This window comes from Hordeum vulgare, chromosome 4H, assembly GCF_904849725.1.
Source record: "Hordeum vulgare subsp. vulgare chromosome 4H, MorexV3_pseudomolecules_assembly, whole genome shotgun sequence".
NCBI lineage: Eukaryota > Viridiplantae > Streptophyta > Magnoliopsida > Poales > Poaceae > Hordeum > Hordeum vulgare.
In genome coordinates, this window is record NC_058521.1 from 325,681,103 (window position 1) to 325,825,281 (window position 144,179).

The window sequence follows — 144,179 nt, forward strand, 5'->3', positions numbered from 1 at the left end:
TTTGGAAGAACTACTTCATGGTCGTAAGGCTGTTAGGTACAAATGGATATTTACAAGGAATACGGACGATGATGGTAAATGTCACCATTTATAAAGCTTGACTTGTTGCAAAGAGGTTTCCGACATGTTCAAGGAGTTGACTACGATGAGACTTTCTCACTCGTAGCAATGCTAAAGTCTGTTGGAATTATGTTCGGAGTTGCTGCATTTTTCAATTATGAACTCTTGCAGAGGAATGTCAAAACATTGTTTCCTCGACGGTTTCCTTGAGGAAAGGTTGTATGTGATACAACCAGAAGGTTTTGACGATCCTAAGAATGTTGACAAGTATGCAGGCTCCAACAATCCTTCTATGGACTGGAGAAAGCATCTCGGAGTTGGAATATACGCTTTGATATGATGATCAAAGTTTTTGGGTATATACAAGATTTATGAGAAACTTGTATTTCCAAGAAAGTGAGTGGGAGCACTATAGAATTTATGATGAGTATATGTGGTTGAGATATTGTTGATCAGAAATAATGTAGAATTTTTGGAAAGCATAAAGGGTTGTTTGAAAGGAGTTTTTCAAAGGAAAACCTGGATTGAGCTACTTGAACATTAAGCATCAAGATCTGTGGAGATAGATCAAAATGCTTGATAGAACTTTCAATGAATACATACCTTGACAAGATTTTGAAGGAGTTTAAAATGCATCAGTCAAAAAAGGAGTTCTTGACTGTATTGTAAGGTGTGAATTTGAGTAAGACTCAAAGCCCGACCACGACAGAAGAAAGAGGAAGGATTAAGGTCATCCCCTATGCCTTAGCCTTAGGGTCTATAGTATGCCATGCTGTGTACCGCACCTAATGTGTGCCTTGCCATGATTCTGTCAAGGGGTACAAAGAGTGATCCAGGAATGAATCAGTAAACAGCGGTCAAAGTTATCCTTAGTAACTAGTTGACTAAGGAATTTTTCTTGATTGTGGAGGTGAACAAATAGTTCGTCGTAAATGGTTACGTCAATGCAAACTTTGACACTAATCCGGATAATTCTGAGTAGTAAACCAGATTTGTATATTGGAACAATTGTTTGGAATTGTTCCAAGTGAAGTGTAGTAGAAGCATCAACAGTATGACATAGAGATTTTGCAAGCACACACAAATCTGAATGATTTAGAACCGTTGACTAAAACCTCTCTCACAAGCAAGACATGATCAAACCCCAGGACTGTATGGGTGTTAGATTCATTACAATAACACAGTGTTGTGAACTAGATTATTGACTTTAGTGCAAGTGGGAGAGTGTTGGAAATATGGCCTAGAGGAAATAATAAATTGGTTATTATTATATTTCCTTGTTCGTGATAATCGTTTATTATCCATACGAGAATTTTTGATTGGAAACTCAAATACATGTGTGGATGCATAGACAACACACTGTCCCTAGTGAGCCTCAAATGGACAAGCTCGTTGATCAAAGATGGTCAAGGTTTCTTGACCATAGACAAGAGTTGTTATTTGATAACGGGATCAAATAATTAGGAGAATGATGTGATGGACAAGACCTAAACTATGAATGTAGCATGTGATAGCCATAGTTTATTGCTACTGTTTTCTGCATGTCAAGTATCTATTCCAATGACCATGAGATCATGCAACTCCCGGACACTGGAGGAATGCATGGTGTGTATAAAACATCACAACGTAACTGGGTGACTATAAAGGTGCTCTACAGGTGTCTCCGAGGGTGTTTGTTGGGTTGGTGTGAATCGAAACTAGGATTTGTCACTCTGTATGACGGATAGGTATCTCTAGGGCCCACTTAGTAATACAACATCACAAGAAGCTTGCAAGCAATGTGACTAAGGAGTTAGTCATGAGATCTTGTATTACGGAATGAGTAAAGAGACTTTCTTGTAACGAGATTGAACTTGGAATGGAGATACCGACGATCGAATCTCGGGCAGGTAACATACCGATAGACAAAGGGAATAGTATACAGGATTGATTGAATCCATGACATCGTGGTTTGATTTATAAATATCTTCGTAGAATATGTAGGAGCCAATATGGACATCCAGGTCCCGCTATTGGTTATTGGCAAGAGAGTGTCTCGGTCATGTATGCACAGTTCTCGAACCCGCAGGGTCTGCGCACTTAAGTTTGGTGATGATTTGGTATTAATGAGTTGTGTGTGGTACTAACCGAGAGTAGTTCGGATTCCCGGATGAGATCCCGGATGTCACGAGGAGGTCTGAAGGTAAATAAATATATATGGGAAGTCATATGTTGGCTATGGGAAAAGTTTTGGATTTTTTCTCCTATTGTACCGGGAAGCTTCTAGAAGGTTCTGAAAACTTCCGGAGGAGTCTGGAAGTCCACCAAGGGTTCCATCACGTCCCAAGGGTTTGCATGGGCTGAGGGGAGACATTGTGGCCTTACTCGGCCAAGCGCACAAGTCCCTCAATGCCCATGCAGCTGGGAAAGGTGGAAAGTCCACCTTTGTATGGAAGGGAAGGAAGGTGTCGGTGCACTAGATACTGGGGTCCCTTCTGCCCCAGACTTGTGGACAGGCACCGGCAACGCCCCGTGTAGCAGCGCACGAGGAAGACTGGCAAGAACACAAACCAAGACCCACCGAGGCCACGCCCCCTCTCCGAGGGCATAGAGTACAAGAGCTCCAGATACATTGCCCCGGCAAGCCTTCCTTGAGGGGAGGATTCGCAAGGCCCCGACAAACCCTCCTTGCCGGGAAGACCCCCACAAGACTCGCAAGACCCCGACAAGCCCTCCTTGCCGGGAAGACTCACAAAGGCTGGCAAGGACCAGACAATTCCTCCTTGCTATGAAGACGTTCAAGCACCCGGCAAGTCCTCCTTGCCGGGAAGATAATCGAGCCCTCCGATAGGGACACCAGGCCAACAAGCTCCTTTCGCTCGCCATGTGTCCTCCCGTGTTTCTATGATAGTCCAACCGCTCCAGCGCATCCTTCATGCGCCAGTGCAATACCCAGGTGTCGATGCACCTTGGTACGTATTGAGACCACCTCAATGCAGGTCAGGGGTCAGACAAGGCATTTACTGCCCCTAACACCACCGTAGAAGAAGAGCGGTGAACCATGTTCACTATGCAACCCGTGAGCACACTATTGGTGACCCCATGCCTATAAAAGGGTGCCCAAGGCTCATTCTCTAGAGTTAGACTTTTTGGGATTTGAGACTTGCTAATCACCAGCTAAGTTACTCTAGCAAATTACCCTACAGTAAACCTCTAATAAAAACTTAGCAGGAGTATGGTTTTACGCGGCATGCCGCCCGAACCTGGGTAAACGATCTTGTCGGTGTTGATAGCTAGCTCCGCTCTCGGCGCCACCTCTCTCCCTTCACTGAACGATCAAGGGACCCTTCGATCTTCCCATAGTTGTCGATTTCCCCGTCATCTTTGGCGCTCCAGGTAGGGGGTGGAGTTCGCATTGATCTGACCTAGCCATCAGCACACTAGTTCCTCTTCACCGCCATGGCACCCCAGAGGAGGGATGCTCCGGCGACCGACACACCCACACCCAATGCTCCGACCCCGGTGCGGGCGGGCGAGGGTGCGGGTGCAGGACAAGGAGGCGGAGGTCCCGAACCTCCGCAACTCTCTGGAGAGCAGACCCGGACGAGTGCTATCGTCCGCGACCGCAACGACCATCCGCACGTCGGGATGTCGAAGGATGCATCTGCACAGCCCACGGGTGGTGCCGCTACATCGAAGGATTTGAGGAAATCCTCCAAGACGACGACGTGGACGGACCCTCCCCGACCTTCCCAGGGTATGCACGACGGACCTCGTTCCCAGGATTCGCAGGGCCTACACGCACGCTCTGCGACTGACTAGGGGGCGCTGCTTTTAACATAGTTAGAAGTAAGAGCCCCTCGCAAAATTCGCACATATCGCCACCACCCGCGACGGCAGAAGTGTCGGGGGGATAACCCCGGGGTAGGCTCATCAAGCCTGCTCCTTCATTTCCGGCCAAAAGGACATGAACAAATACAGTTTCCTAAGGCCCAAGTCTTTTGGCCGGCTAGGCTGCGCCTACCGGCTGGAGGACGAGGCGGCCATCTCTCTGGCCGGCCAAGCAACCCCTGCCGGCTAGAGTCGAGGCAGTTACCTCTTCCGGGCCGGCCTGGTCCAGCCAGCCGGCTAGGAACAAGGCGGCCGTGCCCAGGCCGGCTGGCCAAGTAGGCTAGCCGGCCGGGGATCACAAGTCACATCATATCGTAGGTCAGGATGAGACCTTACGATTAAAGGTAGCTACGCATTAGCAAAGGTACTGGATCGGGCCGTCTAGTAGGTACGAGCGTCGGCGGCCACGCCGCTGACCTACCCCGGCTCTGATCCGTCACCTAGCATAGTGTCGGACCGTCGCACTCCCACTCCATTACTGCACTCGGCGTGGGGAACAGTGGAGGCGGTCGTACTACCTGCGCATGATGAATCTCCCTGGACAACGCTCGATGTACAACGCGTGCTCGACGTCCACCTTACGCGAGAGCTTCATTGGCTAGCCAGCGGGTCCCACTGCCAATCGAGACCATGCAGCCGGCGGGCCCCTCAAGCGACAAGACAAGACTCTCATGGGGTCCTAGTCGGCCAGCGAGGCTGCCACCCGGGTCACACTCTTGTACGCTTTATCTATATTGTAGGCCGGTGGGTTTGTCTATAAAACCCCCTGGTCACCCTCCATGCAGAGGGCCGGTCGAACAACACTTCACACCCGCCAACCACATAGAGAGAGGCAGAGACGAGCCGGCTGCTCCCCTCTTCCTCCTCCCAACACAGCTCCAAGAGCAACCCTGTAATCCATTCATACACATCAAACACTCCGACAGGACTAGGGGTCTTATCTCAACGGAGAGCCCTGAACCTGGGTACATCGTGCGTTCCATGCTTGTACCAACCTCGTTCCCATTGCCCTCCTTTGTCCCTATGGTTCTCACCGACTTTAGCCTACCCATGGCATATGTTATGAGTATTTACCGACATTTGGCGCCCACCGTGGGGCCGATCGCGACATCGGCTGGCTTTACGCGCTGGGCGGGGCCTCGCACCTACACCACCGGATCAGTTTGCATGCCCGCGCAGCCCGCCTTCGACGAGGCAACACCGATGATGATCGACGTCCCCGTCCGCCATGCGAATTCGGACGAAGATTCTAATGACGAGGCGCTTCCTAGTGTCGTCATCGCTGCTATGGAGAACCTCAGTGTTCTCTTCAGCGACCTACGTCTCAATGACGGTCCGCGCTACTTCGGCGAGGACTTCGACATTGAGGCGCTCTGCGCCAGCTTCAGCAGGCTCTCTATCGCTGAGACGCCTGCCCATGACGTGTATCCCAGCAACGTCCTCGTCTTCGACGGCCCTCTGCCGTCGGTGGGGTTCTTCACCCCATATCACGTCGCCGCCATCTCCAACATGGTGGAGGTGATGGTTATTGGCGCTGGCACCAGCGCGACTCATGGCAAGGCATCAGCAGACGCTGGTGAGCCCCCTGCTGCCATAACTGATACTATTCGGGACGCCATCACCGGCCTGAAGACACCCGTCGCTGCTTTCGTGAACCCTAGTGACGCCCGGGCCTCAATGGAGGAGGCTCGCAAGCGTATCTTGGAGGAGGACATTGCCATCGCCTCAGCAAAACGTCTGATGGAGGCCACGCAGCGCGAGTACAACTCCGCATACGGCCTCATTCCGATTTCCGAGGCCCCTAGCCGGCTTGGATAGGTCCGCGGCCGTGGCCGGTTCATTGCCAAGGTCCTAGGCGGCGATCTGCCCACCTACGAGACCCCTGCGGACAATATGCGAGCGGCGCAGGCAGCCATGGAGGAGATGGGGAGCCTGGAAGGCGAGGATCGCGCTTTCCAGGAGAAGCGGGTCAAGGATCTCCTTGACGCCGCCAACCAGCAACACACTCGGCTTGACCCCGGTCAAGCCCAGTCAGAGTCTCTGGGACCCAACCCCGGAGCACGCCGCAACCCTAGCGGTCAGCATCACACAGAAGGATCTTCCTCGCATCGCCCCTCCGCCTGGAGGGGCGAGGGAAGCCAAGACCGGCGCTCCCAGCGGCAGTGCGAGCACACTTCGGGCAGGCGTCGCGGAGGCGACGAAGGCGATTCGAAGTGTGAGATTCTTCACCCGGGAAGAACTCATGTCTCTGGTTCGCGAGGCGCCTCCCCTCTCGCCACTCGGATTGGCGCTCGCACTTCCCAGGATGATTGGGACGCCCACAGGAGTCTCATCGTCCTAGCCCAGTCAGCCCTCCTGGAGGAAGAAGGTCCCATTGGTCTGGCCTGCTTCGGCCCCTTGATTCGAGGGGAGCCGCTCCCCCGAGGTTTCACCTTAACTCGGGACACACCAAAATACAACGGCACGGCCAAGCCAGAGGACTGGCTGATCGACTACACCACGGCCGTCGGCATTGCCACAAGCAACAAGCGCGTAGCGGTCCGCTACGTACCACTCATCTTGGCTGGCTCGGCCCGGACTTGGCTTAACCGCCTTCTGGCCAGCAGCGTCAACTCCTGGGTGGACTTCGACGAGGCGTTCGTCCGCAACTTCAGTCGCACCTACAAGCGCCCTGGCCGGCCTCGCGAGCTGGCCATGTGCGTCCAGAAGCCCGACGAACCCCTTCGCGACTATGTCAGTCGATGGACCGAGCTCCGCAATTCCTGCGAGGGGGTGCATGAGGTACAAGCCATCCAGTACTTCATCGACGGTTGTCGAGATGGCACCCTCCTCAAGCACAAGCTTATGTGCTCCTAGCCCACCTCTCTGGCGGTGCTCATGGCAAGGCGGACAAGTACACCACGACCGACTCAGCGATGTGCGTCAAGGTGACCGCCTCGGACAAGGCTGTCCCTACGCGAGCTACTCCCAAACCGGCTGGGGACAACCGAGGCGGCCAAAACCACAACAAGCGCAAGGCGGATCAGATGGATTCGTTCTCCAACAACAAGTTAGTAGACAGTGTGGAGGGCGAGACGTCGGCTCCTCAAGCCGGCCCTTGATGTCTGTTATGCTACTGCACAAAAGACCTTCCTGTGGCGCCATAAATGGGCATGTTGACGGCACCAGGAATCCTTCTGCGTTGGTGTTCCCTCGAAGCGGAGAGGATGATGTAGCACAACAGAGGTAAGTATTTTCCTCAGTTTGAGAACCAAGGTATCAGTCCGGCGGAGGAGTATCTCAAGATCCTGCACAAACACAAAAACCTGCACCCAACGCTATGAAGGGGTTGTCAATCCCTTATAGATTGTTTGCCAAGAGAGAACTGAAAGCAACAAAGTAACCAAGCAAAGTAAAAGCGGAGTTGTAAATGATGGATGTGAATAGACCCGGGGGCCGTAGTGTTTACTAGTGGCTTCTATCATGAAAGCAAGTAGACGGTGGGTGAACAAATTACTGTCGAGCAATTGATAGAACTTTGCAGAGTCGTGACTATATCTATGCAATGATTATTTCTATAAGCATCACGTCCGAAACAAGTAGACCGATAGTTTCTGCATCTACTACTATTACTCCACACGTCGACCGCTATCCAACATGCATCTAGTGTATTAAGTCCATAAGAACAGAGTAACGTTTTAAGCAAGATGACATGATGTAGAGGGATAATCTCAAACCAATGATAAAAACCCCATCTTTTTACCCTTGATGGGAACTGCTTGATGTGTGCCTTAGTGCCCCTACTGTCACTGGGAAAGGTCACCACATGGAAGAACCCAAAACCAAGCACTTCTCCCATTGCAAGAATCATAGATCTAGTTGGCCAAACAAAACCCAAGACTCAGAGAGACTTACAAGGATATCAAATCATGCATATAAGAAATCAGCAAAGACTCAAATATATATCATAGATAATCTGATCACAAGTCCACAATTCATCAAATCTCGACGAACACACCGCCAAAGAAGATTACATCGGATAGATCTCCATGAAGATCATGGAGAACTTTGTATAGAAGATCCAAGAGAGAGAAGAAGCCATTTACCTACTAACTACGGACCCGTAGGTCTGAAGTGACCTACTCACGAGTCATTGGAGGGGCGATGATGATGATGAAGAAGCCCTCCAACTCCAAAGTCCCCTCTGGCACGGTGCCGGGGAGGGTCTCCAGATCAGATCTCGTGGAAACGGAAGCTTGCGGCGGCGAAAAAGTATTTTTGAGGCTCCCCTGATTTTTTGTGGAATATTTGGGAATTTATAGGCCAAAGACCTAGGTCAGGGGGCGGCCAGGGAGGCCACAAGCTTGCCCACCGCCGCCTCCCCCCTAGTGGCGTGGTGGGAGCTTGTGGGCTCCTTGGAGCCCACCTGGCTTGGCCCAAAAGCTCCCTGGTCTTCTTTCGTTCGAGAAAAAATCATTTCAGGGTTTTTCTTCCATTTGGACTCCGTTCCAAAATCAGATATGAAAAGAGTCAAAAACACGGAAAAAATAGGAACTGGCACTTGGCACTGAATCAATAAGTTAGTCCCAAAAAAGATATAAAAGGTGCATAAAACAACCGAAGAAAACAAGATAACAGCGTGAAACCATCAAAAATTAGAGATACGTTTGAGACGTATCAAGCATCCCCAAGCTTAACTCCTGCTTGTCCTCGAGTTGGGAAGTGATAAGAATGAATTTTTATGCTTTCATGCTACCTAGCATAGGTGCCCTTTGTAATTCCTCTTATGTGACGTAAATGTTAAGATCCATTAGATTCAAAACAATAGTTTGCTATTGACGTGGAAACAATAATAATTCAAGCAAACTAGCAAAGTAATCATGAACTTTCAAAATAACAAGGCCAAAAGAAAGTTATCCCAACAAAAGCATATAGTCTGGCTATGCTCTATCATCATTGCACACCGAATTTAAATCATGCACAACCCCGGTATTGGCCAAGTAATTGTTTCGCACCTTTACTTTCTCAAACATTCTCAACTCTCACGCAATACATGAGCGTGAGCCATGGTTATAGCACTATAGATGGTGTGGAATATGGTGGAGGCTGCAAGACAAAAAGGAGAAGATAGTCACATTAACTAGGCATATCAATGAGACGTGGAGATGCTCATCAATAGATATCAATGTGAATGAGTAGGGATTGCCATAAAAATGATGCACTAGAACTACAAGTATGTGAAAACTCTTAAAGAAAACTAGTGGGTGTGCATCCAACTTGCTTGCTCACGAAGACCTAAGGCAATTTCGAGGAAGCCTATCATTGGAATATACAAGCCAAGTTATATAATGATAATTTCCCACTAGCTATATGGTGGTGACAAAACGAGAGACTCTCAATCATGAAGATCATGGTGCTCAATATGCACAAGTGTGGAAAAAGTGGTAGCATTGTCCCTTCTCTCTTTTTCTCTCAGTTTTTTTATTTTGGTTGGATCTTTGGCCTCTTTTTTTATGGGCTTCTTTGGTCTCTTTTATTTCCTCACATGGGACAATGCTCCAATAATGATTATCGTCACACTTTCAACACAAAACTTAGAGCGATTATGACTCTATATGGAATGCCTTCGGTAGTGTGTCGTGGCAATGATCTAGCATGGGATAGACATCAATGGAAACATCATGCTAGCTATCTTACGATCGTGCAAAGGAAATGTAGACGTGGTGGCACATGTCATGGTGGTAGTTGCATGTCAATATATCTCAGAATGACTTTGCAAAAGCCATAGTAGGTAGGTATGGTGGCTGTTTTGAGGTAGGCTAATGGTGGGTTTTGTGCACCGGCGAAAGTTGCACGGCACTAAGAAAATAGTGATGGTGGAAGGTGAAAGTGCATCTAAACCATGGACTCAACATTAGTCATGAAGAACTCATATACTTGTTGCAGAAGTTTTATTAGTAATCGAAACAAGGTATTCAACGCATACTCCTAGGGGAAGGGTTGGTAGGTATAAACCATCGCGCGATCCCGACCGCCATGCAAAGGATGACAATCAATATACTAATCATGCTCAGATTTCATCACATAGAGGTTCACCATACGTGCATGCTACGGGAATCACTAACTTCAACACAAGTATTTCTAGATCCACAACACCATACTAGCATGACTTCAATATTACCATAACCACAACTCAAAACTAATTGAGATGAATCAAACTTCTCTAACTATTCAATGCACATGAAGGTGGAAGTTTTCGTATCCCTTTGGATAACTACCCCTTTTGAGACTACTTTCAAAGCATAGATCAACTACCAAGCTATGCACCGCTGCGCTCTAAAAGATATAAGTGAAGCACATAGAGCAAAAGTGTCTAGCTCAAAAGATATAAGTGAAGCACATCTGAGCTGAATTGTCTACCAAAAGATATAAGTGAAGCTCGACAAAATCACGGTGTGTGCATGTATCTCTCTCTAGGTGTGCAGCAAGGATGATTGTGAGACAAAAAAAAATAAAAGAGTCCTACGATACAAGACGCTCCAAGCAAAAACACATAACATGTGGTGAATAAAAATATAGCCCCAAGTAACATTACCGATGGATTGAAGATGAGAGAGGGGATGCCTTCCCGGGGCATCCCCAAGCTTAGGCTTTTACGGCATCCTTGAATCTCTTGGGGTGCCTTGGGCATCCCCAAGCTTGAGATCTTGCCACTCTTTATATTTTTGTCCATAAGAACTTCACCCAAAACTTGAAAACTTCACAACACGAAACTTTAACGGAAACTCGTGATAACATTAGTACAAGAAAGCAAACCACCACTTCCTTAGGTACTGTAGAAAACTTAAATTCTACTTGTGCTCATGTTGGGTTACTGTACTTTCAATCTTCCATGGCTAATACCCCCCAATACTATCCATAGTTTCATCAAAATAAGCAACCAACACAACAAAAAACAGAATCTGTTAACAGCAGACTAGTCTGTAGCAATCTGTAAGTTTCGTATACCTCTGGTACTTCAAACATTATGAAAACTTTGGACAGTCTGAAGAATTTGCGTAGAAATCAGCATAAAAAATAATCAACTCAAAATCTCTTACATAATAAAAATCAAAATTCTTTGCGTGAGCAGAAAGTTTCTGTCTTTTCCAGCGTGACCAAACGATCATCCTCAAGACTAATCATAACGGTTTTGCTTGGCACAAACGCAAAAACAAACAGAAAAAACACAATCATAACAGAATTATGAAAGTGTGGAAGACAAAAAATAGAAATAAAAAGGATAGTTTCGTTGGGTTGCTTCCCAACAAGCGCTTTTGTTTAACGCCCTTAGCTAGGCAAAAGTGATGGAATCACGTATAGTCATCTTTGGTGCTCAAACCATAGGTAGCCCTCATCATAGATTCATAAGGCAATCTTATTTTGTTTCTAGGAAAGTGCTCCATGCCCTTCTTTAAAGGAAATTGAAATCTAATATTCCCTTCCTTCATATCGATGATAGCACCAATAGTCCTTACAAAAGGTATACCAAGAATAATGGGACATGAAGGATTGCAATCTATGTCAAGTACAATGAAATCCACGGGTACATAGTTCTTATTTGCAAGAATAAGAAAATCATCGATCCTCCCCATGGGCTTCTTGACGGTAGAATCCGCAAGATGCAAATTAAGAGAACACTCTTCATTCTCATGAAAACCAAGAATATCACATAAAGAGTTTGGGATCGCGGAAACACTAGCACCCAAATCGCACAAAGCATTGCACTCATAGTTTTTTTATCTTGATTTTATTAGTAGGTTCCCACTCATCATGAAGATTTCTAGGTATAGAGACTTCTAGTTGGAGCTTCTCTTCAAGAGATTTCATCATAGCATCTACGATATGCGCGGTAAAGGCTTTACTTTGGCTATAAGCATGTGGAGAGTTTGCAATGGATTGCATCAAAGAAATGCATTCAAACAAGGAGCAATTATCATAATTGAATTCCTTGAAATCCAAAGTGGGAGTTTCATTACTACCCAAAATTTTTACTTTTTCTACTCCACTCTCCACACCTTTATCATCAAGATAGGTGGACTCCGAATCATAGGGGCGTCTTTCAACCAAAGTGTATTCATATCCAGCCCCTCCATAAGTAGGTTTGACACGCGAAAACAAAGATTCAAGAGGAGACACAACAAGCACTTTAAGATGTTCATGATTTGCATCGGTAGAACGCACACTTTTAAACCATTCATGTCTAGTGCGAATTTGGGCGGTTCTTTCTTTGCTCTCATTCATGGAGATACACATAGCTTTCAAAGTTTCATCCAAGTTGATCTTGGGAGGAGCGCATCTAACTTTCAAAGCATCAGTATCACAATACATCCTATCAACGCTCTTAGCCAAATCGTCTATTTTGAGTAGTTTTTCCTCTATGGACGCATTGAAAATCTTTTGAGAGTTGATGAACACTTTGATATTACTCTCTAGATCAGAGGGTAATTTGTTGTGATTTCCATAAGTTTTGCCATAGGAATTGCCATAATTGTTAGAGGAGTTACTAGGAAAAGGCCTAGGAACATAGTTTCCTCTAAAAGCATTGTTGTTGCCGAAATTGTTCCTACCAACAAAATTCACGTCCAAACTAGCGTTGCTACTTTTAATCAAAGAAGATAGTGGCGTGTCATTAGGATCTACGGTAGCGTTTCTACTAGCAACCAAATTCATCAACTCGTCCATCTTAGCACTAAGCGAGTTAATCTCTTCTATAGCGTGCACCTTTATGCTAGCAGGCGACCTTTCAGTGTGCCACTGAGAGTAATTGGTCATGATATTGTCTAGGAGTTTTGTAGCGTCTCCTAACATGATTTCCATGAACGTTCCACCTGAGGCAGAGTCCAAGATATTGCGAGAAGCGAAATTCAAGCCAGCATAGAAGATTTGTATAATCATCCACAAACTCAAGCCATGAGCAGGACAATTTCTAATCATAAGCTTCATCCTCTCCCAAGATTGTGCAACGTGTTCATGATCAAGTTGCTTGAAATTCATGATATCATTACGTAAGGAGATGATCTTAGCCGGCGGAAAATACTTGCATATGTAAGCATCTTTGCACCTATCCCAAGAATCGATACTATTTTTAGGCAAAGAAGAAAACCAAGTTTTTGCGCGATCTCGGAACGAGAAAGGAAAAAGTTTCAACTTAATCACGTCATTATCCACATCTCTTTTTCTTTTGCATATCACAAAGCTCAGTGAAGGTATTGAGATGGGATGCGGCATCTTCACTAGGAAGGCTAGAGAATTGCTCTTTCATAACAAGATTCAGCAGAGCAGCGTTGATTTCATACGATTCCGCACTAGTGGCGGGAGAAATCGGAGTACTAATAAAATCATTATTATTAGTGCTCGAGAAGTTGCAAAGTTTGGTGTTTTCAGACATGATGTCTTCAACAAACAAACAAGCACACAAGAAAGAAAGAAACCGGCAAAGGAAAACGGCAATGGCAAAAGAAAACGGCGAAGGAGAAAGGCGAATGAAAACGGCAAATGTGAAGTGGGGGAGAGGAAAACGAGAGGCAACTGGCAACAAAAGTAAATGCAAGAGAAGAGTTTGTGAGACGTACTTGGATAGATCTTGATTTCTCCTCCCCGCCAACGGCACCAGAAACGCTTCTGATGTTCGTTATGCTACTGCACAAAAGACCTTCCTGTGGCGCCAGAAATGGGCACGTTGACAACACTAGGACTCCTTCTGCGTTGGTGTTCCCTCGAAGCGGAGAGGATGATGTAGCACAGCGGAGGTAAGTATTTCCCTCAGTTTGAGAACCAAGGTATCAATCCGGCAGCGGAGTATCTCAAGATCCTGCACAAACACAAAAACTTGCACCCGACGCTATGAAGGGGTTGTCAATCCCTTATAGATTGTTTGCCAAGTGAGAACTGAAAGCAACAAAGTAACCAAGCAAAGTAAAAGCGGAGTTGTAAATGATGGATGTGAATAGACCCGGGGGCCATAGTGTTTACTAGTGGCTTCTCTCATGAAAGCAAGTAGATGGTGGGTGAAAAAATTACTGTCGAGCAATTGATAGAACTGTGCAGAGTCGTGACGATATCTATGCAATGATTATTTCTATAGGCATCACGTCCGAAACAAGAAGAGCGATACTTTCTGCATCTACTACTATTACTCCACACGCCGACCGCTATCCAGCATGAATCTAGTGTATTAAGTCCATAAGAACAGAGTAACGCCTTAAGCAAGATGACATGATGTAGAGGGATAATCTCAAACCAATGATAAAAACCCGATCTTTTTACCCTTGATGGCAACTGCTTGATGTGTGCCTTGCTCCCCCTACTGTCACTGGGAAAGGTCACCACATGGCAGAACCCAAAACCAAGCACTTCTCCCATTGCAAGAATCATAGATCTAGTTGGCCAAACAAAACCCAAGACTCGGAGAGACTTACAAGGATATCAAATCATGCATATAAGAAATCAGCAAAGACTCAAGTATATATCATAGATAGTCTGATCACAAGTCCACAATTCATCGGATCTCGACAAACACACCGCCAAAGAAGATTACATCGGATAGATCTCCATGAAGATCATGGAGAACTTTGTATTGAAGATCCAAGAGAGAGAAGAAGCCATCTAGCTACTAACTACGGACCCGTAGGCCTGAAGTGAACTACTCATGAGTCATTGGAGGGGCGATGATGATGATGAAGAAGCCCTCCAACTCCAAAGTCCGCTCCGGCAGGGTGCCGGGGAGGGTCTCCAAATGAGATCTCGCGGAAACGGAAGCTTGCGGCGGCGGAAAAGTATTTTCGACGCTCCCCTAATTTTTGTGGAATATTTGGGAATTTATAGGCCAAAGACCTAGGTCAAGGGGCGGCCAGGGAGGCCACAAGCTTGCCCACCGCCGTCTTCCCCCCTAGTGGCGTGGTGGGAGCTTGTGGGCTCCCTGGAGTCCACCTGGCTTGGCCCAAAAGCTCCCTGGTCTTCTTTCGTTCGGGAAAAAATCATTTCGGGGTTTTTCTTCCGTTTGGACTCCGTTCCAAAATCGGATCTGAAAAGAGTCAAAAACACGAAAAAAAACAGGAACTGGCACTTGGCATTGAATCAATAAGTCAGTCCCAAAAAGGATATAAGAGGTACATAAAACAACCAAAGAAAACAAGATAACAACGTGAAACCATCAAAAATTATAGATACGTTTGAGACGTATCAGCCCTCCGCGGAAGCGTTCCAACATGAACAACACCAACTGGCTGCCTAGGCAGTCCTTCGAGCAACTACTCGACGCCCCCTGCAAGATACATTCTGGGGCGCAGCCGTCCAGCCACACCCTTCGTCAGTGCAGCTTCGTGCGCCGGCTGTCGCAAGGGCACGGCCTACCGGCTCCCCCACGGGCGCAGGCGGTGCCTCGTGCACCGGCTCCTGGTCCTGCTGTGTTTCCTCCACTGTCGCCTCGCGACAATGGCCACCTCCATGATGACTACCCTCATCAAGACGGAGCATTCGTCGTCTTCACTAGTGAAGGCGACGACAAGCACAGCCTGCGCCAGAGACGGCGCGAGGTGAACGCCATGGTTCCCCCGGTTCCCCAGTACATGCATTGGTCGGACAGACCAATCACATGGAGCCGGGTGGACCATCCTGCGGTGATGCCCAACGCGAGCTCATACGCGCTCGTCCTCGACCCCACCTTCGCCTCCAAGAAGCTCACCTGTCGGTTCTCCCGGGTGCTGGTCGATGGCGGGAGCAGCATCAACATCCTCTACCTCGACACTCTCCTCAAGCTCGGGCTCAAGGAGACGGACGTCCTGCCGACCAGTACTCTCTTCCACGGCATCGTGCCTGGACAGTCCTGCTCGCCCATAGACAAAATCCAGCTGGACGTCCTCTTCGGCGACAAAGCTCACTTCCGCCGAGAGTCCATATGGTTCGAGGTAGTGGACCTCAGTAGCCCGTATCACGCGCTGCTAGGCAGACCGGCTCTGGCTAAATTCATGGATATTCCGCACTACGCCTACCTGAAGATGAAGATGTCGGGTTCCAAGGGCATCATCATTGTTGCTAGTGACTATGAGAGGTCGCTCGAGTGTGCCCAAGATAGCAGCCGCCTCGCCGACGCCCTGTTGATCGCTGAGGATAAGCGGCAGATCGATCGGCTCGTGACCCAGGACACCGAGCAGCGGGCGATTCCTTCTCCTCCGTCCCAGTCGGGCGGCGAGAGCTCTTTCAAGCTGGCCAAAGAGAACAAGCAGGTCCCACTCGACCCTGCCAATCCCAAGCGGTGTGTCACCACCGAGGCTGGCCTCAGCCCGAAATAGGAAGGCGAGCTCGTCGACTTCCTCCGTGAGAATCGGGATATCTTTGCATGGTCCCCCAAGGACATGTCGGGTGTTCCGAGGATATACGCCGAGCACAAGCTTCACGTAAGACTGGATGCAAAGCCAGTGAAACAACCTTTGCGCCGCTTCGCCGAGGGGAAGCGGCACACAATCGGAGAAGAGATTACCCGGCTCCTTGCAGCCGGCTTCATCATGGAGGTTTTCCGCCCGGACTGGCTGGCTAATCCAGTCCTGGTGCGGAAGAAGAACAACACCTGGCGAATGTGTATCGACTATACTAGCCTGAATAAGGCTTGTCCGAAAGACCCTTTCGCGTTGCATAGGATAGATCAAGTGATCGACTCCACAGCAGGGTGCAAATTGCTGTAGTTTCTGGATGCTTATTCACACTACCGTCAAATCAAGCTGGATCCAGCTGATCACCTGAAGACCTCCTTCATCACGCCCTTCGGGGCCTACTGCTACACCACCATGACGTTTGGTCTGAAGAACGCTGGTGCGACATTCCAACGATGCATGCAGTAGTGCCTACTGCCACAGATCGGCTGAAACATCCACGTCTATGTGGATGACATATCGTCAAGACGAAGCAACACTTCAGCCTCCTCGACGACCTGTGATGTCAGTTGTGCTTCCCTGGCAATGGCTCCAGAAAAGGGCTGATCCTGCAATATCTGGCGTTAGCTAGACGAATGCTTATGACAACGAACCTTCTCCTCCAACGGCACCAGAAGAATGCTGCTAGCACTCCCCGGCAATGAAACTGGAAGAATGTTGTTGATGGCCCACCAGCGCGTGGGTTCGCAGCAGTTTTTGAGGGTAGAGTATTTGACCCCATTTGTTGGTTTGCACGTCAGGAGGTAAGAGTATACTCTCAAGTATTAGCAGCTGAATTTGTCGGATCCAACCACACCTGAAAGATTAGTATCTGCAAGCACAATAGTAACAACAAAGTAGTATGATAACAACAGTGTTAGAAACGATTTGTTGACGGCAGACTATTCCTAACGATTGTATCAATGACGCTTCCGTTGCCGCGTTGACGGAAGTTGTCAATTCCCGTCAACGGTCAGGCGGATCAACAATGTAACAGGTAGTAGCTGTGTAACGAGCAATAGCAGTGGCAAGGAACAGCAGTTCTGAAAGCAGTAGCAAGTAGCAACAGTAGCAAGCGACAGTAGTAGCAACAGTAGCAGCACAGCAAAACAAGTAACAGCAGTAGCAACAGTAGTAGCAGCAGCAGAGCAAGACAAGTAATAGCAGTAGCAACAATAGTAGCAGCAGCAGAGCAAGACAAGTAACAGCAGTAGTAGGACAAACTCGTAGGCAATGGGTCGGTGATTTGTTTGGATGATATTCATCATGCAACAGCTATAACACGGAGAGATAAGTGGCTAGCTCCCGTTCGTCAATGTGATGTAGGCATGCATTCCGTGTGTCGTCATACGTGCTTAGGGAAAAGAACTTGCATGACATCTATTATTCATCCCTCCCGTGGCAGCGGGGTCCAAAAGGAGACTACGGGATAATAAGGTTCTCCTTTTAATAAAGAACCGGACCAACACATTAGCACTTGGTGAACACATGAACTCCTCAAACTATGGTCATCACCGGGAGTGGTTCCGGTTATTGTCACTCCGGGATTGCCGGATCATAACACATAGTAGGTAACTACAACTTGCAAGATCGGATCTAAAACACACATATATTGGTGGCAACATAATAATTTCAAATCTGAAATCATGGCACTCGGGCCCTAGTGACAAGCATTAACCATGGAAAAGTAGTAGCAACATCAAATCTCAGAACATAGTGGATACTAGGGATCAATCCGCATCAAAACTAACTCGATTACATGATAGATCTCATCCTACTCATCACCGCCCAGCGAGCCTACGAATAGATTACTCATGAATGACGAAGGGCTTCATGGAATTGGAGAGGGAAGAAGGTTGATGATGACGATGGCGACGATTTCCCCTCTCCGGAGCCCGAGACGGACTCCAGATCTGCCCTCCAAATGAAGAAAAGGAGGTGGCGGCGCCTCCGTATCGAAAACGCGACAAAAACTTCTCTTTTTATTTTTTCTGGGACGAAAGACAACTTATAGAGCTAAAGTTGGGGGCGGCAGGTGCCTGTGGGGCCCACAAGCCTACTCACCGCCACTAGGGGGTGGTGGCGGAGCAGGGGCTTGTGGCCCACTGGCCCACCCCCTGAGGTGGAACTTGGCGCAGATAATTTTGATATTTTCCAAAACTGCTCCCCGTAAATTTTCAAGACGTTTGGAGAACTTTGATTTGTGCACAAAAATAACACCAAGGCAATTCTGCTGAAAACAGCGTCAGTCCAGGTTAGTTCCATTCAAATCATGCAAATTATAGTCCAAAACAAGGGCAAAAGAGTTTGGAAAAGTAGATACGTTGGAGACGTATCAACTCCCGCAAGCTTAAAAGCTTGCTTGTCCTCAAGCAACTCAGTTGACAAACTGAGAAAGAAAGAAAAACTTTGACAAACTCTGTTTGATCTTGTTGTTGCAACTATGTCTAACTCATAACCAGAATTTCAGCAAGATCACAAGTTAACGACATAAGCAAATGACACAAAGGTCTCACGGTAAACTAATATCAATGGCATAATAAGCTAACGAGCAAATAATAATGAGTTTCGAATACCAACACTTCAATCAAAGCAAGCATGAAGCAACATGAATAGGTGGTATCTCGCTAGCTCTTTCTGAGACCGCAAAACATAAATGCAGAGCACTTTCAAAGATCAAGGGTTGACTAAACATTGTAATTCATAGCAACGAAGATCCAGTCATAGTCATACTCAATATCAATCAAAAGCAAAGCATAAAAATGACAGAGGTGCTCTCTAATTGGTGCTTATATAAGAGGAGGATGACTCGACGGGAAAATAAATAGACAGGCCCTTCGCAAAGGGAAGCATTGATTTGCAGAGGTGCCAGAGCTCAAGCTTTGAAAATAGAGATAATAATTTTGGGTGGCATGCTTTCATTGTCAATGCAATGACCAAGAGTTCTCAATATGTTCCATGCTACTCATGCTATAGGCGGTTCCCAAACAGAAAAGTAAAGTTTTAACTCCCCCACCACCAATCAATCACATTCCATGGCTAGCCGAATCCTCGGGTACCGTCCATACTAACATCAATCCGGGGGGAGTCTTGTTTTACAATTGTGTTTTCGATTTAAGGATGGAACTGGGCATCCCAAATACCGGCACCTTTCTCGTGAATGACTGTGAATAAACGCATGTCGAGGATAACACTCCTAGCATGGAAGATACCAATAGCCCTCTGTCACCACATGAGCGGTTCGGGCATGCAAAACAGATTATTTCTTGAAGGTTTAGAGAGTGGCACATGCAAATTTACTTGGAACGGCAGGTAGATACCGCAAATAGAGAGGTATGGTGGACTCTCATGGAAAAACTTTTGGGTTCATGGAAGTGGATGCACAAGCAGTAATCCCGCTTAGTACAAGTGAAGGCTAGCAGAAGACTGGGAAGCGACCAACTAGAGAGTGACAATAGTCATCAAGATGCAATGAATTTGACTAACATTGAATGCAAGCATGAACATGATATAAATCACCATGAACACGAACATCATAGAGGCTATGTTGATTTTGTTTCAACTACATGCATGAACATGCACCAAGTCAAGCCACTTGAAACATTCAAAGGAGAATACCATCCTATCATACTACATCATAGTCATGTCAAAATCTATGTTGGCAGTCAAGACAAACTATTATAAGCTCTCAGCTAAATAAGCATGGCATCAGAAACTATGATCTCTAAGTTGTCATTGCAAACATGGTTCTCTCACAACAAAGCTAAATCTGGGTCGACAAGCTAGTCATATTTACAAAAACAAAATAGATAGAGTTCATACCAGCTTTTCAGTCTCAGTCACTTCATCATATATCATCATTGTTGCCTTTCATTTGCACGATCGAACGATGAAAACGATAATAAGCGCATTGGACTAACATGAATCTGCAGGCGAACACAAAGGAGAAGACAAAATAATATGGCTCTTTGAAAGCTAAACAGGTAAGCATGCAAGAACCAATAAGCATTGTAACCAATATCTTCTACCTTGACACAAAGAAAAAGAAAGCTATTTATACGGGAAAGCTCCCAACAAGCAAAAGAAGAAAGAAAAAATCTTTTTGGGTTTTCTCAAAAGGACACAAAACAAGAAACCAAGAAAATGAAAAGAAACTAGCATGGGTAATACAGTGGCAAAGTGTAAACACCGACTAACAAAGCGAAAGCATAAGCATGAATGTAAAGTCGTGAGAACACGTACTCCCCGAAGCTTGGGATTTTGGCCTAGGTTGGTCTACTCCCAAGGTGGGAAATAACCAGCTCGAGGATACTCCGGAGCAGACTGTGGATGCCACTGCTGTGTGAGCTCCTCTGGCTCCCACTGATAAAATAGCGTCTGGTACTCGACTGGCGGCTCGGGCACGGGCGCCTGTGGTTGGGCCAAGCCCCAATATACGTAGATGTCTACGGGCATTATAGTGTACCTGCTTGCATGAAGATCAAACAAAGAAGGAGCAGGCAAAGTAATAGTCTCTCGAGTACCCTAACTAAACACCAGGTTATAAATCATCCGTCTACTAGCATCTCTATCCAGAAAATCATGGCCAACCATGCTGTCATAATCCAGATATCTCTCAGGGAGAAGCATCTCTCCTTCCTCTCCCAGTCTAATTGGTATCTCAAAGTGTCTGGCAAGTCGGGTAGCATAGATACCTCCATAGACGACACCCTTAGAATGGTTCAGGTTCAACCGTTGAGCTACTATAGCACCCAAGCTATAAGTCTTATCGTTATAAAGGCCTTCGTGCAAAACCACAAGGTCTGGAGAACTAAGTGATCTAGCCTCCCCACGGCCAATCAAACATTTTCCAACAAATAGTGAGAAGTACCGAAGCACGGGAATATGTATGCTAGCAATTCTAGCCCGAGACACTCCTCTCTCCTCTCCAACAGCAATACAACCAATGAAATCCTCCAAGTCCCGTGGACGAGGGTCATGGATATCCCCAACATAAGGTAATTTGCGAACATTGCAAAAGTCCTGCAGCGTCATGCACTGGTGGATATCGCAAATCATGAACTCAACCATGGGAGGATTCTTCCTCGGATAAAAGTTGAAGCTTTGAACGAAAATATTGGTGAGGAGGAGATATTGTCGGCACTTATCTTCAACGAACACAGTAAGACCTGCGTTCTCCACCAAGTAATAAAAGTCTTCATAAAGTTCGGCGCAGCGCAAAAATTCATCACTCGGCCACTCGCACACTCGAACTTCTATGACTCGAGGGACTACGTACTTGGGGTTGTTCTTCTCATCCTGCTTGTGGTTACGGCTTGAAGAGCCTCTCAAGAACCTCCTCATTTTTTCCTTTTTCTAGCTCTGAAAAATTCTGAAATTTTTAGAGACTTCCAAAGAAAAGTGAATAAGGATTAACCCAACTTGTAGCAACTACTCCTACTAGTGCCTAGAGACCGTATCACGTGCTAAAACTACTTGGGACCAGCTAAAATCAACCTTTCAAGCTCAAGAACAGGCTCACCAAGGTAGCAAGAATTCGCGAAGGATAAAGCACTAGAGAAAAAACTAATTGGACCAATGGAGGAGTCACTTACCAAGGAGTAATTTCCCCAAAACGGTTCGGAGAATGGTGCTTTGAGCAAGGAGATCGAAAATCACAGCCAAATGAGCAAGAACACGGGTTTGAGCTACGAAACAATTTTTTCTGGAGGTGGAAGAAGAGGCTGAGAGCTGGAGTGAGTGGAGGGGGTGCCTGTGGGCTCCACAAGCTTGCACCACGCCACCAGGGGGTGGTGGCGGAGCAAGGGCTTGTGTCCCACTGGTCAGGCCACCTGGCCAGCTCTCACGCCCAGAAATTTTCAAAAATTCCAGAAACAATCATACTAAATTTTCAGGACCATCGTAGAACTTTTATTTTCGAGGTATTTTTCTCCGGGACGCTAAAACAGAAAACAGGAAAAACTAAACTAATTCTATCATTTTTCTTCTAAGCAAAAGAAAATGAAGACTCAAAACAGAGGTATGTGACTCTCTGATTCATCTGTTTCATGGTCATCGGAAGAAATTCGGCAACGAGGTTGATCAAGTCCTTATGACAAAACCTCCTCGAATCGCAAGAGAGAACGAAGAATTTTCGAATAGCCACTAACTCACCTCAATGGGGATATGGATCTCCCCGACAAGAAAATCATACTTCATCTTGACACGAGGAATAGGGCATTCAAATCTCCCAATGAGAATCGATGAAGTCTTATCGGTAGCATTGATGCAATGTACTGGATATCGTTTCTTTGGAAAGTGCACTGTGTGCTCATTATAGTTGACATGGAAAGTGACATTGCCTTTGTTGCAATCTATAACAGCCCCTGCAGTGTTTAAAAAGGGTCTTCCGAGGATGATAGCCATGGCATCATCCTCGGGAATATCCAAGGTAACAAAGTCTGTTAAGATAGTGGTATTAGCAACCACAACAGGCACATCCTCGCAAATGCCGATAGGGAAAGCAGTTGATTTGTCGGCCATTTGTAGAGAAATTTCAGTGGGTGTCAACTTATCCAACTCGAGTCTATGATAAAGAGAGAGCGACATAACACTAACACCGGCTCCAAGGTCACATAAGGAAGTTCCTACGTAGTTTCCTTTAATGGAGCAAGGTATAGTGGGCACTCCAGGATCACCAAGTTTCTTAGTAGTTCCACCTTTGAAAGTGTAATTGGCAAGCATGGTGGAGATCTCAAGTTCTGGTATCTTCCATTTATTAGTTACGATATCTTTCATGTACTTGGCATATGGAGACATCTTGAGCATATCAGTTAACCACATCTGCAGAAAGACGGGTCTTATCATCTCAACGAAGCGCTCAAAATCCTCATCATCCTTTTTCTTGGATGGCTTAGGAGGAAAGGGCATAGGTCTCTGAACCCATGGCTCTCTTTCTTTACCATGCTTCCTAGCAGTGAAGTCATTCTTGTCGTACTTCTTAGGTTGTGGATTATCAGGATTAACCGTAGGTTCATTCTCGACATCCTCGTCATGGCTAGGTTGAGCATTATTATAAACATCGTTGTCCACATTGTCCACAGGTTCATGTTCATCACCTGACTGTGTTTCTGCATTAGACGCAGAAATATCATTAGGTTCTTCGGGTGTGATAGTATTTGGTGAACTGGCATGCAGGTTTCTATCATCCTTCTTCTTCTCCTTAGGATGACTAGGTGTATCAGCATTGATTCCTTGAGAATCTTGATCAATTCTCTTAGGATGACCTTCAGGATACAAAGGTTCCTGAGTCATTTTGCCTCCTCTAGTAATGACTCTGACAGAGTTGTCATTTAATTCATTGAGCAGGTCATTCTGAGCTTTAAGTACTTGTTCTACCTAAGTAGTAATCATAGAGGCATGTTTACTAGGAAGCTTCAGAGCATTGACATTTCTGTCTACACAAGCACTTAAATGGCTAAGCATACGAGCACTTTGTTCCAAATGTCTGCTAACATAATCATTGAAACTCTGTTGTTTGGCAACAAAGTTGTCAAATTCATCAAAGCATAGGCTAGCAGGTTTATCAAAAGGAATATCACTCTCATCAAACCTACGCAGAGAATTCACTTGTACTACCTGTATCGGGTTATCGAGACCGTGGATCTCTTCGATAGGTGGTAGATTTTTGACATCTTCAGATCTAATGCCTTTCTCTTGCATAGATTTCTTGGTTTCTTGCATATCTTCGGGACTGAGGAATAGAATACCTCTTTTCTTAGGAGTTGGCTTAGGATATGGTTCGGGAACAGTCCAAGCATTATCGTTGATCAAGAGGTTATTCAGTAGAGCCTCAGCTTGTTCTACAGTTCGTTTCCTAAAAACACAACTGGCACAACTATCTAGGTAGACTCTAGAGGCATCGGTAAGTCCGTTATTGAGGATATCAAGTATCTCATTCTTCTTGAGAGGGTGATCAGGCAAAGCATTCTGTAGCTGGACGAGCCTCCCCCGATCTTGTGGAAGACTCTCTTCTTGGAGTTGAGCAAAGTTGTATATTTCCTGCAAGGCAGCTTGCTTCTTATGGGCAGGGAAATATTTCTCACGGAAGTAATAGACCATCTCCTGGGGACGACGCACACATCCGGGAGCAAGAGAGATGAACCAGGGTTTAGCATCATCCTTTATAGAGAAAGGAAACAACTTAAGGATATAGTAGTGGCGGATCTTCTCCTCATTAGTGAAAAAGTTGTCCATTTCGGATAGTTTGGCAAGATGGTCTATGACCGTCTCAGACTCATAACCATGAAAAGGATCAGATTCAACCAGAGAGATTATCTCAGGGTCGACAGAGAATTCATAATCCTTATCGGTGACAAAGATAGGCGAAGTGGCAAACTTCGGATCATTTTTCATCCTAACTTCCCGAGATTTTTCCTTCCACTTGAGAATTAATTTCTCAATGTCATAGGCATCCTTACACGCAAGAAAATCCTCAGCTATCTCTCCCTCCATAACGTAACCCTCTGGTATATCAGGGAATTCATATCTAGGAGAGCTAGATCTAACAGGAGCAAAAGCAGGTTCTATCTCAATAGTATCAGCAGTGTCACAAGCATCACGAGCATTGGCAGTAACTCTAGCAATATGAGCATCAAGGAACACTCCTAGTGGAACATCAGGCAAAGGAGCATCTCTAGCAGTATCAAGCATAACATCATCAGGCAAAGTAGCATCTCTAGCATCATTAGGCAAAGCAGTATCAGGCATAGCATCTCTAGCAGTATCAGGCATAGTATCAAGCATAGCATCTCTAGCAGTAGTATCACAAGCATCATCAAGAACATGCGACATATCAAGATTTCTAGTTGGAGGTGAAGTCTCAAACTTACTCATAATTGAAGGTGAATCAAGTGCAGATCTAGATGGCAATTCCTTACCTCCCCTCGTAGTTGAGGGCAAGAATTTTGTCTTTGGATCCTTCAGATTCTTCATAGTGATCAGCAGATATAAATCCAAAGTGACTCAGAGAATATAGCAATACCTCCCCGGCAACGGCACCAGAAAAATGCTGACGTCAGCTGTGCTTCCCTGGCAATGGCTCCAGAAAAGGGAAGATCCTGCAATCTCTGGCGTTAGCTAGACGAATGCTTATGACAACGAACCTTCTCCTGCAACGGCACTAGAAGAATGCTGCTAGCACTCCCCGGCAATGAAACTGGAAGAATGTTGTTGATGGCCCACCAGCACGTGGGTTTGCAGCAGTTTTCGAGGGTAGAGTATTCGACCCAATTTGTTGGTTTGCACGTCACGAGGTGAGAGTATACTCTCAAGTATTAGCAGCTGAATTTGTCGGATCCAACCACACCTGAAAGATTAGTATCTGCAAGCACAATAGTAACAACAAAGTAGTATGATAGCAACGGTGTTAGAAACGATCTGTTGACGGCAGACTATTCCTAACAATTGTATCAATGGCGCTTCCGTTGCCGCGTTGATGGAAGTTGTCAATTCCCGTCAACGTTCAGGCGAATCAACAGCGTAACAAGTAGTAGCAGTGTAATGAGCAATAGCAGTGGCAAGGAACAACAGTAGTGACATAGTAGCAAGTAGCAACAGTAGCAAGCGACAGTAGTAGCAACAGTAGCAGTAGAGCAAAACAAGTAACAACAGTAGCAAGAGTAGTAGCAGCAGCAGAGTAAGACAAGTAACAGCAGTAGCAACAGTAGTAGCAGCAGTAGAGCAAGACAAGTAACAACAGTAGTAGGACAAACTCGTAGGCAATGGATCGGTGATTTGTTTGGATGATATTCATCATGCAACAGCTATAACACGGAGTGATAAGTGGCTAGCTCCCGTTCATCAATGTGATGTAGGCATGCATTTCGTGTGTCGTCATACGTGCTTAGGGAAAAGAACTTGCATGACATCTATTGTCCATCCCTCCCGTGGCAGCGGGGTCCAAGGAAATTACGGGATATTAAGGTTCTCTTTTTAATAAAGAATCGGACCAACGCATTAGCACTTGGTGAACACATGAACTCCTCAAACTATGGTCATCGCCAGGAGTGATTCCGGTTATTGTCACTCCGGGGTTGCCGGATCATAACACATAGTAGGTAACTACAACTTGTAAGATCGAATCTAAAACACACATATATTGGTGGCAACATAATAATTTCAGATCTGAAATCATGGCACTCGGGCCCTAGTGACAAGCATTAAGCATGGAAAATTAGTAGCAACATCAAATCTCAGAACATAGTGGATATTAGGGATCAATCCCCATCAAAACTAACTCGATTACATGATAGATCTCATCCTACTCATAACCGCCCAGCGAGCCTACGAATAGATTACTCACGAACGACGAAGAGCTTCATGGAATTGGAGAGGGGAGAAGGTTGATGATGACCATGGCGACGGTTTCCCCTCTCCGGAGCCCAAGATGGACTCCAGATCTGCCCTCCAAATGAAGAACAGGAGGTGGCGGTGCCTCCGTATCGAAAACACGATGAAAACTTCTCTTTTTATTTTTTCTAGGACGAAAGACAACTTATAGAGCTGGAGTTGGGGGCGGCAGGTGCCTGTGGGCCCCACAAGCCTGCCCACCACCACCAGGGGGGTGGTGGCGGAGCAGGGGCTTGTGGCCCAATGGCCCACCCCCTGAGGTGGAACTTGGCACAGATAATTTTGATATTTTCCAAAACTGCTCCCCTTCAATTTTCAGGACCTTTGGAGAACTTTGATTTCTACACAAAAATAACACCAAGGCAATTTTGCGGAAAACAGCGTCAGTCCAAGTTAGTTCCATTCAAATCATGCGAATTATAGTCCAAAACAAGGGCAAAAGAGTTTGGAAAAGTAGATATGTTGGAGACATATCAACCTGCGGGAGACGTTCGCCAACCTGCGCGAATACAAGATTCGGCTCAACCCGGAGTAGTGCGTCTTCGGGGTTCCAGGCAGCTAACTCTTGGGGTTCTTCGTGTCCTCTCGTGGCATCGAGGCGAACCCCGAGAAGATTGGCACCATCGATCGGATGGTGCAGCCGGCTCGGATCCTGGACGTCTAGAAGTTCGCCGGCTGCCTGGCGTCCCCTAGCCGGTTCGTCACCCGTCTTGGCGAGAAGGTCCTTCCACTCTACCAGCTCATGAAGAAGACGACGAAGTTCGAGTGGAACGACCAGACAGACGAAGCCTTCCGTGACCTCAAGCGGGTCATCTCGAGCCTGCCAATCTTGGCAGCACCGGCTGAAAGGGAACCCATACTCATATACATTGCTGCGACCACTCGCATGGTTAGTGTAGTGTTGGTAGTTCAGCGCAAGGAGTAGGGCAAGACACTGCTAGTGCAGCGCCCTGTCTATTACCTCAGCGAGGTCTTGTCCGCCTCCAAGCAGAACTACCCACATTACGAAAAAATGTGTTATGGTGTTTACCTTGCTGCAAAGAAGTTGAAGCAATACTTCCAAGAGCATGACATTACTGTGGTGAGCACTGCTCCACTTTCAGAGATCATAGGCAACCGTGATGCCACGGGCAGAATTGCCAAATGGTCCATCGCCATGGCGGACCATGATATTCGGTACCAGCCTCGCACCGCCATCAAATATCAGGTGGTGGCCGAGTTCCTAGTTGACTGGGCCGAGACCCAGTTCGAGCCGCCGCCTCCAGACTCTACACATTGGCGGATGCACTTCGATGGCTCGAAGATGTTGACGGGTCTGGGAGCCCGCATCGGCTTGACGTCTCCGAAAGGAGACCAACTCAAGTATGCTCTCCAGATCCACTTTGCCGCCTCCAACAACGTCGCCGAGTACGAAGCACTGGCCCATGTCCTCCGGCACGCCAAGAATATTGGCATCCGGCGGCTCATATGTTTCGGCGATTCAGACTTGGTGGTACAACAAGTTTCTGGCGAATGGGACGCCAAGGACGCCAACATGGCAAGCTGCCGCTTCCTCATCGAGCAGCTCAGCGGCCCCTTTGAGGGCTGTGAGTTCCACCATGTTCCCAGAGCAGACAATGAGGTGGTTGATACACTGGCAAAGATTGGCTCCATGAGACAGGCTATCCCAGCTGGCATCTCCCTCGAACAACTCCATAAGCTGTCTATCAGGCCATCTCCCGAGTCGGCATCGATCTTCGTGCCGGCTGACTCTACGGCGCAAGCGCCGTCGGCTCCGCCAGCTACGGCGGCTACAGCTCATGTTCCGACTACGTAGGCCATGCCGACTCCAATAGCGGCACCGGCTGAGCCCACGGTGCAAGCGCCGTCAGATCCACCAGCTATGCCGGCTGCAGCTCCTGTGTCGGCTACAACAACAACTCCGGCTCCGTCGTGCCTCGAATCATGTCGTCTCGACACCAAGTGGGTGGACGTCATGGAGGTAGACGGCGAGCCAGCTAGCGCAGCAACACCAGAGACACCTCGTCTCGAGTCCACGACCGCTGCTCCATCAAGCTCGGGGGCTACAGAAGCCCCTAACAGTCAGGTTAAGGCGGAGCCAGCCCTTGTGTCGGCTTTGTCATGGGCTCAAACTATCCTGGCCTTCCTCCTTCGCAGCGAGCTTCCTCAAGACGAGGCGGAGGCGAGGTAGATCCAGCGCAGATCTGCAGCTTACGCCATCATCAATCGCGAGCTCGTACGACTCAGCGTGACCGGCGTGTTCCAACGCTGCGTCGAATCAAAAAAGGGACAGGAGATCCTCAGAGACATTCACCAAGGGGAGTGCGGGCATCATGCCGCATCTAGAACCCTGGTGGCGAAGGCGTTCTGCCACGGATTCTACTGGCCCACGGCCCTCGAGGAGGCCGTGGATTTGGTCGACAAATGTGAAGGCTGCCAGTTGTTCAACGCAAAGAGCCACATGCCGCCTTCAGCCCTCAAAACCATTCCCCTATCATGGCCGTTCACTGTGTGGGGGCTGGACATGGTAGTACTCTTCAAGACGGCTCGTGGTGGAATGACCCATCTCTTGGTAGTCGTTGACAAATTCACCAAGTGGATTGAAGCCAGACTTATGAAGAAGCTTGATGGCCCCACGACCGTCAAGTTCATCATGGACATCTCTGTTCGATATGGCATCCCCCAGAGCATCGTCACCGACAACGGCACCAACATCACCAAAGGCGCTCTGGCGCTCTACTGTTCCAAGGTAGGCATCCGACTTGATTTGGCATCAGTGACACATCCCCAGTCGAATGGCCAAGCCGAGAGGGACAACGACCTGATTTTTGTCGGCATCAAGCCAAGACTGGTGGCACCACTTTTCAGATCAGCCGGCTGTTGGATCGAAGAACTACCGGCTGTGTTAGGGAGCCTCCGCACCACGCCCAACCGGTCGACCGGCTTCACTCCGTTCTTCCTCGTATACAGGTCCGAGGCTATTATTCCCACGGATATCGAGTTCGACTCGCCTCGGGTTACCCTATACACGGAAACGGAGGCGAAGGAAGCAAGAGAAGACGGCGTGGACCTCCTCGAAGAAGCAAGGGACTTGGCCTTGAGCCAGATGACCATCTATCAACAGAAGCTGAGATACTACCACAGCAAAAGCCTCTCTCTTTCAGGGAGGGAGACTTGGTCCTCGGAAGAATCCGGCGCACTACCGGCCAGCACAAGATCTCATCCCCATGGGAGGGACCCTTCATCATCAATAGGGCGTTGCACAACAACGCTTACTACTTGATCGATGCCCAAAAGCCACGGAAGCGCAAGAGGGACGACTCCGGCTAGGAAACGGAACGTCCATGGAACGTGGCATTGCTTCACCCGTTCCATTGCTAGAAAGCAAGTATCAAACAATGGAAAGAGCATGCATATGTATATTTCTCCCTCTTTAGGCATCCCCAATGAAGGCAATAAAAAGAGCATGCCTCATGCTTCTTTTTATAGAGAGTGCTCACTCTTTGTACGCCCCTTGCCGGCTTCAATAAGCCCGGGGCTACACTGTGTATGCCCCTTTCTGGCTTCAATAAGCTCGGGGGCTACGCTGCGTACGCCCCTTGCTGGCTTTAACAAGCTCGGGGGCTCGCTAGCCGCTCGGACGCCTTCCCTATATTGCAGAAGAACACATAGTGTAAGCCGGCCGATCCCTGGTCACCTCGTACGAGCTTGCGGACTGGCTCCGGCCGTCGGGCTTGCGAGGCGACGCCAGGTAAGGCCGGATGCATGCAAAGTTCGACTACAAAAGGGTCGCCGGCTCGGGCTGGCTCGATCAAATTTACGATGTCATTCAGGCCGGCCTCTGCTGGTTTATGTCTTAATCTTTAAGTCTTGATGGCTTCGAAAAATCTAAGTCTTGTGTTCTAAACTCTGAAACCTCGACCCAGTCACAAACCGGCTCCCGGCTATCGGGCTGGCGGGGTGGAAACTTAGGAATACAAGGATTGGAGAAAAAGGAGTCAACCAGGAATCAAAAGATAAAGATATAAAACAGCACACATGGTAATACGAACATAATGCAGAATACATACATTCGAAATGCATTGGCCCACAACCCACATTCATTACATCCCCCAGTGGGTGGAACAACAAAAAAGTACACTGGCTACGGGGTTGTGGCCTCATCGGTCGCCCCGGCCGCTGCTCCTGAAGTGGTGGCTTCACCATCCCCGACTGCTCCCGAGGCGGTTGCGCCGTCTCCTTCGCGAAGGCTCCCGGCTCCATCCTCACCGGAGTCGGCGTACGCCGCACCGCTGGAGGCGGCAGCAGAATCCATAGAGTGGGTCGCCTCTCCGGAGCTGCCATTGGGGTCATAGGGCTGAAGGCCGTGCAGATCTTCAAGGATCACACCGCCATCTTCACCCCGCTCGAAAACAAAATCGTCCCAAGCGGCGTAATCGACGATGCCGCTGGCTCTCACGCGCACTGCCTCCTCCATGCCATGCAGCTCAGCCTCTGAGTCGTCGCGCTGAGCGACGAGCTTGCCCAAGTCCAGGTTTCGATACCAGGACTTGGCCAAGCGCAGGGCCATGTAGGCTCCAGCGCGCGCGGCAGAGGCGTGCCAGGCAGCCAGGCGTTCCTCGCCAGCTGCAAGCCAGCGGGTGAGTCGGCTCATAGATGCCGGCTCCATGCCATTCGGCCACAGAGCCGCCACCATCGACGAGCCAGCAACCTGGAGCTGAGCCACAGACTCGCCCAGGGCGTGCAGGCGGGCCCGAAGGCCAACCCCGATCTCCTCCACACTCAAGCCGGAGGTAGTATCTACCTCCTTCCCAGCCGCGCGGCGCTCCTCACGACTCACCTCGACGGCAGTGTCGGCTGCGACCTGGCTCGCAGGGAAGAGGCCTGAGACAAGAAAACAAGGGCGCAGTAAGAAGAGGAGACGGGCAAAAAACTCAAGACAAAACAAAAAAGAGAGACTCCAGGTGGAAGGCGCCATTGGTCTCATGGGCGCTCTCCAGGACCTCGAGCTCCCACACCTTGCTCACATGAGTAAGGCGGGCAACCTCTTCCTGGAGAGTCGCCGCAGACTCCAGGACCTTGGCCAGCTGCGACTGCATCTGGACAAGAGCCCCCTCCTTCTCCCTCAAGGCGGCGTCCTTGAGGGCCATCTCCTTGAGATGAACCGACGCAAGGCGGTCCACGTCAGCAGAGTAGGAGGCCTCCTTCACCTGAAGCATGTCGTGCAGCTGCTCCAGCTCGACCCGGCTAGCCGCCTCGAGCTCTTTCTTCTCAGTCTAGAGAAGAGCCAGCTGCTCCTGGAGCCGGTCGCCAGCGCCTCGCAGAGCGTGCCGCTCCATGAAGACCTCGCCCAGCCGAACTTCGAGCTCGGCGATCTGGCCATCAGCTGCCAGATGCTGAGTCCGCAACTCATTACAGGCCTGCGCCTGAGCATCATAAAGCTCGTGCCAAAAAAAGCAAAAGAAGAAGCAGGATTAAGATTTGGCCTGGTTAAAACCTAACCAGCCCGATTCTCGGGGGCTACACCTAGTGGGTGTGCTAGCGCGCCCCCACTAAAGAAGCACAACAAGATAAGAAGTTCAAAGAGATTCGGTCCGGCCGATGATCGGCCGACCCGATTCTCGGCGGCTACACCCAGTGGGTGCGCTGTCGCGCCCCCACTGAGGCAAGAAGAGGAAAAAGGAGAAATTTAAACTTGAGATGAGGCAGTTACCCTCGTACGGGCCTCCAGGCGCTCCATGTCGCTGCACACCACGCGGGCCGGCTGCTCCACCTTGGAGCGGCGCTGGTAAACAGCGACACCAGCTCCGGGACACCGATGAGCACAGTGCCACCGGGCAGTCGCGCGCACGCCAAGTTGGCCGCCCGCCATGTCTCCATGGGCCGGCTCCCAACCCAGCCTCCAGCTCCCAGCGTAGCTGGAGCGTGGTGGGGAGCGACGATGGCGCCGGCTCCGGGTGCCAGCTCGACAACCGACTCTGCCAATATCACGGCCAGTGCCGCCTCCTCAATAGGAGGTGGACGGGCTGCATCCGGCGCATCCATGGCCAACCCTGATGCATCAGGGGCCGCGCCCGGCGCGTCTAGGATCAGCTCCTGCGTGTCGGGCGCCACTTCGGCCCTGGGGGAGTCGGGGATCGTCTCCAAGTCCACCGGCGCCGAGGCATCCGGCTCAGAGGGCTGGTCCCCCTCAGCCCTCGGGGCGTGCCTTGAAGCCCCTTCACTAGCTGGCTCCTTCGCGCGAGCATGCGCGGAGGGGTCATGTCTAGACTTCGCACGCTTCTCCGCCGGCGTCTCGGCCCGACTGGGGCGAGACTGGTCCACGGCCGTCTTCCCCGCGGCCACGTCCCACCAGCGCTTGGACTACGTCTCAAGCTCCCTCTGGGCAGCATCGGCGGCTTCCCAGCCAGCCCGCTCGGCTGCAGATGCAGTGTCTTCCTCCATGCCCTCTGCCTCCCTGTCAAGAAAAGTTCATAAGGAACAAAGCTTCCGATAAGATAAACGAAAGAAAAGGGGGAGGGAATCTTACCTCGCGGTCATAGGCACCAGCCTCCGGCCGGCACCACGGCGCTTCTTGGCGCCGCCTCCTCGTGCTCCGCTTGGAGGACCCGACGCCAGCCGCTTAGGAGCCGGCATGGATGCTGTGCCACCCTTGCCCTTCCTCCCGGCCGCCTCGTTGGCGGTAGCTGCTCTGGCCCTTTGATGCCGGCCACGCGTCAGCGGCGGGCTGGTGACCTCCTCCTCCCCGTCAGAGTCCTCCTCGAAGGCTGCACCAGAGAAAAATGAGGGAGTCTCGTCATTGTCCGTCCAGTCTGCGACGGAGGACCGCGGGTACTCACCAGACGGCTTTGTCCCTTCCGACTCCAGGGCGTTCTCCGAGCCTGCGGAGGAGTCTGAGCGAGACTCAATCACACCCTCGTCCTCAATCTTCGAGGCATCGGACACATCCACATCGGGAGCGGGCGGACGGAGGGATCCCTACAGCTTCTCGAACAGCTGCAAAAAAGGATTCAACCGCCGGCTCAGCGAGACGGTCGGTTGAAAAACAAACAGTGAAGAATGAAGAGACCACTTACCATTGGAGGCGGACGGGACCTATTGAAGGGGGTCATCCCCCACGACCATTCCCCGCCGTCGTCCATGCGGGCGGTGGAGATCAGGTTCACCCGTCGCACTATTGCGCCACGGGTGAACCTCTTGGTGGACAGCCTGTAGGGATCATGCCGGCCACTCATGTGGCAGACCAGATGTGGCCGCCTCTGCAACGGTAGGATCCGGCGGGTCACCATAGTGGTGAGCAGGTCGCGGCCAAGGAGGCCGCTCTTCTCCAAGATCTCGAGGTGGGCACAGATCAGCGCCACCTCGGGAATCAGCTTGGGGGTCTTCGCCGCCCAGTTCAACCTCGTCGGCGGGTCGATATTGAAGGGGGGCATGTTGAGGGCGTCCTGGGCGGGGTCGGCGTTCTTCACGTAGAATAAGCCCTTCTGCCACTGCTTGATGAATTCCTGCAGTGGCATCTGGGGGAAGCCCGACTTCGAGCGGTGATGCACGAGCGCGGCTCCGCACGGCATCATCGTGCACGGTCCGGTGAGCTTCTCCACCTCGGACTTCTACATGGAGATGGATTGCTGCTTGAAGAAGAACAAGTTGCGCCACAAATCGACGCGGGGCTCGATCCCCACAAAGCCCTCGCACAGGATCATGAAGGCCGACAATTGCAGTATGGCGTTCGGCACCAGGTGATGCGGCTGCAGGCCAAAGAAGCGAAGCCACTCGGAGAAGAAGGCGCTGGCCGGAAACCCGAAGCCCCGATAAAAATGCTCGGTGAAGACCACGACTTCTCCCACGGCGGGTGTGGGAGCGGTCTCGACGCCGGCGAGTCACACTAGCACCTGGGAGGCTGGGGGCAGCAGCCGGTGATGACGGAGCACCTCGATGTGCTCTTCGCCGACCTCGCTACCTAGCCAAGCTCCCTGCGATGAAGCCTACTGCGACGAGGACCTTTTCGAGGAAGAGCCGCCGGCCATGGCTGCGGGCGGCTGAAACTTGAAGGGGCTGGTGGCTTTGCAGCGACGAAGGCGAGGAAGACGAAGAAGGCGAGCTCTTTCTCTCGGGGCTCGGGGAGGAAGAGAGCCTGGATGCGGGGCGAGAAGGGGGGCGAATGGCCTCCTGGGAACCCCCGCATCCCATTTAAACCCCCACGAAGCGTCGTGGGGAGGGGATCCGGTGCGTGCGGGACCCCCACAAACCCCGTGTATTACGGGCGGTAAGGCTTCCCTAAGCCCGACCGTTCACGGAGTAAATCAGCACAGGATCTCCCGTGCGGAGGCCAAGGGGGTGTCATGGCGGGACCCAGGTCCTAGGCCCGGTCCCGTCACCAGTAACCACCATCATTACGTCAGGCAGGGCCTGGCACGTGGCGCTCCCTGGGCGACCTACAACGAAGCCGAGGCGTCCCTTCGAGGCCAACCGGTTTCGGAGCCGGCGCTCCTCGTCACGAATGGTGGCAAAAATACTAAGACAAGTCATCAAGCCGGTGAGGCCGCCCGCCCGCACGCGGCATGCCTCTCCAGTTTTGGGGACTACTTCCGGGGGATAACCCCGGGGTAGGCTCATCAAGCCTGCTCCTTCGTTTCCGGCCCAAAGGACATGAACAAATATAGTTTCCTAAGGCCCAAGTCTTCTCGCCGGCTAGGCTGCGCCTACCGGCTAGAGGACGAGGCGGCCATCTCTCTGGCCCACCAGGCAACCCCTGCCAGCTAGAGTCGAGGCGGTTACCTCTTCCGGGCCGGCCTGGTCCAGCCAGCCGGTTAGGAACGAGGCGGCCGTGCCCAGGCCGGCTGGCCAAGCAGGCTAGCCGGCCGGGGATGATAACTCACATCAGATCGTAGGTCAGGATGAGACCTTACGATTAAAGGTAGCTATGTGTCAGCAAAGGTACTGGATCGGGGCGTCCGACAGGTACGAGCGTCGACGGCCATGCCACTAACCTACCCCGGCTCTGATCCATCACCTAGCATAATGTCGGACCGTCACACTCCCACTGCATTAGTGCACTCGGCATGGGGAACAGTGGAGGCGGTCGTACTACCTGCCCATGACGAATCTTGTGGGACGACGCTCGACGTACAGCGCGTGCTCGGCGTCAACCTTACGCGAGAGCTTCATTGGCCAGCCGGCGGGTCCCACTGCCAATCGATACGATGCAGTCGGCGGGCCCCTCAAGCGACAAGACAAGACTCTCGTGGGGCCCTGGTCAGCCGGCGAGGCTGCCAACCGGGTCCCACTCTTGTACCCTTTATCCATATTGTAGGCTGGTGGGTTCGTCTATAAAACCCCCCGGTCACCCTCCATGCAGAGGGTTGGTCAGAAAACACTTCACAACCACCAACCACATAGAGAGAGGCAGAGACGAGCCGGCTGCTCCCCTCTTCCTCCTCCCAACACAGCTCCAGGAGCAACCCTGTAATCCATTCATACACATCAAACACTCTGGCAGGACTAGGGGTCTTATCTCTACGAAGAGCCCTGGACCAAGGTACATCGTGCGTTCCATGCTTGTACCAACCTTGTTCCCAGCGCCATCCTTTGTCCCTTCGGTTCTCACCGACTTTAGCCTACCTATGGCATATGTTGTGAGTATTCACCGACAAGAAACCCTGAAGAGAGCTCAACTACTCCTGGACTTCTCTCAGACAACGGACAGGCTCGAAGAGTGGAGGGTTACCATCCAGAGTCTCGTCGCCCTCGCAAATGGGGACGTGCCCCAGCAGACGGGGACGTCGAAAAGACCATCCAGCAAATGCGCCCACTACCGCACCAAGAAGACTGGAGCTGCCACCGCCACGCTGCACTCTCCCCCATGGCGGCGGAGAAGGGTTATCGTCTCTTACGATACAATCGGGTCTTCCGACCCACGGACCCGCCGCGATCAACGTGATGTCCTTCACAAACGGCGCAAGGAGGACGCGCGTACTCTCATCGAGCGACGGCGAGTGACGCGCTGTCAGTCAGACAAATGTGTTGGAGCCGCTGCAGACACTCCTGCATCGGGGTATCCTAGCAACATACCTTACGAGGTGGGTTGTCCGGCACTTACCCGCGAGTTGCGGCAGGTCCAGTGGCCCAGCTCCCGTACCTTCAAGCCAGAAATCCCGGAGAAGTACGACGGCAAGACCCACCCGTCCGATTTCCTAAGCATCTACACCATCGCGGTGCATGGTGCTGGGGGGCGAGATGACAAGATACTGGCCAACTACTTCCCGTTGTTGCTCAAGCCTAACGTCAGGTCGTGGTTGATGCACCAGCCCAAGAACTCCATTTCCTCCTTGAAGGAGTTGTGGGAGGACTGCGTTGGCGCCTTCATGGGCGGCCACCGGGCCCGTGGCGAGGAGAGGGACTTGCACATCATCCCCCAGAAGGAGGGTGAGACTCTGCGCAAGTACATCCAGAGGTACAGCCGCATACAGCACAACATCCCAGATGTTCACCCGGCCGCAGTCATCAGCGCATTCCATGAGAACGTGTGAAATTGGAAGATGCGCGAGGAGCTTGCGATGAACAAGGTTCGGGATGTCGCCGAGCTTTACACCCTGGCAGACAAGTGTGCACGAGCAGAAGAGGGGAGGAGGCTTCCCGGCGAAGACACCGGTGCGGAGGCCGACTCCGAAGATGAAGACATCGACGTCCCCACGGAAAAGGGGAAGCGACGCAACAAGAAGCGGAAGGGCAAGGCCGTGTTTGCCGTCGAGACATCCGGTAGCGGCGACGCCTCCAAAAAGGCGAAGGCTGAGGCTTCCGGCAAGGACGCTGTCGGGTGCGGCTCTTGTCAAGCCTTAGCGGCCGTCGTCAAACCAGAGGGCTCCGACGCCTAGTACTACAAGATCCATCGCACTAAGGGTCATGACCTCCAGCACTGCCGACAAGTTGAGCAACTTGCCGAGAAGCTGAGGGCGGAGTACGAGAGACATGACAAGGAAAAGGCCCGAGACGGTTGGGAAGGATCGGGCAGGAAGAAGGGCGGCCAAGGGGGTCCCCCAGACAAGTTCAAGAACAAGAAGGTGAAGCCCGCTCCAGCGCGGGAAAGAAAGGAGGAGGATGAGGATGAAGACTACCCAAACGACGACTCCAGCGACCACAAGTTCTGAATGGCAACATATATGATGTGCCTTGATGGAGGGGCATCGCTTCACTCTTCCCACCGCCAACTGAAGAAGTGAGCGCATGAGGTGAGCGCGACGGAGCCCTGCATCGACACTCATAGGCCCTTGAAGTGGTCACACACACCGATAATCTTCTATTCCGAGGATCATCCATACCGCGTTACGATGGTCTAATGTTTGCCGTTATTGGTCTCCCCAAAGATCTGCAATCTCAAGGTGACGAAGATGTTGGTGGATGGAGGGTTGGGTCTAAACCTCATCTCCCCCTACGTGATCTGGAGGTTGCAAATTCCCGATGAAGATCTCGAGGAGACACGAGCGTTCCAAGGGATCAACCCAGGGAAGATTCAACCAAAGGGGAAGATCACGCTGCCGGGGACCTTCGGCAGCGACCAGAACTACCGGACGGAGAAGGTCGTCTTCTACATTGCTGTCAATCCGTTCGTGTACAACCGGAGCCTCAAGTGCCCTGCACTGGCCAAGTTCATGGCGGCTTCCCACTACGCCTACAACACCCTGAAGATGACCGAGCCAGTCGGTGTCATCGCCATCAATTCCGAGAATCAGGAAACACTCGTGTGCACCAACCACCTCTACTGGGAAGCAGTGTTGGCGGATACCGCCAAGACACCATCCCCTGGAGAGAAGAATCCCGGCAAGAGGGGTTCCCATGCTGATCCCGGCAAGCATGCTTCTCCGAAGTACTTTGCTGTCGCCGAGGACGCCCTTAAAAGCTCCACTGCCCGGAACTAGAAATCTAGGGCTGCCTCGCGAGACACCAAGAAGGTACCCGCCCGAGAGGACAGCACGGGTGGAACTTTCACCATAAGTTCCGCCCTTGACAGCAAATAGGAAAGCACGCTCGGCGCCTTCCTGTGGGCGAATCTCGATGTTTTTGCATGGCAACCATCGGATATCCCCGATGTTCCCTGGAAGCTGATAAAGCACCACCTTGTTGTCTGCCCACACGAGCAGCCAGTCAAACAGAAGATGAGGAAGCAAGCCCTGGAGCCATAGGAGTTCATTGCCGAGGAAATCAAGAAGTTAGAAGCAGCATGACTCGTCAGAGGAGTCATCCATCCCATGTGGTTGGCCAATCCGGTTGTAGTGCGCAAGGCGAATGGGAAGTGGCGGCTCTGTATCGACTTTACCGATGTCAATAAAGCTTGCTCGAAAGACCCTTTTCCCTTGCCGCGTATCGAGCAGATTGCCAACTCCACCACTGGTTGTTACCTGGTGTCCTTCCTCGGTGCCTATTCAGGGTGTCACTAGATTTACATGGCCGAGGAAGATGAAGACAAAAACGCCTTCATCACCCCTGTGGCACATAGTTCTTTGTACGAATGCCCTTCGGGTTGAAGAATCACGGCTCCACCTTTTCAAGAGTGATCTAGATTAGTTTGGAGCCCCAACTCCACAAGAACATGGAAGCCTACATGGATGATATAGTGGTCAAAAACAAAGGACAAGTTAACACTCGTGGAAGATCTGGAAGATACATTTGCCTACCTGCGCAAGATTAACCTCAAGCTCAACGCCGAAAAGTGCGTCTTCGGTGTTCCATCCGGCAAGCTCCTCGGGTTCTTCGTGTCCCAATGTGGGATCAAAGCTAACCCCGACAAGATCAAGGCCATTGAACAAATCGAGGAACCGAAGCGTGTCAAGGATGTTCGACGCCTTGTTGGCTATGTAGCCACCTTGAGCAGGTTCATCTCCAAGTCTGCCAAATGCGCCCTACCATGAGGGACCTATGGAGTGGACCACTGAGGCGGAAACGGCGCTACAAGACCTGAAACGATACCTTTCCTCTCTGCCAATCCTGGTAGCGCCTAAACCACGAGAACCGCTGCTCCTGTACCTAGCGGCAACCAACCAAGTGGTTAGCGCCGCCCTGGTGACACAGAGGGAAGATGATGATGATACACTGGCAAAGACAACACCACCAGATGAGGAAGCGCACACCGGCAACCAGGGACTCCCGACAAAGTCCGGGGGCGATCAAGAAGAACCCTCGCCAGTAGTTGGGCTAGTGCAGAATAAGAACATGGTGCTGCACCCAGTCTATTTCGTCAGTTCCCTCTTGCAGGGGGGCAGATCGAGATACACCGGGGTGCAAAAACTGTGCCACTACTTCCAAGCACATGAGATCACCGTCGTCACCCAATTTCCGCTGCAAAGGGTTTTGCGGAACCCCGGTGCAACTGGTAGGATCATGGAGTGGGCGTTGGAGTTGTCTAGTTTCGGCCTCAAGTTCGAAAGCACATCAACCATCCAAAGTAGAGCTTTGGCGGAGTTTATTGCCGAATGGACCCCGACGCCAGACGAGGAAATACCAGAATCAACCCTCCCGGGCAAGGAGTCCAACCAAGAGTGGATCATGTACTTTGATGGATCACTGTAAGGCGCTGGAGCCGGCGTGCCGCTAGTCGCGCCTACTGGAGAACACCTCAAGTACGTAATCCATATGTACTTTCCTCGGGATAAGTCCACCAACAACACCACCGAGTACGAAGGGTTGCTTGCCCGCCTCAGGATCGCGGCAGATCTGGGGATCAGCAAGCTCATCGTCAGAGGAGATTCGTAACTGGTAGTCTGACAGGTCAACAAGGACTACCAGAGCCCATTGATGGAAGCTTACATGGAGGAATTGAGGAAGTTGGAAGAGCGCTTCGATGGTCTACAGATGGAGCACATCCCCCGTGCTAAACACACCATCGCTAATGATCTGTCGAAGCGCACAACCCTTAAGTTACCTGTGGATACGGGAACTTTTGTGCTACGACTGACTCAACATTCCGTAACACCATCCACCAAGCCGGAAAAGAGGAGGAAGCCAAGCTCCGGCAAGTACTTTCCAGCGGACCTGCCAAGGAGCCCCCGCAAGGATCTTGCCGGAAAGGAAGCTGCCGGGGTAGATAAAGAGCTTGTCGGTGAAGACACCATCCCGACAAAGGATATGCCTTTAGTCCTTGCCGTCGAACATCAGGCTCCGGCATGGGCGTAGCACATACTTCGGTACCCCCAAACTCGGGACCTGCCCGAAGGACAGGAAGAAGCGGAAAGAGTAGCCCGTCAGTCCAGCATGTACCTATTCTTGGATGATCCCTATACAGAAGGTGACTGAACGTCATGAAACTGAAGTGCATCCCCCAAGAGGAAGGACTGGAGTTGTTGGCCGAGATACATGGGGGGATATGTGGCTCCCACATAGGGTCGAGAGACCTTGTCGGCAAGGCATTCCGGCAAGGCTTCTTCTGGCCCACGGCCCTCCAGGATGCGTCTGCACTAGTAACCAAGTGTGAAGCGTGCCAGTTCCATTCAAGGAAGCTTCATCAGCCAGCTCAAGCTCTCCAGACGATCCCACTCTCCAGGCCATTCTCGGTCAGGGGGCTCGATATTCTTGGCCCTTTCCCCCGTGCTGCTGGGGATTTGAGTACTTGTACGTCGCAATCCACAAGTTCACAAAGTGGCCAGAGGTGGAGCCAGTGAGGAAGGTGACCTCCTAATCAACCATCAAGTTCTTCAAAGGAAATGTGTGTCGTTTCGGGGTCCCGAACAGGGTTATCACGAACAATGGCACCCAAGACCTCGGCAGCAAAATACGCTTCGCTTCTGTTGCCCATCCAAGGGGCAATGGTCAAGCTGAAAGAGAAAATGCCGAGGTACTTCGGGGGCTCAAGACGATAACTTTTGACAAGATGCGAAGGCATGGAAAGCACTGGATTGATGAACTGCCGACGGTTCTTTGGTCGATCAGAACGACGCCAAACCAAGCCACCAGCTAGACATCCTTCTCCCTGATCTACGGGGTGGAGGCAGTTCTTCGTAGAGAACTCATTTATGGGTCACCCCGGGTGCTCGCTTATGATGAGCTTCAGCAAGAGAAATTGCGTCAGGACGATGCAGTGCTCCTCGAGGAGACCTGAATTTAGGCGCCCGTGCGAGCCACTCGCTATCATCAAACCTTGCTTGGTTATCGTAGCCACAAGGTCCAAGCCAAAAGTCTTGAGGAAGGCGAACTTCTTCTTCGGCACGTTCAGTCGAGCAAGAATTCAAACAAGTTGACGCCAAAGTGGGAAGGCCCATATCTTGTAGTACGAGTCACCAGGCCTGGAGGTCTCTGCCTGGAGACCAAAGATGGCACACCGGTGAGCAATTCCTGGAACATTGAACATCTTCGAAAGTTCTACCCGTAGGGAGAAATTGTCGGGCCTCCCGGCAACCACCTTTTCTACAAGTCTTGCTGAAGTTGCATGTAATCCTTTGTACAAAGCCAAGCGAAGACCCTGTGCGTAGTTGAATAAAGCATAGCGTTCCACATCATCATTTAGATTTCCATGTTAGATCATATGCATGCATAATATAACATTTTGTGAAACGCCTGAGCTAATGGACTGCCAAGGTCCCGACACATATTTTCTCTTCTTTCTTTTTCTTAATAACAGATGGAACCCCGCGCACAAGTTTGCCGGGGGGAGAAGATAGTGGGGACGCCCGCGACAGTGGAAAGGACAAGGACGATCTACCCTAGACAGAAAGAAGAACCGCGACCTAAAGATAAGTTGAGAAAACTTCAAATAAGTCTTCGGGCAAATACAACCCTCCGCTTTACGTGTCGTCGACACATTTTGTATGGAAAACTTGTGCGTGAGGGAACTCCGCCGCAAGCCTGCTAAACATTGTCTTGGAGCGCGCCTGATAACTTAAGCGGCCCACCTCGCGTGCCCCTTCTGCTTCAAGAGAGTGCTCGACAACCTATGGGAAAATCCATAGGGAGGCAAGGCACCTTGCCGGCGGTGACGACTCCGGCAAGAGCCACCGCTCGGAAGCGCTTGCGGCAAAGCCGATTGAGCTGGTAAAGTCTCAGCGAAACACAAGGGCAAACCATGCAAAAAGAGCAAGGGAGGAAAAGTAATACCCATTAAGAGCATCTAGTATATTACAATACTAACAGTTATGAACAAGACAACAACTCTCAGTTGAGAATCGCATCAGCAGGAGAACAAGAAGAATTAATCCCGTCGTGGACCTTGCACCCTTTTGATTTGGTCCACCTTGTCGACAACAGCCATGACCAGGTTCTCGAGTTCCTTGAGGTTCACCTCTTTTGGCAGAAGCCCCAGGGTGAGGTCAATGCCAGGATTCTTATATGCCAACTTGGTGAGGACCATGAGAAGGTCGCCCCGGCACAATCTTCGAGACTCGTTTGTGAGGCGCGTCGCCTCGCTGGCTCAAATATGCTTCAAAGCGTTGATCACACTTTTGAAGAACAGGGTCAGCTTGGCGCTAGGAGACACCTCTGGGTCCGGAGAATAACCAAAGCCTTGGAGATCCATAGAAGACAGTTGCGCGGTGATCCCTACCACGGCGTTGATAAGACGTTCAGTCCACAACTCCATGCCGTGCGTATAGGCCTCGCGGGCGGCGGAGGCGGCCTCGAGCTGTTTCGTCATGGCAAGGAGTTTTTGAGCCAAGACCTCCCCACGGGCCTTGCTTTCTTCAAGAGCCCGCTCCAGAGGAGCCAGTTTATCCTACACGGCGGCAAGGGAGGCGTTGGCGGAGCAGAGTTGAGGACTCTTGTCGGAAACGACAGCTTGGGTCTCCATCAAGTTGGAGAGAGCCTCCTCTCTCTCAACTGTGAGGGTGGAGATCTCCTTGCCGAGGCCTTCAAGATTCTCTTCTAGCTTTTTCAACTTGCTAGCAAGCTCCTCCCTAATAGCCTTGATGCTCGCAGCCTTGTCGGCAACCTCCTGCAACTCGTCGGCATGCTCCAAAGCCTGGGCGGCAAGGGAGTCCTTATGCTGGTCCTTGAGCTCTTGGGTACGCTGCGCCACAAGCCTCACAACTTCTTCGTCCTTGGAGGGGATCCTGCCATTGAGCGTCCTCACGCAATCGGCAAGTTCCTCCTCCTGGGATTTGAGGCTGATCCAAAGCACATTGAGGCGGGCGTCTTCATCAGAAATACGGCGTCGAGCCTCTTCCTCCTCCTTCCGGAGGTTGGACGACTTCAGAAGGAGCTCATCCTGCTCGTCCCTTGCTACTTCTCAAACAACAGCGCCAAAAATTGACACGTTGATGGAGACTTGCTTGCGTTGGTTTTTCCCTTGAAGAGGAATGGGTGATGCAGCACAGAAGCAGTAAGCATTTCTCTCAGTTTGAGAACCAAGGTGTCAATCCAGTAGGAGAATCTCGTCAAGTCCAGAGTTCCTGTGCAAACACAAAATAGCTTGCACCCAACACTATAAAGGGCTTGTCAATCCCTTCAAGATTGATTGCAAATTGAGATCTGAAGGCGGAAAGTGCAACGAAGTAAAAGTGTAAGGCTGAAAATATGATGTGAATTAGACCCGAGGGCCATAGTGTTCACTAGAGGCTTCTCTCAAAATAGCAAATATTACGGTGGGTGAAAAAATTACTGTCGAGCAATTGATAGAACCGCGCAAAGTTATGACGATATCTAAGGCAATGATCATACATATAGGAATCACGTCCGGGACAAGTAGACCGATACTTTCTGCATCTACTACTATTACTCCACACGTCGACTGATATCCAGCATGCATCTAGTGTATTGAGTTCATGACGAACAGAGTATCGCCTTAAGCAAGATGACATGATGTAGAGGGATAAACTCAAACCAATGATGAAAACCCCATATTTTTACCCTTGATGGCAACAACATGATGCGTGCCTCGCTACCCCTTCTGTCACTGGGTGAGGTCACCGCACGGTATGAACCCAGAACCAAGCACTTCTCCCATTGCAAGAATCATAGATCAAGTTGGCCAAACAAAACCCACAACTCGAAGAGAATTCCAAGGATATGAAATCATGCGTATAAGAGATCAGAAGAAACTCAAATAAGATTCATAGATAATCTGATCATAAATCCACAATTCATCGGATCTCGACAAACACACCGCAAAACAAGATTACATCGGATAGATCTCCATGAAGATCATGGAGAACTTTGTATTGAAGATCCAAGAGAGAGAAGAAGCCATCTAGCTACTAGCTATGGACCTGTAGGTCTATGGTGAACTACTCACGCATCATCGGAGAGGTCATGGTGTTGATGAAGAAGCCCTCTGTAGCCGAATCCCCCCTCCCGCAGGGCACCAGAACGTGCCCCAGATGGGATCTTGCGGAGACAGAAGCTTGAAGTGGTGGAAAAGTATTTTCGAGGCTCCCTTGATTTTTTCTGGGATTTTAGGGAATATATAGGAGAAAGACCTAGGGTAGAGGAGGTCCAGGGAGCCCACAAACCTGGGAGGCGCGGCCCCCCCTGGCCGCGACAAGGGGGCTTGTGGGGTCCCTGGTGAGCCTCTGCCTGAGTTCTGAAGTCCCCCGATCGTCTTCTATTTTGGAAAAAGTCTTTTTGGAAGTTTCATTCTGTTTGGACTCCGTTTAAAAACCTCCTATGAAAAGGGTCAAAAACACGGAAAAACAGGAACTGGCACTTGGCACTGAGTTAATAAGTTAGTCCCAAAAAAGATATAAAAGGCATACAAAACATCCAAAGTTTGACAAGATAATAGCATGAAACCATCAAAAATTATAGATACGTTGGAGACGTATCAAGCATCCCCAAGCTTAACTCCTGCTCGTCCTCGAGTAGGGAAGTGATAAAGACTGAATTTTTGATGTGGAATGCTACCTAGCATAATTGTCCTTTGTAACTTCTTTCATGTGACATGAATGTTCAGATCGGTAAGATTCAAAAAAATAGTTTGCTATTGACATGAAAACAATAATACTTCAAGCAAACTAGCAAGGTAATCATGAACTTTCGAAATAACAAGGCCAAAGAAAGTTATCCTTACAAAATCATATAGTCTGGCTATGCTCCATCATCATCACACAACTAATTTAAATCATGCACAACCCCGGTATTGGCCAAGTAATTGCTTTCGCACTCTTACTTTCTCAAACCTTTTCCAACTATCACGCAATACATGAGCGTGAGCAATGGATATAGCACTATAGGTGGAACAGTGTGTGGTGGTCGTTGTGAGAAAAAAAAGGAGGAGATGGTCACATTGACTCGGCACATCAAAGGGTTATGGAGATGCCCATTAATAGATATCAATGTGAATGAGTAGAGATTCCCATACAAAGGATGCACTAGAGCTATAAGTATGTGATATCTCAAAAGGAGAACTAGTGCGTGTGCATCCAACTTGCTTGCTCACGAAGACCTAGGGAAATTTGAGGAAGCCCATCATTGGAATATACAAGCAAAGTTATATAATAAAGATTCCCACTAGAATATGGTGGTGACGAAACGAGAGGCTCTCAATCATGAAGAACATGGTGCTATTATGAAGCACAAGTGTGGAAAAAGATAGTAGCATTGTCCCTTCTCTCTTTTTCTCTTTTTTTTATTTGGGCTCTTTGGCCTCTTTTGTTTGTGTGGGCAACTTGGGCATCTCTTTTTTTATTTCCTCACATGGGACAATGCTCTAATAATGATGATCATCACACTTTTATTTACTCACAACACAAAAGCTCAGAACGATGATGACTCTATAGGAAATGCCTCCGGCAGTGTACCGGGATGTGCAACGATCTAGCTTGGCGAATGACGTTGAAACATCTCGCTGGCTATCTTACGATCATGCGATGGCAATATGATAGTGACGACACAAGTCATGATACGGAACGGTGGGAGTTGCATGGCAATATATCTCGGAATGGCTATGAAAATGCCATAGTAGGTAGGTATGGCGGCTGTTTTGAGGAAGGCATATGGTGGGTTTGTGCACCGGCGAAAATTGTGCGGCACTAGAGAGGCTAGCGATGGTGGAAGGTGAAAGTGAATCTATACCATGGACTCACATTAGTTATGAAGAACTCACATACTTGTTGCGAAATTTTTTATTAGTAATCGAAACAAAGTGCTAAACGCATACTCCTAGGGGAAGGGTTGGTAGGTGTAAACCATCGCGGGATCCCAACCTCAACGCAAAGGATGAAAATCAGTAGATCAATTATGCTCCGACTTCCTAACATAGCGGTTCACCATACGTGCATGTTACGGGAATCACTAACTTCAACACAAGTATTTCTAGATTCACAACACCCTACTAACATAACTCTTAATATTACCAAATCTACGTCTCAAAACTAATTGAGAGGAATCAAAACTTCTCTTTCTACTCAATGCACATGAAGATGGAGGTTTTTGTATCCTCTTTGGGTACCTATCACCTTTGGGACTAGTTTCATAGCACAAGCCAACTACCAAGTCACGCACCGCATTGCTCTAAAAGATCTAAGTGAAGCACATAGAGCAAAATTATCTAGCTCAAAAGATATAAGTGAAGCACAATGAGCATTTTAGCAAAATCACGATGAGTGCATGTCTCTCTCAAAAGGTGTGCCGCAAGCATGATTGTGACACAACGAAAATAAAATACTCCTACGATACAAGACGCTCCAAGCAAAACACATATCATGTGGTGAATAAAAATATAGCTCCAAGTAATGTTACCGATGGATTGAAGACGAAAGAGGGGATGCCTTCCCGGAGCATCCCCAAGCTTAGGCTTTTTGGTGTACTTGAATGGCTTGGGGTGCCTTGGGAATCCCCAAGCTTGAGCTATTTCCACTCTTTATCCCTTTGTCCACGAGAACATGACCCAAAAATTGAAAACTTCACAACGCAAAACTTAAACAGAAACTCGTGATATCATTAGCACAAGAAAACAAACTACCACTTCTTTAGGTACTGTAGCAATCTTGATTTCTATTTATATTGGTGTTAGATTACTGTATTATCACTTTTCCATGGCTAGTACCCCCTGATACTATCCATAATTTCATTAAAATAAGCAACCAACTCAACAAAAACAGAATCTGTCAAAAACAGACCTGTCTGTAGCAATCTGTATACTTCGTATACTTCTGGCACCTAACAAATTCTAAAAAATTATGACTGCCTGGGAAAAAGGCATGTCAACCAGCATAAAAAATAATCAACTCAAAATCTCTTTCTCAATAAAAATGAAAAATAATCTCGTGAGCGAAAAGTTTCTGTCTTTTTCCAGCAGGATCAAACAACCATCACCAAGACTAGTCATAAAGGTTTTGCTTGGCTCAAACACAAAAAGAAACACAAAAAACACAATCGTAATAGAATTATGATGGTGTGGACGCAACAAAACAGAAAGAGAAAAGATAAATTCATCGGGTTGCCTCCCAACAAGCGCTATTTTTAACGCCCTTAGCTAGGCATAAAGCGATAGAATCACGTATCGTCGTCTTTGGTGCTCAAACCATAAGTAGCCCTCATCATGGATTCATAAGGCAATCTTATTTTATTTCTAGGAAAGTGTTCCATGCCCTTCTTTAAAGTGAATTGAAATCTAATGTTCCCTTCCTTCATATCGATGATAGCACCGATAATCCTTAGGAAAGGTCTACCAAGAATGATAGGGAATGTAGGATTGCAATCAATGTCAAGCACAATGAAATCCACGGTTACATAGTTCCTATTTTCAATAATAAGGACATCATTGATCCTTCCCATGGGTTTCTTGATAGTAGAATCCTCAAGATGCAAATTAAGAGAACACTCCTCAATCTCATTAAAATCCAGAACATCACATAAAGACTTTGGAATCGCGGAAACACTAGCACCCAAATCACACAAAGCATTGAATTCATAGTTTTTGATTTTGATTTTGATAGTAGGTTCCCAATCATCATGAAGCTTTCTAGGGATAGAAACTTCGAATTCAAGTTTCTCTTCAAGAGATTTTATCATAGCTTCGACGATATAATCGGTAATGGCCTTGTTTTGGCTATAAGCGTGTGGAGAGTTTAGCATGGATTGCATCAAGGAAATGCATTCAATCAAGGAGAAACTATCATAATTGAATTCCCTGAAATCCAAAGTAGTAACTTCATTACTACTCAAGGTTTTAATATCTTCTACTCCACTTTCAATGTTTTTAGCATCAAGATAGATGGACTTCGAATCATTGGGGCGTTTTTCAACCAAGGTGGATTCATATCCAGCCCCATCATCATTAGGTTTGACACAAGAAAACAAAGATTCAATGGGAGTCACACCAAGCACTTTAAGATCTTCGTAATCCTTATCACGAGAACACGCCCTTTTAAGTCATTCATGTCTAGCACGAATATGGGCGGTTCTTTCTTTGCTCTCACTCATGGAAACACGCATAGCTTTCAAAGTTTCATCCATATTGATCTTGGGAGGAGCACATCTAACTTTCAAAGCATCGATATCACTAGACATTCTATCAACGCTCTTAGCGAAATCGTCAATTTTGAGTACTTTTTCCTCTATGGACGCATTGAAAATATTTTGTGAGTTAATAAACTCTTTGATATTACTCTCTAGATCATAGGGTAATATATTGTAATTTCCATGAGTATTGCTGTAGGAGTTGCCAAAGTTATTAGAGGAGTTACTAGGAAAAGGTCTAGGAACATAGTTTCCTCTAAAAGCATTGTTGTTGCCAAAATTATTCCTACCAACAAAATTAACGTCCAAGCTAGCATTGCTACTCTCAATCAAGGAAGAGAAGGGCATATCATTAGGATCTAAAGGAGCACTTCTAATAGCAACCAAATTCATTAACTCATCCATCTTATCACTCAACGAGTTAATTTCTTCTATAGCGTGTACCTTTTTACTAGTAGGTGACCTTTCAGTGTGCCACTGAGAGTAGTTCGTCATGATATTGTCTAGGAGTTTTGTAGCTTCTCCTAACGTGATATCCATGAATGTTCCACCTGAGGCGGAGTCCAAGATATTTCTAGAAGCAAAATTCAAGCCAGCGTAAAAGATTTGTATAATCATCCAAAGACTCAAGCCATGAGCGGGACAATTTCTAATCATCAATTTCATCCTCTCCAAAGATTGTGAAACATGTTCATGATCAAGTTGCTTGAAATTCACGATATCATTACGGAGAGAGATAATCTTAGCCGGCGGAAAATACTTGGATATGTAAGCATCTTTGCACTTATTCCAAGAATCAATACTATTTTTGGGCAAAGACAAAAACCAAGTTTTTGCTCTATCTCGCAACGAGAAGGGAAAAAGTTCAACTTAATCACATCATTATCCACATCTTTTTTCTTTTGCATATCGCAAAGCTCAATGAAGGTATTAAGATGGGATGCGGCATCTTCACTAGGAAGGCCGGAGAATTGCTCTTTCATAACAAGATTCAACAAAGCAGCATTGATTTTGTATGATTCCGCACTAGTGGCAGGAGAAATCGGAGTACTAATAAAATCATTATTATTAGTATTCGAGAAGTCACGAAGTTTGGTGTTTTCAGTCATGGTGACTTCAGCAAGCAAGAAAGCACACAAGAGAACAGAAAGCAGGCGAGAGAAAAGGGCAAACGAAAAAGGCAAACGAAAAAGGCAAAAAAAGTTGTAAATTTTTGTTTTTCACAAGTGGGGGAGAGGAAAACGAGAGGCAAAAAAGTAAATGCAAGAGATGAGTTTGCGACACTTACTTGTATGAGTTCTTGACTTGATCCTCCCCGGCAACGGCGCCATAAATCCTTCTGCTACTTCTCAAACAACAGCGCCAAAAATTGACACGTTGATGGAGACTTGCTTGCGTTGGTTTTTCCCTTGAAGAGGAAAGGGTGATACAGCACAGGAGGAGTAAGTATTTCCCACAGTTTGAGAACCAAGGTGTCAATCCAGTAGGAGAATCTCGTCATGTCCAGAGTACCTACGCAAACACAAAAGTGCTTGCACCCAACGCTATAAAGGGATTGTCAATCCCTTCAAGATTGATTGCAAACTAAGATCTGAAGGCGGAAAGTGCAACGAAGTAAAAGTGTAAGGCTGAAAATATGATGTGAAGTAGACCCGGGGGCCATAGTGTTCACTAGAGGCTTCTCTCAAAATAGCAAATATTACGGTGGCTGAATGAATTACTTTTTAGCAATTCATAGAAGCGCGCAAAGTCATGACGATATCTAAGGCAATGATCATGCATATAGGCATCAGTCCGAGACAAGTAGACCGATACTTTCTGCATCTACTACTATTACTCCACACATCGACCGCTATCCAGCATGCATCTAGTGAATTGAGTTCATGACGAACAGAGTAACACCTTAAGCAAGATGACATGATGTAGAGGGATAAACTCAAACCAATGATGAAAACCCCATCTTTTTACCCTTGATGGCAACAACACGATGCGTGCCTCGCTACCCCTTCTGTCACTGGGTGAGGTCACAGCACGGTATGAACCCAGAACCAAGCACTTCTCCAATTGCAAGAATCATAGATCAAGTTGGCCAAACAAAACCCACAACTCGAAGAGAATTACAAGTATATGAAATAATGCATATAAGAGATCAGAAGAAACTCAAATAAGATTCATAGATAATCTGATCATAAACCCACAATTCATCGGATCTCGACAAACACACCGCAAAAGAAGATTACATCGGATAGATCTCCATGAAGATCATGGATAACTTTGTATTGAAGATCCAAGAGAAGAAGAAGCCATCTAGCTACTATCTATGGACCCGTAGGTCTATGGTGAACTACTCACGCATCATCGGAGAGGTCATGGTGTTGATGAAGAAGCCCTCTGTATCCGGATCCCCCCTCCGGCAGGGCACCAGAACATGCCCCAGATGGGATCTTGCGGAGACAGAAGCTTGCGGCGGCGGAAAAGTATTTTCGAGGCTCTCTTGATTTTTTCTAGGATTTTAGGGAATATATAGGCGAAACATCTAGGGCAGAGGAGGTCCAAGGAGCCCACAAGCCTGGGAGGCGTGGGCCCCCGTGGCCGTAGCTAGGGGGCTTGTGTGGTCCCTGTTGACCCTCTCCCTTGGTTCTCAAGTCCCCCGACCGTCTTCTGTTTCGGAAAAAATCATTTTGGAAGTTTCGCTCTGTTTGGACTCCATTTAAAATCCTCCTCTGAAAAGGGTCAAAAACACGGAAAAAACAGGAACTGGCACTTGGCACTGAGTTAATAAGTTAGTCCCTAAAAATATATATAAGGCATACAAAACATCCAAAGTTTGACAAGATAATATCATGAAACCATCAAAAATTATAGATTCATTGGAGACGTATCAGCCCTCGGTTTCTCACGATCAACCTTCAACTCCTAGTGAACCTCGACGAAGTGGGTCCGCATCTCCTCGAAGCGCTTCTCGAAGGCCTCTTCTGATGCCTCCACAAACGCCGCCCGGAAGTCCAGTTTCTCCTTCCGGGCCTGATAAAGGTCCTGGAGCTGACTGACGTTGTCCCCCATGGACTGGAAGAGATGCTCTTCGCTGAGCTTCCCGCCACAAGCCTCCGATTCCCCCTTGATCTCGCGCCCAACACTGGCGGAGACTTCGGCGTCGAAGCTCTCCCCCTCCATGGCTATCCTGGTGCGGCACACCCCTGGCAAGTTGATGTACAGACCCTCGCCCGTGTAAACGTACTCGCTGGCTGGTGGGGGCCCATACATACGAGGTTGGTCGCCACCAACATCCTCGCCTGTTGGCAGTGGCCCAGACATGGGAGGCTGGTCACCACCAACATCCTCACCGGCGAGAGGGGAATCCTCCTCCACTACAGTCCCCTCGGCCTCGGCGGCAGGAGAGTCACCGACGCGCGCTTCGGGCTCCTCGGCAGACTCCTCCCTCGGTTCCTGGGTGGCCCGTTCCTGCGCCTTCGCAGTAGACTCGCTCGCGGAAAACCTTGTCGGCCTCAGCAGCCGTGTGCCGCCCGGTCTCCTCGATGACGGAGTCGACATTCATCTCCTCCTCGAAGGAGAAGCCTGTGGTACAAGACAAAGAAGAATATTATCAAAACGGGATTGGCGTCCAGGGAAGCAGAATGAAGGAAAAAAACTCTCAGACGTCCTTTGCCGGTATGCTTACCCTCGTCAAGCTGGTGAGGGGTAGTTGTTCCCTCTCCGACAACATCGGTTGTCGGGGGCTCATCCTCAGACGTCGTGGGCCTCAGAGACTCCCACTGGGGGCTCCGCTTGGGGCTTGACATAGGGGGGTGGAAGCTGCCGGCGGCGCCTCTGAAGCACTCGTCAAAGAACCGCTGCCTACCGCCACCTTGGCCCTCTTCACCATCCTCTAGGCCAATGTTTTTGTGTCCTTGAGAAGAAGAACCAGTACCTGATGAGTAAGAGCACAAGGCAAGGGGTTCGAAGAGGGTAAAGAGTCAGGCATGTACTCTTCCTCCTCCCCGAGCTGAAGGCCGAGAAATCAAAATCCACGTCCGCCTCAACATCCGCCGGGGGAGACGCGGCTCTGGGAATCTTGACGGGCGCGGCGGGCAGAACTTGCCGAACAGGGAGGTTGGAGTCGGCATGTCGAAGCACTCACCTAGGCCTCCGGCGGGGTAGAGGCTCCTTCTCCTCCTATGCATTGGGCGCCCGTTCCTCCGAAGGGCCCCGGGGCGCTGAGTTGCTGGGCTATCCAGTGAGCTCCTCCTCCTGCAGCGCCTCTTCATTGGATGCTCCCTCATCACAGAAGCCAACGCTCCCCGCCGCTTCAAGAAGGGCCCGCTCCTCGGCCCGGCTAGCTATGCACGCCACCTTCTTGTCGGTGGTCTCGCAGACGAGGCCGGTCTCTTCTCTGATGGGTTTCTCCGACAAGAAGTCAAAGAAGAATAAGGCATCCTCCTCCATGGGCTCGATCCAAGTCGGAACTATGCCATGAACGTTACACTCCGGCATCTTTGTTGTGAGTGCGCTTAAGGAAGAATTGTTGCACAAGGGTACAACGCCATGCGGCAGTCGAGGCCTCGTGTCTGACTTGAACAAGTTTTGGCAAATGAAGGCAGCCCCATCACCGTATGATTGTTATTGAGCCTAGTCCGCAGTCGCATGATGTCCGCAACAATCATGACGGCCGAGGCTAGCCTTCCTTCCCTATTTTGGAGGGGGCAATGCGCCTGCGGATAAAATCGGCACCCACCATCTCTATCGCCAACCCTGCGGCTCTGAGACGCGGGATCCTGTTGACGACGACATTCAGCTTTTATCATCCGGGTCGAGGACGCTCCAATGCTTGTCGCGGGAATCGATCTTGGCGGTCCTGGGCTCGCAGAAGGGCAGATACTTGTCCTCACGGATCCAATACCACTTCCCGTGCCATTCCTCCCACTTCTCCCGAAGGGCCGCATCTAGATACATCTCCTTGCATCCGGTCCTCGGTATACAAGTGATGGAGCCCGAAAGAGCATCCCCTCCCTGGATGCGGGGGATTAAGTAGTGGCGAAAGAGGGCGGTGTTGGGGGTGATCCCGACGAAATTCTCGCAGAGATGCGTGAATATAGAAATGCATGTCACCGCATTCGGCGTGAAATCCATAAGATGGAAGCCGTAGGTGTACATGATGTCGATGAAGAACTTAGAAAAGGGTGGGCAAAGCCTGCAATAAAAGTAATCAGAAAAGAAGGAAGACTGGCCTGGAGCACCGTCAGCCTCCCCGGGGTCACGTGGATGGCCGGATGCGCCTTCCTCTTGGCTGCTCACATGTGCTGGTAGCGTTGTTTCAGGAAGAACGCATCAGGGCCCGGGGGGAAATAGGCAAGCTCCTTCCGCAGCTTCGCCAACTCTTTCTCCGCAACAGCAGGCTTCCCCTTCCTGCCTTTGGCTCCCTTAGGCGCCATAACAATGGCGAAAGCTGTGTCCGTCTGGAGCGCGGCCTCGGAAGCAAATGTGGGGGTGGGGGAGAAAACTTCAGCTGGAAGAAGGAGGCGGCGGCGGTTTTGAGATTGAAAAGAGCTAGGAAGGGACGAAGGGCTTGTGCGCTCGCATTTTCCCCTCTTATACGGAGAGGGGTGGACACACAGGCCGACCCTTGCGTGCCCAACCAATGGCTCAGCGCGCGCATGGCCACCTTGGCCACTATGCACACGCCTCCCTACTTCGCGCATTCAATGTGCGGCGCAGGGAAAGGTCGTTTACAACGGCTCCAAAGCTAGAGAGTACACTGCCATGGAAGCCCGTGCACCACTTTGGGCCTAGCCCAGCAACGCCCCACACGCGTGCATGGCCCAAGCCCGGGGGCTCCTGTCGGTGCCCTAGAGACCGGGGTCCCTTGTGCCCCAGACTTGTGCACGGGCACAGGCAACGCCCCTGGGAGCAGCGCACGAGGAAGACTGGCAGGAAGACAAACCAAGACCCACCGAGGCCACGCCCCCCTCTCTGGGGGCGTAGAGTACAAGAGCTCCAGATACAAGGCCCTGGCAAGCCTTCCTTGCCGGGAAGATTCGAGAGGCCCTGGCAAGCCCTCTTTGCGGGGAAGACTCCCAAAGACTCGCAAGACTCCGGCAAGCCCTCCTTGCCGGGAAGAATCACAAAGGTTGGCAAGGCCCCGGCAAGCCCTCCTTGCCGGGAAGACGTTCAAGCCCCCGGCAAGCCCTCCTTGCCGAGAAGATAATCGAGCCCTCCGACAGGGACGCCAGGCCAACAAGCTCCTTTCGCTCGCCAGGTGTCCTCCCCTATTTCTACCACAGTTAAACCGCTCCAGCGCATCCTTCAAGCGGGAGCGCAAGACCCAGGTGTCGATCCACCTGGGTACATGTCGCGACCACCTCACTGCTGGTCAGGGGTCAGACAAGGCATTTACTGCCCTTGACACCACCGTAGAAGAAGAGCGGTGAACCCTGTTCACTATGCAACCCGTGAGCACACTGTTGGTGACCCCTTGCCTATAAAAGGAGCCCCAAGGCTCATTCTCTAGAGGTTATAAGTTTTGGGATTTGAGACTCCCTAATCACGAGCTAAGTTATTGTAGCAAATTACCCCTCCAGGAAGCCTCCAATACAAACTAAGCAGGAGTAGGGTTTTACCGCCAAGCGGCCCAAACATGGGTAAACGATCTTGCCGGTGTTGATCACTAGCTTCGCTCTCGCCACCACCTCTCTCCCTCCACCGAACGATCAAGGGACCCTTCGAGCTTCCCATAGCTGTCGATTTCCCCGACATCTTTGGTGTGCCAAGTAGGGAGTGGAGGTCACGTTGATCTGACCTAGCCATCAGCACACCAGTTCCTCTTCACAACCATGGCCCCCAAGAGGAGGGGTGCTCCGGCGACGGACACACTCGCACCCAATGCTCCGGCCCTGGTGAGAGCGGGCGAGGGTGCGAGCGTAGGACAAGGAGGCGGAGGTCCCGAACTTCCGCAACACTCCAGAGAGCAGACCCGTGCGAGTAGTATCGTCCACGACCGCGACGACCATTCGCGCACCGGGACATCGAAGGATGTAGCTGCGCTGCCCACGGGTGGCGCCGCTACTTTGAAGGATGTGAGGACATCCTCCAAGATGACGAAGCGGACGTACCCACCCCGACCTTCCCAGGGCACGTGCGGCGGACCACGCCAGAACGGCGGCGAGTCGCCGCCCCTCGAAGGACTCCGGGACCTCGTTCCCAGGATTTGCAGGGCCGACACGCATGTTCTGCGACCGGCCAGGGTGGAGCGCCACCGTGGGAACAAGGGGGCGCTCCTTTTAACATAGTTAGAAGTAAGAGCCCCTCGCGGTCTTCACACATATCGCCACTGCCTATGCAGGCAGAAGCCCTGAAGCGAACTCAAGTACTCTTGGACTTCTCTCCGATAGCAGACAGGCTCGAGGAGTGGAGGGCTACCATCCAGAGTCTCATCGCCCTCGCCAATGGGGACGGGCCCCAGCAGGCGGGGACGTCGAAACGACCCTCCAGCAAATGCGCCCACGACTGCATCGAGAAGACTAGAGCTGCCACCGCCATGGTGCACTCTCCCCCACGGCGGTGGCAAAGGGTTATCGTCTCTAACAATTCGACCGGGTCTTCCGACCCACGGACCCACCGCGATCAACTTGATGTCCTTCACGAGCGACGCAAAGAGGAAGCGCGTACTCTCATCGAGCGACGACGAGAGACGCGCCGTCAGTCAGACAGACATGTTGGAGCCGCTACAGACACTCCTGCATCGGGGAATCCTCGCGACCTACCTTACGAGGAGGGTTGTCCGGCATTTACTCACGAGTTCCGGCAAGTCTAGTGGCCCCGCTCCCATACCTGCAAGTTGGAAATCCCATAGAAGTACGACGGCAAGACCCACCCGTCCGAGTTCCTAAGGATCTAGACCATCGCGGTACATGCTGCTAGGGGCCAGGATGACAAGATACTGGCCAACTACTTCCCGTTGGTGCTCAAGCCCACCGTTAGGTCGTGGTTCATGCACCTGCCCAAGAACTCCTTTTCCTCCTGGAAGGAGTTGTGCCACGACTACGTTGGCGCCTTCACAGGTGGCCACCGGGCCCCTAGCCAGGAGAGCGACTTGTACATCATCCCCCAGAAGGAGGGTGAGATTCTACGCAAGTAAATCCAGAGATTCACCCGCATACAGCACAACATCCCGAATGTTCACCCGGCCGCAGTCATCAGCGCATTCCATCAGAATGTGCGAAATCGGAAGATGCGCGAGGAGTTGCGATGAAAAAGGTTCGCGATGTCGCCGAGCTTTACGCCCTGGCGGACAAGTGTGCACGAGCGGAAGAGGGGAGGAGGCTTCCCGGTGAAGACGCCGGTGGAGAGGCCGACTCCGAAGACGAAGACGCCGACGTGCCCACGAAAAAGGGGAAGCGGCGCAACAAGAAGTGGAAGGGCAAGACCGTGTTTGCCATCGAGACATGCGGCAGCAGCGACTCCTCCAAGAAGGCGAAGGCCGAGGCTTCCGGCAAGGACGCTGCCGGGTGCGGCTCTTGCCAAGCCTTAGCGGTCGCCGAGAAACCTGAGGGCTCCGACGCCGAGTACTGCAAGATCCATCGCTCCAAGGGTGACGACCTCTAGCACTGCCGACAAGTTGAGCAACTTGCCGAGAAGCAGAGGGCGGAGTACCAGAGACGTGACAAGGAAAAGGCCTGAGACGGTGGCGAAGGATCAGGCAGGAAGAAGGGCAGCCAAGGGGGTCCCCCCGGCAAGTTCAAGAACAAGAAGGTGAAGCCCGCGCCGGCACGGTAAAGAAAGGAGGATGATGAGGATGAAGACTGCTGAGACGATAACTCCAGCGATCACGAGTTCCAAATGGCAATAGATATGAAGTGCCTCGATGGAGGGGCATCGCTTCACTCTTCCCACAACCAACTAAAGAAGTGGGTGCGTGAGGTGAGTGAGGCGGAGCCCTCCATCGGCACTCATAGGCCCTTGAAGTGGTCACACACACCGATTATCTTCGATTCTGAGGATCATCCAGGCCGTGTTACGGCTGTCGGATGTTTACCGCTGTTGGTCTCCCAAACAATCCGCAACCTCAAGGTGATGAAGATGTTGGTGGATGGCGGGTTGGGTCTAAACCTCATCTCCCCCGACGTGATCCAGAGGTTGCAGATTTCCGACGAAGATCTCGAGGAGACATGAGCGTTCGAAGGGATCAACCCAGGGAAGATTCAACCGAAGGGGAAGATCACGTTGTCGGTGATCTTCGGCAGCTACCAGAACTACCAGACGGAGAAAGTCGTCTTTGACGTTGCAGACAATCCGTTCGCGTACAATGGGATCCTTGGGCGCCCTGCACTGGCCAAGTTCGTGGCAGTTTCCCACTACACCTACAACACCCTGAAGATGCCCGGGCCGGTCGGCGTCATCGTCATCAACGCCGACAAGAAGGACGCACTCGTGTGCACCAACCGCCTCTACCGGGAGGCAGTGTTGGCGCCTTCCGCCAAGACACCGTCCGCCGAAGAGAAGAATCTCGACAAGAGGGCTTCCCACGCTGATCCCGGCAAGTACGATTCTCCGGAATACTTTGCTTCCACCAAGGACGCCCCGGAAAGCTCCACTGCCCAGAACAAGAAATCCAGGGCTGCCCTGCCAAAGACCAAGAAGGTACCTACCCGAGAGGACGACACGGGTGGAACTTTCACCATAAGTTTCGCCCTTGATAGCAAATAGGAAATCACGCTCATCACCTTCCTGTGGGCGAATCTCGATGTTTTTGCATGGCAACCATTGGATATCCCCGGTGTTCCCAGGAAGGTGATGGAGCACCACCTCGCTGTGTGCCCCCACGCGTGACCAGTCAAGCAGAAGGTGAGGAAGCAAGCCCTCGGGTGGTAGGAGTTCATTGTCGAGGAAATCGAGAAGTTAGAAGCAGCGGGACTCGTCAGAGGAGTCATCCATCGCACGTGGTTCGCCAATCCGGTTGTAGTGCGCAAGGCGAACGGGAAGTGGCGGCTCTGTATCAACTTTAAAGATGTCAATAAAGCTTGACCGAAAGACCCTTTTCCCTTGATGCGCATCGACTAGATTGTCGACTTCACTGCTGGGTGTGACATGTTGTCCTTCATGGATGCCTATTCAGGGTATCACCAGATTTACATGGCCGATGAAGATGAAGAGAAAACCGCCTTCATAACCCCCCTGTGGCACGTACTGCTTTGTACGAATGCCCTTCGGGTTGAAGAATGTCGGCTCCACCTTTGCAAGAGTGATCCAGATTGGTTTTGAGCCCCAACTCCACAAGAACATAGAAGCCTACATGAATGATATAGTGGTGAAAACCAAGGACAAGTAAACACTCGTGGAAGATCTGGAAGAGACATTTGCCAACCTACGCAATATTAACCTCAAGCTCAACCCCAAAAAGTGCATCTTCGGTGTTCCATATGGCAAGCTCCTCGGGTTCTTCGTGTCCCAACGCGGGATAGAAGCGAACCCTGACAAGATTAAGGCCATTGAACAAATCAGGCACCAAAGCGTGTCAAGGATGTGCGATGCCTTGCCGGCTCTGTAGCCACCCTGAGCAGGTTCATCTCCAAGTCTGCCGAACACGCCCTACCATTCTTCAAAATCTTGAAGAAGGCGGGACCGATGGAGTGGACCACCGAGGCGAAATGGCGCTACAAGACCTGATGCAATACCTTTCCTCTGCACGAATCCTAGTAGCGCCTAAACCACAAGATCCGTTGCTCCTGTACCTAGTGGCAACCAACCAAGTGGTTAGCGCCGCCCTGGTGGCACGCCGTGGAAGATGGGCCCCGAAGGGGGCGGACGATGATGCCGACCGCTGCTGGCTGGCATGCCACGACGATGGAGAGAGCGGCTGAGGTGCCTTGGAGGATGGGGTGTCACTTGGGGACCCAATACAGGCGAGAGGGGGCTCAGGGTAAGGGGGCCCTCGGCCATGGCAGAGGCCGATGTCGGCGGTCGTGGTAGGGGTCTCTGGCCACCGCAAGGAGAAAGGAAGGAGCGGGGCAGCTTCATGGTGATGCAGGGGTGCTCTGGGAGGGACAAGGAGGCCTGGGAGAGGGTGCAGCGGCCGAATTTTGATCGAGGCCGCCGACATGGCTTCGGCCATTGCCGCGGGTGTCTGGGAAGAAGAGAGCAGAGGGGCGCTCTGAGGCTTCAGAAGGTGAAAGAGAAGGAGATGGGAGGCAACAGGGACTCAAGGAGGCTCTAGGTGGGGGAGGGGGAGCCGAGAAGGATCTCGGTGCACCTTGGATGCTCTGGACACGGGAGAGCACGCATGCCAGGAGGATTTGGAGGCGAGCTGGCGTCGGGGAGGGGCTTGAACGGTCAAAGGGAGGTGCCCTGGCGCTCTGGGACAAGCTGCCACGGCCAGGCATGGCCTGCCGAGTGGAGCCACGGTGCAGAGCACCGCTTCTGCATGTCAAGGAGGTGGTGACCACCCTTCTACGTGTCTAGAGCCATCCCCTGGACAGACCAAGGTGTCAACCGTGCAAGGCATGCATACCAGAGGACACTGATGAAGTTTGGAGCCAAACGGTGCTGGTTTGAATTGGTTTGAACACATATTAAGTTTGCAGTAGAAAACTTGGGGATAAAAATGAGGGTGCTTAATGGAGTGATCTCAGGATGGGACCTTGTCTACCATGCTTGGCTATGCAAGGACTACAACACTGCCAGGTTTGAGGTCAAGTAGAGGAGAGTAGCTAGTACTTGTTCTACAAAGCTACATTTCAGCCAGAAATCAGCTTGCAGATGTGCTCCTCATTTTCCCCATATGAACATGTCATATCTTGGTTTGAATTGCTGCCTTGGGATGCCAGGAACCCTCTGGAAAGAGGTGGGGTCATTAACTTAAGCTGAGGTGGGGTAAGAGGGGTGAAAATGGTGATCCAAGGGTAAACATGAGAAGTAGTTAGATGGAATCTTCCTCTAGTAATTGTCCAGTGGCCATCGAAAATTTACTAGAGTAAAAAGGTAACTAGGGCAGACTGTGGTAGAAAGTTGAGCTCAAGGGTAAAGGTGGAAGGGGTCAAAGGACCAATTTGATCAGTGCACACAAAGTGTTTGATGAGTGTCAGGGAAACCAGATGAACTTCAATGGATATGAAACTTAATAGGATCCAATAACAGATGAAAATAAGCTTGGACACCAAATTTGGGATTTGGTGGGGAAGGTTTGCAATGTAGACTTGGAAAACCCACGAAATGGGCAGAAATGGCTTTCTTCTTACAAAACGATTCAAATAAATTCCCACAAATCCAATATTTTGTTTGGGGGCATTATTTCAGCACTAAAGCATGCTCCAAACGTCTGGGGTCAATTGGAGAAAATTTATAATGTAAATTTTCCCAAAGTCAGAAATCAACAGAGAGGGTTTTGAGGGGCTTGGGACAAGTTTTTCAATTCTTCTTGATGCACCACTTGGTGTGGATGCATTATTGGAGTATCCGAACATGTCTACCAAATTTGAGCACAATTGGAGATACTTGGCAATGTAGAGTTGCTCAAATTTGGATCTAGACAAATAGGGTTTTAGAATAATTAGGGGGATCAAATCAACTTGGATTGAGATGAAACATGGCAAGATCATCACATATACCATATGTGACATGCTAGAATATTACAGGAATTTATTGAGAAATATTCCAAAATCTTGAAATAGGCAGCAAAGGTTTTGAAGAGCTTTGCCCAATATTTTGAACATGACCATGTGTTAAAAGTCATATATATGGAATATATATGTCCATGGAGTTTCCCTAAATTTTTTCAAATATTTTCAAAGCAATAAAAATAACTTTCCTTCATAAGAGACCATTTCTGGCCTCATGGGAAGTCATTTAAATAAAATAGTAAAATAAATTTTAAAATAATAATGTTGTGGTTTTGGTAAGCCATTTTGATAATGGGTTTTAAATAAAATAATTGGTTCAAAATAAATTCCCTAATTTGAGGACTTATAGTACGAATCCCATCTGAGGGGTTTTGAAAGCTTAATTCAAATAAATGCTTTTTGGTGAAAATAATATTTGGTAAAAATAGTTTCTGGTCCTAAACACATGGCGAGATCATTAGGCAGGAGTTTTGGACTAAGGAGGTGAGTGTGGAGAGTAACATGAATTATTGAGGATCAACCACACGCATACAAGCAAGCAAGCAAACCACAGTCACTTCAAGCATCACAAGCATTCACAAAAAAAATTCATTGGTCCTAATTTTTGAAATAAGTAAATTAGCCATGAAAGCTAAAAACGGGGTGTTACAGGTACCCCCGTTCCCAGCATGCCGACATAAGGGGCAATTTTTATTACCTGCACCGACGACAACTTACTTGAAGGATCTTACTCAATCCATAGGTAGGTATCGTGGACTCTCAAGGCAAAACTGGGTTAATGGTTTTTGGATGCACAAGTAGTATCTGTACTTGGTGCATGAGTTTCTTTTGGCTGATATGAGGTGGAAGAAAGTGACACAAGTTGAAGGATCTACAACCATATAACTTCTATTCGTAAATAAGCAAACATAACTCATTATGTTGTCTTCCTTGTCCAACATCAACCTTTTGCCATATGATATTTTAATGAGTGCTCACAATCACAAAAGATGTCTAACATAATATATTTATATGTGAACCTCTCTTTCTTTATTACTTCCATTTAATTGCAACAATGACCAATAGCTTTGTTTGTCAACTCACAACAAATTTCAATCAACATACTTTTTATATGTGAAGTCATCACTCCCCATAAGATCATTATGTATGCTCTATTGCTTTTATTCCATACTAATTTCTATTTCTTTTTCTCATGATCATAGCAAGCAAGTAAAGGCCTCAACTCAAAACTACTCTTTATTATATAACTCTCAGACTTTCTTACATAGGGGGAACTAAAAGAAAAACTTAAAACTAGATCTTACTAAAACTTTGTTCTACTAGATCAAGATATAACCAAAAGGACCGGACGAAGAAAAACAAAAAGGTAAAAAGGTGTGATGGTGCTATGATACCGGGGCACCTCCCCCAAGCTTGGCACAAGCCAAGGGGAGTGCCCATACCCATGTGTTTAGTTGTCTTCCTTTGGAGGTAGTGGTTTTATATTCTTGGCGATGATGCCCCTCAGAATGCAATTCTCCTCCTCAAGCTTATCATTTCTCCGTCTGAGATCCAATATTTCCTTGTGGAGTTTTCCAGTGATGGTTAGAGATCCCATAACCCATGGATGTTCCATTGCTGCGGGGGAAAAGGCAACACTCTTTTTCATATTTTCATAAAGTGAGAAATTTAGCATTAGAGGGATAACCGAATTCGGAATTGTTGAGCTCTAAAGTTCTTACAACATGGCTTCAGGTTTCAAACGAGAGGTAACTTCTTGGTCTTCCTCCATAGCATATATCATTTTCAAGTCAGCTTCCACCTTTTCCTCCGTGACCTGCCCGACACGATTCTCCCCAACAGATTCTTGCAACGACATATTGCTCTGAATCTGCTGCAGAAATAGCTCAAAACGAAAACAGGAGATATTGTCAAGATATAGAGGTCAAAACCTTCGGGAGACTATATAATAAATTTTTGCTGACCCGAAGGAGTATTCCATAAGAAAACGGAGTCCAGAGGGTGCACGGTGTGGCCACAAGCCTGCGGGGCACGGCCACGGGGGTAGTCCGCGCCCCTCTGGCTTGTCGCCTCCTCGTGCACGCTTCGGACTGCTTTAAATTTTCCTAATTTTTTGAATATTCCAAAACTGGTAAAAATTGCCATTGAAAATGTTTTGGAGTCGGTTTACTTACTGTAGCACATACCTATTCCTTTTCAGTGTCCGAGGCATTCTGATAGGTCTCCCTAATGTACTCTTCCGGAGTTATGGTATTGATTATATTAGTTTGAACATTTATTGTAGTACGTGAGATATAATGTTTGATTCTTTCCCCATTTACCACCTTCAGATTTGTGCCTTCGGCGTTGTTGATCTTGATGGCACCGGAACGATATACTTCCTCAATAATGTAAGGACCTTCCCATTTAGAGAAAAGTTTTCCTACAAAAAAATCTTAAATGAGAGTTGTATAGCAAGACATGATCACCTACACTGAATTCACACTTTTGTATCCTTCTATCATGCCATCTCTTAACCTTTCTTTTAAACAACTTGGCATTCTCATAGGCCTGGGTTCTCCATTTATCAAGTGAGCTAATGTCAAATAACCTCTTCTCAACGACAAGTTTGAAATCATACTTAAGTTCTTTAATCGCCCAATAAGCTTTATGTTCTAGCTATAGAGGTAAGTGACATGCTTTACCATAAACCATTTTGTACGAAGAAATACCCATAGGGTTTTTGTAAGAGGTTCTATAAGCCCATAATGCATCGTCAAGTTTCTTCGAACAATTCTTTCTAGATATATTAATGGTCTTTTGCAAGATCAATTTTATTTCTCTAATTCTCAATTCTACTTGCCCACTGGACTGAGGATGATAAGAAGATGCAACTCTATGATTAACATCGTACCTAGGAAGCAATTTACGAAAGCACCATGAATAAAGTGTGAACCACCATTAGTCATTAAATATCCAGGGACTCCAAATCTAGGGAAAATAACTTTTTCAGCATTTTAATAGAAGTGTTATGATCATCACCTAGTTGGAATAGATTCTACGCACTTAGTAACATAATCGACAACAACTAGAATATGAGTATACCCGTTGGATTTTGGAAAAGGCCCCATATAATCAAAACCCCAAACATCAAATGGTTCAATAACTAAAGCGTAATTCATAGGCATTTCCTGGCGTCTACTAATATTACCTATTCTTCGACATTCATCACAAGACAAGACAAACTTACCAGGATCCTTGAAGAGAGTAGGCCATAAAAATTAGATTGCAATACCTTGTTTGTAGTTCTATCTCCAGCTTGATGTACTTCGTAGGCTTCAGAGTGACCCTTGTATAGGATCTATGCATGTTCATGCTCGGGTACACAACGTCTAATAATACCATCTACTCCTTTATAAAGGTGTCGATTGTACCAAAAGTAATGTCTTAAATCATAGAAGAACTTTTTCTTTTGTTGTTATGTGAAGCTAGGCGGTATAAATTTAACAACAATGTAATTAGCATAATCAGCGGAGCATTGCATGAAACATTTATAACAGCTAGTTGTTCATGAGGAAATCTATGATAAATAGGTAGTGGGTCATCAAGAACATTTTCCAATCTAGACAAGTTTTCTGCTATGGGGTTATCAGTGTCCTTTCTATCAATAATATGCAAATCAAATTATTGTAGCAGAAGAACCCATCTAATAAGTCTAGGTTTAGCATCTTTCTTTTCCATAAGGTACTTAATAACAGCATCACTACTAGGGTAAAGCCTAGCAGTAGCGCGGGTATTATGTATAGCAGTAGCGCGGGAACCTGCGCTACTCATACATTGCTACAACTAACCTGTAGCCGTAGCACGGGTTGGCCCGCGCTACTGCTATACATACGTAGCAGCAGCAAGCTCCAGAATAGCGTGCTGCTGCTAATATCAGTAGCTCCTTGTAGTAGACCACGCTACTGGTAATGGCACTCTGCTGCTAAGTTTACTCCACACGCTACTGCTAACTTTAGTAGTTTCTGATATATTTTTTTGCATATTTGTTTTGTATATGATCAGGCTTTATACTAGAATATTTAGCACATACAAATGTCATCATCATAAACATACAAATGGCTGCGAGACCACGAATGTAATCATAGCATTAACATACAAATAGTCTCATCAAATCATGTCATCATCATAATCATCATCCAACACAAAGTGGTCTCTCGCCATCATCTCGAAAATAGGTATACAAGTCTCGAATACTTGCAACTACATCGTCATCCATCTAAACAATGATATACGTGAGAAGATCTATCACTATGAGTGAGAGCGAAACTATGTAGTATATGAGGTGGCGGTTATGAGCCCTCTCTCGCGCTAGCGTGAGCCTCCTCACATAACTAGCTTCTGCTTTTTGTCTGCTTTTGAAGCCTTTATGGATGGCGCCCGAGAGCCCCTCCACTTGCGCCTGACACTCGGACCACTTGTCGTATACTCCCCGAACCTTTCCTTTGTACACGACATAGCACCGCTACTTCGCCATCAAGAATCTTGGTACCTGTTAGAGACGCATCTTGATCAAGAGAACGTACAATCGTATGCAACAAAATATACTTGAGCAACACAAAAAAGAAAGGGTTATCAACTAGATGCAACATATAGCGGCGCCGGTAGCTTCCGTGCCGGTATCTTCACCGCCGGTACCTTCCCCACCGGTCTCGGTGCCGCCATCGGTGTCGACGCCGTCGGTGTTGATGTCGGCGTCAGTAGCATCATCTAGGCCGGCCTGCAAACCTTGACTGTGCTTAGAAGACAAAAAATTGAGGTACTGTTGTTCACCCTCACAATCCATCTCATCTGCATTTTTGTCACATGGCCCGGTTTCTTCATTGTTCGACATGTTTCCTATGATTAAGTCCCCTCGTTTAATTCTAAAACTATAAAATATTGAAAATGACATAAAAAAAGAGCTATGTTTGCGGGAATGCCGTTTTCCAGCAAAATCGCGACACTCTATATACCTACTTTCTAGCAGAAGTCATGCCAAAATTCACAAAAAATTTCGGCATGACCTTTGCTAAAAAGTGGACATATGGAGCGCGTGAAATTCACCGGAACAGAAATGAATCAACATTATTGTGAAACATAGGCCACTCGGATCATTTACCCTGCACATAATCATCATTTTCCAAATATGACATGTTGAAAACATCACATGTCCATCTATGACATGTCCAAATTCCAAATATGACATGTCCAAATCACATGTCCACATATCACATATCCACTTCTAATTTGCATATAAAAGGAAGAAAAATATAGAACTTGAAGAAAAATGCAATAAGTCATTTTTCTTCACAATATTTGAAACTACATTCAGCCTACGTAAATTTGAAACTAATTAAAAATAGCAGCAGTTGCTTTAACAAATCTGTCCACTTCAAATTCTGTTTTTTAAATAGCAACAATTGCTTTAGCTAATCTATCCTAGGTTTCATACTAACTAGGGTTCATAATATAGCCAAATTAACGTACTAGTTTGATAACTGGGGTTCATAACTAAATAGATAACCTAATTAACCTACTGCCCTAACTAAAACCTAAGTAAATTAAGAGAAGAACCCTAGCTAGCAGAAAGAGGAGGAGCGGTGGGGGCTAACAGAGGGTGCAGGGGCAAGGAGGCAGGCCCGACGACGACCTAGGTTGGGAGGGGAGGAAGCAGAGGAGGGAGGCATGGCGCGCTTGGGCCAGGGTCGGGGGTGAGGGCGAGGTCGCCGGGTTCGGGGGCGAGTGTCGGGGTCGGGGGCGAGCGCCGGGTCGGGGGCGAGGGCAGGACTCCGGTGAGGTCGAGGGCGAGGGCAGGGATCCGGCGCTTGAGGCAGGGGCGCGGCGAGGGCACGGGCTCCGGCAGCGATGAGGGGGAGAAGAGAGAGTGGGGATTTAGGGGAACAAGCAGAGGCCGGAAGCAGTTTTGGGCGTTAAGACAACATAGCAGTAGCGCTTCCTTGTCACATGCGCTACTGTTAAGTGGGGCCCGCCATGTGGCCAGTTTGAGAATTAGCAGTAGCAACATGAAAAAAAGCGCTACTACTATCATGTTAGCAGCAGCTCGGTTATTTTAAGCGTGCTACTACTAAACCTAGCGTGGCAGGAACGGTAGGACAATTTTAGTAGCAGCGCGGTTCTACCAAGCCACGCTGCTACTAAGTTTATTGCAGTAGCGCCTATATTTAGAATGGGCTGCTCCGAAGTCGCAGTAGTGCTCCGTCCTGTCCCGCACTTCTGCTAAGATTATGTGTATAAGGTTTTCCCAAGTAGTGCGTGATCAGTGTGAACAGTTACTTTGGAATCAACAATATAAGGTCTAAACTTATGGCAAGCAAACACAACTGATAAAAATTCCTTTGAGCGCTGATCAGTGTGAACAGTTTCTTTGAGCGTTGTCTAGAGTTATACTAGCATAATGGATAACGTTTAATTTCTTATCAACTCTTTGTCCTAGAACAACACCAATAGCATAATCACTAGCATCACACATAATTTCAAAGGGTACGTTCCAATCAGGTGGTTGAACAACAGGTACAGTTATCAAGGCTTTCTTAAGAATTCCAAATGCTTCTACACAATCATCATCAAAAACGAATGGAACATCCTTTTGCAAAAGATTTGTGAGAGGCAAAGAAATTTTAGAGAAGTATTTAATAAATATCCTATAAAAAGCAGCATGACCAATGGAACTTCTTATACCTTTCATATTTGTTGGACACGACATTTTTCAATGGCATCAAATTTAGCTTTATCAACTTCAATACCTCTTTCGGAGATTTTGTGTCCCAAGATGCTGCCTTAATGGCACTTATCCCAATTTAAGACAAGATTAGTTTCAATGGCACTTATCCCAATTTAAGACAAGATTAGTTTCTTCACATCTCTGCAAAACTCGATCAAGGTTGCTCAAGCAATCATCAAAATAAGTTCCGTAAACGGAAAAAATCATCCATGAAAACCTCAACAATCTTTTCACAAAAGTCAGAGAAAATAGCCATCATACATCTTTGAAAGGTCGCAAGTGCATTTCATAAACCAAAAGGCATACATTTATAAGAAAAAGTACCGACAAGGCAAGTAAAAGTGGTCTTCTCTTGATCCTCTTTTGATACAGGTATTTGAGAGAAACCAAAGTAACCATCTAGAAAGCAAAAATGTGTATGTCTGGATAGTCTTTCTAGTATTTGATCTATAAAGATCTTACCTAGTAGCCTTATTTAATTGGGAAAATTACATTTGATCCCCTAGTTGTGTCACACCCGTTTGATTTGCCCCTAGATTCAAACAACCCTCATTTCTGTCCAAGCTCGTTTGCTCCACTTATGCTTTTGCCCTGTGACCGTTTGAGTGCCACTTTGAAAACTTCATAACGAAATCATACTAACTCAGAAAAATTCAAATAATATATCAAAAATTACAAAAAAAAACATCACCTACATCTGGCTGTCACTTACATTCATGACAAACATGCTATAAATTCCACATCTCAATTTGAGCTCATATGATGTCACCACGAATAGTAAAATCAATAAAAATTGAAAACAAATTCAAAAAATTATGAAATATTTTATTGGCAAGCATTGAAAAATGTTTGGAGTGATTGAAAAGTTTCATTAGGTAATGAAATTTGAGGAAGTCGTGGCAAAAACAAAATCAGCACTCAAAAATGCTTTTGTTTTGGAGCATCATTTTTGGTTTTTGCCACAACTTCCATGGATGCCATTCCCAGATGAAACTTCGCAATTACTCAACACATTTTTCAATGTTTTCCACTAAATAATTTCAGAACTTTTTTGAATTTGTTTCCAATTGTTTTGGATTTTATTATTCTTGGTGACATCATATCAGCTGAAATTGAGATGGGGACTTTCAAGCACTTTCGTCATGAATTTAAATGACATGCAGATATAGGTGACATTTTTCCAAACATTTTGATAGGTTATTTGAATTTTTACGAGTTAGTATGAATTTTTTAGGAAGTTTTCTAAGTGCCGATCAAACGGTCAAAGAGCAAAAACATAAGAGGAGCGAACGAGCTTGGAGAGAAACGAGAGTTTTTTTAATTTAGGGGCAAATCAAACTAGTGTGACACAACTAGGTGCTCAAATGTAATTGTCCCTATTTAATTTCCTTAAGTCAATTACCATTCTATATCCTGTAACAATTCTTTGTGGGATCAATTCATCTTTATCATTAGGAATAACAGTAATACCTCCCTTTTTAGGGGCACAATGAACGTGACTAACCCATCTACTATCAGCAATAGGATAAATTATACGTGCCTCTAGAAGCTTTAGTATTTCATTTCATACCACATCCTTCATTTTAGGGTTTAATCATCGTTGGTGATCAACAACTGGTTTAGCATCGTGCTCTATTAACAGTATTCAAGAAGGGTCTATCGAATATAATGGGACAAAAGTAATCTTGTGGGGAACCAAGAACAAGAAAATCAGTAGGATACTTTATTTTCCCACACAAGACTTCAACATCTCTAACAATCCCATTTGGTGAAATAGTATCTCTATTAGCAAGCTTGATGGTAACATCAATTTCCTCTAATTCGGTTGGTGCAATATCATTCATAATTTCTTGGTATAAGGTAAAGGGAATTCCACTCACACTATAACCCACATCACATAAGCAATGATAACAATGATCTCCTATTTTAACAGAAACAACATGCACGCCAACAATAGGTCTATGTTTACCCTTGGTATGAGGGCTAGCAATTCTAGCGGCTTCATCACAAAAGTGAATGACATGCCCATCAATATTATCAACCAAGATATCTTTAACCATAGCAATATTAGGTTCTATTTTAATTTGTTTAGGAGGTATAGGTGTTGTAGCACAACTCTTACGATCCATAGTTGAAGCTTTAGCATGTTCCTTTATCCTAACAGGAAAGGGTGGCTTCTTTATATAAGCAGTAGGAATAACAAGATCAACATTATAAATAGTAGTCTCTTCTTAAACTTTAATAGGTTCTACCACTTTATCTTCAATGGGAGGATGATATTTATAACACTTCTCTTTGGGGAGATCAACATGAGTAGAACAATATTCACAAAATGAAGCTACTACCTCAGAGTCAAGTCCATATTTAGTGCTAAAATCACGAAAAGCATCGGTGTCTATAAAGGATTTAAAACAATCAAACTCAAGGCTTATACATGACTCATTACTTTCGTCGAGTTCCCAATCTTTAGAGTTGCATTTAATTCTTTCCAATAAGTCCCATTTGAATTCGATATCTTTCTTCATAAAATAACCAGCACAAGAAATGTCGAGCATGGATTGATCATTACGAGAGAGCAGACCACAAATATTCTGAATAATAATTTCTCTCGGGAGCTCATGATTGGGGCATGAATATAACATTGACTTAAGCTTCCCCAATCTTAAGCGATTTTTTCTCCTTCATGAGGCCAAAAATTATAAATATAATTAGGATCAGGATGAACCAGATGCAAAGGATAAAACTTCTAATGAAATTCCAATTTCAATCGGTTGTAGTTCCATGATCCAATATCACTACATAGCCTATACCATGTCAACGCCTTTTCCTTGAATGATAAAGGAAAGACCTTCTTCTTGACATCATCCTCGAGCAGCCCTGCAAGTTTAATAATCCCCAAACTTCATCCACATAGATTAGGTGCAAATGAGGACGTAGTGTTCCATCTCCTACATAAGGATTAGCTAGCAGTTTTTGTATCATACCTAAAGGAATTTCATAATAAATATTTTCAGTAGGTGCAGAAGGTTGAGGAGCATATCTTTGTGCTTCTATTTGGGGTGAAGATACCCCGAACAAGCTCCTCAAAGGATTATTTTCCATAGTGACAAATGACAGTAAATTTCAGCACACTATATAAATTTTTTTCCTTACCAAGTTCCACTTACCAAAGGCGCTTCACTCCCCGGCAACGACGCTAGAAAAGAGTCTTGATGAACCAAAAGTATAGGGTATCTATCGTAGTCCTTATGATAAGTAAGAGTATCGAACCCAACGAGGAGCGGAAGGAAATGACAAGCAGTTTTGAGTAAGGTATTCTCCGCAAGCACTGATATTATCGTTGACAAATAGTTTTGTGATAAGGTAATTCGTAACGGGAAGCGAGTAACAAATGTAACAAAGGTGCAAAAAGGTGGCCCAATCCTTTTTGTAGCAAAGGACAAGCCTGGACAAACTCTTATATGAGGAAAAGCGCTCCCGAGGACACATGGCAATGTATGTCAAGCTAGTTTTCATCATGCTCATATGATGCGCGTTTGTTACTTTGATAATTTGATATGTGGGTGGACCCGTGCTAGGGTGCTGCCCTTAATTGGAAAACCCCCCCACTTATGATTAACCTCTCTCGCAAACATCCGCAACTACGAAATAGGAATTAATATAAATCTAACCATAGCATTAAACATACGGATCCAAATCAGCCCCTTACCAAGCAACCCATAAACTAGGGTTTAAGCTTTTGTCACTCTAGCAACCCATCATCTACTTATTACTTCCCAATGCCTTCCTATAGGCCCAAATAATGGTGATGTGTCTTTTAATCAACGTTCACATCACACCCCTAGAGGAGACACAACATATAACTTATCAAAATATCGAACGAATACCAAATTCACATGATCACTTATAACAAGACTTATCCCATGTCCTGGGGAATAAACGTAACTACTCACAAAGCATATTCTATTCATGATCAGAGGAGTATTAATAATCATTAAGGATCTGAACATATAATATTCCACCAAATAAACCAACTAGCAGCAACTACAAGGAGTAATCAACACTACTAGCAACCCACACGTACCAATCTAAGGTTTTGAGACAATGATCGGATACAAGAGATGAACTAGGGTTTGGAGAGGAAATGGTGCTGATGAAGATGTTGGTGGAGACTGACCCACTCTCGATGAGAGGATCGTTGGTGATGACGATGTCTTTGATTTCCCCCTCCGAAAGGGAAGTTTCCCTGACGAAATTGCTCCGTCAGAGCTCTAGATTGGTTTTGTCGAAGTTCCGCCTCAAGACGGCGGCCTCGCATCCCGAAAGCTCTGATATGATTTTTCTAGGTCAAAACCCTTCATATAGCAGAAGATGGGCACTGGAGGCATACGAGGGAGCCCACAAGCCTGCACGGCGCGACCAGGGGGGTAGGCCGCGCCCCCTGGCTTGTGGCCACTTGGTGGGTCCCCTTAGGTACTTCTTTCGCCCATTATTTTGTATATATTCCAAAAGAATTCTTTGTAACTTTTCAGGACTTTTGGAGCAGTGCAGAATAGTCATATAAGATTTGCTCCTTTTTCCAGTCCAGAATTTCACCTGCCGGTATTCTCCCTCTTCATGTAAATCTTGTAAAATAAGAGAGAAAAGGCATAAGTATTGTACCATAATGTGTATTAACAGCCCATAATGCAATAAATATTGATATGACAGCATGATGCAAAATGGACGTATCAGGGGCAGCGCAGGCCCCTCCCTCAAGTAGGAAGGTGCGCTCATTGCCCCCCTCCGGGTAGGCCTTGGTGCGCCGTGATGTATGGTATCAGGCATGCCAAGCCTGCCAAGGGAGGTGATCGAGCACAACCTAGCCACGTGTCAGAGCGCACGACCCGCCGGTGAGCCTCAAGACACCGAAATCGCAAGTGAAGAACCCCTAGGAGGATCCTCAAGACCACACCCGTCTCCAAGCCGCGCAGCGGCAGGCGCATGTGCGTCGACTTTGTCTCCCTCAACACGGCTCGCCTTGTGAGGCCCGTCCCTCCTCCATCTCAACTTATGCCCAGGCCTTTCAGCATGGAGAATGTCGCAGCCATCTTCGCAAGGCTGGAGCATAAGTCTAGAGTCCCGCATCCCGGATGTGGTGTACAATCGCCGATCGGCCCCTGCGACCCTAAGAATGACGATGCAGGGTGTTCCAGTACCAAATACATGTAATGTCCTCCATCACCGTGAGTTATATCTGTGCTCCACGAATACGAGAAAGCCGAAGTTGTACATGCTTCGATGCTCTCTCTACCAATGTTGCACCGGCTCAACCACAAGGTAGAAGTCAAAGGAGGGGTCATGGCAGCGAAGGTTGGAGAGGACGTGCATGGCCGCGCAGTCCAGTAGATCGTGGGCGCCCCCCTCGATGACCTCATCCACCTTGGATACGCCTGCCGCCAGCCCCTATACCACTTTCATGAAGAATCCGAGGTAGCCGCCATTGGAGTTGCGCACGAGGCAACGCCAGGACGTTCTCGACGAAGCGGACAAGCGCGTGATTGGAGCACACGGCAAGGTCCAAGGACAGCTTGGCACACTGTGCCTGCATCATCTGCACCTGCGCCTCATTGTCTTCGGCCCTCTACACGGCACCAATGGCCTCACAAACTTAGCTTGGAGCAATGCCAGGTCTGCCTCCGCGTCTACTTTGCACTCACGGGCGACCTAGAGGTTTGCCTTGGTGTCCTCGAGCTAGGCCTTGAGCTTGTTGGCCTCCTTCTTGAGCTTGTCGCGCTTGAGATAGAAGCGGGACTCGTGCAGCGCCAGCCTTCCGCGGTACTCCTCCAAGGCAGCCTCCCGCCCCTTGGCGACCCTCACATCAGCCTTAGTGTTAACCATGGAGCGCACGACCTCGCCGAGTAACTGGCCTTCAATGGTTAGGAGGCGCTCGCGCTCTGCCTCCTCATCAAAGGCGGTCCGAGCGGCCACTCGCTCCAAAAGGGCCGCCTCCTTTTGGGCACGTTCCCACTCGTGCGCGATGCACCACTTCTCGCACGCGATGGCAACAACCTCGCGCGCCCAGAGCTCCCTCTTGCGGAGGGCGGCCTGCTCCTCTGCTTGGCAGGCGTTGGATTTGGCCTCCCGGTGCTGGGTACTCTCCGCTCGGAGGTTTTCCTCAAGCGTGTGAAGCGCAACACGGGCGTTTGGGAGAGCCCCGCGAGAGACTATGGTCCCTGCAGGGGTCTCTCCCTCCAGAACTCCTTGTCCCTGGTCGGGGCAGCGCTGCCAGCCACGATCTGGGGGCTCGCCGTGGCCCTCCAATCCGTGCCCTCGGCGCGAGTCTCATCCAGGGTTGGGTTGTTGTGCGTCGCGAGAGCCTCCTCGGCGAGTCACACCGATGAGGGCACCGTGGGTGTGGAAGCCCTCTGCCTTTTGCGCACTGGTGCCTTGCAGAGGAGATCAAACCAATCCACTATACTCACTGGCGGTAAGAGGTAATGGATAAAGGAGTCTTGGCGAACTCACTCATCGGCAACGTCCCAAAACCTCTACGTTGGAAGGGACTATGGGCGTTAGCTGCCACCACTTTCGCAGGAGGAGGATAGTGTTGTAGGATCTGTTTGCACCCCGGAGGTGGCGGTGGTGCTCCTCTTAGACGCCACGATGATGGAAAACCGTGGTGGAGAAGAAGGCGGAGAGGAAGCGACGAGCGGCGTGTGCATGAGGAAGGAGGAGCGATGCGCAAAGGAGGCGTACGGGGGATGTCAAGCAATGATAGTTCATCCATCTCACATAGTAGTTTTCTCGGCAAGCACATGATTCCCGAGGCATCATGGGGGGAGTGGAAGAGTCGCATCCCATCATGGTTGACACATGCCGCTTGCTGACCCGACAGTTCATTCGAGCTCGCGATGTTTCAGCCCACGTCGTCCCAAACTTTGCTCGTGGAACATGCGCACCGTGGGCCCGAGGGCTATTGTCAGCCTTGTGGGACCCGGGGTACCACGACCTTTCTATCGCTGGCCTGGAGAACGATGCACGGGCCAGCCCAATGGATACAACCATGGCTTAGCTGCTCCGGGAGGAGCAGCCTCACGAGGGTTGTGCTCGCGAGGCCCCCTCGTACTGACTCACAGCCTGCAGGGGCCTTCGAGCACGAGGGTGCCCTCTGAAGCCCCCTCCCTCAAGGTGGCCTCATGAGGCTTGGTGCATGACAGCGACCGTGGGGCCCCATGCCCATCATGTTGGTGACATGGTCACGTGGAGAAGGACAACAGGTACCGCGCCAGCTGAGTGAGTGCGGGACTATGGGGTCCTCGGGCCGCCGATCTATTTCTTATGGGCCGCTCTGTGACCAGTACTGGAAGGTTGAGCTACAAGGCAACTCTGTGTTCGGGAAGGAATCCTCTTGTGCCTTGGTGTGTCGTCCATAAAAAGATGGTAGAATAGACAAGTTTATTCCCTGATGGTAGCCGACCATGTGTTACCTTAGGTACCCCGATGTCTATATAAACCGAAGGGTTTAGCTCGTGCAGGAGGGGGATCATTATACTAGTCATCTAGGGCTTAGTTCATCTGATCTCGTGGGAAATTGACATTGTAATTGTCATACACATATCAATATAATATAGGAGGACGTAGGGTATTGCCTCTTCGAGACGTCCCAAACCTGGGTAAATCCTATCCCCTGTGTTTCCTACTTCCCATTGATCCATGATCCACAACTCACGACCCCCTACCCGAGGTCTGCCGGTTTTGATACCGACATTGGTGCTTTCATTGAGAGTTCCGCTGTGGGATCGCCAACTGATTGATGACTCGCTTAGTCATCAACGATAGCATCCACACTCGTATGTCTTCATCATGGTTTGATGATGTTACCATAATGACTTGGGGTAACGAGTAAGAGTTCTTGTTGGCTATGAGATCTGGATTTAACAGGTGATCTTAACAGAGTATCGACGATGAATGAGGCCACATGGTTTGGAGTAAATTGGATTTAATCCGATGATCTCAATCATGATACCATGTTTCTAGGTTGGTAGCAAGTAGAGGAAATTGGAGTTGTCGAAATGATTTACGAATTTATATAAGCCTGGCCTTGGAGAATAGTTGGCCATGATATTGGAAGATGGTGGGTATACTATGGCATAGTCCTTGCAATGATATGTGGATTACGAGGACTCTAGGTGGTTATGGAAAACACCATCGATATTGGACTTATAGGATTGATGGGTCTAGTGATGGTTGACAAGATTGATGGACAACTTGATTGGATTCATAGGAAGGAAACAAGGCCTTGGATTGGTAAACTACATGTTTTCTTAACATGGGAATGCAGTACCCTGTCCATTGGATGATCTAGCTGAACACTTTGATTCGTAGTGCCTTGATTCAAGCTTAGAAGCTTGTATGCTCCCCCGATGATTCTTGCATGGGAATACACATGTAACTATACTTATGATGTTTTGGTTTAGTCCTTCTCTCAATCCTCGTGTTGACTAACACGAGTGATGTGGCGTTGATCTATGTGAGATGGCACCTTTGATGATATAGGGTGATTTTTGTGCAGATATAGAGGCTAGACTGTTGGCATCTAAGGAATGTGCTTAAAGATAAGATGATAGACGTTCACTCACATCCTAAGTTCCATGAAACCCAAAGATTCGCCGAGCCATAGAATGGTCGGATTATGACTATAGGAAATGGCTTTAAGTCATTAGACTATGGCCAATCCTCCACCCCGACCATCACCAATCATTTCTATGAGGAACTTGCACTTGAAGGACTAGATTATGTTGGACCACAAGCCCCTCAACAAGTGACCGCCCATAACAAACCCCAGCTCTTCTCACCTATCTCATGAGCAGTGTGCTTATATGATGCTTGGGGAAGTATGTTGTTACCCTCATGGATGACGTACTTATTCACCTAACAAGAGCAGGAACACCTTAGTCCTGTTTGGACAAGCCCCTGGAACACCGATCACCATACCTCTCACGAATAAGGTATTACCTTGAGAAAATGGACTCCTGGAAGCAATCTCCAAGCATCAGAAGTCAATCCTACCCAAGAGGAGGCGAAGAACCGCCATGGTGGCGAAACCACGACGAAGAAAAATAAGCGGTAGAAGTCAACCGCCGCTCCCCTGCTGGCTACATTAACTATGCGAGGAAGTGTCGACGTTCAAGCCGATGAAGCCTTTGGACATCAAGGGAAACTAAAGAGCCCTTCTTGGTCCAAATCAGGGATGTGGGTCCTAACTGGACCATGGTGAGACCCCTATCGAGGGGAAGTTCATCCCGCTTGCCAAGCCGTAGACTATAGCGATTGGTTGACTGGTCTATACTTCCGGGTAGACACCTCATCTAGGACCCCTCAAATTTCCCTAGGTAATAAGACCCATTCTAACACCGTGTCCTTAAGCTTAGTGTCATGGCCGAGACCCAACCCAGGCCTTGTCATGAGAAGCTACAAAGAGGCTAGAAAACCAAACATCTGAAGACACACCGGAAACATGCGTCCATGACGACAACGATAAACGGCTAGAGAAGAATGAAGCACATACACGGGCAACTTACTCAAGAAGAAGATCTCGACGAAGAGCCTACGATGGACCCTTATGTTCTAACCCAAGACATCTAGGTGTCACTAACCAACGTCCGCAGCCCTAGGACCAGCACCCAAACACGCTACCTTGCCACGTATTCTGACCTTCGAGTACACATGCAAGCCAGGCCCTTGCGAGAACTTAGTACATCAAGTCCTTGACCCTTAGTCAAGCCTAGACTATTGCAAGAATCCCGTCCATGGCTAGGCGAAGACAAGCGGAAGTTGTATCTTCGAGCACTTTAAGACCCAGAGGAGCAACCACATCAAAGAAGGAGCAACACGGGAATGTGAAGACTGCCTCCGACCCAAAGTTATGTATCTCTCCAATGCATCGCCTAGAAATCTCGAGGGCGAGATTTTTATTAAGAGGGTAAGGTCTATCACACCTTGTGTTTTAACTATCCTGGCTAAACTAACATAACTCAAAAATTAGGACCGATTAAAAATTTTGTGAATTCTTGTGATGCTTGATGTGATTGTTGCTTGCGTGCTTGTTTGCTTGTGTTTAAATCACAAGGTTCCTACTACTCCTTACACTCTCATACATGACCAAGTATTTTTCCAATGACCATACCTTGTGCATTGGAGTAGAAACTGTTTTTACGAAATATTATTTTGGCCAAAAAGCATTTATTTGATTTAAGCTTTCAAAAAACCGTGAGTTGGGATTTGTACTACAAGTACGCAAATTAGGGAAGTTGTTTCGCCCGAAATATTTTATTTGAATCCCATTATCAAAAAGACTTCCCAAAACCACAAATTTATTATTTTAAAAGTTATTTTCCTATTTTATTTAAATACTTCTTCCTAAGGCCAGAAATGGTCTTTCACAAAGAAAGATTATTTTTCGTGCTATCAAAATATTTGAGAAAATTTAGAGAAACTCAATGGACATATATATTCCATATATAAGACTTTCAAGACATGATCATGTTCAAAATATTGGACAAAACCCTTCAAAACCCTTTCTGCCTATTTCAAGCTTTTGGGATATTTCAATAGGAAATATTCTCGATAAATCCCAGTAAAATTCCAGCATGTCACACATGTTATATGTGATGATCTTGCCATGTTTCATCTCAATCCAAGTTGATTTGGTTGACCTAAGGATTCCAAAACCCTATCTATCTAGATCCAAATTTGAGCAACTCTGCATTGCTAAGTGTCTCCAATTGTGCTCAAATTTTGTGGACATGTTTTGATACTCCAATAATGCATCCACACCAAGTGGTGCATCAAGGAGAATATAGTAACTTGTCCAAAACTCCTCAAAACCCTTTGTGTTGTTTTCTAGAATTGGGAAACTTTACATTGTGAAGTTTCTCCAATAGGTCCCAAACTTTTTTGGCATGGTATAATACTCAAAGAATGTCACCCCACTAAGTGGTGCATTTGTGGGAATTAAATTGCATGTGTTTACCTTCAGAAAGTCATTTTTGTCTATTTCTAGGGTTTTTCAAGTCTACATTGGAAACTTTCTCCAACAAATCCCAAATTTGGTATCGTGTCTCATTTTCACCTATCATGTGATCCTCTTAAGTTTCATAGCAATTGGAATCCATTTGCTAGCCCTAACACCCATAAAACACCTTCTTCTCCTTTACCAAAATTGCTTCTTTGGCCTCTTCCACTATTCTCATTCAGCTCAAATTTTTACCACAGTATTCTCTGACCCTATTTTACCTCCAGTAAGCTTGCCATGTCTTTTGGTCAATTATTGGTGGGTGACTCCTTCTCTTTACCTCTTCTTTTTACCATGGCAGCCCCACTTTTACTCTCTCTCAATAGTTTTGTTCAAGACAATGCCCCCACATCTTTCTAGCGCACCTCTAGTATGTTGGTGCACTATTTCAAGAAAAAGATATGTCATGCTCATGTAGGAAATATAAGCAACCCTTCTGAAACTTGATTTTGGCACAAATGTGACCTTGAACTACAAGTGCTAGCTACACTCCTATCCTTGATCTGAAACTCGGCAGTCTTGTAGTCCTTCCATGCCTAAGACTACTAGAAACGATTTTTTTTCAAATTCCTCAAAGTAAAAAAAATTATGCTAGCCCAAAGTTTGTTGTTGCAAACTTATATGCAGTAAAAACCTATCCGAGACTACTCCATTCGTCTCGAAATTGCACCAGTTCCCTCTGGCACGCATCCCTTGCATGTTGGACACCTTGGCCAGGCCAAGAGGTGGATCTAGACACGGTGTGGCGTGGTGACTTCTCAGATGGAATGCAGTAATGGTGCTCTACACCTTGTCCTCTTGGTGCAGCTGTGTCCAGCTGTGGCAGCGTGTCCCAGCGTGCCAGAAGACCCCTCTTTACACCTTTGACCCCCTCCACGACACCAGCTCGCCTCCAAAAACACCTCTGGCACGCATGCTCCTTATTATTGACTCTAGTGCAAGCGGGAGACTATTGGAAATATGCCCTAGAGGCAATAATAAAATAGTTATTATTATATTTCCTTGTTCCAGATAATCGTTTATTATCTATGCTAGAATTGTATTGAATGGAAACTCAGATACATGTGTGGATACATAGACAACACATTTTTCCTACTCAGCCTCTAGTTGAGTAGCTCGTTGATCAAAGATGGCTAATGTTTCCTAGCCATAGACAAGTGTTGTCACTTGATAACGGGGTCACATAATTAGGAGAATGATGTGATGGACAAGCACAAACTATGAAATGTAGCATGTGATCGTGTTGTTTTATTGCTACCGTTTTTCTGCATGTCAAGCATAGGTTCCTATGACAATGAGATCATGTAACCCACTGACACCGGAAGAATACGTTGTGTGTATCAAACATTGCAACGTAACTGGGTGACAATAAAGGTGCTCTACAAGTATCTCCGAAGGTGTCCGTTGAGTTAGCATGGATCCAGGCCGGGACATGTCACTGCGTATGACGGAGAGGTATCTTGGGGCCCACTCAGTAATACAACATCAAAACAAGCCTTGCAAGCATTTTGACTAAAGAGCCACGGGATTTTGTATTATAGAATGAGTAAAGAGACTTGTCAGTAACGAGATTCAAATAGGTATAGAGATATCGACGATTGAATCTCGGGCAAGTAACATATTGAATGACAAAGGGAATGTTATACGGGATTAACTCAATCTTTGACATAGAGGTTCAACCAATTAAAGATCTTCGTAGAATATGTAGGATCCAATATGGACATCCAGGTCCCGCTATTGGATATTGACCGGAGAGTGTCTCGGTCATGTCTACATAGTTCTCGAACCCACAGGGTCTGCACAATTAAGGTTCGGTGACGTTTCAGTATAGTTGAATTACTGATGTTGACAACCGAATGTTTTTCAGAGTCCCACATGAGGTGCCATACGTCAAGAGGAGTTGTGGAAGGGTTCGGAGACGAAGATTGATACACATGAAGTATCCATTTGGCTTCCGGAATGATTTTGGGCATTACCGGTAAAGTACCGGGAGTGATGAATGGATTCCGGAGTTCCACACGGAGGAGCCACACACCCGGGATGGGAGCAAACATGCCGAAGGGTGGTGCACCAGCCCCTGGTGGGCTGGGTGGCCAGTCCAAGAAGGCCTATTTCGGTTGAAGTAGAGAAGAGAGAGAGGTGGGGCCAAACCGGATAGGGAGAGGAGTTCTCCTCCTTCAAACCGACTTGGAGGACGACTCCTCCCTCCTCCTTTGCGCCGACCGAACACTAGGGCAAGTGCCAAGGGCGCCACCCCTACCTCCTTCCTACATAGAGTGGAGAGTAGAGAGGCTTTTTGCACCCCAAGCCACGGCACAACCCTCTCTCCCTCCACCACCTTGTGACACCCCGTAGTTATTTCAGTACGGCACGACGAAGCCCTGCCGGAGTAGCTCCACCATCATCACCATCACGCCATCGTGCTATCGGAGAATCCAGCTACATCTTTGTCTCTCTTGCTAGGTCAAGAAGGCAGAGATCTTCATCGAGCTGCACGTGTGCTAAACGCGGAGGTGCTGTCCGTTCAGCGCTAGCTCGTTATTGGATCGTGCGACGGCTTGCTATTTGGATCGTGAAGACGTTCGACTACATCAACCGCGTTTCTTAACGCTTCCCGCTTAGCGATCTACAAGGGTATGTGGATCCGATCACCCCTCTCATAGATGATCATCACCATGGATAGGTCTTTCGTGTGCGTAGGAATTTTTTTGTTTCCCATGCAAAGTTACCCAACTGTACCAAGCTTGGCTCGACCGAAACAATAGAACTCGGAAGCAACATCGAGTTCGGATGGCAGTCGATCTCCGGTGTGACGTAGCCTGGTGAGGGGTGCCGCTCACCCAATTTACTTTACATATGAGGTGATACAACACCTGTTTCCTAAAGGGTTTAAACACGTAAACATTGAACAATACAACGATACAATAGATCGCCCATGTGGATTGAAGACTTCATGGACATTGATATGTCCCGATGAGATGACCTCCATGCCATAAATACTTGTCATTCAAGCTTAAGGGGCCAGAATGGCATTGGTTGAACAGACTCCCTGAAAAATCCATTGGGTGCTGGGAAGAGCTTGAGGATGCTTTCCAAGCTAACTTTCAAGGTACCTATGTCCGGTCCCCAGACTCCAATGACTAAAGCCACGTCGTTCAACAGACCTGCGAGTGAGCCTGGAACTTTTGGAACCGGTTCCTATCTAAGAAAAACCAAATCATCGATTCTTCGCATGCCGAGGCAATAGCCTCTTTCGGAAATAACATCCGAGATGAATGGCTATATAACAAGCCAAGTTCAATTTCCAAACCATGTACTATTATCATGAATGAACCTTCCATGTTGGCCTCATGAGTTTGAATTAATCAAGTTTGCTTCATGATTTCGTTGCGTCATAGCATCATATCATCATGTCATGCATCATGTTATTTTCTCCTTGGTGTTGTGCTATTTGAATTGAATTATGTTGAGGTGATGGAATGTTTGCATGCAAGTGGTGTTAGTGGTGTGAATTAAGCCCTCCATTCAAATGCTTTGAAATATACCACATCTCTCCTTATTTCAAATAGTGATATGGTGAAATGTTATTTTGCCCAACACCATGCTAAAAATGTTGCAAATGCTCTAAATATTCTGTTGATAATTTAGAATCAAGTTTCACGTGTGTTATATTTTTTCTGCTATTTATTAAACTTGCAACAGTGCTAGATGGTAATAATAGAGCATTTACATTTATGTCTTCAAAAATCGGAAAACCAATTTTTATTAAATAGGCCATATTTCTGTAAGTTCAAAAGTTATTTTCTTTTATTTAAAAACCTTCCCTATTTTCTGAGGGGATTTTGCATTTTCAGGTTTTATATAAAAGATGAGAGGATTTGTTTCCTAGAGAGGAGAAGCCAGCACCTAGGCCTTTGCCTTCCCTCTAGGCCTAGCGTCGCGGAGTGCAGCAGCAGCCCAGTAGCTCCCCGCGCGGCCCAGCCAACCCAGCTGTCTACCTCCCCCCTCCTGACACCGTCTCCCTCCTGCAGCAGAGGAGAGCTCGCGCACCTTGAAGTTCATCATGGACACCGAGGCTGCTCTGTCTCGCCCCCTCCTATTTAACCTCAATGTATGTGCACGGAACCTAGGATTCCTCTTTTCTGCTGCCACCCATGGGTGTTCTCCCCTCTCCGCGTATGTAATGCCCCAAGAGTGTAACTTGCTTTATTTGGAACCTTCTGTATGTGGGTCCACCTTGTCATTGCCATGAGAGATCAATGCATGTGTTATTTCATGTGATGCTCACCTTGTCATGTTTTTCCTTTGCATGCATGCATACTTATTTCCATGTCTTTTGTGTTTGTTGCCTTGTGAGTCCAGTGATGTATGTGGTGTGAGATGTGATGATGATATATGAATGATGTGGGGTAGTGCATTTGAAAGTAAGGAGCACTAAGTGGATTGCAATAGGATTCAAAACTTCCCCCTTCTCTATTTATCTCAAGCCCAAGATTCTCTTGCTCCATTCGTGTTTCAAAAATGCCCATGCTTTAGTATGATTTGTGGTGGATGTGATGCTATGTATTGTTGTTTTGAAACTATGATTTAATGGTGCAATTATTCACAAAACAGATCAATTAAATTCTGTTTTATAAATATTTATTCGCTCCAAATATCCCCTTTCCATTTTATTTAAATAGGTCATAATTCCTTATGACCAGGGGCATTTTTTTTATCTTTAGCCTCAATAGATTTGCCTGTGCATTTAGTTTTGTTTCTATTTGTTTTAAATAGGAAAACCCCAATGTGTTTTCCTTTTTCTTATCTCGCGCCTCGAGTGGTCTCTCTCCCACTAGCCGGCCCAACTTCCCTCGCCTGCAGCCCATCGTGTAGATGGCGTCCTCCTTCCTACTCCTTCCGTCAGTCCGTCAGAGAGAGAGAGAGAGAGAGCGCGACAGACACTGACGTCGTCTCACGGACGTCGAGGCCGCGCGTCCCTCACCTCCTCCTCCTCCATAAATATCCCTTGGCGTCCGTGCAGAGCCTAGGGTTCCTCCCTAGCGCCGCCACTCTTTCCCCATCTCCTCCTCCCTCTCTGTCATCGGCAACAGGTAAAAGAGCAAGCTCCCCGCCATGGCCGTGACTTGAGGAGGTCCTCGCCGTCGTTGCCATGGCCCTGCGTCCTCTCCAACTCCTCGGCGAGCACGCAGGACCTCCAGGGGACCCATTCCCGCAGCTAGGAAGAGCGGATTTGCACTACTTCCACTTCTTCGACGACGGCGGCTTCCTCCCCGACGATCTTCCCCGCCGCGGCTTCTTCCACTCCTTCCTCTACTTCCTCTCTGACAGGCACAATGCCCTCGTCCAGTGGGTGAGCCCAAGCCTTCCTTCCCCCTTCCTATCGATAGATCCAGCGCATAGGGCCATAGCTTCGTCGTCGTTCCCCTTTCTGTCACCGGCGCCGCCGCGCGTCGTGGAGCCGTAGCTATAGGCATCCTTGAGGGGAGTTAGCTGTAGAAATGGAACCGTGGGAGTCCCTACTTCCTTCCATCGATGAGCGGCAGTCCAATATGATGTGTATCGCCGGCGTGGTGCTTCCCCTGTTCCGGCCACCGTCGGGAAAAGGAAGGACAAGAGGGGGTTGCTCAATAGAGTTTACTCCCCTTCTCTGTTAAGATCCGTAGCAGCAGCGTAGTGGTAGGGCGGTTTTGTGGCTTCAGGTGGTCGTGGGATCGAGTCCCGCATCGCCCCCTTTTGTTATTTATCTCTTGGGCACAGTCTCTTCAGTAGCCAGCTTACCCTGCTCCCTTCTCTATTCCTGTCGAGCCAGAGCACACCAGCCCAGTGGTGTTAGTTGCTGGGGTGATCCATGGGCACCTGGGTTCGAACACCCCCACACCTTTTATTTTTGTTGCCATTTCCTTTTTCTGTTTTGCATTTTTTGCTTGCATAGTGTTGTGATATGCTTGGTCACCTCATGTGGTATTTATTTTTAGCTCACAACCAGCATGTTGTCTCTAGTATTTTGCTAGCATGGTAGAAATGCATGTGTAGGTATTTGTGTGCTAGTGTAGGTGGAACAACATACCATGTATGTGAGTGTGTTTAGCATGTGTGTATTGCACTAGGCTAATGATGCATATGTGTGTGTGTTACTTATGTGCTTGAGTGATGAACTTAAGCACTAGTTAGTGCAAGCGTGTGTATGTGTGTGTGTGTGTGGGTTCCCCCCCCCCCACATACTTTGTGGTGTGTGCATAGATGATCATGTGATGTTTGTGTGTGCAAGTGTGTGTGTGACACCCACATGCCAAGCCATGGCATAGCCTTAGTGGGCACCTAAGTGCAAGTTTGTATGTGTAGGTGTAGGAATGCATGATGTGAGTGTAAGCTAGTGGTGTGTGATAACTAGCATGTGTAGGTGCTTATTATGTTTGTGCTTGATGTAAGGCACATGAACATGAGGTCTACCCCTCATGTGCACCATTGGATATGTGAGTGTGTGCAAGTGCATGTGTAGGTGATGATCTAGTGAGTAGCATGTGATATAGCACTATTCACCCCTTTGTGATTCCATGTTTATTTTCTTCTTAGCTTTGTGCCCATTTGTTCTATGCAAGTGCCTATGTATTATATATGTTTTTGGGGTAGAATCATCCCAGGAATACATTGGTGGAGTCAGAATCCACTTTGGAACATTTTCTGGGAATGTCATATTTCTGTTTTGCTCAAGGTTTAGAGCTTGGTTCCATGTGATGCGATGAGCCCAAGAGGTTGATTCCTTGTAGTGGCAGTAGAGGGTGAACCCCTCTATAGCATGTTGGTTTTGTTTTATGCTTTGGAGTTTTCATGTGCAAGTTGTGCTTAGTGAAAGTAGGCATGTGGCTCAAATTCCAGCTTAGTGAAAATCTGTGATTTTCACTAAGTCTGAGAAACTGCTGATATTTTCTTCCCTTGTAGTTGTGCTTGCAAAAGTTCATGTGTTGGGAATCAGCCCTTGCAATCAACTGGAAAGTTGTAGCTTTTGTGTTTGTATAGCTCTCTCTCAATTTTCATTCCACTTGGCTTCCTATAGATATTGGTTTGGGTGCTGTCAAAATGCTTCAGAGCATAAACAGCTAGTGAGAATCTGAGAATTTCACTAAGTCCCTGAAAACTGATATGTTTGTCCAAGTTAGCAGCTGTAGAACTTTCTGTGTGGAACTACTTTATATTATATTTTTGCTCATGCTTGTAGAGCTTTTGAATAGATTCTGCCACATATCTTATTTGGCACATTTGTGTGGTTGTAGGTGCTTTGCATGTAGCTCTCAAACTGTTATGATGCTGTTTAGGACAGTATGTATAGTTTTGATGTTTTGATGCTTGTGAGTGCATAGTTGATGGTGTGGTGATATTCCTTGCACCACCCCATCCATACTTGTTTGTTTTGTGATATGGCAACCTGGGAATACCAGAAGTATGCCATTGGAGTTTGTTGTGATGGATTTGATCCGTAGGACTCCATTTCTTGTTTAGTTGTTTCCGGTTGATCCGTAGCTCCGTTCGTAACGTTCTTTATATGTTTTTGCATCGTTTCTGCATGATGCATTGATTAATGTCATCCTAATGCAAGTCAAGATATCTTAGAATGCAGTTATGTCCATAAGTTTGTATTTTCTTCTCATGCATGTTCAAGTGACTAGAATAGAGATGCATGCTACATTTTCATCTCATGCATCATGTGCTGGTTGCATCTTGTTGTGCTGTTGTTCATTGGATGCTATTTTTATGTTGGGTAGCACCGGGATCAGAGAGCGAGTACGTAGATCCGGGAGAGTACGTGCAGGACGAACAAGAGCAGTTCCAAGCTAAAGACATCACGGGCAAGATGATATGACCTTGATTCCATATCTAGACTTGTTATGATAGATTCACGTTTCCTTCGTCTTATGCTCGCTGCCTACCACTGAAATAATTGCCTCCTGATATTTCCATGAAACCCAAACACTTTCCCTCCTAGCAAATATTGAATGGCTAAGTAGGCTTGCTCAGCTTCTAATGTTAGCGTTGCGAATTGGAGGTGCATTTGTCTCATGTGATAACATGATTTTGATATCATTATGTTAAATCTGTTTTTTAATTAATACACCTATATACTTGGTAAATAACGGAAGGCCTGGCCTTTTTCCGGGTGTTTTGTTCCGTTATTGCCACCATATTTTCCGGCTACCGGTGTTTGATTCCATAACTGATCGCTCCTAACACGTTTGGGGTTGTTATAGGGACCCCCTTGATAAATCGTGTAGTGTGAAGACTTGTCCGGCAGGACCCAACATTGGTGTTAATTTCCTAATCACTTTATAATAATCTGCATAGGGAATAGCTACCCCGAGGAATTAATCAACAACCCGGGCCAGTGCTCCTCATGAGTGTTGGTCCAAACTAGAGTCGTGTGCCGGGCCAACCCAGGGCAACTCGGGAGATGTCTATCAGGCCACTGTATGATGTGCTCATCCAGCGTGTCCTGAGACTGAGATACACGGCTCTTATCAGGGTCGTCGACACGCCGGGAGGTCCTGCTATTCTTGTCTTACCTTAGCGATATATCTTGCGTATAGCATTCCCGGTGAAGCTTTGGTTCTCCCCAGAGTTGAGGTTTTCCTCTAAGGAATCCGATGAGATCACGAGATTCGTGATAGAGGATTACTTTGCAGCCCGTGACCGTTTGTGATGGACTAGTTGGAGCACCTCTGCAGGGTTTAATCTTTCGGAAAGCCGTGCCCGCGGTTATGTGGCAACTTGGAATATTTGTTAACATCCGGTTATAGATAACTTTAACATACTCTGATAAAATTGCCAACTATGTGCGTAACTGTGACTGTTCCCTTCGAAGACCTCTCTTCGATCGGGAACATGGTGGGGTTATGATTGACGTAGGTAGGTGTTCAGGATCACTTATTGATCAGCTAGTCATCGATCGCTCGTATAGACCACCTTGAATAACTTGTTATACGTAAGTTAGCCACCATAAATGATTAGGATGCTGCAACCTAAACACTAAACCTTCCTTACCTAATAACTTAACTAGTTCTGGCACCGAGGTCATAGATTGTTGAGTCCCTGTGGCTCACAGATTACTTCAACACCCCAGCAGGTACACGTACGCCCGACACAGGTGATCCCGATGGCACACAGCTGGCTTTGCAGTACGATGAGGAGAACGACCGCCTGTACGTGAACTATGCAGAAGACTGAGGCATGGTCGTGATCGTGGGCAAAGCATGCAGGGTAGCATAGCCTTTTCTCATGTTATGTAGTCCGTAGCGAAACTACCTTGTCTAAATATTTGTGTGATGTAAACTCTTATATTATCTATGAGATGGCTGATGATTCCCTATTTGTCATTCTATTATTATGTATGCGCTATGTTACCGTGCTTGCGAAACGCTTAGATGCACTTCTTTCCATTTTGGGGCCTCGTTCCCTAAATCGGAAACGACCGCATCTTAGTCGTTAAAAAGTGGGAAATCAGAGCCTTACCAACATAGGAGCCTTTGTGTGATCGTACTTGGCCGAGTCGAGTCTAGTAAAATGTTTTGGAGTCTTAGTTATATCAGAGACTAGGATTCTTTTTTCTCCTCTTCCATGCTCTGGTGAGGTTCTCGACTTAGGAAATCTTAATTCTACTCCTCTTCTCGCTCAAAAAAAATAGGATCACACGGGTATTTTTGAAATCTATATGATTTTGATGTGACGGAGTTCTGTCTTGGTGCCTCCTGTCTACCTTGATTTCTTCAGGGGAGTTGAGCTCCAGGGGATTCTTGTGCACATCGCCATCATTTAGATTTCTGAGTATCTCAGAACAAAGGATGTTCGTAATTGCTTCAATACTAGTAGTGGCGAGATAACCCCGATGTCCCCAGTACTGGTGCAGATTGTTCGGGAGTACTGCCATACTTTGTATCATTGTGATCACGAGGGTCTGTTGTAGATGAAGGTCCGAGATTCTGGTTATGTGTTGACGGATGTGATACAATGGGCGGGTTAGTATAGGAGTTGTGTGAATATTACTCCTTGTATCCGTGTACCAGATTGCATGACCAGATATTTCGGGAATTCATAGGTTGGATATCAAGTAGTGACTTATAGGACAATCTTCCTACAGATGCATGATGCGAGGTTCGGATTCGACATTCAGTGGGTATGTTTGTTCACGGTCGTCTTACAGCGGTTCTCGTTGTGTCTTAAAGAGTCCTTGTAGCTTGCTACGACTCGGGGATACTTCGTAAGTCGTGTGCACTACCTTGCACAGGATGGCTACTGTAAATTCGAGCCCGTGCGATCTTATCCACGAAGATATCGAATGAAATCTCGATTATATGTTTGTTCCGAGCAGTTCTAGCTCATACTTGTTTGCAAGTGGTCTTAATCAGAATTTTGTCGACAGTCACTTTCAGGAAGCATTCTTACTACTTTGTTCGAGTGCAATTACTAATATTCATGTTCAGATGTTCCTGCCTTTTTGATTCAGCTATACCTTCAATTTATTATGTGGGCTAATGTGTTGTCTGTCTTCAGGATGGCTCCACCAACTCGTGAGAATCCAGGTCGTGAGGATGTGCCGCCACCACCTCCTCCTCCGGAGAATCCTCCTCCGCCGTAGCCTCCTCATGCAGAGGCTTGGCAAGCGGTGATGGCTGCTACAAATGCAAACACTCAGATGCTGATACAGTTGTTGCAAGAGAGGACTAATTAGCAGCAAGGCAACTTCAATCATGGGGTAATCAGTTTGCTAATCTGAGTCAGTTCCTATCAAATCAGCCGAAGACTTTCACTTCCTGTGACCAGCCGTTTGATGCTGAGGATTGGATCCGCGACATGAACAAGTACTTTGAATGCAGCAATGTTCGTCCTGAGGATTTCGTCAAGTTTGCAACATTCCAGCTGAAGGGGCAAGCATCTATCTGGTGGCAAGAGTTGAAGGATTCTAGGGGTGCTAGAGTGATCACTTGGGATGAGTTTTGCCATGACTTCAGATCCCACTACATTCCATCCAGCTTTGTGGAGGAAATGCGTGAGAATTTCAGGCGCTTGAAGTAAGGTGGTAACTCTGTGTACAAGTACAACGTCGAGTCCCACGAGCTAGCCCGATATGCTTTGTAGGATATCCCTAATCAAAAGAGCAAGACTTATCAGTTTAGAGGTGGCTTGAAAGAAGATTTGCAGTTAGCTCTCGCTTTGCACGATCCTGAGGAGTTCGATAAGTTTTGCAACTTAGCTCTCAGGGCTGAGGCAGTTTTTCTCAGGGTGGAGAATTCTAAGAAGCGCTTCAGAGATTCCCGCTCGTCTTCCTCTACTCAGGTGGCTCAGAAGCAACAGAAGTATTGGGTGTCTCCTCTTCCTCCTCGGCACACACAGCAGTTCAAGCATTCAGGTGGCCGTGGTTCTTCCCACCCACCCAACCCTGCTTTCCAGCAGAGATTCCAGCAGCAGAAGCAAGGGCCTCCTCAGACACAGTACCGTCAGCCAGCAGATGTTACTTGTCACAAGTGTGGGGAGAAGGGTCACTATGCCAACAAGTGCACTTCTCAGTTCCGTCTTCCGCCTCCTCCTCCAGGCAAACCTCCAAGCAGTGCTATCGTCAAGTTCAACCCCAGGTCTGCTCGAGTCAACATGGTGAATGCGGTTGAGGCAGAAAACTCGTCAGATGTGATCATGGGTAACCTCCTCGTCAACAATATTCCTGCTAAAGTGTTATTTGATTCTGGTGCATCGCATTGCTTCATGTCCCGTCCATTCTTTGCAAAGCATGAGTTTGTTTGTCAAGACTTGCTTAAACCGATCTCATTAGTTTCTCCTGGGAGATTGATGAATTCCAATTCTCGGGTCCCGAATGTTTCTGTCAAGATGGGTAATTACTCTTTTCTGGCATCTCCTTTTGTCTTGGGCAATTCCGACATTTTTGATCCTTGGTATGGACTGGTTGGCCATGAACAAGGCATCGATTGATTGTGAAGCTAAAGAAGTGAATCTTAGTCACTCTTCGGAGGACGTGATTATATTCGCAGCGCGCGATTATACAATTCGTGTGTTCTCTTTGAATGAAAAGGGTGAGATTAATCCTATTTCGCAAGTCCCAGTGGTCTGCGAATATGAAGATGTGTTTCCAGAAGAGCTGCCAGGAATGCCTCCACACCGAGAAGTTGAATTTTTAATTGAGCTTGAGCCAGGTACTGAGCCAGTGTGCAAACGGCCGTACAAATTGGTTCCAGGAGAGCTGAAGGAACTTAAGAGGCAACTCGATGAGTAGGAGCGTTTGGGTGTGATCAGACCGAGCTCGTCTCCTTGGGGTTGTGGAGTTCTGTTTGTCAAGAAGAAGGATGGCATGGACCGGTTGTGTGTCGATTACCGTCCATTGAACAAGAAGACAATCAGGAACAAGTATCCACTTCCGAACATAAATGAGTTGTTCGAACAGTTGAAAGGGGCTAAGATCTTCTCCAAGCTCGATCTCAGAATGGGCTATCATGAAATTCGCATTCGCGAAGAGAATATTCCGAAGACTGCTTTCAGAACTAGTTTTGGCTCGTATGAGTATACGGTCATGTATTTTTGTGTGGAAAATGCTCCTCCGACATTTTGTCGAATGATGAACTACATATTATCTCTTTTCAAGAATGAGTTCGTCTTGCTGTATCTCGACGATATTCTGGTCTTTTCGGAGACTGAGGAAGAACATGAAGAACATCTCAGACTGGTGCTCGATAAGCTGAGAGAGCACAAATTCTATGCCAAGTTTTCCAAGTGTGAGTTCTGGTTGAAAGAAGTCATCTATATTGGGCACATCATCTCTGCCGAGGGCATCAAAGTTGATCCGTCGAAGGTGCAGGCCATTGTTGAGTGGGAGCCTCCGTAGAATGTGAAGCAACTTCGAAGATTTCTCGGGCTTGCAAGCTATTGTAGAAGGTTCGTTGAGAACTTCTCCAAGATTGCTAAGCCTCTCTCAAATCTTCTTCAGAAGGGTGTGAAGTATGGCTGGTCTCTAGAGTGTCAGTTGGCCTTCGACACACTCAAAGAGAAGCTCACCTCTACTCTAGTCTTGGTTCCTCCTAATGACTCCAAACCTTACCAAGTGTTCTGCGACGCCTCTCTTCAAGGTCTTGGTGCAGTTCTGATGCAAGAGAAGAAAGTGGTTGCTTATACCTCCGGGCAGTTGAAGCCAGCGGAGAAGAATTATCCTGTGCATGATCTTGAGCTGGCAGAAGTGGTACATGCTCTGATGACTTGGAGAGACCTCTTGTTGGAGAGAAAGGTTGAAGTGTTCACCGATCACAAGAGTCACAAGTACATCTTCACCCAGCCTAACCTGAATCTCTGGCAAACTCGTTGGGTGGAAATGCCCCAAGATTTTAATCCGAGTGTTGAGTACACGCCAGGCAAAGCTAATGTCGTGGCAGATGCTTTGAGCAGGAAGGCTTACTGCAACAGTCTCATTCTGAAGCCTCTCCAGCCTGACCTTTGTGAATATTTCAAAAATCTCAACCTTCAGTTAGTACCTCAGGGATTTCTTGCCAATCTTCAGATCTCTCCTACCTTGGAAGATCAGGTCCGAGCAGCACAGCTTCTTGATGCAATGGTGAAGAAAGTCAAGATTGGCTTGGCAAAGGGACTTCCCAAATACAAGTGCTTCAGTGTTGATGCCTGAGACACGTTGTTCTTTGAGGATCGTCTTGTCGTTCCAAAAGGTGATCTCACAAAGGTAATCATGGAAGAAGCTCATAACTCTCTGCTCTCCATACATCCTGGAAGCTCCAAGATGTATCAGAACTTGAAACAGACCTTCTGGTGGACTCACATGAAGCGTGAGACTGCTCAGTTCGTAAATGAATGTGATGTATGTCGAAGGGTGAAAGCAGAGCATCAACGTCCAGCAAGTCTTTTGCATCCATTGCCCATACCCGAGTGGAAGTTCGAGCATATTGTGATTGATTTCGTCACCGGGTTTCCGAAGTCCAAGAAGGGTAATGATGCCATCTTCGTCGTCATCGACAAGTTGAGTAAAGTGGCTCATTTTCTTCCATTCAAGGAATCTATCTCCGCAGCTCAGCTTGCAGAACTATACACTTCCAGGATACTGTCTTTGCATGGTGTGCCTATGATGATTTCTTTGGATCACGGAAGTATCCTCACTTCCATGTTCTGGGACTCTTTTCAGTCTGCGATGGGTGCTACTGCGTCAAAAGACCTTCCCTGGCAACGGCGCCAGGAATCCTTCTGCTACGGGCTACGCCTATAGGGACTTCCTTGGCAAATATGCAAAGGATTTCCCCGCGGCCTTGGAGCCTTGCGTTGGTGTTCCCTTGAAGAGGAAAGGGTGATGTAGCACAGCGGCGGTAAGTATTTCCCTCAGTTTGAGAACCAAGGTATCGATCCAGTGGGAGGACCGCGTCAAGTCACAAGTACCTGCACAAACACAAAGAGCTTGCACCCAACGCTATGAAGGGGTTGTCAATCCCTTATAGATTGCTTGCAAAGTGAGAACTGAAAGCAAAAAAGTAAACAAAGAAAAGTGAAAGTGAAAGTGGAGACGATAGTTGTGAATAGACCCGGGGGCCGTAGTGTTCACTAGTGGCTTCTCTCATGAAAGCAAGTAGACGGTGGGTGAACGAATTACTGTCGAGCAATTGATAGAACCGCACAAAGTCGTGACGTTATCTATGGCAATGATCATATCTATAGGCATCACGTCCAAAACAAGTAGACCGATACTTTCTACATCTACTACTATTACTCCACACGTCGACCGCTATCCAGCATGCATCTAGTGTATTAAGTTCATAAGAAGAGAGTAACGCCTTAAGCAAGATGACATGATGTAGATGGACAATCTCAAATCTATGATGAAAGCCCATCTTGTTACCCTTGATGGCACCAACACGATGTGTGCCTTGCTGCCCCTTCTGTCACTGGGAAAGGTCACCACACGGTATGAACCCAAAACCAAGCACTTCTCCTATTGCAAGAATCATAGATCTATTTGGCCAAACAAAACCTAAGACTTGGAGAGACTTACAAGGATATCAAATCATGCATATAACAAATCAGCAAAGACTCAAATATAAATCATAGATAATCTGATCACAAATCCACAATTCATCGGATCTCGACAAACACACCGCCAAAGAGGATTACATCGGATAGATCTCCATGAAGATCATGGCGAACTTTGTATTGAAGATCCAAGAGAGAGAAGAAGCCATCTAGCTACTAACTACGGACCCGTAGGTCTGAAGTGGACTACTCACGAGTCATTGGAGAGGCAATGATGTTGTGGTAGAAGCCCTCCAACTCCAAAGTCCACTCCGGCAGGGCACCGGGAAGGGTCTCCAGATGAGATCTCGCGGAAACGGAAGCTTGCGGCGGCGGAAAAGTGTTTTCGTGGATGCCCTCATTTTTTCTAGGATTTTAGGGAATATATAGGCGAAAGAGCTAGGGCAGGGGAGCTCCAGGGGAGCCAGAAGCTTGGTAGCCGCCGGCCCCCCTGGTGGCGGCTACAGGGCTTGTGGGCCCCTTGTGGCTCTCAAGTCCCCCGATCTTCTTCCGTTCTGGAAAAACTTATTTCGGGGATTTTATTCCGTTTGGACTCCGTTCCAAAATCAGATCTAAGAAGAGTCAAAAACACAGAAAAACAGGAACTGGCACTTGGCACTGAATTAATAAGTTAGTCCAAAAAAAGATATAAAAGGTACATAAAACATCCAAAGTTGACAAGATAACAACATGAAACCATCAAAAATTATAGATACGTTTGAGATGTATCAAGCATCCCCAAGCTTATCTCCTGCTCGTCCTTGAGTAGGGAAGTGATAAAGAATGAATTTTTGATGCTTTCATGCTACCTAGCATTGATGTCCTTTGTAACTCCTCTTATGTGACGTGAATGTTCAGATCCATTAGATTCAAAACAATAGTTTGCTATTGACGTGGAGACAATAATACTTCAAGCAAACTAGCAAGGTAATCATTAACTTTCAAAATAACAAGGCCAAAAGAAAGTTATCCCTACAAAATCATATAGTCTGGCTATGCTCTATCATCCTTGCAGAACGAATTTAAATCATGCACAACCTCGGTATTGGCCAAGTAATTGTTTTCACACCTTTACTTTCTCAAACCTTTTCAACTCTCACGCAATACATGAGCGTGAGCCATGGTTTTAGCACTAAAAGCGGAATGGAGTGTGGTGGAGGTTGCAAGGCAAACAAGGAGAGGACGGTCACATTAACTAGGCATATCAATGAGCTATGGAGATGCTCATCAATAGATATCAATGTGAATGAGTAGGGATTGCCATACAAATGATGCACTAGAGCTAAGAGTAAGTGAAAACTCTTAAAGAAAACTAGTGGGTGTCCATCCAACTTGCTTGCTCACGAAGACCTAAGGCAACTTTGAGGAAGACTATCATTGGAATATACAAGCCAAGTTATATAATGAAAATTTCCCACTAGCTATATGGTGGTGACAAAACGAGAGACTCTCAGTCATGAAGATCATGGTGCTTAATAAGCACAAGTGTGGAAGATAGTAGCATTGTCCCTTCTCTCTATTTCTCTCTTTTTTTTGGTGGGCTCTTTGGCCTCTTTTTCTTTTTTTCTTTTTTTATTTTGGTGGGCATCTTTGGCCTCTTTTTATATATGGGCTTCGCTGGCCTCTTTTATTTCCTCACATGGGACAATGCTCCATCAATGATGATCATCACACTTACAACTCAAAACTTAGAGCAATGATGACTCTATATGGAATGCCTTCGGTAGTGTACCGTGACAATGATCTAGCATGGCATAGACATCAATGGAAACATCATGCTAGCTATCTTATGATCATGCAATGGCAATGTAGAAGTGGTGGCACATGTCATGGTGGTAGTTGCATGGCAATATATCTCGTAATGGCTTCGAAAAAGCCATAGTAGGTAGGTATGATGGCTGTTTTGAGGGAGGCTATATGGTGGGTTTTGTGCACCGGCGAAAGTTGCACGACACTAACGAAGATAGTGATGGTGGAAGGTGAAAGTGCATCTAAACCATGGACTCGACATTAGTCATGAAGAACTCATATACTTGTTGCAAAAGTTGTAGTAGTAATCCAAACAAAGCATTCAACGCATACTCCTAGGGGAAGGGTTGGTAGGTATAAACCATTGCGCGATCCCGACCGCCACACAAAGGATGACAATCAATAGACTAATCACGCTCATATTTCATCACATAACGGTTCACCATACGTGCATGCTACGGGAATCACTAACTTCAACACAAGTATTTCTAGATCCACAACACCTCACTAGTATAACTTCAATATTACCATAACCACAACTCAAAACTAGTTGAGATGAATAAAACTTCTCTAACTACTCAATGCACATGAAGGTGGAAGTTTTCATATCCCTTTGGATAACTACCCCTTTTGAGACTACTTTCATAGCATAGATCAACTACCAAGCCACGTGCTTCCGTGCTCTAAAAGATATAAGTGAAGCACATAGAGTAAAATCAACTAGCTCAAAAGATATAAGTGAAGCACATGTGAGCTGAATTGTCTAACCGAAGGATATAAGTGAAGCTCGACAAAATCACGGTGAGTGCATGTCTCTCTCTCTAGCTGTGCAGCAAGGAAGATTGTGACACAACAGAAATAAAAGACTTCTACGATACAAGACGCTCCAAGCAAAACACATAACATGTGGTGAATAAAAATATAGCCCCAAGTAATGTTACCGATGGATTGAAGATGAAAGAGGGGATGCCTTCCCGGGGCATCCCCAAGCTTAGGCTTTTTCGGCATCCTTGAATCAACTTGGGGTGCCTTGGGCATCCCCAAGCTTGAGCTCTTGCCACTCTTTATCTTTTTGTCCATAAGAACTTCACCCAAAACTTCAAAACTTCACACGACGAAACTTAAACAGAAACTCATGATAACATTAGTATAAGAAAGCAAACCACCACTTCCTTAGCTACTGTAGCAAACTTAAATTCTACTTATGTTGATGTTGGGTTACTGTATTTTCAATCATCCATGGCTAATACCCCCCGATACTATATATAGTTTCATCCAAATAAACAACCAACTCAACAAAAACAGAATCTGTTAACAACACACCAGTCTGTAGCAATCTGTATACTTCGTATACTTCTCGTACTTCAAAAATTCTGAATAATTTTCATAGCAATGAGCGGAAAAACTAATCAACTCAAAATCTCTTACAGAAAAAAAAATCGTTTCGTGAGCAGAAAGTTTCTGTGTTTTCCAGCATGACAAAACGATCATCCCCAAGACTAATGATAATGGTTTTACTTGGCACAAACGCAAAAGAAACACAAAAAACACAATCATAACAGAATTATGAAAGTGTGGAAAACACAAAACAGAAAGAAAAAGGATAGATTCGTTGGGTTGCCTCCCAACAAGCGCTATTGTTTAACGCCCTTATGCCACAAAACAGAAAGAAAAAGGATAGATTCGATGGGTTGCCTCCCAACAAGCGCTATTGTTTAACGCCCTTAGCTAGGCATAAGGTGATGGAATCACGTATAGTCATCTTTGGTGCTCAAACCATAAGTAGCCCTCATCATAGATTCATAAGGCAAACTCATTTTCTTTCTAGGAAAATGCTCCATGACCTTCTTTAGAGGAAATTGAAATCTAATATTCCTTTCCTTCATATCGATGAAAGCACCAATAGTCCTTAGGAAAGGTCTACCAAGAATAATGGGACATGAAGGATTACAATCTATGTCAAGTACAATGAAATCCACGGGTACATAGTTCTTATTTGCAACAATAAGAACATCATCGATCCTTCCCATGGGTTTCTTGATAGTAGAATCCACAAGATGCAAATTAAGAGAACACTCTTCAATCTCATGAAAACCAAGAATATCACATAAAGACTTTGGAAACGCGGAAACACTAGCACCCAGATCACACAAAGCATTGCGTTCATAGTTTTTGATTTTGATTTTGATAGTAGGTTCCCACTCATCATAAAGTTTTCTAGGTATAGAGACTTCTAGTTCGAGTTTCTCTTCAAGAGATTTCATCATAGCATCTACGATATGTGCGGTAAAGGCTTTGCTTTGGCTATAAGCATGTGGAGAGTTTGCAATGGATTACATCAAGGAAATGCATTCAAACAAGGAGCAACTATCATAATTGAATTCCTTGAAATCCAAAGTGGGAGTTTCATTACGACCCAAAATTTTGATTTCTTCTACTCCACTCTCCACACCTTTATCATCAAGATAGGTGGACTCCGAATCATTGGGACGTTTCTCAACCAAAGTGGATTCATATCCAGCACCTTCATCAATAGGTTTGACACCAGAAAACAAAGATTCAAGAGGAGTCACACAAAGCACTTTAAGATCTTCGTGATTTGCATCACTAGAACGCACCCTTTTAAAACATTCATGCCTAGCGTGAATTTGGGCGGTTCTTTCTTTGCTCTCATTCATGGAGACACGCATAGCTTTTAAAGTTACATCCAAGTTGACCTTGGGAGGAGCACATCTAACTTTCAAAGCATCAATATCACAAGACATCCTATCAACACTCTTAGCCAAATCGTCAATTTTGAGTAGTTTTTCCTCTATGGACGCATTGAAAACCTTTTGAGAGTTGATGAACTCTTTGATATTACTCTCCAAATTAGAGGGTAATTAGTTATGATTTCCATAAGTGTTGTTGTAGGAATTGCCATAATTGTTAGAGGAGTTGCTAGAAAAAGGCCTAGGAACATAGTTTCCTCTAAAAGCATTGTTGTTGCCAAAATTGTTCCTACCAACAAAATTAACGTCCAAACTAGCGTTGCTACTCTCAATCAAGGAAGATAGTGGCATGTCATTAGGATCTAAAGGAGCATTTATACTAGCAACCAAATTCATCAACTCATCTAGCTTAGCACTAAGCGAGTTAATTTCTTCTATAGCGTGTACCTTTTTGCTAGTAGGTGCCTTTCAGTGTGCCACTGAGAGTAGTTGGTCATGATATTGTCTAGGAGTTTTGTAGCTTCTCCTAACATGATTTCCATGAACGTTCCACCTGAGGCGGAGTCCAAGATATTGCGAGAAGCAAAATTCAAACCAGCATAAAAGATTTGTATAATCATCCACAAACTCAAGCCATGAGCGGGACAATTTCTAATCATTAACTTCATCCTCTCCCAATATTGTGCAACGTGTTCACGGTCAAATTGCTTGAAATTCATGATATCGTAACAGAGAGAGATAATCTTAGCCGGCAGAAAATACTTGGATATGTAAGCATCTTTGCACTTATCCCAAGAATCGATACTATTTTTAGGCAAAGAAGAAAACCAAGTTTTTGCGCGATCTCGCAACGAGAAAGGAAAAAGCTTCAACTTAACAACATAATTATCCACATCTCTTTTCTTTTGCATATCGCAAAGCTCCATGAAGGTATTGAGATGGGATGCGACATCTTCCCTAGGAAGGCCAGAGAATTGCTCTTTCATAACAAGATTCAGCAAGGCGGCATTGATTTCGTATGATTCCGCACTAGTGGCGGGAGCAATCGGAGTACTAATAAAATCATTATTATTAGTACTCGAGAAGTCGCAAAGGTTGGTGTTTTCAGCCATGATGACTTCAACAAACCAACAAGAACACAGGCAAGCAAGAAAACTGGCAAAGGAAAATGGCAAAAGGCAAAAGAAAATGGCAAAGGAGAAAGGCAAATGAAAACGGCAAAGGAGAAAGGCAAATGAAAACAGCAAATGTGAAGTGGGGGAGAGGAAAACGAGAGGCAACTGGCAAAAAAAGGTAAACGCAAGAGATGAGTTTGTGACACTTACTTGGATAGATCTTGACTTGATCTCTCCTCCCCGACAACGGCGCCAGAAATAGGCGTGTTGACGGGAGATTATTCTTGTCTAGATCCTCCTCGGCAAGAGATCCTCCTCCCCGGCTACGGCGCCAAAAATCCTTCTCCTACTGCGTCAACAGACCTTCCCTGGCAACGGCGCCAGGAATCCTTCTGCTACGGGCTATGCCTATAGGGACTTCCTTGGCAAATATGCAAAGGATTTCCCCGCGGCCTTGGAGCCTTGCGTTGGTGTTCCCTTGAAGAGGAAAGGGTGATGTAGCACAGCGGTGGTAAGTATTTCCCTTAGTCTAAGAACCAAGGTATCGATCCAGTGGGAGGATCGCGTCAAGTCACAAGTACCTGCACAAACACAACGAGCTTGCACCCAACGCTATGAAGGGGTTGTCAATCCCTTATAGATTGTTTGCAAAGTGAGAACTGAAAGCAAAAAGTAAACAAAGCAAAGTAAAAGTGAAAGTGGAGACGATAGTTGTGAATAGACCCGGGGGCCGTAGTGTTCACTAGTGGCTTCTCTCATGAAAGCAAGTAGAGGTGGGTGAACGAATTACTGTCGAGCAATTGATAGAACCGCGCAAAGTCGTGACGTTATCTATGGCAATGATCATATCTATAGGCATCACGTCCAAAACAAGTAGACCGATACTTTCTACATCTACTACTATTACTCCACATGTCGACCGCTATCTAGCATGCATCTAGTGTATTAAGTTCATAAGAACAGAGTAACGCCTTAAGCAAGATGACATGATGTAGATGGACAATCTCAAATCTATGATGAAAGCCCATCTTGGTACCCTTGATGGCACCAACACGATGTGTGCCTTGCTGCCCCTTCTGTCACTGGGAAAGGTCACCACACGGTATGAACCCAAAACCAAGCACTTCTCCCATTGCAAGAATCATAGATCTAGTTGGCCAAACAAAACCCAAGACTCGTAGATACTTACAAGGAGATCAAATCATGCATATAAGAAATCAGCAAAGACTCAAATATAAATCATAGATAATCTGATCACAAATCCACAATTCGTCGAATTTCGACAAACACACCGCCAAAGAGGATTACATCGGATAGATCTCCATGAAGATCATGGAGAACTTTGTATTGAAGATCCAAGAGAGAGAAGAAGCCATCTAGCTACTAACTAATGACCCGTAGGTCTGAAGTGGACTACTCACGAGTCATTGGAGAGGCGATGATGTTGTGGTAGAAGCCCTCCAACTCCAAAGTCCCCTCCGGCAGGGCACCAGGAAGGGTCTCCAGATGAGATCTCGCGGAAATGGAAGCTTGCGGCGGCGGAAACGTGTTTTCGTGGATGCCCTCATTTTTTCTAGGATTTTAGGGAATATATAGGCGAAAGAGCTAGGGCAGGGGAGCTCCAGGGGGGCCAGAAGCTTGGTAGCCGCCGGCCCCCCTGGTGGCGTCTACAGGGCTTGTGGGCCCCTTGTGGCTCTCCTGCCTTGGCTCTCAAGTCCCCCGATCTTCTTCCGTTCTGGAAAAACTTATTTCGGGGATTTTATTCCGTTTGGACTCTGTTCCAAAATCAGATCTAAAAAGAGTCAAAAACACAGAAAAACAGGAACTGGCACTTGGCACTGAATTAATAAGTTAGTCCAAAAAAAGATATAAAAGGTACATAAAACATCCAAAGTTGACAAGATAACAGCATGAAACCATGAAAAATTATAGATACGTTTGAGACGTATCAATGGGCACGAAGATACGCTTCAGCACAGCTTTTCATCCTCAGACTAGTGGTCAAGTGGAGAGAGTCAATCAGGACCTTGAGGATATGCTGAGAGCCTGTGTTATATCTTTTGGCATGAAGTGGGAAGACTGTCTGCCTTTCGCTAAGTTCTCGTATAACAACAGTTATCAAGCTAGTTCAGGCAAAGCTCCGTTTGAGATTCTCTATGGCAGGAAGTGCCCTACCCCGCTCAACTGGTCCGAGACCGGCGTGCGTCAAATTCTTGGGAATGACTTGATAGAAGAAGCTGAAGAGATGTGTTGGGTCATTCGGGATAATCTCAGAGCAACGCAGTCCCGTCAGAAGAGCTATTATGATAGCAAGCATCGTGACATGTCTTATGAGCTTGATGACTTCATTTATCTCAAGGTGTCCCCTATGAAGGGTACACAACACTTTGGCATCAAAGGCAAGCTTGCGCCTCGTTTCGTGGGTTCGTTCAGAATTGTTGGCAAGAGAGGCGACCTTGCGTATTAGCTCGAGCTCCCGTCAAACTTCGCAAATGTGCATGACGTGTTCCATGTCTCTCAGCTCCGGAGATTCTTCAAGACTCCCGAGCGCACTGTTCATCTTTGAGACATCGACCTTCAACCTGACATATCCTATCGTGAGCATCCAGTCGCAGTTCTCGAGGCGACTGAGCGCAAGACCCACAACAAGACTGTCAAATTTCTCAAAGTGCAGTGGTCACACCATTCCGATAAAGAGGCCACTTGGGAACGCGAGTATCACCTCCGTTTTGAATTCCCAGAGTTCTTTCAGTCCTAGATCTCGGGGCGAGATCTTTTTCTAGTGTGGGAGAGTTTGTAATGCCCCAAGAGTGCAACTTGCCTTATTTGGAACCTTCTGTATGTGGGTCCACCTTGTCATTGACATGAGAGATCAATTCATGTGTTATTTCATGTGATGCTCACCTTTTCATGTTTTTCCTTTGCATGCATGCATACTTATGTCCATGTCTTTTGTGTTTGTTGCCTTGTGAATCTAGTGATGTATGTCGTGTGACATGTGATGATGATATATGAATGATGTGGGGTAGTGCATTTGAAAGTAAGGAGCACTATGTGGATTGCAATAGGATTCAAAATTTCCCCTTCTCTATTTATCTCAAGCCCAAGATTCTCTTGCTCCATTCCTCTTTCAAAAATGCCCATGCTTTAGTATGATTTGTGGTGGATGTGATGCTATGTATTGTTGTTTTGAAACTATGATTTAATGGTGCAATTATTCACAAAACAGATCAATTAAATTATGTTTTGTAAATATTTATTTGCTCCAAATATTCCCTTTCAATTTAATTTAAATAGGTCATAATTCCTTATGACCAGGGGCATTTTTATTTTATTTTTAGCCTCAATAGATTTTCCTGTGCATTTAGTTTTGTCTCTGTTTGTTTTCAATATTCCTAGTGGGTTTTCCTTTTTCTTATTTGGCGCCTCGAGTGGGCTCTCTCCCACTAGCCGGCCCAGCTTCCCTCGTGCACAGCCCTTCTTGTAGACGGCGTCCTCCTTCCTCCTCCTTTCGTCAGTCCATCAGAGAGAGAGAGAGAGAGAGCGCGACAGACATCAACACCGTCTCACGGACGTCGAGGCCACGCGTCCCTCGCCTCCTCCTCCTCCATAAATATCCCTCAGCGTCCGTGCAGAGCCTAGGGTTCCTCCCTAGCACCGCAAATCTTTCCCCATCTCCTCCTCCCTCTTTGTCGTCGGCAGCAGGTAAGAGAGCAAGCTCCCTGCCATGGCCATGACTTGAGGAGGTCTTCGTCATCGCTGACGTGGCCCTGCGTCCTCTCCAATCCCTCGGCGAGCACACAGGACCTCCAGGGAACCCATTCCCGCAGCTAGGAGGAGCGGATCTGCACTGCTTCCCCTTCTTCGACGACGGTGGCTTCCTCCCCGATGATCTTCCCCGCCGCAGCTTCTTCCACTCCTTCCTCTACTTCCTCTCCCACAGGCACGATGCCCTCGTCTAGTGGGTGAGCCCAAGCCTTCCTTCCCCCTTCATGTCGATAGATCCAGTGCATAGGGCCATAGCTTCATCGCCGTTCCCCTTTCTGTCGCCAGCACCGCCGCGCGTCCTGGAGCCGTAGCTGTAGGCATCCTCGAGGGGAGTTAGCTGTAGAAATGGAACCATGGGAGTCCCTACTCCCTTCCATCGATGAGCAGCGGTCCAATTTGATGTGTATCGCCGGCGTGGTGCTTCCCCTGTTTCGACCACCGTCGGGCAGAGGAAGGACAAGAGGGGGTTGCTCAATAGAGTTTACTCCCCTTCTCTGTTAAGATCTGTAGCAACAGCGTAGTGGTAGGGCGGTTTTGTGGCTTCAGGTGGTCGTGGGTTCGAGTCCTGCATCGCCCCCTCTTTGTTATTTATCTCCCGGGCACAGTAGCTTCAGTAGACAGCTTACCCTGCTCCCTTCTCTGTTCCTGTCGAGCCAGACCGCACCAGCCAGTGGTGTTAGTTGCTGGGGTAATCCAAGGGCACCTGGGTTCGAATCCCCCCATACCTTTTTTTTGTTGCCATTTCCTTTTTATGTTTTGCATTTGTTTGCTTGCATAGTGTTGTGATATGCTTGGTCACCTCATGTGGTATTTATTTTTAGCTCACAACCAGCATGTTGTCTCCAGTATTTTGCTAGCATGGTAGAAATGCATGTGTAAGTATTTGTGTGCTAGTGTAGGTGGAGCAAGATACCATGTATGTGAGTGTGTTTAGCATGTGTGTATTGCACTAGGCTAGTGATGCATATGTGTGTGTGTTACTTATGTGCTTGAGTGATGAACTTAAGCACTAGTTAGTGCAAGTGTGTGTATGTGTGTGTGTGTGTGGGTTCCCCCCCCCCCATACTTTGTGGTGTGTGCATAGATGATCATGTGATGTTTGTGTGTGCATGTGTGTGTGTGACACCCACATGCCAAGCCATGGCATAGCCTTAATGGCCACCTATGTGCAAGTTTGTATGTGTATGTGTAGGAATGCATGATGTGAGTGTAAGCTAGTGTTGTGTGATAACTAGCATGTGTAGCTGCTTATTACGTTTGTGCTTCATTTAAGTGTGTGTGTGGTGGTGTGACAAGGCACATGAACATGAGGTCTACCACTCATGTGCACCATTGGATATGTGAGTGTGTGCAAGTGCATGTGTAGGTGATGATGTAGTGAGTAGCATATGATATAGCACTATTCACCCCTTTGTGATTCCATGTTTATTTTCTTCTTAGCTTTGTGCCCATTTGTTCTATGCAAGTGCCTATGTATTATATCTGTTTTTGGGGTAGAATCATCCCAGAATCCACTTTGGAACACTTTCTGGGAATGTCATATTTCTATTTTGTTCAATGTTTAGAGCTTGGTTCCATGTGATGTGATGAGCCCAAGAGGTTGATTCCATGTAGCGGCAGTAGAGGGTGAACCCCTCTATAGCATGTTGGTTTTGTTTTATGCTTAGGAGTTTTCATGTGGAAGTTGTGCTTAGTCAAAGTAGGCATGTGGCTGAAATTACAGCTTAGTGAAAATCTGTGATTTTCACTAAGTCTGAGAAACTGCTCATATTTTCTTCCCTTGTAGTTGTGCTTGCAAAAGTTCATGTGTTAGGAATCAGCCCTTGCAATCAACTAGAAAGTTGTAGCTTTTGTGTTTGTCTAGCTCTCTGTCAATTTTCATTCCATTTGTCTTCCTGTAGATATTGTTTTGGGTGCTGTCAGAATGCTTCAGAGCATAAACAGCTAGTGAGAATCTGAGAATTTCACTAAGTCCGTGAAAACTGATATATTTGTTCAAGTTAGCAGCTATAGAACTTTCTGTGTGGAACTCCTTTGGATTATCTTTTTGCTCATGCTTGTAGAGATTTTCAATAGCTTCTGCCACATATCTTATTTGGCACATTTGTGTGGTTGTAGGTGCTTTGCATGTAGCTCTCAAACTGCTATGATGTTGTTTAGGACAGTATGTATAGTTTTGATGTTTTGATGCTTGTGAGTGCATAGTTGATGGTGTGGTGATATTCCTTGCACCACCCCATCCATACTTGTTTGTTTTGTGATATGGCAACTTGGGAATACCAGAAGTATGCCATTGGAGTGTGTTGTGATGGATTTGATCCGTAGGACTCCATTTCTTGTTTCGTTGTTTCCGGTTGATCCGTAGCTCTGTTCGTAACGTTCTTTATATGTTTTCACATCGTTTTCGCGTGATGCATCTGTTCATGTCATCCTCATGCATGTCAAGATAGCTTAGAGTGCAGTTCTTCCAGAAGTTTGTATTTTCTTCTCATGCATGTGCAAGTGACTAGAATAGAGATGCATGCTACATTTTCATCTCATGCATCATGTGCTTGTTGCATCTTGTTGTGCTGTTGTTCATTCGATGCTATTTTTATGTTGGGTAGCACCGGGATCGGAGAGCGAGTACGTGGATCCGGGAGAGTACGTGCAGGACGAACAAGAGCAGTTCCAAGCTGAAGACATCACAAGCAAGATGATATGACCTTGATTCCATCTCTAGACTTGTTATGCTAGATTCACGTTTCCTTTTTCTTATGATCGCTGCCTACCACTAAAATAATTGCGTCCTGATATTGCCATGAAACCCAAACACTTTCCCTCCTAACAAATATTGAATGGCTAAGTAGGCTTGCTCAACTTCTGATGTTAGCGTTGCTAGTTGCAGGTGCATTTGTCTCATGTGATAACATGAGTTTGATATCATTATGTTAAATATGTTATTTAATTAATGCACCTATATACTTGGTAAATAACGGAAGGCCTAACCTTTTGTCGGGTGTTTTGTTCCGTTATTGCCGCCATAGTTTCCGGCTACCGGTGTTTGATTACATAACTGATTGCTCCTAACACGTTCGGGGTTGTTATGGGGACCCCCTTGATAAATCGTGTAGTGTTAAGACTTGTCCGGCAGGACCCAACATTAGTGTTAATTTGCTAATCACTTAATTATAATCTGCATAGGGAATAGCTACCCTGAGGAATTAATCAACAACCCGGGCCAGTGCTCCTCATGAGTGTTGGTCCAAACAAGAGACATGTGCGGGGCCAACCTGGGGCAACTCGGGAGATCTCTATCAGGCCACTGTATGTTGTGCTTATCGGGCGTGTCCTGAGACTGAGATACGCGGCTCTTATGGGGGTCGTCAACACGTCGGGAGGTCCTACTAGTCTTGTCTTACCTTAGCGATATATCTTGCGTATAGGAATCCCGGTGAAGCTTTGGTTGTCCCCAGAGTTGAGGTTTTCCTCTAAGGAATCCGACGAGATCACGAGATTCGTGATAGAGGATTACTTTGCGGCCTGTGACCGTTTGTGATGGACTAGTTGGAGCACCCCTGCAGGGTTTAATCTTTCGGAAAGCCGTGCCAGCGGTTTTGTGGCAACTAGGAATATTTGTTAACATCTGGTTATAGATAACTTGAACATAATCTAATAAAATTGCCAACTGTGTGTGTAACCGTGACTGTCCCCTTCGAAGACCTCTCTTCGATCGGGAACATGGTGGGGTTATGATTGACGTAGGTAGGTGTTCAGGATCACTTATTGATCAGCTAGTCATCGATCGCTAGTATAGACCGCCTTCAATAACTTGTTCTACGTAAGTTAGCCACAATAAATGCTTAGGATGCTGCAACCTAAACACTAAACCTTCCTTACCTAATAACTTGACTAGTTCTTGCACCGAGGTCATAGATTGCTGAGTCCCTGTGGCTCACAAGTTACTTCAACACCCCAACAGGTACAGGTACGCCCGTCACAGGTGATCCCGATGGCACGCAGCTGGTGTGAAATTACGATGAGGAGAACGACCGCTTGTACGTGAACTATCCAGAAGACTGAGGCATGGTCGTGATCGTGGGCAAGCATGCAGGGTAGCATAGCCTTTTCTCATGTTATGTAGTCCGTAGCGGAACTACCTTGTCTGGATATTTGTGTGATATAAACTTTGATATTATCTATGAGATGGCAGATGATTCCCTATTTGTCATTCTATTATTATATTTGTGCTATGTTACCGTGCTTGCGAAACGCTTGGATGCGCTTCTTTCCATTTTGGGGCCGTGTTCCCTAAATCGGAAAGGACCGCATCTTAGTCGTTACAGCGTAGGCCAGCCTCGAGAAAGAGAGAGCGATACAGAGTCGCGTCCCCGTCCTCAGCAGCGTTGGGCCGCAACTAGTAATCGTCATCGGTGTCGTCTGCATCCTCGTCGTCCCCTGATTCCACTATGCCAACGAGGGAACGTCAATGCCGAGCATGCCTCCTGCCTCCTGCCTCGTATCTACTCTGCCCCGAGCACTTCAGAGGTTCAGGGTCCCTACCGTCGACCCATCCCGTGTCCAGCCGCATCGTCGTGTCCGCGAGAGCACATGGTGAGCAGCACCTCCGCCCGTGCCCTTTTGTTTGTTGTCATATCACCGTAGGCGTCGTCCTTGCCGTGTTTTTGTCGTGCTCACCGTGTTGTTGGGGCATCTCTAAAAATACTTCACAGAAGCGTGTGGACCCTTCCTCCATGTCGGGTGCCTTTTTATGTGCGTGTTTGACCGTGTTCGAAGTCGCTCGTAGCCACTTTACAGACCTGCGCGCTCGTTGCATCCCAGAGTCCTCGCCTCGCCTCTCATCGGCATGGCCGTGCACAGAGCTTATCCTCGAGCTTGTGGTGCATCCCCTAGCGCCTTGCTGCATTCCCTCCATTTGGGAACTGAACCTCCCTTTTAGCCACAACCCCACCGTAGGTCTCCCGCTTGGCTCGTGGACGGAGTGCTCGCAGGTGTCGACGTCGGGTTCCTGCTGGGGCAGGTGATGTGCCATCCGTGTTGGGGGGTTAGCTCAAAAAGAGCAGAGCCACTCCTATATTGACAACCCACATCTAACCCAGTGGCCGCATGTAAGAGCCCAGAACTGGCGCTCCAAAAGATTCCCCTTTTATTCCATTGTCGCCGTGTGTTTTATCTGGTTGTTGCATTCGTCATCCCACCATTCACATCATCTGCATTGCATCAAGACTCTGTTACCATCAGTTTTCAAAAACTTGCACCCATTTGTAGTTGTCGGTTCTCTCCGTTTTTGTCGTTGACCGTTTCGAGTCCAACCACACACGCATGCGCCCGTCACATCATTTTAATATTGTTTATATGAGTGCGTATAATATATTCTTGGATTAGGTTGAAACTTGGTATGTGGTCTAATTTTGTTCTAAGTAGGCCGTGTGCCAAATTTCGTCGCAATCGAAGTTCGTTTGACACCCGAACGGTCGGCCGTAGCGGCACCGTCATCGGTTTATCGTCGGACGTTTATCAATGTTTAAAAATCTTGTGCCGGGCCGCAAACCTCCCTCTCTTCTTAGCCCACAACCCCTCTACAGATCCCACTAACCCACCTAACAAACCCCCTCCGATCGGAGCCGTCGGATCGTGATCCAACAGTCCAAAAAAGGAGAAAATCGCATAACCCTAGCCCCATTCCTATTTAAACACCCCCTACCTAATTTGGACAGCCAGCCTCCCACCTCTAAATCCGTGCTAACCCTAGGATACCTCTCCCACCTCCTCTCTCCTCAGCCCCAGGCCCGCACGAGCCCGGGTTAGACCCTCCCGGGCCCATCTGGCCGTTGTCACCCGAGCTCTCGAGCTACTGCAGCTCGTGCCAGAGGGAGGAGCCCTGAGCTTGCTGCAGATCCCGCGCCTCAAGCCGCCGCCGCCGGTCGCCGCCCCCGCCACCGGAGCACCGTCAGTCCTAGCTAGCCGTCCAAACCCCGTCGGCCGCCGCAACCTCCCCACGATCTGGATCCGGGATCCAGATCCACCACGAGCCGCCCGAGCGCCCCGCCTCGCAACCTGGGTCGGCTTCCCCCATGTGGGCCGCAACTGGCGCCATTGGCGTTGACAAGGCATGCGGCCTCCCCTTGGCCAGCGTCCAGGCCGGCACAACTCTGCCTCCTCTCCTCCGAGCCGGCCCAAGTGGCCAGGGTGAGCACCCCCTGCCAGCCCGTCTATCCCTCATCGTGAGCGACATTTAGTTATCCGGCACCAACAGATTCGACCCACGATGTATTTTATTCTATTGCGAATTTATTTAAATTCCAGAATAATGCATATATAGAAACACTTATATATTTTAGAGCGTGCGTAGGATCGAGATAAGTTCTATATGTAAGACGTGTAGAATTTCATATAGATTAATATTTTCCAGCTGGCATGCATATTTAAAATTGTTTGAACTGTTGTTTGGATAGAATTGCATGCTGTTATATTAAGGTGAATTATTCCATAGCTATTTAAGCATGCGTCCGAATTGCTCAAACCTAGTAGGTAAAATATCCATGTTGTTTGCAATGCATTTCCATGCATGGTAAAAATAGTTACATTGTTGTTATTATGTGGGTGGCATAAATCATTTGCTAAGACGGGTTTATGTCTTATTCTTGCATATATGTGGTAGCATTAGCTTTATTTCAAAACCCACATATTATATATGTTTTTGGGCTAGAAAAATCCATGGAATTTATCTGTGCATTTAGTTTTGTCTTTTGAGCAAGTTAGCGTGCATGATATTTTGCCATGATGCCCTTTTGTTTATTTTGTGTGAATTATTCCGTGCATGACATGAATTACTCGTGAACATGAGATATGCCCTTGGACATGTATGCTATCCCTTGGTAATTTAGGTTGATATAGAAATCCATGTTTAGGTGTTCTTTTCTTGTTGCCAACATGCTTAAAAATAGTGTTGTTTTGAGATGCTGAAATATTTCTAATTCTGGAATATGTAATATTTTGTTGATGTCTTGCCATGGAGTTGGTGCAATGGAGTTATTTGTAGTGCTTAAGATTATCTAGCATGTTGTTAAGCTTCATGACATTATATGGCCTGTAGCATATAGTTTTACTGCTGCCAATATGCCATCTGGTTGAAAACTGCATTGTTAAACTGATATTTTCACCAAGTCTGAAATTGTGTGCAACTTGCCATTTTGTGAGCTCAGTTACTAGCGATACATGCTTCCATGCTACTTGCCATTGGTAGAGAGTTATTGTGCATCTTGACCACTACTTTCTCATGCCTTGTTTGAGCATTTTAGAATCATGTAGCTTGTTGTTTTGGGGTGTAGAAAATACCATGTTGTTGTTTTTGGCACATTGTAACTTTATCTTGTATTGCTTGTATTAGTTGAACCATTGCTCCGTTTTGAACGTGTCATATATGAAACTTGCTTAGAATCACGTGTAGTTTCATAATATCTTGTTGTCTTCATCGTTTGGAATGCTTGTGGCTGTCATTTGCATACGTACTGCATTCATGCATATATTCTTGCGACGATCATATCTTTTGAACCGTAACTCCGTTGGAGATGATCCATATAAATAAATCGACTAGAATGACGCGTAGAATCACGTGAACCTATTTATTCTGTTGTTTAACAAATAGTAAAATGTGTTAGTTATCTGGACAGATTTCTAAATTATCATATGGGGTCATTTCGGAGATGATATATGTTGTTTCCGGCCTCATTTAAAATGCCTAGATAGGTAGTTTATTTGTGCTTCACCTCTTGCCATGTTTAATATTATTTAATATTGTCGTGTAAATAAGCGGGAGCGAACTAAATAATTAAAATGTGGAGTTTCCTCAATATGCAACTCGTTGCATATTGAGCTTCACTTAATGTGTACTGTTTGATTCTTGTGAATTACCATGCCATGCCTTGCATAATTAAATCTGACATGCACCATATGTGTTGTGCATCTTGTCATGATTATGTGTGGTGTTACCGTGTGTTGATTGTTGTTCCGGATTGTTTCTTCTCGATATATTTTCGAACCGCTTCGGAGTCTGAGGATCCGTTCGACTATGTCGGTTCGTGTGCTTGACGGAGTCGTTCTTCTTCCAAGCGGGATCACAGGCAAGATGACCATTTCCCTAGTAACCATTACTATCAATGCCATGCTAGTTGTCACGTTTCTTTCTCTATGTCACTCTGCCTACCACCTGTTTAATAAGCCTCCCAACATTGCCATGAAAAACTTCTAACCTTTGCACAACCTAGCAAACCACTATTTGGCTATGTTAGCGCTTGCTCAACCTTTGATAGCATTGCTAGTTGCAGGTGCAGTTGCTTTCCATGTGCCAAACATTGGTTCCTTGGTATATCACCATATTATTTCTAATTAATTTAATGCACCTATATACTCCCTCCGTCCCAAAATAAGTGTCTTGAGCTTAGTATAACTTTGTATTAGAACTAGTACAAAGTTAAGACATTTATTTTGGGATGGAGGGAGTACATGATAAAAGCTGGAAGGCTTGACCTTCTAGCCTGGTGTTTTGTTCAACCTTTGTCGCCTTAGTTTCGGCTACCGGTGTTGTGTTCCATAAATGAGTGATCCTAACATGTTTGGGGTTGTTATGGGGACCCCCTAGATTTTCGTTTTGGGATAAAACTCATCTGGCAAGGCCCAACATGGGTAATACATTTGCCCAACATAATAATACTGAACACCGTTAAAACCATAGGGCGTCATGAACCCGAGGAGTAATTCAACATAATATAGGGGGCCAGTGTTGCTGGTGCTGGGCCAAAACTAGAGCCATTTCCGGGGCCAGCCCGGGGCAACTCAAGAGATTTCTATCAGGCCACCGTACGTTGTGCTTATCTGTCATGTCCTGAGAACGAGATACGCGGCTCCTATCAGGATCTTTGACACGCAGGACGGCCTTGCTGGACTTGTTTTACCTTTCTCGAGCGTCTTGTGCGAGGGATTCCGAGGATACTTTTGGTATCTCGAGGTTGAGGTTTTCTAATAGGAACTCGAGGAGATCACGGGTTTTCCCTGATCGATGTTATTGAGTCGCAGCATGTGCAAGTTTGTGATGGACTAGTTGGAGCACCCCTACAGGGTTAAATCTTTCGGAAAGCCGTGCTCGCGGTTATGTGGAAAACTTGGAAACTTTGTCTAACATCCGGTTATAGATAACTTGAAGTAAACTTAAGTAAAATATGCCAACTATGTGTGTAATCGTGACTGTCTCTTCTTGTGAGTTCTGTATCCGGAAGAGGACACGATGATGTAAGTAGGTGTTCAGGATCATTCATTTCCTCATCAGTAGTTCACGTCCGCTATGCATAGATCATCCCCTCTTTTATTCTTGTACTTGTAAGTTAGCCACCTCAAATAAATCTTTAGTCGCTTGCTGCAGCCTCACCACTTAACCATACCTCACCCATTAAGCTTTGCTAGTCTTGGTACCTTTGGAAATGAGATTGCTGAGTCCATGTGACTCACAAATTACTACAACAATAGTTTCAGGTACAGGTAAAGCGATACTTTGACGCGAGCACGATGATTGTTCCTTTTGGAGTTTCTTCTTCTTGATCATCATCAATCTAGGATGGATTGCAAGCCAGCAGCCTGCGATAGCAAGGATGGACGTCATTCTTTTATCGTTTGTTTCCGTCCGTAGTTGGACCCTGCTCTTCTTCATGATGATTGATTATGGTGTTCTATTGATGAGATCTTTATGTAGCTTGGGGCAAGTGTAACCCAACTCCTTATACTCATCTTTTCACTACATGTACTTGTAACGATATTCGTTCTTGCGAATCGACGAGATGCGATTCGATCCCTGTCGAGGCCCTCGCGCCAAAATAAGGATAGGATCGCATCTTGGGCATTACACTGCGCCCTCTCTCTCCTTCCAGGGAGAACCGTGTTCAAACCAACAGGTGCCCTATTACTCCCCCCTTTTCCCTATTTAGACGAGCATCTAGCAGTGGGCCCAGGGTCCACGTGTTAGCCACCCAGGGGCCCAGTTCCATTGAGAGCGGGCCTTTCTCTTTCTATTTTGCTTTTGTTTTCGTGTTTTATGTGTTGTTTCCAGCACTTGCCATTTTGAGCCATGTCCAAATATGGCCATGCCACTTTTGGCAGAGTCCAAACAGGGACATGCCAAACTTGGCATATAACTTATTATACCTAGAGGTGTGATTTTTTCATTTGTGGTTGTGAGTAAATTTTCTGTAGTAACATAGGCTTATGATATATGATTTTGCGGTAGTAAAATACCGTGAATCCAATGGTTGCATTAGTTTTTTCTTTTGAGCAAGTTTGTGAAAATAGTATTTTGTGCTAAGGTGCTTTTTTGTTAATTTTGTGTGGAGCAATCCTTGTACCCTATGTCAAACTTGTCAACATGAAAGTTGTAGTATTTAGGGAGTACTGGGTCCTAGTATTTTTATTTGTCATGATAACTTTGTTTATTTATGTGTTTCTTGCTGTAAACATGTCATCTCAATATTATAGTTTATAGGATAAGTTGAAATATGACTAAGTGTGAAAACTGTTTCAAGTAGCTGTGTTGCCATGATGATTGCCAAGCATCTATGAGTTCTCTGTGCTCGTACTTTGGGGTGAAATAAAGAGCATGTTTCCCTCTGTGAAATGGTGCCATTACTTTGCAAAATAGATTGTGCATCTTAGCTATTACTAGTCATCGAACCGTGCATCAGCATGGGCTAGACATTTCTCTACTTTTAACTATTATTATTATATAAGTAAATATAATATCATACATTATTCTTGATACACTTTGTAGCCCTAAAACATGGTACATGTTTTTCACTTATTTTTTATATTATTTTTGTATTTACATATCCATGGGTATTTCCTCATGGTAGTTGAAATTAATATTTATCATAAATTTATAGTAAAGGTATATACTCCCTCCGTCCGGAAATAAGTGTACATCTAGGTTTTCTTCTAAGTCAAAGTTTTAAAAGTTTGACCAACTTTACACAAAAGAATAATAGAATATATGACATCAGATTGGTATATTATGAAACTATATTTCAAAACGAATCTAGTGATACTAATTTAGTGTCATAAATGCTCCTACTTTTTCATGTACAATTGATCAAAATTTTGAAACTTTGACTTGGACAAAACCTAGATGTACACTTATTTCTGGACGAATGGAGTAAGATCTAAGTTTAGTAGATAGAATTCATTTCATTTTCAATTCAGATGTTTGCTTATACAGTTATAGGAATGTCATTTTCCCCACGAACCAATAGAAGGTAAACGGAGCTATATTTACGAAGAGTGCCAGACCCAACCTCTAAATATGAAAGCAAAGCCAGTTAGAATTAAAAGAGGGAGAAGTAAATTAAAATACGGAGAAGTGGAAAGTGAACGTGTAGAAATTCTCAAGTTCATCAATCAAATGTATGGAGTTTTTATCTCGATTAACTTGTTAGATAAACCGAGATCAACAAGACACGAGAGACACGGATTTTTACGTGGAAACCTATCACGCCCAAGATGCGACCCTATCCTTAATTTGGCACGAAGGCCTCGTCAGGGATAGAAGCGCATCTCGTCGTGTCGCAAGAATGGATATCGTTACAAGTACATGTACTGAAAAGATGAGATATAAATAGAATAGGCTTACACACGCCACAAGCTACATCAGAGTCACATCAGTACATTACATAATCATCAAGAGCAAGAGCAGGGTCCGACTACGGACGAAAACAAACAAGAAAAATAAGAACGACGTCCATCCTTGCTATCCCAGGCTGTCGGCCTGGAACCCGTCCTAGATCGATGAAGAAGAAGAAGAAGAAGCAACTCCAAATGAACAATCAACGCGCTTGCATCAAGTAATCTTTACATGTACCTGCAACTGGTGTTGTAGTAATCTGTGAGCCACAGGGGACTCAGCAATCTCATTTCCAAAGGTATCAAGACTAGCAAAGCTTACTGGGTGAGGTATGGTTAAGTGGTGAGGTTGCAGCAGCGGCTAAGCATATATTTGGTGGCTAAACTTACGAGTACAAGAAATAAGAGGGGGAAGATCTACGCATAACGGACGTGAACTACTATTGATCAAATGAATGATCCTGAACACCTACCTACGTCAGACATAACCCCACCGTGTCCTTGATCGGAGAAGGAACTCAAGAAAGAGACAGACACAGTTACGCACACAGTTGGCAAGTTTTAATTAAGTTAACTTCAAGTTATCTAGAACCAGTGTTAAACAAAGTTTCCACGTTGCCACATAACCGCGGGAACGGCTTTCCGAAAGATTTAACCCTGCAGGGGTGCTCCAACTAGTCCATCACAAATTACCACAAGCCTCATAGAAATCCTCAATCACGAAGCTCGCGATCTCGTCGGATTCCCTAGTGGAAAACCTCAACCCTGAGATTACCCAAAGCATCACCAGAATCCCGATGCACAAGATCTCTCGTCAAAGGTAAAACTAATCCAACAAGGCCGCCCGACGTGTCGACGATCCCGATAGGAGCCGCGTATCTCGTTCTCAGGACACGACGGATAATCACAGCGTACTGTGGCCTGATAGAAATCTCCCGAGTTGCCCCGGGTTGGCCCCGCAAACGGCTCTAGTTTTGGACCAGCACCAACAGCACTGGCCCCCTGTATTATGTAGAATTACTCCTCGGGTAGCGCTAACTCCCTATGCATTTCAGTTGTCAAAAATTATTATGTTGGGGAAATAGTACCAATGTTGGGCCTTGCCAGACCAGCTTTAATCTAAAACGAATTATCAAGGAGCGCTCATTTATGGAACACAACACGGGTAGCCGAAAACTAAGAGGGCAAAGGTGGAACGAAACACCAGGCTAGAAAGGCCGAGGCTTCCACCTTTTACCAAGTATATAGGTGCATTAAATTAAGTAGCATTTAATAGGGTGATATAACAAGGAACCCATGTTTTCACATGGAAGCAACTGCACCTGCAACTAGCAAGAAGGTTGAACAGATTAAAGGTTTTCATGGCATTGTTGAGAGGCTGATATTTAACAGGTGGTAGGCAACGAGACATAATCGATAGAAACGGTAATACTAGCATGGCAATGATAGTAATGGTATCTAGGGAAATGGTCATCTTGCCTGAGATCCCGCTTGGAAGAAGAATGCCTCCGTGAAGCAGACGAACTGATGTAGTCGAACGGGTTCTCACAATCCGGCACGCTGCGGAACTCTATCGAGGCGAGGCAAACCGGAAACACAAATCAACACACGGAATTCACCACACGATGCACAACACATATGATGCCTGAGCAGCTGAATACATGCAAGTCACGGCATGACAATTCCACACAATCAAAACTACACATTAAGTGAAGTTCAATATGCAACGAGTTGCATATTGACGAAACTCCACGTTTAATTATTTAGTTCTATCCCGATTAGATACACGGTAATATTAATCTTGTCAAACATGCACGAGGTGAAGCGGAAATCAAACTACCTATCTAGACATTTTAAATGAGGTCGGAAATGACATATAACATCTCCGAGATGACCTCACATGTTAATTTGCAATTCTGTCCAGATGTGAATTAACACATTTAATTAGTTCTTAAACAGCAAAACAAATAGGTTCACGTGATTCTACGCATCAATACAAGCAATCTACACATAAAGAACATCTCCAACGGAGCTACGGTTCAAAAGATACAAGCACCGCAAGATATGATGGCATGAGTGCAAAATGTGTGCAATGATGGCTACGAGCACTTCAAACATACAACCAGAAAAAGAAAATGAAACTACACGAGATTCTAAGCAAGTTTCATGTAGGACACGATCAAATCGGAGCTACGGATCAAAAGCTACGAGCAAAACAAGAAATCACCACAATCTGCCAAAATCAGTCACATAGCATCTTCTACGCCCCACAACTACGGGCTACACAACTCCGATAAACTCAAGCAAGGCATGACACGAAATAGGGCAAGAGTCACTACTACAAACAACTAACAACAACTAGCATGGCATCATGGATCACTAGAGAAACAAGACTCAAAATGGCATCGCACACACTATTTCAGACTTCGTGAAAATAACACCTCATGAAAGTGCAGTTTTCGATCTGAAGCTATATTGACAGCAGCAAAATCATAAGCTACATGTCTCCAAATGGCTTGAAAACTCACTGCATGCTAGATAAACACAATGGCTACAACTAACTCCATTGGACCAACCTCAAAAACGCTACAGATCACAAGATACAAGCAAGACAAGAGAGCAACAAAATATAACAGATTCCAGACTTAGAAATATTTTAGCTCCTCCAAATCAGCACTATTTCTAGCAACTTGAGGGCAATCAATCCACACCTAGACATGCTTTTCTATTGCATCTAAAAATACCAGGGGCTAGTCTAAACATCCAAGAACAACTCCCTAGTTGACAACTTAATCAAACGACGCACGGAATAAATCCTACGTAAAAGACAAGAGGGCAACATAGCGAAATATGGCGCGAACCAACTTACTTGAAATCTAAAACTAATTGCACTTTCTACCCCGAAAACATATAAAATATGTGGGGTTGCAACACAACAATATTTCCACACATAAATGCGAGAAAACGTCCTAAACACGGAAAATAATCTAGCGACAAATCCCTACGTGCAAAAATACAAATGACCGCTCTAAAATACATGCAAAAATGGTTCCTAAAACATGGACATATAATCTACGGTATACGGGCAGTCCGGACACGCACGAGAAATAACTACGGAACGGATCCTATTAAAACAGCACGCAAAACAATGCATTAGGCACTTCAAACTGCCTCAAATAATTATGCAAGTTAGAAATTCGTAATGTACGCGGAATTCTACACAAAATCCATATGCTACACATTCCGATCCGACACATGTATTAAAAGTTATACGCGTTTTAATATCAGCTATTTCTCTGAAAATAATAATAATTAAATCTAAGCCTTTTTTTAAAAACATCTACGGGCCAATTTGCAACCAGGCCCGAAACGGAGGCATGGCGCGATTTAACTAAACTGCGCCCTGTGTGAAAAAAATGGAGGGGCTGGGCCGAAAGGAAGTCGGCTTGGTGGGGAGGAGGAGCTGGGCCGGCTCCGAGCGGTTGCTGCTGGGGCAGACTGGGCCGGGGGCGCGCCTGGCTCTGCCTACTGCTGGGTCGGGGCGAGCTGGTGGGCCGCTGCGCTGGCGAGGGTGGCCGGCCCACGTGGCCACCGGTCAACGAGCGAGGCAAGCGCTCGTTCTCCTCGCCTCGAGTGGGAGGATTTGGCCACGGCGACGTGAGGCCTGCCGGCGTGCGGCTGCCGGCGGCGAGCCCGCAGGCCAATGCCAGGGAACGGCGAGGGGGAAGCGGATCCGGGGCTGGCGACCCGGATCTGGGCGGCGACGGGAGCCGACGCGGCGGGCTCGGCTCTGGAGGCCACGGCCGGCGATGGCGCAACGGAGGCCGAGGGCGGCGAGCTCCCGCAAGGGCGCGGCGCTCCGGCGACGGCCGGTGGGAAGGCGGGACCGAGGGTCGGAGAGGAGGCGGCGCAGAGGGCTCCGGCGGCGGCGTGGCGGCTGGAGGCGGCTCGGGGTGCTGCTGCTCGGCGGCGGCCGGCCAGATGGGATTGGCGGACCTGCCTCGGGCCCGAGCGAGCCTCAGCGGTGGCTGAGGGAGAGAGGGGCGCTTGAGAGGAGAGAGAGACCAGGATTAGGTGGCCGTCGCGGAAATCGAGGTGGAGGACTAGGGTTTCCCTTAGGGCAGGTTAGGGTGCTTAAATAGGCAAAGGGGGGCTAGGTTTAGCAGTTTTTCACCCCGGTCTCAACCGCGCGGTCGGAATTGAACAATACTGAACGCGGGACGTGCTAAGTGGCCGTGTTGTGTAGATATCCGGAGACGAGAGGGGAAACGGGCGGCGCGGCAATGAATTTTAAAACACCAACAGACGTCCGACGGTAGACCGAATACGGTGCCGCTACGGTCGACCGTTTGGGTACCAGACGAACTCCGATCGCGACGAAATTCAACATGCGGCCTAGCTAGAACTAATTACGACCGCATGCCAAGTTTCACCCCGATGAGAGAAAGTTTTACGCACACTTTAAAACAGGGTTTCGACGGTGCCGCGGGCGCGTGCGTGTGCGGTCGGGCTCAGAACGGACAACGACGAGAACCGGCAACTAACAACGGATGCAAGTTTTGAAAACTGGCGACAACGGAGATGCCGATGCAATGCAGATGGTGCGCATGATGCGATGATGATGCGACAAAAGAAAATAGACACACGACGAAAACGGAATAGAAGGGGAATCTTCTAGGGCGTCGGCATCGGGCTGTCACAACTCTCCTACACTACAAGAGGATCTCGCCCCAAGATCCAAGAATGAAAGGGGGAGAGGATGAGAAAGAACAAGAGGTAAAACTTAGTCGCTTCTTTGACAAATGAGTGAAACCAACAATCCTTGAAGGTTGCAACGAGATGAGGACTGATATCAGAAAGAAGCAAGAATTCACGGAAAATTTCGGCAGCACTTCGGTAGGAAAATGGGACAAAAAATTCGAAAAGGTAGGAGAATTAGACAATATACATATCAAACAACTAAATAGAACACGGGAACACCATGATCTTGCTAGAACAACAAGATTGACCCAAAAGAGCAATATCACAATGCCTCCGGAACAAGAGAATATGAACTAGCTCATACGGAAGAAGAGAATGAAGAGAGAATGACAAGTATCATCACAATAGAATTGAAGAGCCTCCGGACAGAGAATTGACGTAGTAGTTGGAAAAATCAACATCGAGGAACAAGATAGTAGTGGGCTTATGAAAATCATCTCACGTTTATGAGGTGAAAACCATCCACTAAAAGAAACAAGGACAGATTGGGAGAAACAAGATATGAACAATTTCTTACACCAAGAGGATACATTGAGAACTTGGATTAATGACAAGCACCATGATAGCAACAATCCATAGGAAAAGCATTAGGTGAAATCCAAACCAAGATACCTCAAAGAAGAAATCATGGGTTGAAACGTCCCATGATCAAAGAATTGGTGGGTTTAATTATCTCATACTTGCATGGAAGTCTCTTCGAGGCTCCTACACTACCAAGAATGCTATAATACCACCTCAAAGGATAAGGAAGAACAAATGCACTTGGAAAAGCAAGAGAGGAAAACTTGAGGTACTCCAACAAGAATCTTGAAGAACACTTTGAGAAAGAATTGATATCATGAGCCACTCCGGAAGAACAATTGAAATCCCTTGGAAGAAGGAAAAACAAGAATAAGAATTATGTTATGCTCATCCTTCATCAAGTTTAATTGATGACAAGCAGCGGATTTAGCATACCACTTATTCTTCTTGAAATGATCTTGAAGAGACAGAGAGATAAGCACCACTTGACGCATAATTGAAGGAAGCACCGGTAAGAATTCACAACTGAATGGGAATTCCAAGAATGCATGGAAACACATGAGAATGAAGAGATCATGACCCACCTAACAGAAAACTTGAACAAAGCACCGGATAATCGAGAGACGAACGAAGAGACAACAATTGAGAAGATTTGAGGATGAAAGCTGAAGGCTCAGAACGAAGAATCTTCTGAACTGATGGCCTTCGGAGGAACGAGAAATAAAAACAACACAGAAAAGCACCGGATAGCAAGAAATGAATCACTCATGATTGGAACAAATTCAAGATCATAACATCAAGCTGAAATGACGAATGTCCAAGAGAATAGACCAGGATTGAGAGAAACACTCCTTCGAATTTGCAAGCTGAGAATGATGACGAGAACAACACCAAGATTTAATGAGACACTCCGGAATAAGAAAGAATGAAAGGTTGAGCCATATGAGAATTAATTCAAATAGAACTTGAAGAAGGGATATGACTGATGAAATTCATACTTACGTCCTAGTTGAAAAGATTTAGAGATCTCTGGAAAAATAGAAGAGACATATAAGATCCTCGGAAAAACCTGTCGGTTATGGGCCCACTCAAAGAAACCACCGTTGAAACAATTGCTAGAACAAGGGAAATTGCACCAGAATAAGAAAACTAGATGAGGTTAGCACCCCGAAATAATTGGAAGAATTGAAAACAAGAATTTCTGAGATAACTTCAATGCTCCGGATAGAAAAGAGAGGAATGAATAACAAGAAGACTCATAAGAATTCCCAACATGGGAAAAATTACAAGGATGAATAGGATATAATGAACACGGACAACTGAATTAAATTTACCGGTAAGGATGATAAGAATGAATAAAGATGAACATGAAGCTCCTGAGAATCTTCACAATCAATCACCGGGTACAAAAGGGAGAAGAGATAGCGGAAGCATCACTGAATATGAAGGCACTAGAATGATGACTCAAACATTGAAGAAAAGGGCGGGAGGGCGGGAAAAACAAAGACAAATTGGTACAGATGAGATGAACTCCGGAATAAAATGAGAGAATGATCTTGCAAAAATTAAACAGGATTGAATTGACTGAAGAGAAGCACACCGGATGAAAAGAATTGATACGATGACTCCGGCTGAAAAGGAATTGACATGACAATTTGATTAAGCAAAAGGATTAGCATTCACATAAAAATATGAGAACACCTCTTGGAAAGGTCTGAAATCACCACTTGACACCGAAGCAACACAAATTACCATAGTTCAACAAAACAAAGGGTGAGGATTTGTTGGAAGATTGTCCTATAAGCAACTACTTGAATTCCCACCTATGAATTCCGGAAATATCTGGTCATGCAATCTGGTACACGGATACAAGGAGTAATAACAGACAACTCCTATACTAACCCGTCACTTGTATCACATCCGTCAACACACGACGTGAATCTCGGACCTTCATCTACAACAGACCCTCGTGATCACAACGATACAAAGTATGGCAGTACTCCCGAACAATCTGCACCAGTACTGGGGACATCGGGGTTATCTCGCCACTACTAGTATTGAAGCAATTACGAACATCCTTCGTTCTGAGATACGAAGAAATCTGAATGATAACGATGTGCTCAAGAATCCCCTGGAGCTCAACTCCCTTGAAACTTAAAGCAGATAGGAGGCACCAAGACAGAACTCCATCACATCGGCATCATATAGATCCCAAGAATATCCGCGTGATCCTAAAAAAAATTTGAGTGGGAAGACGAGTAGAATTAAATTATTACGTCAAGATTCCTCACCAGAGCATAGAAGAGGAGAAAAAAGAATCCTACTCTCCGTTATATAACTAGACTCAAAGCAGTTTTTCACTAGACTCGACTCGGCAAAGTTCGATCAATCAAGGGGCTCCTAGGTCGGTACTGCTCTGATACCAACTTGTCATGCCCAAGATGTGACCCTATCCTTAACTTGGCACGAAGGCCTCGTCAGGGATAGAAGCGCATCTCGTCGTGTCGCAAGAATGGATATCGTTACAAGTACATGTACTGAAAAGATGAGATATAAATAGAATTGGCTTACACTCGCCACAAGCTACATCAGAGTCACATCAGTACATTACATAATCATCAAGAGCAAGAGCAGGGTTCAACTATGGACGAAAACAAACGAGAAAAATAAGAACGACGTCCATCCTTGCTATCCCAGACTGTCGGCCTGGAACCCATCCTAGATCGATGAAGAAGAAGAAGAAGAAGCAACTCCAAATGAACAATCAACACGCTCGCGTCTAGAAATCTTTACATGTACCTGCAACTGGTGTTGTAGTAATCTGTGAGCCACAGGGGACTCAGCAATCTCATTCCCAAAGGTATCAAGACTAGCAAAGCTTACTGGGTGAGGTATGGTTAAGTGGTGAGGTTGCAGCAGCGGCTAGGCATATATTTGGTGGCTAAACTTACGAGTACAAGAAATAAGAGGGGGAAGATCTACGCATAACGGACGTGAACTACTGTTGATCAAATGAATGATCCTGAACACCTACCTACGTCAGACATAACCCCACTGTGTCCTCGATCGGAGAAGGAACTCACGAAAGAGACAGTCACGGTTACGCACACAGTTGGCAAGTTTTAATTAAGTTAACTTCAAGTTATCTAGAACCAGTGTTAAACAAAGTTTCCACGTTGCCACATAACCGCGGGCACGGCTTTCCGAAAGATTTAACCATGCAGGGGTGCTCCAACTAGTCCATCACAAATTACCACAAGCCACATAGAAATCCTCAATCACGAAGCTCATGATCTCGTCGGATTCTCTAGTGGAAAAGCTCAACTCTGAGATTACCCAAAGCATCACCAGAATCCCGATGCACAAGATATCTCGTCAAAGGTAAAACTAATCCAGCAAGGCCGCCCGGCGTGTCGACGATCCCGATAGGAGCCGCGTATCTCGTTCTCAGGACACGACAGATAAGCGCAGCGTACGGTGGCCTGATAGAAATCTCCCGAGTTGCCCCGGGTTGGCCCCGCAAACGGCTCTAGTTTTGGACCAGCACCACCAGCACTGCCCCCCTGTATTATGTAGAATTACTCCTCGGGTAGCGCTAACTCCCTATGCATTTCAGTTGTCAAAAATTATTATGTTGGGAAAATAGTACCAATGTTGGGCCTTGCCAGACCAGATTTAATCTAAAACGAATTATCAAGGAGGTCCCCATAACAACCCCGATCGTGTTAGGAGCGCTCATTTATGGAACATAACACGGGTAGCCGGAAACTAAGAGGGCAAAGGTGGAACAAAACACCAGGCTAGAAAGGCTAGAAAGGTCAAACATGCACGAGGTGAAGCGGAAATTAAACTACCTATCTAGACATTTTAAATGATGTCGGAAATGACATATAGCATCTCCGAGACGACCTCACATGTTAATTTGCAATTCTGTCCAGATGTGAATTAACACATTTAATTAGTTGTTAAACAGCAAAACAAATAGGTTCACGTGATTCTACGCATCAATACAAGCAACCTACACATAAAGAACATCTCCAACGGAGCTACGGTTCAAAAGACACAAGCACCGCAAGATATGATGGCATGAATGCAAAATGTGTGCAACGGCGGCTACGAGCACTTCAAACATACAACCAGCAAAAGAAAATGAAAGTACACGAGATTCTAAGCAAGTTTCATGTAGGACACGATCAAATCGGAGCTACGGATCAAAAGCTACGAGCAAAACAAGAAAACACCACAATCTGCCAAAATCAGCCACATAGCCTCTTCTACGCCCCACAACTATGGGCTACACAACTTCGATAAACTCAAGCAAGGCATGACACGAAAGAGGGCAAGAGGCACTACTACAAACAACTAACAACAACTAGCATGTCATCATGGATCACTAGGGAAAGAAGACTCAAAATGGCATCGCACACACTATTTCAGACTTAATGAAAATAACACCTCATGAAAGTGCAGTTTTCGATCTGAAGCTATATTGACAGCAGAAAAATCATAAGCTACAGGTCTCCAAATGGCATGAAAATTCATAGCATTCTAGAGAAACACAAGGGCTACAACTAACTCCATTGGACCAACCTCAAAAGAGCTACAGATCACAAGATACAAGCAAGACAAGACTGCAACAAAATATAACAGATTCCAGACTTGGAAATATTTCAGCTCCTCCAAATCAGCACTATTTCTAGCAACTTGAGGGCAATCAAACCACACCTAAACATGCATTTCTATTGCAACTAAAAATACCAGGGGCTAGTCTAAACATCCAAGAACAACTCCCTAGTTGACAACTTAATCAAACGACGCACGGAATAAATCCTACGTAAAAGACAAGAGGGCAACATAGCGAAATATCGCGTGAACCAACTTACTCGAAAGCTAAAACTAATTGCACAGACCCCGAAAACATATAAAATATGTGGGGTTGCAACACAACAATTATTCCACACATAAATGCGAGAGAACGTCCTAAACACGGAAAATAATCTAGCGACAAATCCCTACGTGCAAAAATACAAATGACCGCTCTAAAATACATGCAAAAATGGTTCCTAAAACATGGACATTTAATCTAGGTATACGGGCAGTCCGGACACGCACGAGAAATAACTACGGAACGGATCCTATTAAAACAGCACGCAAAACGATGCATTAGGCACTTCAAACTGCCTCAAATAATTATGCAAGTTAGAAATTCGAAATCTACGCGGAATTCTACACAAAATCCATATGCTACACATTCCGATCCGACACACGTATTAAAAGTTATACGCGTTTTAATATCAGCTATTTCTCTAGAAAAAAAATAATTAAAAAACATCTACGGGCCGATTTGCAACCAGGCCCGAAACGGAGGCATGGCGCGATTTAACTAAACTGCACCCTGTGTGAAAAAAATAGAGGGGCTCGGGGCAAGCTCACCTTGGGCCGAAAGGAAGTCGGCTTGGTGGGGAGGAGGAGCTGGGCCGGCTCCGGGCGGTTGCTGCTGGGCCAGACTGGGCCGGGGGCGCACCTGGCTCTGCCTGCTGCTGGACCGGGGCGAGCTGGGGGGCCGCGGCGCTGGCGAGGGTGGCCGGCCCACGTGGCCACCGGTCAACGAGCGAGGCGAGCGCTCGTTCTCCTCGCCTCGAGCGGGAGGATCTGGCCACGGCGGCGCGAGGCCTACCGGCGTGCGGCTGCCGGCGGCGAGCCCGCAGGCCAGTGGCAGGGAACGGCGAGGGGGAAGCGGATGTGGGGCTGGCGACCCGGATCTGGGCGGCGACGGGAGCCGACGCGGCGGGCTCGGCTCGGGAAGCCACGGCCGGCGATGGCGCAACGGAGGCCGAGGGCGGCGAGCTCCCGCAAGGGCGCGGCGCTCCGGCGACGGCCGGTGGGAAGGCGGGACCGAGGGTCGGCGAGGAGGCGGCGCGGAGGGCTCCGGCGGCGGCGTGGCGGCTGGAGGCGGCTCGGGCTGCTGCTGCTCGGCGGCAGCCGGCCAGATGGGCTTGGCGGGCCTGCCTCGGGCCCGAGCGGGCCTCAACGGCGGCTGATGGAGAAAGGGGCGCTGGAGAGGAGAGAGAGACCAGGATTAGGTTGCCGGCGCGGAAATCGAGGTGGAGGACTAGGGTTTCCCTTAGGGCAGGTTAGGGGTGCTTAAATAGGCAAAGGGGGCTAGGTTTAGCAGTTTTTCGCCCCGGTCTCAACCGCGCTGTCGGAATTGAACAATTCCAAATGCGGGACATGCTAAGTGGCCGTGTTGTGTAGATATCCGCAGACGAGAGGGGAAACGGGCGGCGCGGCAACGAATTTTAAAACACCGTCAGACGTCCGACGGTAGACCGAATATGGTGCCGCTACGGTCGATCGTTCGGGTACCAGACGAACTCCAATCGCAACGAAATTCGACAGGCGGCCTAGCTAGAACTAATTACGACCGCATGCCAAGTTTCACCCCGATAAGAGAAAGTTTTACGCACACTTTAAAAACAGGGTTTCGACGGTGCCGCGGGCGCGTGCGTGTGCGGTCGGGCTCAGAATGGACAACAACGAGAACCGGCAACTAACAACGGATGCAAGTTTTGAAAACTGGCAGCAACGGAGATGCCTATGCAATGCAGATGGTGCGCATGATGCGATAATGATGCGACAAAAGAAAATAGACACACGACGAAAACGGAATAGAAGGGGAATCTTCTAGGGCGTCGGCATCGGGCTGTCACGAAACCCTTGCGGGAGAAAACCATGGACGCACGAAGGCGCAATCACTATGAGGGTGGAGTATTACAAGCACGAGACAACATGCCCTCTTTAAGTGCGACTACATGGAGTATATATGAGGGGCAATACATGAGAGTCCTTGGAGGACAAGTAAATGAGTTGTACTCGTACGCGTCGTTACCAACGCAAAGGCCCACACCGTTTGTATTACGTCTAGTCCAATACGGTAGAATTTGGATCACAATTTAACAATCTCCACCTTGAGCCAAATTCCCTCCAATAGTCAAAGAAAGTGAATAACTCCATCCAAATCAGCATAAACACCTTGTGCGTCAAAGTCCAAAGGACTAGTGAGAAATACCAACTAAGCCTGAGCAAACCTCAAATTTATTGGTAGGAACTGGCTTTGTCATCATATCAGCTGGATTATCATGAGTACTTATCTTGCATACCTTCAAATCACCTTTAGCAACAACATCTCGAATATAGTGAAATCTGACATCAATGTGTTTTGTTCTCCTGTGATACATTGGATTCTTTGTAAGATATATAGCACTTTGACTGTCAGAAATATGGTAGGGCAAGATGAATCTCCACAAAGCTCACTATAGAAACCTCTCAACCAGATAGCTTCTTTGCATGCCTCGGAAATAGCCATATACTCGGCATCAGTAGTGGAACAAGCCACAATAGACTGCAAAGTTGCTCTCCAACTCACAACACAACCACCAATGGTGAAAACATAACCTGTGAGCGATCTTCTCTTATCCAAATCACCAGCAAAATCAGAATCAACAAAACCAACAAGTCCATCTCCAGTTTTCCAAAACTGTAAATAAGCATTAGAAGTACCTCGCAGGTATCTGAAAATCCACTGAACTGCATTCCAATGCTCTTTTCCAGGATCAGCCATGTATCTACTAACAACACTCAGGGCATAAGATAAATCCGGACGAGAACAAACCATGGCATGAATAAGTGAACCAACTGCACTCGAATAGGGAATTCTAGACATGTACTCAATATCTGCATCTGACTCAGGACATAAGGCTGATGATAATTTGAAGTGTGCAGCTAACGGAGTACTTACTGGCTTGGTATTATGCATATTAAAACGACGAAGAACTTTATCAATATATCCCTTCTGACTGAGATATAATTTTCGAGACGGTCTATCTCTGGATATTTCCATGCCAAGTATTTTCTTTGCTGCACCCAAATCCTTCATCTCAAATTCATTACTCAATTGCTTCTTTAGTTCATCAATCTCTAACATGCTCTTAGCAGCAATTAACATATCATCAACATAAAGGAGCAAATAAATAGTTGAACCATTGACAATTCTCAAATAAACACATCTATCATAATTAGACCGTTTGAAACCTTGAGAGAGCATAAAGGTGTCAAATCTCTTCTACCACTGTCGAGGGGATTGCTTCAATCCATAAAGAGATTTCTTTAACTTACATACAAGCTTTTCTTTTCCAGGAATAACAAAACCTTCAGGTTGTTCCATATAAATATGCTCTTCTAATTCTCCATGTAAGAATGCAGTTTTAACATCCAATTGTTCAAGCTCAAAATCATTCATGGCAACAATACTAAGTAAAGTGCGAATAGAGCTATGCCTCACAACAGGAGAAAAGACTTCGTTATAGTCAATACCTGGAATTTGGCTATAACCTTTAGCAACCAACCTTGCTTTATATCTTGCCTCATCATTTGGAGAAACACCTTCCTTTATTTTGAAAACCCACTTGCAATGAATAAGTTTCTTCTCTCTAGGTAATCTTACTAAATCCCAAGTGCCATTCTTTTCAAGTGATTCCATCTCATCCTGCATAGCAGTCATCCACTTATTACTATCACTAGAAATGATAGCCTCGGAATATGAAAAAGGCTCAGCATTACCTTCAATTTCTTCTGCAACAGATAAAGTAAAACAAACAATATTGCACTCCTCAATTAACCTTTCAGGTGCATTAATACCCCGCCTAACTCTGTCACGTGCGAGATTCCAACCGGGTGGAACAATAGGCTGATTTGGAGTGACATGTTCATCATCAAAGACGGGTTCATCATGTGCATCAACATTTTCCTTATCATAAGTATCACCTGAATCGATAACATGCTCCACCTGAACAGTAGGCTGTTGAACAGTAGGCTGCTATTCACTCTTAATTGGAACATTAGTAGATGCAACATCATGTAACATAGGAGATTCATTAAAGATAACGTTCCTGCTAATAACAATCTTTTGTGTTTCAGGATTCCACAATTTAAACCTTTAACACCAGATTTATAACCAAGAAAGATGCACTTAACAGCCCTTGGCTCCAATTTTCCATTATCAACATGAGCATAAGCAGTGCAACCAAAAACTCTCAACTGTGAATAATCAGCAGGTGAACCAGACCATACCTCAATTGGAGTTTTCTTATTAAGAGGAATAGATGGTGAACGGTTGATGAGATAACAACCACTGGAAGCGGCCTCAGCCCAAAAACGCCTATGCAAACCTGCATTGGACAACATGCAACAGGCTCTGGAAATAATGGTCCTATTCGTACGCTCAGCAACACCATTTTGTTGAGGAGTATAAGGAACGGTGTGGTGTCTGACAATGCCTTCAGACTTGCAATAATTCCCAAACTGCTTAGAACATAATTCCATACCATTATCAGTGCGAAGCATTTTTACCTTCTTTTCAGTTTGTCTCTCAATCACAATCTTCCGCTCCTTAAAAGCTAAGAAAGCTTGCCATTTATGCTTCAAGAAATAAGGCCAAACCTTTCTCGAATAATCATCAATAATAGTCAACATGTAACTAGCACCACCTAGTGACTTTTTGCAAGATGGTCCCCATAAATCAGAATGAACATAATCAAGAATACCTTCAGTTGTATGAGTCGAAGTGTTGAACTTGCCCCTCTTGTGCTTGCCGAAGATACAATGCTCACAAAATTTCAATTTACCAGTTTGATATCCTTTAAGAAGACCTCTCTTATTTAACTCAGCCAAACCAAGTTCACTCATATGTCCAAGACGCATATGCCAAAGGTTAGAAGCATCACAATCAGAATTCTTTAAAATAACCGGAGTAGCGTTACCTGAAACGGTAGAACCTCGAAGGTAATTAAGACTATTGGTCGAACTTAAGTCACCTTTCATCACAATGAGAGAACCTTCGGTGACCTTCAAAACGCTATCTCCACCTGAATACTTGTACCCCTTTGCATCAAGGCACTCACAGAGATAAGATTTATCTTCATCTTCGGAATATACCGAACATCTGTCAAAGTTCTGATTGTGCCATCAAACATCTTGATTCGAATGGAACCTATGGCTTCAATCTTGCATGGTGAATTATCAAAACCCAAAACGGAACCAACAGCAGTGGTAGAATCAAAAGTAGTAAACCAATCTCTATGCGGGCACATATGAAAAGTACACGCAGTGTCAAGTACCCACTCATCATTGGTCTCAGCACATCCAGCAATAACAACAATAGCATCATCGGAACTATCATCACGAGCAACATTAGTAGAATTTTCACCTTGTTTGTTACCTTTCGGTTTATACGTACCATTCCTCTTTTCCTTGTTCTGCAATTTGAAACATTCTGAGATGTCATGCCCGTCTCTCTTGCAATACCTGCAAGACTGCTTCTTGTCTTTGGATTGCGACCGGCCCCTCTGGCCGTTCTTACTTTTGTCGCGGTTTCCATTATGTGAGTTCTTCTCCTTTGTCCTGCCACGAACAGATAATCCCTCGGCTTGGGATGAACTTGAACCATCACGAGGCACCATTAATTTCATCTTCTCCTTAGATTTCAAAGCTTCATAAACTTCATTAAGCGTGAGAGTATCACGACCGTATAACATGGTGTCTCGAAAATTGATATAAGAACTTGGCAGCGAACAAAGTAGCATTAAAGCAGTATCTTCTTCATCATATGTAACCTCCATTGTAGCTAGATCGGATATGATCTCTTCAAATTCTGAAATATGATTCAAAACATTACCTCCCTCAGGTAACCTGTGCATGAATAATTTTTGCTTCAGATGCATCTTGCTGGTGAAATCTTTTGTCATGCAAATCTCTTTCAGCTTTAACCATAGTGCGGCGGCGGTTTTCTCGCTCAAAACTTCCTGCAAAATATTATTATGCAAATGGAGTTGAATTTGTGACAGAGCCTTATGATCCCTTCTTTTCTCATCAACAGTCCAATCCTCAATTTTATTCTTTTCAAAACTGTCCAGTGCATCATCATAGTCGGCGTGCGCCAACAACGCCCGCATCTTGACTTGTCATAGGATAAACCTTGTGTCACGATCCAGTAGCGGAAGGTCGTACTTCATGAATGCCATAAATAGATAAATTTGTATACACAAAGTAGTACAAGCCGGTAGAAAAATTCTTGACAGAATTAGTTAAGTGGAGAAAAAAAAACTGATTCAAATAGATAGCACCCGGTAGCTGTTCGAACAGTGGACATAGCAATTAGCGATGAGAGTAGTCAAATCTGAATTAGTAGCTCAGCCTTGGCCTTGACGTGAGAGAAAAGAGGCGGCTGTCAAATCAGCGACAGCACCTCCAGACTTAGACGTGTATGCAGCAGCAACTTGCTGAGTAACAGCGGAACAGCGGCAGCTTCGGCCAGGCAGCGCCTCGATACTTGGAGCAACCAGCAGCGCGGCAGTTTTCTCGGCGAGTTCAGCTGCAGCGGCTCGGCGACTTTTTGCACAGCAACCGCGGCAGCGAACAGTTTAACAGCGGCCGGCTGCAACGATTTAATCTCTGTCGGACTCGGCTTCATACAGCGGCACCAGAAATCGATCCGGCTTCAGATCGGCGGATCGCCGACGCGGCGGCTGCGTGGAAAAAACCCTAACTCTCGTCTCAAATCTCGTATACCCAAAACCTTAGCTCTGTATACCATTTATTAGATAAAACGAGATCAACGAGACACGAGAGACACGGATTTTTATGTGGAAACCTTTACGAAAGAAAATCACGGACGCACGAAGGCGCAATCACTATTAGCGTGGAGTATTACAAGCACGAGACAACATACCGTCTTTAGATGCGATTACGTGAAGTATATATGAGGGGCAATACATGAGAGTCCTTGGAGGACAAGTAAACGAGTTGTACTCGTACGCGTCGTTACCAACGCAAATGTCCACACCGTTTGTATTACGTTTAATCCAATACGGTAAAATTTAAATCACAATTTAACATAACTGATAAGTATAAAAAATAATCCAACATCTTCAGGACCCACACACATGTTTGCAGGCAAAACTGAAACACCCAAGTTTGCATGATTATTCCCATGTAAATAATTCTTCATTTGCTCATGTTGGCGTACATCATAAAACCCACAAAAAGTCAATATCTCATATAAACATCCATTTTCTTTGAAAAAGAAGGATCTAGTTGACGCTATCAAATATATCTTTTTCCTCATACTGGACTATTATTTTTAGAATAGTTGTGCAAATAAAATCTTGTGTTACATGGTGTTTTTATATTATTAACTTAGACATGGAACATAGAACTTATGTTATAGATGAATACGACCTCAGCGTGACCGTTCGCATGCTGGCATGTAAGTGTGACCAGTACTGCATCTTCCATGTCATGTCCAATCCTGCTTGCAGGCTCCATCCAGCACATCATCCGATTAGATTGCAGTATGCTGTAACAGAAGCTGCTTTGGGTGTCGTACATGCTACGAAATTTACGTAGACTTAAAAGACCAAATTTTCATATTACTAAAATAATCTATCTGAGTAGCATGAATTATGTACCTCGAATCGTAGAGGCCGCCATCTAAAAGGACTCCACAGAGTTGCTGCGAAGTAATATTGTTGACATCCTGATGAAATCAAACTAACTTGTGAAGTTCAAAAGTGGTAAACCAATAATGTAGAACAAAATCATATTCTGTCACACAGTCTCAGGTTGTACTACGTTGGAAGTTGGAACACCAAGATGTAGTTTACATAAACACGTCTGGTAGACTAAACAATGGAATCAGCCACATATTAGAGTGAAGCAATTTGATGTTACCTGAAATCAAAAGCCTAGAAAGGGTGATCCAGGAAAAAAAGCATTAATCACTGCCTGGTTGAGTGTCACACGTTCTAATTTTGCCATCCAATCTCATAGAACTTATATTCACAGCCAGTGACGCATCAGCAGGTCTGGTCGCAATGTACTTCACAATCTAGCTTTTACCTAATCACAGAATAGATAGTACAGCCTGACAGCAGAAAGATGCTGAGGTCGAAAATGGGACATCAAATCTGTTGGAGGAACAACAAAAAGAAAAAAATACGATGGCATAAATTACAGTTGCAAGAATGAAATATTTCCCTGTGCATTTTCACCATTAAATCTTAACATAGATAAATTTAGTATTATTTCTATGTGACCATACTCAATACAAAAAAAAATAGAAATATCAAGGCTTAATAGCTCCCCATATGTTTGTGTTGAACTTGACACAAAAATCTAGTCAAAAGAAGAAACTAAAGAATATCCGAAGAGAATCTTCCAAAACGTTATCGGAACATGGTATACCAATATGGAATCAGAAACTTTCAGATAATCAATTTTACCACGTAGGGAAAGATCAAAGTTTAGTCCTCAATGGAAGCGGTGGAGAGGACAGGAACATAATTACAAATAAGAGCTTGCAATCTCCAAACATTATTTCACTACAAGGAATGGTTTTCAGGCTATTAAGATTCTGGTCATTGTCTTACCTCGATGATGGATCTAGAAAAAAGACTCTCAATCTTCAAAGTAACTAATCATTACAACGGATCACCAACTTAATCAAGAACTAAGTCGATAATCACTGCACAAAGGAGATGTATGGACTATCAACACGGTTCATTAAAAAACATGTGAAAATAGAAAGTTCAAAATCAAAATGTGCTTGTTAAATTCATATATTTATGCAAAAAATAAGCAAGTAAGCATATCTATTAATTTGTTCTATATCCTTCAGCTTGATCTGTCTATTCTTATTAAAAATCACAATATTGTAGAGCACCAATAGACCAACTCCTTGTATACTTCTCATATTCTTGTTAATTCTTTACCAACTTAAGGAAAATAAGAAGCAGTGATGAGATCACTCCATGCGACTATTTTAGTGGATAGACACTCCATATTTGTTTTTGGGATGCATATGTTAAACCATAATAACGATAGTGTTCATATCTTGTTCCATTAAATAAAAAAGTAACACCATAGCAACAAACATGAAATGATAGACATATTTATCGGAAGGTCAACAAAGCATTGGCGCGCTTAAATCTATACAAATTGCTTCAATCATCTTGCATCAACAACGACCTATAAAGAGAAACTCTATCTCCTCGTCCAGCAGTCGGTCGAGAACATGTTCAGACCTGATCGTTTGTGTTATCAAAGAAAAATATACCTAATTCTTGAGGCAACTCGTTGGCAAGCTTGGGTGCTATGACAACCTGGGGAAGTGGTGGAGAACGTTCCTGGTCGAGCTTCATGCGATGAGAGCATGAAGGAGGGATCGGAGACCTTGGTCGGCTGTATGGCAAGGGTGATGCGAGGGGAAAACACACGAAGTAGAGGCCACATGGGTCTTGAGAATACGACATGGCAGAGCCGGCGAGGAGGGGGTGGAGAGTTTGGCCGGTTGTACGGCAAGGGCGAGGAGGGGGTGGAGAGTTTGGCCGATCTTGTCGAGACGGTGATAGAGGCGGCGCTCAAGAAGGAGAGGTACGCTTGGATTTCTTTAGGGAGAGGTACGTGGATCTCTTTTGTAAAGGTGTTCATGGTATTCGACTCCTAGACGATCACGGCTGCAGGGATGGAACAATACATGTAAGCTGAATTGTGGACAGGTACGTATGGTTATTTGTGAAGGGAGTCATTCTACTGGAGTCCTACACGATCACGGCTATAGGGATGAAACAATACGTGTAGGTTAACTCAAGTTTTGTCTTTGTCACGTGTAAGTTGAGTCATTTTATTTCGCCGTGAGAGTATCATAAATCGTGGGGCCAAGATTGATCAATTATATAGATCAATGGTGTAAATAATCTTAATGATGTGGATTATCGTGAATACTCGTATGATGCATCCAATTAGAAAATACAAGATTCCTGTCAAACATGCCTTGTTGATGTAAACTGCTCTGAATGCACCTTGTGAAATTTGACTAAGTCTCATAATCTGCTATTATCATCATGCCATGTTTAGAGGATGCTATCAATGATTCTATGTAGTTTTAGCTCATGGTTAGTGTTAGTGAATTGTTGTAGTTGTTGCCCTAAATCACCATGTTAAATTTCATGCCATGAAAATTATTGTAGAATAGAGTTTTATTGATGTCAACATGCCATCATGATAAATCTCCTTGTGTACACTGTTATTTTCACTAAGTCCAGTCTCTTATAATTCCCGCCATGTTATGAGCTTGATTGCCATTGATCCATGAACATATCCATGTTGCTGTTAGTTAGGGTTTATTTCACTCTTTGGTGGCTTCATATCCATGTCTTGGTTGAACTTGATAAGTAGTTGTAGCTGTTAGTTTTCATATGAACAAGGTGTTATGTTGTTGTTGTTGGACAGATTGCTTGTTGGATTGTTTTGTGCTTTGTGAGAGTTGTGCTCCTTTGTTTCGCATGAACTTTAGGTCTATTTCACCTAGAATTTCATGCCCCATCAAGTGGCATGCTTGGAATGCCAAGGAATTGCCCATAGCGTCTCTCAAATGTTGTTTTATCATTGTTGCCTTTGGTATCTTGTAGTGTGAGATCCGAGAGATCCGTAACTCGGTTTGCGACATTATTTATATGCATTTGGATCGTTTTCTCACGATGCATTCATTTTTGCCATGTTCATGCATGCCCAAATAATTAATCTTGGGGTTCTGTCCCGATTGGTAATAACCAAATAATTGCATGAGAAAGGTTACTAGTGTAGCATTGCCATGCCTCATCCACATTATATTCATGCATCATATGTTTGAGCATCTTGCCATGGCTATGTGTTCATTGGATGTAGTATTTTTATTTTGTGTAGCATCGGGTGCCGAGAACGAGTACGAGGATCCCGTTGAGAACATTCGTGAAGAGCAAGTATTTTATCCCTCAGAAGAAGTGACACGCAAGATGATCGGGACCTTGATATCGTTTCTAATTGTGTTATGCTTAGATGCCTTGTTTCCATCGCTATTTATCGCTACCTACCACCTCAATAACAAGCCTCGAAAAATTGCCATGAACAACCTTTAAACCTCCAAATCCTAGCAAACATTGATTGGGTAAGTTAACGCTTGCTCAAACCTTCTTATGGCAATGCTAGTTGCAGGTGCGGGGTTATCCATGTGTTAACATGGATATTTCAAATATCATCTTATTATTGTTATCTAACTTTGTGCACATCTATACCTAGTGAAGGAAGAAGGCTTGGCCTTTTGCTCAGTGTTTTGTTCCGCTTTTGCCGCCTTAGTTTCCGATTACCGTTGTTATGTTCCATATTGAGCGCTCCTAACACGCTTGGGTCTTTATGGGGACCTCCTTGATAATTTGTTTTGAGTTAAGATCCTTTCGGCAAGGCCCAACATAGTGTTGGTCCAAACCGGGCTGCCTGCGGGTTGCCTTGAGGAAACTCAGGGATTGGTTTTGACCCATAGCTAGTCCAATCCGGTAGTTCACTGAGACAGAAATGCGCATAGCTCTTATTGGGAAGTGGCCTGCCAGGCAGTCTGGCTAGAATTGTTTTACTCTTAACGGATGTCTTGTGCACTAGGATATCAGTGATACTTGAGGCTATCTCGAGGTTGAGGTTTTCTTTCCAAAGAAGCTTGTGATAGTTTGTGATGGACTAGTTGGAGCATCTCTCGAGGGTTAATATCTTTTTGAAAGCCATACCCATGGTTATGTGGCAACTTGGAAAATTGTTTAACATCTGGTTATAGAAAACTTGATGTAAACTCAATTAAAATATGCCAATTGTATATGTAACTGTGGTTGTCTCTGTTTGTGAGTTTCTACTCCGACTGAGGACATGGTGGTGTTATGTAGACCACTCAATTTAAATTAAGTTCCTGTAAGTTAGCCACCAAATATGTTTAGTGCTGCTGCAACCTAAACACAACCTTACCTTATCCATTTACTTAATTAGTCCCCGTATCATGGTCGCAAGATTGCTGAGTCCCCGTGGCTGACATATTACTACAACACCACAGGTCCAGGTACCGCGGATTTAGAGATGTTTAATGTTTCGTAGCTCCAGTGGGAGTTCGATGAGGAGAACAGGCGCATGTACATGACGTACCCCGATGAGTAGAGGACCTTGGTTGTCTCCTGGGGTAGCGAGACAGACTCATTGCAATTTTATTGTTTGTTTTCGTCTGTAGCCAGACCCTGCCTTATGGATGATTGAAATAATGTTGTGTGACTTGTAATTTAGCATGTGACGATTATAGGCCAACCCTTATATTCATCTCTTCATAAATGTATTTGCAATGATTTCTGTACATGCGAAACACAGAGATGCGTCTCTATCCATATTAAGGCCTTGTCCCCAAATATGGATAGTGTCGCATCTTGGACGTTAGAAGTTGGCCATCAGAGCCATACGACCATAGGAGCCTTTGCTTGATCGAACTTGGCCGAGTCAAGTCCAGTGAAGAACTATATTGAGTCTATTTATATCGGAGAGTAGGATTTTTTTACTCCTCTTCCCTCCTCTGGTGAGGTTTACAACTTAGAAATTTTGATTCTACACCTCTTCTCGCTCAAAAAAATTTTTGGATCACTCGGGTATTTTGCAATCTATATGATGCCTATGTGACAGAATTGTGACTTGGTGCCTCTTGTCTGACTTTATTTCTTCCGGGGAGTTGAGCTCCAAGGGGTTTTCGACACATCGTTCTCATTCCAATTCCTTAGTATCTCAAGATGCGTACATCGAAACACATCTATATTTTGCTTGGTGGCAAATAGTGCCATGAATTTTCCCCAATATTGGTGGAGATAGCTCGGATGATCTACCAGGTTTCGTATCATTATGTTTTCGATGGTCCAAGGTACATGATTTTGCGAAACTTCTCGGATATGTGTTGCTACTTGTGGGAAATGTGTAGCTGGTTATACTGAGAAGGTTCCCAGACCCGCAACCTAATATCATAACCAAGAAAGATTTCGGAAAATCTCAGGTGGTAATTCAAGTAGTCACCTAGAAAATTATTTCATCGAATATATCTTGGGATTTACATTTGTTCCAAGCAATTCTAGATCAAACTTGACAATTGCAAGTGGCTTTGGAATCGTATGTTGTCGTCACTAATTTCATGGAAGTGTTCTTACTAATTCTAGTTTGAATGCAAATTGCTAAGACTTTATTTTGAAATATTCAAGCCTTTGATTCAGCTTATCAGCTTCATCTTTTAATCGGTGATCTAATATTCATGTTCGTCTCTAGGATGGCCCCAACAACTCGTCAAAATTCAGGTCGTGATGGGGAGCAGTCAGAACCTCCATCACCTCCTCCTCCTCCTCAAGAGGCATGGAAAGCTTTGATGGCCGGGACCAATGCAAACACTCAGATGCTACTTCAAATGATGCAAGAGAGGAACCAAGACCAGCAAGGGAATTTCAACAACCAGCAGCAGTTTGCTTCTCTTGATCAATTCCTCGCAAATCAGCCCAAGTACTTCAGCTTTTGTGATCAGCCGTTTGATGAGGATGATTGGCTACGTGACATGAGCAAGCATTTTGAGTGTAGCAATGTCAGGCCTGAGGCCTATGTCATATTTGCTACTTTCCAGCTGAAGGGTCACGTAGAAGAATGGTGGTAGTAGCTCAAGGATTCCAAAGGTGACTATTTGATTAGTAGGGATGACTTTTGCCATGATATTAGAGCTCATCATATTCCGACAATCTTTATTGAGGGCATGTGTGAGAAGTTCAGGAATCTAAATCAAGGAAACTCGCCTGTTTATTAGTATAACATCGACTTTAAGAACTTGGACCGTTATGCTAAGCACGATGTTCCTGATGAGAAGAGCAAGATCTATCAATTCATAGGTGGTATCAAGGAAGATCTGCAACTTTCTCTTGCCTTGCACGACCCTCCTGAGTTCAACCAATTCTACAACTTGGCTCTCAGGGCTGAGTCAGCTCTGCTGGAGGTCAAGAATTCAAGAAAGCGCTTCAGAGATTCTCATTCATCTTCGTCCTCAGCTCACATTGTTCCAAAGCAGCAGAAGTTCTGGTATCCTCCTCTACCTCTTCCTCCTCAGTAGTTCAAGAAGAACGGTGGTTGTGGATCTTTCCACCCACCCAATCCTGGTTTCCCTCAGAAGTCTCAGTCGCCTAAGTTAGGAGCTCCTCCAGATCACTTTCGTCTGCTCTCACAGGTGACATGTGATACGTCTCCATCGTATCTACTTTTCCAAACTCTTTTGCCCTTGTTTTGCACTCTAATTTGCATGATTTGAATGGAACTAACGTGGACTGATGCTGTTTACAACAGAATTACCTTGGTGTTATTTTTTTGCAGAAATCAAAGTTCTCCAAACGTCCTGAAAATTTACGGGGAGCAGTTTTGGAAAATATCAAAAATATCTGCACCAAGTTCCACCTCAGGGGGTGGGCCAGTGGGCCACAAGCCCCTGCTCCGCCACCACCCCCTGGTGGCGGTGGGAAGGCTTGTGGGGCCCACAGGCACCTGCCGCCCCCAACTCCAGCTCTATAAGTTGCCTTTCATCCCAGAAAAATAAAAAGAGAAGTTTTCGTCGCGTTTTCGTTACGGAGGGGCCGCCACCACCTGTTCTTCTCGAGGGCAGATCTGGAGTCCGTCTTGGGATCCGGAGAGGGGAAATGGTCGCCATCGTCATCATCAACCTTCTTCCCTCTCCAATTCGATGAAGCTCTTCGTCGTTCGTGAGTAATCTATTCGTAGGCTCGCTGGGCGGTGATGAGTAGGATGAGATCTATCATGTAATCGAGTTAGTTTTGATGGGGATTGATCCCTAGTATCCACTATGTTCTGAGATTGATGTTGCTACTACTTTGCCATGCTTAATGCTTGTCACTAGGGCCGGAGTGCCATGATTTCAGATCTGAAATTATTATGTAGTCAGCAATATATGTGTGTTTTAGATCCGATCTTGCAAGTTGTAGTTACCTACTATGTGTTATGATCCGGCAACCCCGGAGTGACAATAACCGGAACCACTCCCGGTGATGACCATAGTTTGAGGAGTTCATGTGTTCACCAAGTGCTAATGCGTTGGTCCGGTTCTTTATTAAAAGGAGAACCTTAATATCCCGTAGTTTCCTTTTGGACCCCACTGCCACGGGAGGGATGGACAATAGATGTCATGCAAGTTCTTTTCCCTAAGCATGTATGACGACACACGGAATGCATGCCTACATCACATTGACGAACGGGAGCTAGCCACATATCTCTCCGTGTTATAGCTGTTGCATGATGAATATCATCCAAAAAAATCACCGACCCATTGCCTACGAGTTTGTCCTATTGCTGTTGTTACTTGTTTTGCTCTGCTGCTGCTACTACTGTTGCTATTACTGTCGCTTGCTACTATTGCTACTTGCTACTGCTGTCACTACTGTTGTTCCTTGCCGCTGCTATTGCTCGTTACACTGCCGTTACTCGCTACTTTGTTGTTACTACTGTGCTTGCAGATACTAATCTTTCAGGTGTGGTTGAATCTGACAAATTCAGCTGCTAATACTCGAGAGTATTCTCTCACCTCCTATAGGCGATCAACAAATTTGGGTCGAATACTCTACCCTCGAAAACTGCTGCGAACCCACGCGCTGGTGGGCCATCAATAACATTCTTCTAGTTTCATTGCCGAGGAGTGCTAGGAGCTTTCTTCTGGTGCCGTTGCAGGAGAAGGTTTGTTGTCATAAGCATTCATCTAGCTAACGCCAGAGATTGCAGATCAACATGTCACAAGTGTGGTTAGAAGGGCCACTACTCCAACAAGTGTACCAACCAGTGGCGTCTTCTGCCTCCTCCTCCATTCAGCCCCCCATGCAATGCAATGGTGATGCATAATCCCAAGTCAACAAGAGTGAACATGGTAATTGCAGCTGAAGCACAGACTCCTTAGATGTGATTATAGGTAATCTCTTTGTTAATTCTACTCCCACCAAGGTGTTATTCGATTCAGGTGCATCGCATACTTTCATGTCATTTCCTTTTGCATCTATCAATAATTTCACCATCGAGTTTTTACCAAGGGCTTTGCAAGTTGTATCCCAGGGAAAGCGTCTCAGCTCAAATATGGTAGTTCCGGATGTCTCTATCCAGATGGGCAGCTATTCTTTTCTAGCCTCTCCAATTGTTCTCGACAATTTGATTTTTATCTTATTCTTGGCATGGGTTTTCTGACGATGAAGAACAAGGTGTACATTGTTTGTGAACCTAAAGAAGTCAAATTGGCTCATCCTTCAGAAGACGTGATCATTTTCGATGCTCGCGATGGCACGATCCGTCTGTTTTCTCTCAATGAGAAGGATGAAACCTCAACAATTTCTCAAGTGACTGTTGTCTGTGAGTATGAACATGTCTTCCCAGAAGAAAAGCCAGGAATGCCTCCTCGCTAGCCAGTAGAGTTTGTGAATGAACTTCAACCTGGAACTGAACCTGCTTGCAAGCATCCTTATAAACTTAGTACCGAAGAGTTCAAAGAGTTGAAGAAGCTGCTAGATGAACAAGAATGTCTTGGTTTGTTCAGACCAAGTTCTTCTCCTTGGGTTTCTGGTGTTCTTTTTCTCAAGAAGAAAGTTGCCACATACCTTCTTTGTGCCGATTACCGTCCGTTGAATAAGAAGAAAATCAGAAACAAATATCCACTTCCCGACATCAATGATTTGTTTCAGCAATTGAAAGGAGCCAAGGTTTTCTCCAAGCTTGATCTTCAAATGGGCTATCATCAAATCCGCATTTGTGAAGAAAATATTCCTATGGTTGCTTTCAGGACAAGCTTGGGATCTTATGAGTACACAGTGATGTCTTTCTGTCACGCCCATGATCCTCAACTTTCTCTTGCATGATGAATTATGTCTTCTCTCCCTTCAAGAATGAATTCGTCTTGGTTTATCTTGATGACATTCTAGTCTTCTCGGACATTGAGGAAGAACATGCAGAACATCTTCGGCTTGTGCTTGATAAGCTAAGAGGGCATACGTTCTATGCTAAGTTCTCAAAATGTGAATTTGGCTCCATGAAGTTGTGTACCTTGGGCATATCATATATGCCGAGGGCATCAAGGTGGATCCTGAAAAGGCTCAAGCCATTGTGAAGTGGGAGCCTCCTCACAATGTCAAGCAGCTTTGAAGCTTTCTTGGGCTTGCAAGCTATTGCAGAAGATTCATTAAGAATTTCTCGAAGATTGCTAAGCCTTTGTCCAACCTTCTTTATAAGAGCTTAAAATATGTCTGGACTCCCGAGTGTTATTTGGCTTTCCATACACTCAAGGAGAGCTCACCTTAGCTCTCGTTCTAACTCCTCCTGATGATTCCAAGTGTGACAGCCCGATGCCGACGTTCCAGAAGATTACCTTTCCTTTCCATTTTCGTCGTGTGTCTATTTTTCTTTTGTCGCATCATCATGCGCACCATCTGCATTGCATCGGCATCTCCGTTGCTGCCAGTTTTCAAAAGTTGCATCCGTTGTTAGTTGCCGGTTCTCGTCGTTGTCCGTTTTGAGCCCGACCGCACACGCACGCGCCCGCGGCATCGTCGAAACCCTGTTTTTAAAGTGTGCGTAAAACTTTCTCTAATCGAGGTGAAACTTGGCATGCGGTCGTGATTAGTTATAGCTAGGCCGCTTGTCGAATTTCGTCGCAATCGGAGTCCGTCAGGTACCCGAACGATCGCCCGTAGTGGCACCGTATTCGGTCTACCATCGGACGTGTTTCGGTGTTTTAAATCTTGTTGCCGCACCGCCCTATTTCCCTCTCACCCCTACATAGCCCATCTACACAGGTCAGTAGTGCCACCTAGCCACTTCCTCCATTCGTGGTCATCGGATCGCGATCGGACGGATGAGGTCCACCCCACCTTAGACCAACCCTTTATAAGCTCCACCCCCTAGAGAGAGCCCTCTCACTTCACTACGGTTCCCCTAGCCATTTTTGCAGCCACCCCCCTAGAAATCCCCACCTGCTAGCCCACACCCTTCAAATCCCGCAGCCCCAAGCTCCATAGCCTTTCTCAGCCTTCGAATCTGAGATATGGGGCTCAGATTCGCCCAAATTCCCACCTATCGGACATGTCCGTGGTCAAATCGGACATGTCCGGGCGACCACACGAGATCCTCCCCGAGCTGCTCCCCGATCCAGCAGCCGTGCCAACCTCCCATCGATGCCTTGCCCGCCAGCAGTGCGCCCCCACGTGCTGCAGTCGCCGCCCTGCTGCCAAAGCCCCACCTCGCCGGGTTCCTCGTCATGGTCAACGGCCACCGCCAGATCTCCTGCGCGAGGAGATCGACAGCGCTCGCCAGCGCCACTCACCCGACGCCCCTGGGC